The sequence below is a fragment of the Sorex fumeus genome, unplaced genomic scaffold (genome assembly GCF_029834395.1).
Source record: "Sorex fumeus unplaced genomic scaffold, SorFum_2.1 ptg000013l, whole genome shotgun sequence".
Lineage (NCBI taxonomy): Eukaryota > Metazoa > Chordata > Mammalia > Eulipotyphla > Soricidae > Sorex > Sorex fumeus.
Genome location: NW_026606070.1, coordinates 10,950,174 through 11,094,352, shown reverse-complemented (window position 1 = coordinate 11,094,352; position 144,179 = coordinate 10,950,174). Strand labels below are relative to the sequence as shown.

General features: G+C 39.8%; 1 protein-coding gene and 1 pseudogene across 3 annotated transcripts; one reads left to right on the top strand and one right to left on the bottom strand.

The window, feature by feature from the left end:
* Positions 1-23,479: 23,479 nt before the first annotated feature.
* CNOT6L (CCR4-NOT transcription complex subunit 6 like) lies at positions 23,480-134,530 on the bottom strand. 3 transcript variants are annotated; one of them, XM_056111132.1, is made up of 12 exons: positions 134,255-134,530; positions 98,530-98,651; positions 95,448-95,634; positions 94,850-94,935; positions 72,736-72,825; positions 53,710-53,778; positions 50,413-50,570; positions 48,300-48,454; positions 44,465-44,616; positions 39,930-40,157; positions 36,864-37,066; positions 23,480-30,655 (listed from the first exon to the last, which is right to left on the bottom strand). In XM_056111132.1, exons 2-12 carry the CDS (start codon positions 98,639-98,641, stop codon positions 30,443-30,445), a joined length of 1,653 nt encoding a protein of 550 aa, XP_055967107.1. In that variant the 5' UTR covers positions 98,642-98,651; positions 134,255-134,530; the 3' UTR covers positions 23,480-30,442. The 3 variants fall into 3 exon arrangements, with proteins under 3 accessions (XP_055967107.1, XP_055967105.1, XP_055967106.1); XM_056111130.1 differs by lacking the exon at positions 134,255-134,530 and adding an exon at positions 134,000-134,058; XM_056111131.1 differs by lacking the exon at positions 134,255-134,530 and having other exon boundaries at positions 95,448-95,630; positions 98,530-98,650.
* LOC130020535 (40S ribosomal protein S12-like) lies at positions 90,012-90,490 on the top strand (annotated as a pseudogene).
* Positions 134,531-144,179: the final 9,649 nt, after the last annotated feature.

Below are 144,179 nucleotides of genomic sequence, written 5' to 3'. Positions count from 1 at the left end.
TGTCCTCAATGGTGAGAAATTGAGAGCCTTCCCTCTAAGATCAGGGACGAGACAAGGATGTCCACTCTCTCCTCTGCTGTTCAATATAGTACTGGAGGTACTTGCAATAGCGATTAGGAAAGAAAAAGATATTAGGGGCATCCAGGTAGGAAAGGAAGAAATCAAGCTCTCACTATTCGCAGACAGTATGATACTATACCTAGAGAATCCTAAAACCTCTACCAAGAAACTTCTAGAAACAATAGGCTTGTATAGTAAAGTGGCAGGCTATAAAATCAATACCCAAAAGTCCATGGCTTTCCTATATTCAAATAGTGAAAGAGAAGAAAGTGACATGAAGAAAACAATCCCATTCACAATTGTGCCCCAGAAAATCAAGTACCTAGGAATCACTTTAACTAAGGAAGTAAAGGACCTGTACAAAGAAAACTACAAAATACTACTTCAGGAAATAAAAGAGGACACGAGGAAATGGAAAAATATCCCCTGTACATGGATCGGGAGAATTAACATTGTCAAAATGGCAATACTTCCCAAAGCACTGTACAAATTCAACGCAATCCCTATTAGGTTACCCATGACATTCTTCAAAGAAGTGGAGCAAACACTCCTGAAATTTATATGGAATAATAAGCCCCCACGAATAGCTAAAGCAATTCTTGGGAAAAAGAAAATGAGAGGAATCAACCTCCTTAACTTCAAACTCTACTACAAGGCAGTAATAATTAAAACAGCATGGTACTGGAACAAAGGCAGAACTGTAGACCAATGGAACAGGGTTGAATATACTGACATCTCCTCCAAGGCATACGAGAATCTAATCTTCGATAAGGGGGCAAGAAAAGTGAAGTGGAGCAGGGAAAGCCTCTTTAACAAATTATGCTGGCAAAACTGGACGGCTACATACAAAAAAATGGGCTCAGATCTCTGCCTAACTCCATGTACAAAAGCAAGATCTATGTGGATTAAAGACCTCAACATAAGACCGGAATCAATAAGATACATTGAGGAAAATGTTGGCAAAACCCTTCATGACATAGAAGCTAATGTTGTCTTCAAAGATGTCACACCGCTGGCCAAGCAAGTGAAAACAGAGATAGATAAATGGGACTATCTTAAACTAAGAAGCTTCTGCACCTCAAAAGAAACAGTGACTAAAATACAAAGACAGTCTACAGAATGGGAAAGGATATTCACCAACTACACATCTGATAAGGGGTTAATTTCAAGGATATACAAAGTACTGGTTCAACTCCACAAAAAGAAAACATTCAATCCCATCAAAAATGGGGAGATGAAATGAATAGAAACTTTCACAAAGAAGAAATCCGAATGGCTAAAAGGCACATGAGAAAATGTTCCACATCATTAATCATCAGGGAGATGCAGATCAAAACCACAATGAGGTATCACTTCACACCACAGAGACTGGCCCATATCCACAAGAACAAAAGCAACCGGTGCTGGCGCGGATGTGGTGAGAAAGGGACACTTCTTCACTGTTGGTGGGAATGCCGGCTGGTTCAGCCCTTTTGGAAAACAGTATGGCTGATTCTCAAAAAATTAGAAATTAGAGCTAAAAAATTAGCTCTAAAAAATTAGAGCTCCCATTTGATCCAGCAATACCACTCCTGGGAATATATCCAAGAGAGGCAAAAAAGTATAGTCAAAGTGACATCTGCAATTGCCTGTTTATTGCAGCACTCTTTACAATAGCCAGAATCTGGAAAAAACCTGAGTGCCCGAGAACAGATGACTGGTTAAAGAAACTTTGGTACATTTACACAATGGAGTACTATGTAGCTGTTAGAAAATACGAAATCACGAAATTCACATACAAGTGGTACTACATGGAAAATATCATGTTAAGCGAAATAACTCAGAAAGAAAGGGATAGACATAAAACGATTGCATTCATCTGGGGAACATAAAGTAACAACATAGGAAACTAACACCCAAGAATGGCCGAGATTAGTACCAGGAATTCTACTCTATGACTTGGAGGCCAACCACACATACTAGGGAAAAGGGAGCTCAGATAAAGAGGGGAACACCAAATAAAGGTGTTGGGAGGACCCTCCCAGAATGGGAGAAGCACACTGAAAATAGTCTATAGACCAAACATGATTGCCACTCAATGTTTCTTTTGCAAACCACAACTCCCAAAAGGAGAGAGAGAACAGAGGGGAATGCCCTGTCACAGAGCCAGGGTGGGATGGGGGTATGGGGGGTGGGAGGGATACTGGGATGCATGGTGGTGAGAAGTGGGCACTGGTGGAGGGATGGTATTTGATCATTATATAATTGAAACCCAAGCACAAAAATGTGTAAGTCTGCAACTGTACCTCATGATGCCTCACTATTAAAAAAATTTTTAATAAAAAAATAAATAAATTAAAAAAAAAAGTAATGCACTGACACAGAGGTGAGGCGGGGGTGGGGGTGGGAGGTCTACTGGGTTCATTGGTGGTGGAGAATGGACACTGGTGGAGGGATGGGTACTTGATCGTTATGTAACTGAAACCCAACACAAATGTTTGTAAGTCTTCAATTATATCTCATGGTGTTTCACTAATAAAAAAAATTAATAAACAATTAAAAAAACTAAACACCCCTTATGATTGTGAAATTTAGTATAAATTCAATTAAAAAATTTTGCACTGAAAATAAATTGATTCGTTTTTTGTTGGACTGGAGCAACAGCACAGTTGGTAGGGCGTTTGCCTTGCATGCGGCTGATCTGGTTCGATTCCTCCATCCCCCTCAGAGAGCCCAGCAAGCAACTGAGAGTATCCTGCCCACGTGGCAGAGCCTGGCAAGTGCCCCAGGGCATATTTGATATGCCAAAAACAGTAACAACAAGTCTCACAATGGAGACATTACTGGTGCCCGCTCAAGCAAATCAGTGAACAATGGGAGGACAGTGCTACAGTGGACAGTGTTTTTTGTTGTTATTGTTTTGGATATTTAGGAGTCTTATTGTTTTAGTTTTTATTTATTTTGGTTTTGGGGCCACACTGAGTGGTGCATAGGGTTTACTCCTGACCCTGTGCTCAGGAATCACTCCTGGTGGGCCTAGTGGGGCCATATGGGGAGGGTATAGAACCCAGGTCGCTGTGTGCTGGGCAAGCATTCTACCTGTGGTATTATTGCTCTGGCCCCAAATTTATTTGGTTTTTACAGTTAGAAAATTTTGGCTTAAAGCAATATTTACTAGATAAATTTACTAAATCACCTGATCACTTGACATCCCGTTACTCATCAATTTGCTTGAGCAGGCACCAGTAACGTCTCCATTTGTCCCTGTTGCTAGTGTAGTCCAATGGCGTCTGCTCGCTCCAGGAACATGAAAATTTACTAAATAAATGTATATTTATGTAGCTATTGCAATTACTTTAAAATATAACAATTTTAGTCTACCAGTACAATCAAAAGAATGACACAGTTACTAAGTACCAAAAATTATATAATTTTACTAAATTTAGACCCTTTCTCAGAAGTATCCCATTTAGATGCAGTTTAGTGAGATGGCTGAATAGAAGTTTGTAAACCTCGTATCCTCACAGAGATATTTCACAACTTGCATCTATTTATTTATATACATAGAGACTTTCAAGCCTTTTTGAGAACTCCAAGAAAGCAGAATATTATGAATGACAGCTCCAAGGCAAGTGCAGAGGCAAGAACGACTATATTGAAATGAGTAAGAAAAATCCTTACTTGATAAAAAAAAAACGTCATTAGTTGATAAACCTCAGAGAAGCTGGCGCAACTTGACCAAATGAGGCGGGGGGAAAGCACAACTTGCATCTTCTATTCTTTCTCTACTGAGAAAGAAAGCACGAGTTTTTAGGAATTCACAAAACTTGGTTCGGTCTAGCTTGACCTGCAATACTGATGGGGACCTGCTATACCCAAGGGACACTACAAGTCAAAGAGTGTTCAGTGAGAATAGCAACCAAGAGACAGGAAGTATTAAAGATGAAAGAGAAAAGTTTGAAGTTAAAATTATAATAACCAAATTGAAAAATTCACTAGAGTTTATCCAAAGCAGAATTGCTTGAGCAAAAGAATCACTAAACCCAAATATAAGTCACTTGAAATTAGTGAGTCAAAGAAAAGGCCCTCCCGTTGTTCGTCGATTTGCTCAAGCGGGCCCAGTAACGTCTCCATTGGAGACTTTGTTGTTACTGTGTCTGGCATATCGAATACTCTCGGTAGCTTGCCGGGCTCTCCGAGAGGGGCGGAGGAATCGAACTCGGGTCGGCCATGTTGGCTGCGTGCAAGGCAGACGCCCTACCGCTGTGCTATCGCTCCAGCAAAGAAAAATGGGGAAAAAATGAAAGTAAGGAAGACCTAAAGATATATGAAATGGTATAGAGAAAACCAAGCTACTGCCAAGCTACTGGAAAATGGAGGATCTGGGTGGAGGATGCCCAGTCCCGATCCGAGTAGGCTTGGAGATCTCAGCCCCAGGTCCCTCATACCTGGGTTCCTCTTATAGCGTAGCCCACTGATGTACCTAAAGCAGTACACATTTGTTTCGTTTTAACATACATACTTGTATTCTCTTGTATACATTCTTCATCCCTCTCAGAGAGCCTGGCAAGCTACCGAGAGTATTCTGTCTGCACGGCAAAGCCTGGCAAGCTCCCTGTGGCATATTTGATATGCCCAAAACAGTAACAATAAGGGGTCTCATTCCCCTGACCCTGAAAGAGCCAATACGGCACTGTTGGGAAGGACAAGCTGCTAAAATCTCAGGGCTGGGACGAATGGAGATGTTACTGGTAACCACTTGAGAAAATTGATGAACAATGGGATCACAGTGATACAGTGATACAGAAAACCATGTATCAGTGTATTAGTGGAGCACTACAGAAATCTCCTAAGAGGATGAGTGAGAAAGGGCAGGGGAGGGCTGTAAAGAGCTTATTTGAAGAAAGAGTAGTCAGAAAGTTCCCAAATACAAAAAGGAAAGTGGACACTGAAATTCAAAAGTATCCATAGACATCCACTAGGATGAACCCAAAGAATTCAACACTAAAACAAATCATATTCAAATTGTCAAAAGTAAAAGAGAAAGAGAAAATAATTAAAACTGCAATAGCAAAAGGCAACTTGTCATATACAACTTGTCAAATGATGTCATATACATGGGATTTTATATACACCCCATCTGGGAGTTATTAAGTAATCTCCGCAGAAACCTTGAGGACCAGAATAGAAGAGAATTAATATATTCAAAGTCCTGGGGTAAAGTGTGAAACAAAAATCCTCTAGCAGGCAAAACTGCCCTTCAAAACTCAAGGAGAGAGATATTTCACTGGATAAATAAGAGCAGAGGGAGTTTATCACTGTTTTATCTGACTTATTCGAAATGCGATAAAAGAGAGTCCTTCAAATTGAAGTGAGGACCTGAGAGATAAGGGCTCAGCCCATATCCCATCCCCAGCATCATGTAATCCTCCCCAGCATCATGTAATCCCCCCAAAACCTGCAGGAGAGATCCCCCACAGAGGAGCTGGGGGTAGCCTGAGACCACTTGATGTAGCCCACAAACCAAAAAACAAAAACAAAACCAAAAATGCTGAAATGAAAAAGCCATATATTTTTAATGCCTTTATGTTTAATGCCAACATAAAGCCATTAAAGATATATGGCTCGCTAATAAAAATAATTATAACCATAAAACTATCTTAATGTATATACATAAAATATGTGATTTGTGACATGACTAACAAAATAAAGGACTATAAGAATAAAAACTTGCATATAATTGAAGTTAGGGGTCTATAATAGATCATTTATGACTAAGATATATTAGAAAATCCCCTTGGTAACCTCAAAGAAAATACCTAGAGGAGAAAGGAATGATAGGAATGATTTTTTTGGTAGCATTAACTACCAAAAAAAATCAATAAAACACAAAGAACTGGCAATAAAAAAAGAAAGAGACGGGCTAGCCATAGTTACTTTGGGAGTAAATCTGTTCTCTCTGATGTATCATGAAACACAGAAAAAGACATTAAAGTATGATAAAGAGGGACCTAGAGTAACAATACAGCAAGTAGGGTGCTTGCCTTGCACATGGCCAACCTGGATTTGATCCTTGGCTTCCCACAGGGTCCCCCAAGCACCTCCAGCAGAAATTCCTGAGTGTAGAACCAGGATTAAGCCCTGAGCATTGCTAGGTGTGACCCCCCTAAAAAATAGAATAATAGAGATCATTTACTGGGAGAAAAGATATAATAAGTATCTATCTTCCTAATATCAGAGACAAACATGTAAAACAAAAATGTACCTAATTACAGGAATAGGGAGTAACACAATAGAAAATTTGTATTCGAAGATACATTGATCAATAAGATGGAAAATCACTGTGGAATTCATTATGTTAAACTATACATACATTATATATTCATTATTTCATTATATGTATATTAAATATAATTATGTAGCACTGTAGCACTGTCCTCCCGTTGTTCATCAATTTGCTCGAGCGGGCCCAGTAACGTTTCCATTGTGAGACTTTATTGTTACTGTGTTTGGCATATCGAATATGTCATGGTTACAGGCTTTGCCATGCAGGCAAGATACTCTTGGTAGCTTGCCGGGCTCTCCGAGAAGGGTGGAGGAATCAAACTCAGGTCTGCCAAGTTGGCCACATGCAAGGCAAACGCCCTACCACTGTGCTATCTAGTATAAAATGTATATAATGAGAATGAACACACACACATATACATAACATATATACATACTATAAAACATCTTACTTATCTTGGATGCCATTTTAATGGCAGTCAAAGTCATATACCATGAAATTCTTAACCACTTCTAAGTGTCCAGTTATACAGTATTAAGTCTATGTTCATTATTGCACAACGCTCTATAGAACTTATCTTTCAAAATTGAATCTCACTGGACAGTATCTTCCATTTACACCTACTATTAGCCATAGGAAACTGCTATTTTTTTTAAATTTTTTTCCTTTTTATTAAAAAAAATTCAATCACCATGAGATACAGAGTTACAAAGCTGATCAACATTGGGTTTCAGTCACACAGTGTTCCGACACTCATCTCTCCACCAGTGCACATTTCCCACTACCAATGTCCCCAGTTTCTCTCTCTATCTCTCTCTCTCTCTCTCTTTCTCTCCCTGTGTCTCTGTCTGTCTTCCTGCCTGTCTTTCTCTGTCTGTCTGCCTGCCTGCTCCTCTCTCTCTCTTTCCCTCCCTCTCTCTCTCTTTCTTTCTCTCTCTCTCTGTGTCTCTGTCTTCCTGCCTGTCTTTCTGTCTGTTTGTCTGCCTGCCTGCCTCTCTCTCTCTCTCTCTCTTTCTCTCTCTCTGTGTGTCTCTGTCTTTCTGCCTGTCTTTCTGTCTGTCTGTCTGCCTGCCTGCCCCCCCCCTCTCTGTGTCTCTGTCTTCCTGCCTGTCTTTCTGTCTGTCTTTCTATCTGCCTGGCTGCCCCCCCTCCCTCCACCCCCCCACCCTATCCTTTCTTCTCCCCTCCCCTTTGGGACATTATGGTTTGCTGAGAGGTTATATTTGTTCCTTTACCTGGAAAACTACCACTTCACTGTTCCTAAAAATTTGTTTACTTTAGCTACCTCAGGGAAGTCACATGGTGTTTGTCTTATTATGACTGGCTTATTCCACTCAGCAAAATGCTTTTATGGATCATTCATGCCCCAACGAAGGACAGAATTCTTTTCTTTTAAAGATATAACAATATCCTACTATTTACACATGCCACATTTTGAAGATTCATATATCTTTCAGTACACATTAAAATTTTAGCTTCCTTGGTTTTTGTAAAGAATGCAGCAATGAACTTGTGTATAAGCTGTATGTATACACAAGTTCATTGCTGCATTCTTTGAAATCCTACTTTCAGTTCCTTTAGCTATATATATATACATTACCCAGAAGCTGAATTTCCGGGTCAAAGCTTAATTCTAATTTTTGATGTTATTGTTCATTAGAATTTTCCATTTCTTTTTTGGAACGGTCATTGCACAGTTGAACTATGTGTTGATTTTATATTCTACAACCTTGTAGAATATTTTTGTCACTACTAACATATTTTTATGATACCCTTTGTTTTACATATTGAAGATCATGTCATCTGTGAATAGAGATTATTTTACCTTTTTCTTTCCAATGTAAATTCTTTGTTTCATGTTGGAGTTAAACCCAGGAGAGCTCAGGGTTACTCTAGCTCTGTGCTAGGAGTCGCTCCTGGTAGTGTTGGGGTAAGGAGGAGGTGATATGCATGGGAGAACGTGCTGAATTTGTGGAGATGTCTCTCCACCCACCCAACTTTAGAGTCTTGTTATTTCTTTTTCTAACGTGTTGAGGGCTGGAGCGATAGCACAGCGGTAGGGCGTTTGCCTTGCGTGCAGCCAACATGGCCGACCCCAGTTCGATTCCTCCGCCCCTCTCGGAGAGCCCGGCAAGCTACCGAGAGTATCTCGCCCGCATGGCAGAGACTGGCAAGCTCCCCGTGATGTATTCGATATGCCAAACGCAGTAACAACAAAGTCTCCAATGGAGACGTTACTGGGCCCTCTTGAGCAAATTGATGAACAACGGGAGGACAGTGACAACATGTTGAAGGGAGATAATGTGCATGGCCAGACTTTCATTGTTCCTGCTCTTTTCATCTCTCACCATTGACCATGTTTATTGGGGAGATTACATATGTAGGTTTTTTATATTGACATTTTCTTCTACTCCTAGTTTGTTGACTGTTCTAACCATGAAAAGGTATTAAATTCCATCAAATCTTTTCATCAATTAAAATGACCATCTGAATTTTTTTCTTAAAAAAACACACATTATTCATAGGTACATTATTATTCATAATGATATTATTCATATGTACATCAAGTCAATCAGATTTTGTATGCTGAATCATCACAATCCACTAGTAAGTTCTATTTGGTCACAGTTTATAATTCTTTCAAGGTACTGTTGAATTGTTTACTACAATTCTGTTAAAGACTTTTGCCATAATATTAAAATGGATATTGAATTGCATTTTTCTTTTCTTAAAGTATCTTTCTATGCATTTTGGTATTATGGCAATTTTGAGTTTATAAAAGGTATTCCCATGTCTCCAAGTTTTGGAAGATTTTAAGATGTATTGGTCTTTTTTTTTTATGTAGGGTTTAGGGGAATTGAACAACACATGGTAGTACTCTGGGATGAAACCAGTTGTACCAGGGGACCAAATGCTATGACAGGATCAAACTAGGGCTGGCCACTACAAGATGAGACCTTAACACCTCTACCAGCTCTCTCTATACCTTGTTTAATTCTTTACATTGTAGAATTATTTTTTTTCCTTTTAAAAATTGAATCCCATAAAATACAAGATTACAAAGTTGTTCATGATTGGGTTTCAGTCATACAATATTTCAACACCCGTCTCTTCACCAGTGTACATTTCCCATGGCCAGTATCCCCAGTTTCCTTCCTGTCACCTCTCCTCCCGCTCCCCACAACCTGCCTCTATGACTGGCACTTCTGTCTCTCTGTCTCTCTGTCTCTCTGTCTCTCTGTCTCTCTGTCTCTCTCTCTGTTCCCTCCTCCACATTGTTCGAATTCTTCAGTGAAGCCATATCCTTGGTCCAGGTGGCAGGTTTCTGCTTACTGATTCAATTCTATGCTTGTAAAAACTCGGTCTTTCCAGGTGTTTTAAAAAAATTTCTTCATGATTCAATCCTGGTAAGTTTCATGTTTCCAGGAATTCATTCATTTCTTCAAGATTATTATATTTGTTGGCATTAATTGTTCATAGTATTCTTTACAGTAATTTTAGTTCTGTATCATCAGAAATACATTACATAAATTAAAAAACATGTATTATAGTATGTTATATATTATATATGTTTATACACACATAATATGATCTTCCTATTTATGACTTAGAGCTAAATCATACAAATTATACTGTCTTTCTGAAGCAAACTCATTTGATACTTCTCCTTGACCCATTCCAAAGAATTAAACATGCAAAGTTATGTATTATGGTCACTGTCACTGTCACTGTCCTCCCGTTGTTCATCGATTTTCTTGAGTGGGCCCAATAACGTCTCCATTTTGAGACTTTGTTGTCACTGTGTTTGGCATCTCAAATACGTTACAGGTAGCTTGCCAGGCTTTGCCATGCGGGCGAGATACTCTCGGTAGCTTGCCAGGCTCTCCGAGAGGGATGGAAGAATTGAACTTGGGTTGGCCATGTTGGCCGCTGCAAGGCAAAGGCCCTACCCGCTGTGCTATTGCTCCAACCCACTTTTGTCAGAAATATTTATATTAAAAAGAGATATTTCCACTCATATGTTTACAGCATAATAGGTATAACATGGGGAAAATCTAAATGTCCACTCGAGGATGACTGAGTAAGGAAGTTGTGTTATGTATATTTAATGGAAAGCTACATAGCCATGAAAAAGATAAAAATCTTTCCCTATGTGACAATAAAGATGGACCTTGAGGTGATTATGCAAAGCAAAATAAAGCACAAAGTTAAAAGTAATTGCCAGATGATTTATTACATTTATTACATAGTGGAATATAAATAACTAAAGAGGAGCTGGAGTGATAGCACAGCGGGTAGGACGTTTGCCTTGCACGTGGCCAACCCGGGTTCAATTCCCAGCATCCCATATGGTCCCCTGAGCACTGCCAGGAGTGATTCCTGAGTGCAGAGCCAGGAGTAACCCCTTAGCATTGCCGGGTGTGTCCCAAAAAGCAAATAAATAAATAAATAAAGTAAATGAACTAACAAAATAAAGCAAAAATAACTCTGAAAAATACGATTTCCAGAGGGGAAGAGATTAGGGGGACCTAAAGAATGATAGAGGGAGAGAATCAGTTAATGGAACGTTCCTAGAACATAGGGCTATACTATGGTGGTTGGGTGTAGTTAGGTTTCGATACATAGAAAATTATGGAGTTATATATACTCCTGAAATTTACATAGTATTGTAAATCGATGGTTAATCAATAGAAATTTAATTTAAAAATCAAGTTATCTACTATTTGTTTTCAAAACATCTAGCAATAAAAAAAATTTCAATGCAGTTGAATATTCAAATATCCCATGTTCTCAAGACTCCAAATATGGTGTACAGCATTTTCCAAAGACTTTCAGACAGAAATTGGGTCACATTATTTGTATTTTTTTACTTTCTTTCTTTTTTTTAATTAATTAATTAATTTATTTATTTATTGAATCACTGTGGGGAAAGTTACAAAGCTTTCAGGTTTAAGTCTCGGTCATGCAATCATCAAACATATTTCCCTTCACCAGTACATATTTTTCACCACCAAGACCCCAATATACCCCCCTTCCCAACCCTCCCAATGCCTGTGAGGTAGATGAATTCTAGTTAACACTCTATCTACTTTGATTAGATTCATTGTTTTGACAAAATATGCACCACTATTATTTAGAGTTTACACCCCAAAATCAGACCTAATATAAGGCATTATGAAATAATTTGTTTTCTAAAGCTGGTTACAAGAAGCAAATGATGTTGCGCGGCCACAATAGCGGATTTTGGATTTCTGATATTTTGGATTTCTGATATTTTACTTATTAAGCCTGGAAGTATTTCTGCTGAGAGTCAGATAATTATAAGATTGGCGTCTATGGCTCTAGAGCCATGGCTGTGCCAGAGAGCTGCTCGTGGGGGGGCAACTCGTGACCTTGGTAGGGCGTAAAGGACGAGCTGGGAAAGCCCCCCTTCCCATGAGGTTTCAGTCGCCCCGCCACTACCAGCTCATACCTGGCTTTCCAAAAAGCTCCGAGGCGGCCGCCATGTTGCTTACCAGAAGGAAAAAAAATATTTGTTTTTTTTAAATAGAGACAGCCCAGTATTTCTCTGGGGCCCTGTGGTGCTGGGGATAGAACTCGAGGTCACATACAAGGCATCAGGTCTCCCACTGAAACACATCCTGGGTGCCTGGGTGACATTTTAAATCTTGATTCAGCATCCTGTATAGTGAGTAACTACTTTGGTGCCAAAATAGGATGTTCCGAGAAACTGCTTTTTTTTTTCTGTTGGCCCTTATTTTGGGCAACTTAATAATTATCTTGTGACTTCATGCAAGTCATTTTACTTTGGTCCTCAATTTCTTCACCCTACCTGAGTCTTACAGTGAACCTTATAAATGGTAACAGTAATACCAGCAGGTATTACGAGATGCCAGGAATTCTGATCATCAGGAAAATGCAGTGGTATAACACATTTGTATCCAGCTATCTGCTCTGAACATCAGGAAAATGGAGTCTGGAAGAGTTAAGTTAACTTGTGTCCTATTTACAATAGCCAGAATCTGGAAAACATCTGAGTGCCCGAGAAAAGATGACTTTGATACATCTACATAATGGAATACTATAGAGCTTTTAGAAAAGATGAAATAATGAAATTTGCTTATATATGTAGATGAACATGGAGAGTATCATGCTAAGTGAAATGAGTCAGAGAGAGAGAGGGACAGACAGAGAATGACTGCACTCACTTGTGGAATATAAAGTAACAGAATGGGAGACTAACACCCAAGGATAATACAGATAAGGTCCAAGAGGATCGTTCCATGGCTTGCAAGCCGGCCTCATATGCTGGGGAAAAGGCAGCTGGGATAGAGAAGGAACCTCCAAATAAAGGCTGCTTGGAGAGCCCATCGGAATGGGAGTGCATGCTGAAAGTAGACTATGGACCAAACATGATGGCTCCTTAGCACTTGTATTGCAAACCATGACACCCAAAGGAGAGAGAAAGAGGGAATGTGCCTGCCACAGAGGTAGGGTGGAGGTAGCGGGAGGGATACTGGGAACATTGGTGGTAGAGAATGGGCACTGGTGGGGGGATGGGTAATTATTGCATGACTAAAACGTAATCATGAGTTTGTAAATCTGTATCTCAGGGTGATTCATTAGAAAATAATTAAATAAATAAATAAACAAAAATTTCTTGTGGGCTGGAGCGATAGCACAGCGGTAGGGCATTTGCCTTGTGCATGGCTGAGCGGACCGACCAGGGTTCAATTACTCCGCCCCTCTCAGAGAGCCCACCCAGCAAGCTACCGAGAGTATCTCGCCCACATGGGCAAAGCCTGGCAAGCTCCCCCGGACGTATTCATTATGCCAAACACAATAACAACAAGTCTCACAATGGAGATGTTGCTGGGCCCGCTGGAGCAAATCAATGAACAATGGGAGGACAGTGACAGTGACAGTCACTGACACACAGAGCAGAGATTTAACCGGAGTAGATACATCTGTCACTTTCTGACTCCAAAGCCCATGCATCACACTTGGGGGGGGCAGTGAGGGGGTTCAAGAGCATGCACCTGACCTAGGTTTGACCCTGGGCCCCTCCTGTTCCCCTGTGTTTTTGCAAGGTGCAGCCATGGAGGCTCCCAACATCGTGTGTGTGTGTGTGGGGGGGGGGGGGGGTGCTCTGGTGAACCTCTGACGTTGCAGCGCATGAGCTGTTTGACATCCGTGGGTCTCCCATTGGGCTGCCGGCTGCATGGCTGAGCGTCCCAGATGGGGACTCCCCACCCCTGTCCCAGCCCTGCGTGGGCGCCACCAAAAAAAGAAGAAAAAGAAAGCCCGTGCGCTGTCTTAGCCAAACTCTAGGGTCTTGGCTGGGACAGCTCCGTGTGATCCCTCACTACCCCCCACCCAGTGTTCTGAGCAGGACGGCCCGGGCACTCCCGCCAACACAGAAGAAAGGGAGCAATTTTCATCACGGTCCCAGTTACCATAAGCCACGCCCGTCCCAGCCAAGCTGTGCTGTCTAGCAAACACGTGCTAGCCGACTTTCAGGATCACGGACCAGCAGTGGGTTGTCGAGTTCTTATCTCGCAGGCCCTTTAGACATCTCATTCTCAGATTCCGTTGCTATTTTCGCTCCCAATCCAGCTGGCAGAAACGGCTGGAAGGGTGCCGTGCACGCTCTTCCTACACAGCTGTTGCGTCCGAGAGCGACGCAACAGCTGCTCCAAAGTTCTTTCACGGTTTATCTCTCACTGAGGCATTCATGTTCTAAAGCCCAGATTTTATCTTTTTTGACTTCGGCTAATGCATTTAGAAATACCCTTGCCTGCCTCGGCAGGATGCCTGCAGATCTGATCTAACAATGGGATGATAGCTCCCTCTGGTGTTTGCAGAGACTCAGTGAGCCCCTCGACAGAGTTTCAGGACGAGTTCCTACAGAAGGCAAGGAGAGCCGGGCAATATCTCTAGATTTTTATTTATTTTATCTATTTATTTTACGGTGGGGAGTGGAAGTCCCCACATGGCGATGCTCAGGGGTTACTCCTGGAGGTGCTCGGGGGACCATATCGAGTGCCACTGTACTCTCTTTCCAGACCCAACAATACCCTTAGCAGGCAAATTCATGAACATTCTTTTCCTATTTAATCCTCACAACAGCTTGGCAACACTCATTTTTATTTTTATTTTTTTATGTATGAGTACTGCTATTTATTCAGCCACTGATTAGCTGATTGAATTGGGCATGAACTCCACCTTACTTTTTTTGTCATTTTATTTATTTTCTTCTTATATTTATTTTTTGAATCACTGCAACACCCATTTTTAGAGGTAAAAAGGGAGTTAAGAGAGATTGAGGGGGAATGGGGGGTGGGAGGGATACTGGGATCCGTGGTGGTGGGAAATGGGCACTGGTGGAGGGATGGGTATTTGATCAATTGTATAATTGAAACCCAAGCACAAAAATTTGTAAGTCTACAACTGTACCTCATGATGTCTCACTAATAAAAATTTTAAAAAAGAAAAAGAAAAAAAGAGATTGAGGAATTTATTCAAAAACAAGCAGATAGGAAATGGATTTGAATTCATTTGAATCCAGGTATATCATAGCCCTTGGTCCGTCCTTGTCAGGCAATAAAAACTGTGTTTGGAGCTGGAGAGATAGTACAGGGGTGAAGGCACTTCCTTGCATGCTTCTGACCCTGGTTTGAATACCCAGTACCACAAATGGTCCTCCAAGCACCAACAGGGGTCACTCCTAAGCACAGAGACAGAAATACCGTCCCCCGCCACACACACACACACACACACACACACACACACACACACACCAGCACCAGAGGGTGTGCCCCAACACATCGTAGTGGGGGGAAACTTACAATTGATTTTTTTAAAAAGTATTTATAAAGCTTAATTGCATGTCATAAATAAAAGCTGAGAGCAGATATTTCATAAAAATATCTCAAGTTGGGGCGTGGTTTAAGTGGTAGAGCACATGCCTGGTATATGTGAGGCTGTGGGTTTGATCCTTGGCACTGCATGGGTCCCCTGAACAGCACTGAGTGTGCCCATCACCCCTATGCAATAGCAGGGGAGAGAGTACTTTAAGGTTATGCACCAGTGTGTGTGTGTGTGTGTGTGTGTGTGTGTGTGTGTGTGAGAGAGAGAGAGAGAGAGAGAGAGAGAGAGAGAGAGAGAAATGGCCTTCAGTGTCTGCTTTTGTAGTTTCTTTCACTTGCAATGTCTCCCACCTTTCCATTAGTTTCCTATGTTCACTGAAACAATTTCCTGTCTTTCTTCGTAATCTCTGAGCCTCTTCCGACTTTCTCTATCAGTTTTGTCACCTGTTATTAGTCATTGGCACACAGAATTCCTCCATCCACTACCCTTCTGTTATGTAAGCAGCTATCTGACAGCAGCGTCTTGGTCCATTTTTTTTTTCCATGTCAAACCCCTATAAAACCAACCCCCATGCTCCACAAAGAAGAGATGGCCACGAAGGCATTTACAGAACTTGAACTGTCACGGTGTCAGTCCCGTTCCTTGATGAGGTTTTAAATTCCGAGATATTAATATTTCCTTCCAACTTGAAAATGTGCCCCGGCATCCTCTCCTAGAGTAAATTAGTCAAGTTGAATGTCTGCTAGTCTGGCGAGATTGAAGCTTCCCTAACTCCCGTCCACCTGATGCTAAAAGCGAGACAACTGGCCGTGGCCAGGACGTGCCTGAGAGGTTTGCTCTCCTAGCGTTCTGCAACCCTTTCTGCCTTCCTCCACTTCCCCAGCCCCTCCTCATTTGGCAGTTGTTCCATTCTCCTCTAGCACCATCTCCCCTCTCATTCAATTGCTCCCTTAAATAGAACCTTTCTGCTCTTTCCTTTCCGTAAAAGGCTTTCACTGATCCTGACTCTGGTGTGTTCTCTGTTTTCAGGGAAAAGTGGCTGACCTCTTGACCTTTAATTCTGCCCCAGACCAGCTGTCTTCCCACAGGCCACGCGTTAACCCTGTTTAAAGTCAGTCTTAAATTCCTGGGATGCTCAGTCAACAGCATCATGAACAGCAGCACTGCCGGCTGTTAGGAGTTTAACCCCTGGTTCCCTGGGTTTAACCATGGAGGTGGATCAGAAACCCAAGCTTCTAGATGTGGTTAGGTATGTATCACACAATACTGCAAAAATCCCATTCATTGTGTCAGCAAAGTATATTGTGATATTGGAAAGGAAAAACTTTAGTACATTGATGCTAGTTTCAGTTACAGGTAAAAATCCTGGAAACAGCTTACATATTTATGTATTATAAACTCAGCCTCAAATTTGAATGGATTCATAATGTTCTGTGGTTTTGAAATAATTTTTTAACCTGAGGGAGTACTTAAATTGTAATGTAATATGTGGAAAAGATATGGGATATAAAAATAAATTAAAAGTACTAACCATATAGTCACATAATTTTTCCTGCCAATAATTTTTAAAATACAAGAGAACTAGTCATTTAAAAATCACTCTTCCATTGATGGTTATAGGTTTGCCTTGGACAATGTGTATATACAACAGAACTTTTTGTATTTACATTGACTTTTATTACCAATAGGTAAGATAAACCATTTTTATTGCCTCCATTAATTTGGAACTTTTTCTTCTACTACCAATTTTTTAACAACATCACAATTGAGAAAATCAACCCCTCTCATTTCTCTTTCTTTCCAAGTCCTCTTCTTAGCACCTTTCTGAACAAAAAATAAGAACAGAAAAGCAGAAAAACATTTTATTTCATTTAGTCTTTTCACAAAGACTTCCACTCCTTGCATCCCTGAAAAAATACAGAACACTGATAACAGAGAAAAGTCACTCATGAGAATATGAATCCAATAGAGGATGATATTCCCAGAACTACAGTTTCAGACAGACGAGAACAAAATGTTGTATACTAACTGCCTGATTCTCACCAACAAATACTATACTTGCTTTAACAAGTTTTGTTACAAAGATATAGGTTTTTGACACATATTGAAAGAATAGATTTTGGGGGGTGGAATCGACCCTGCTCCCCGCCATGACAATGCTCCGGGTTGCCCCCCTCAAATGCCTCCTCAGGCTTCTGACCATCGATGAACCCAGAGGCACACATACCAATCTCAGAACCGAGGGGCTTCTGGCAGTAATCCCTCTAGGTTTATTACTAAAATATCAGAAATCCAAATTCGCGTGGCTGCTCTTGTGGCCACATGACATCATATACTCTTCATAATCAGCAACAGAAAACAAATTTTCTAATGATGTCTTTGTGGCAGGTCTGAATGTTGGGGAAAATTCCAAATAACAATGTTGGGTTTTTTGTCGTAATATTGAATGTGATCAATGTAGAGAGAGAGTAAAGTGGAAATCTGTCACACAGGCGGGGGGTGGGTAGGAGGGGGTATACTGGGGTTCTTGGTGGTGGAAAATGTGCACTGGTGAAGGGACGGGTCTTTGATCATTGTATGACCGACCGACACTTGAACTGAAAGGCTTTGTGACTGTTCTCATGGTGATTCAATGCATTAAAAAAAAAGTAAAAAGAATCGATTTCTCCTAATATGCATGTTATATATATGTATATATACATACTTACATATATACATATATATTCAACACACTGAATTTGTTTTTAGGACAGGGTAAGCTAGTGGGAGCGCACATGGCATAACATTTGTTGCTTTAGACAGCTGAGTATTTCCATGGATAGATAATGGCATCTACTTAGAGGCGTTTCTTAAGCATGCATTCAAACAGCAGGTGTTTAAAACAGTTCTTCCCAGTCAACATATCATTTACAGTCATTCCATCTGTATTCAGAAAGTAATCCTATCAAAACAACACCCCTTGACAGTATTAGAGAAAAATAAGAATCATTATAAACCATTAAAAAAAATTATCTACCAAGGAGGAAATATCTAGAGGGACGAGGAAAAGTATATTTAAAAAATTCCTTGATGCATTTTACATCTTCATAAGTCCCTTCACCTCACTAAGTTATCATTGCTTTTAATCTGTTACAGACATCACAATATACGCTATCCTCCATGGAAGGTATACACAAAAGAAATCGAATTTGAGGAAATTAAAATTCATAAGAAGTTCCTGATGAATAAGACTTTATAAAACAGCACAGTGAATAAAATAATCAATCACCTTTGGTAAAATTTAAATGAGCGGTGACTCTGTTCTTCATAAAAAGGAACAAAATATGGAAAAATATTTCTCAAGCCTTTATCAATTCTTCTGAGAGTTGAAAGACAAAAAAAAATGGAATTTTTTCTAAAGAAATAGACATTCATCATGATAGAAAAGTAAAAGAAAATGGGGAGCAAGATGAGTGATTTGAGGTTTAGAGACCACCTTTGGTCTTCTGTATTTACTACTCTGGAATCTTCTTCTCCAGATTCAGGGGATTTAAAGATGAAGGGAGACATGAAAAAAACAAAAGTAGACTCTTCCCTATTTTTCACAGTAAAATTTATTTATCCTATCTTCTCTTTCAAGATGAAAGGGGTTATGGAATCAACTGAGCTTGCTGCCAAATAAAAGAGGTCTAATTATTTTTAGTTAAGAATTGGATTTATTGAAGTGATAGTATAGCTGGTAGGGTACTTGCCTTGCATGCTGTCGACCCAGATTCAATCCCCAGCATCCCAGAGTCTCCCAAGTCCCACCGGAAGTAATCCCTAAGTGCAGAGCGAGGAATACTCCCTGAGCACAGCCAAGGATGGCCCCGAAACAAACTACCACCAAAAACAATAAAAGAGTTGGACTTATATAAATCAACTGACCATTGCATTTCTTTTAGTCCTAGTTATAATTCTTTACATACTTTGAAGACATTTTTAGTAATGTATATAAACATGGGCCAGAGCAGCAGGACAGCAAGTGTGTGTGTGTGGGGGGGGGGGGCGGGGGGGGTCTGCCTCGTATGTGACTGACCAGGGTTCCATTCCCGGCACTCCATATGGCCACCCACAGCCACCAGGAATGAGTACAGAGCCAGTAGTAAACCCAAAACACTGCCAGTGCATCCCCCCAACCCCCAAAAAGTAATGTATACGAACATAATATGAGAATGGAAATTAAGGCCTCTATAATTTTAAATACCAGAGTTGAACATCAATTTTTACCTGGCCATGCAGCCTGATCTGCAGAAATTATACTTTTTCCTAGGATGTTTTCAGAGTGAGTAGTGTTTATGTGGTCAAATTGTAAATCCGTTAAACAATTTTGATATGCTCCCGTTTATTATTCAGTGTTACTTCAGGGGTTCAGAAACAATAACCAAGAGTGGAGATCCAAAAATAGGAAGATGAACTTAAGACCTAAGTGAAGATCTTAAGGTAGACAGGAGAGGGGTTGGGGTGCTTGGGTTAACGGTGGTTCAGTGGAAGGAAGGGAGGAAGGATGGGAGGGAGGATGGAAGACTTAAGAATTCTTTTCTCCCACGTAACAATTTTCAAATATTCAAATATTTTAAAAGAAGCCATAGTAATGTCTTAATGTATTTACTTGATAAACACTTACTGAAGGCACTGTGCAAAGATGAAAAACTGCTTTACCCTTCAAAATGAAAAAATTATCAAAATAACCTAGATTTGGTGTCCTTTCATCTTCTGAATCTACCTTACATATTTCCTAATGGCTTTATACAATCTCCTCCTTTAAAAATGTATGCCTATGGGAGAGTCTGCCTTAAGGGTCGAAGAATCATTTATCTTTTCTTTCTTCCCATTAAATCCTGTATTCAGTGTCACACAGCTGTGTGTCCTGATATACTGAGGTGAAACCTGATCTGGAGGATTAGAGAAAGTGGCACAGTACCCTATGTGGTCAACCTCTCTCCCCCTACTGGGGGGAAAAAAAGATCTTCACTTGGCCAGTGGCTGAGTCTAACCTCCTGCCACAAGGCAAATAATTCAGATTAAAAACATAATCTTCATTTTCTGAAAATTTGGTATTGAACGAAAAATTCATTCTAAATTTATTTCTCAGACTCCATTAGCAAGTGGTTTCTGTGTAGGACTGGCTGGCAAACAAGCTATTTAGGTTATGAGAGAGAGAGAGAGAGAGAGAGAGAGAGAGAGAGGGAGAGAGAGAGAGAGAGAGAGATCCAGGACATTTCTCCTCTCTGGCATGGACAGGAGTGGTTCCGCTGACATGGGATCACAATTCTGACATAGTTCAGAGAGCATAAGAAAACCCCCAAGCAGTTCGAGCTCCTGCTAGATGAACTCTGTACAGCACCATCAGCCGAAAGGCTGGAAGGCAGTTAACTGCCTTTACTAATTCTAGGATCCAGCATCCACCTTCTATTTATTTTTAAATTATCACCTCAGTGACCAGCAACGTAAAGTACTTGTATTGCACATGTGAAGTCATGGTTTTCATTTTCTGCATCTTACATACACACACATACACACACACCACCCTATTCGAATGAACATCTGGGTCATCAAACCACAAAGAAGCATCCTTGATCTATTTAGGTGTTGGTGCAAAGCTCTCTCTCTCTCTCTCTATATATATATATATATAATTATTATATATTATATATATATACACACATAAAGCATGATGGACGAGGGAAAATGACAAACACTAACTGTGGCCTCAGACTGGTTATCTAAGAAACTATAGCTTGTTGTTGTATTACCCCTCTACTTTTTGTTGAGATTACAGCTTGCGAGAATAGAGGCGGTAATAGAGGAGACTTAACAGTGATTGGGGGCCAGTGAGATACTTCAGGGTTAAAGGTGCTTGCCCTTCACCCAGCCACCCCTGCTGAATCACCAGTATTCAACGGTTCCCCAAGCAGCTCCAGATGTGACCCCCAAGCAAAGAGCGAGGAGGAGCTCCTGAGCTCCACTTGGGCATGGCCCCCTCTTCTCCAAAAAATGGAATTCCAAAATCAGTGTACAGAAGGAACGCTGTGTCAGTCTCCTCTTGCAAACTGTTGTCTTCTTAGCTCACTTCCTTCCTTTCATCACTGCCTTGGCAACCAACCATATCTTAATGTGACTGAAAGCACTTTGACCTGGTTGCAGTAAAATGTTTCTCAATTTCAACACCACCCCGCCACCGCACCCTATTACTCCACTAAGATTGTATGGCATACCTGCAGGAAGGTGGCTATTTTGATAGATGCAGAAATGTGGTAGAAATGTGGTTAGGAATGAACAACGATGGAGTGGTACCCATCTCACGGAAAACGGGAGTCAAAAACGTCTCTCCCATCCTTTATAAAAACAATCTTGAGGAGCATCTTATCCAGTGCCTTAAAGGCCCTCGTCCAGCAGGTTTAGGTCCACTTATGCAGAGATCATTTGGCAACACAGCCATCACTAGCCTTTTCCTCCTTCCCAATGTTCATTTTTGTATTCTATTGTGATCACTTCCCCAATTTGCATGCAAGCTACTTTTTAAAAAATTTTTTTTGGGGTCACACCCGGCGATGCACAGGGGTTACTCCTGGCTCATGCACTCAGGAATTATTCCTGGTGGTGCTTGGGGGACCATATGGGATGCTGGGACTTGAAGCCGGGTCAGTCGTGTGCGAGGCAAATGCCCTACCAAATGCTGTGCTATCACTCCAGCCCCCAAGCTACTATTTTTATTAAATGCTATTTTTTTTTTCACTTTTTGAGTCACACCCAGCGATGCACAGAGGTTACTCCTGGCCAGTGCTGGGGGACCATATGGTATGCTGGGAATTGAACCTGGGTTGACCACTTGCAAAGCAAAGGCCTTACCTGCTGTGCTATTGCTCCAGCCCCCAAAATGCTTCTTTTACTTTGGGTAGTTACAATATTGTTAAAACTTATAGTATTCACGTATCAAGTTACTACAAGTCTGCTTTTGGAAAAAACTGTGATTTGGATTTTTCTTTTTGGGTCACACCCAACGAAGTTCAGGGGTTACTCCTGGCTGTGCACTCAGAAATTACTCCTGGCGGTGCTCAGGGACCATATGAGATGGCGAGGAATTGAACCTGGGTCGGCCACGGGCAAGGCAAATGCCCTACCCTTCTCTGTTGCACTCCTGCTCCGGCCCCTCTTTTATGTATTTTGTCAATGAGGATGCTTTGTTCAAGGTTATATGGTGGAATGTAAGGGCATCGTGTATTTTTAAATTGCCCTATCTTAGAAATGTCTTCTTAAATAAAGCCGTCCTAAATTTTAGACCCTTCAAGTTCCACTTCAGGGGTGATTCTCCCTCTGGAAGCCCTCTTAAGAAATGGCTAATGTAATCTTTATGCACAGAGGGCCTTGGGGGTCAGTGGCAGGCTCACACTGGAGGTAGGACAGACTATTATCTTGCGTATATATCAAGCTAGATAGCCCCCCCCCCCCCACACACACTCTCCCAAGAGTAGTCTAAATCATACCACATCTTTAATTGTTCTTCCGAAAAACGTCCGTAAGTTTTCAAAATGTTCAGTTACTTTACAATGTCACCCTTCTCTACTGTCAGGTTTGAGATAGCTTTACTCTCACTTCAATATTTTCCCTGCTCAGTTAGATGGAAGCTTCAAATGTGAGTTAACAGAGGGGCATGGACAACTTAATCCCCCTCCCACTCCCAGGCCTCACATTCACAGCAGATACCTGAATGTTTGCTGAATGAATTTACTGTCTTGGCAGGCCTGTCAAGATTGGTTACTACTGAGAACTCAGACCTGTTTGATGCTTTTCATCAATCAGGATGAGCTACGTCCTAATGACAAGCTTACTGGATAAAAATGCAGATATGGTAGTGGTTTCTCGTTCCCACTGCGGGTCCAGCATGAAATCACCAGGGGAGTATGGTTCAGTCACTCAAGGATCTAGTCCTACTGAGGATACACCTCCACGCTCACCAAGACAAAAAATGAGAATACGAGAAACTGCATCTTGTCTTAAAGCTTCATTCGCAGGAACAGAATGTCCTCGACTCAGACTCCTTCTCCTAAAGTAGCCTGATAACTATGACGAACATCTTCATCTATTCTAAATCAAGTACCATTTAGGGAGGAACATGATTTCACCAGGGGAAAAATGCAGCAGGAATTCATTTTATACATTTTCAATACCTTCGCTCCTTAGATCACTTTTACAGGAGATGTGCTGACCTAAAAGTGGAGACTAGTACTGCACAGATAAAGAGTAAACACCAAGACAAAAGTATGCAGTTGCAAAATGGCCATTTATTGCCTACAGGGGAAGGGAGGGAGGGAGAAAAGGGGAAGTACACAGGAGCAAGGAAACAAGCACATATTTAGCCCTATACATCATGTGTGAGCAGTACCCAATCTCCAAAATGAAAAAAAGTATTTTGTCATCTGACATAGTAGTTAAGGTTCTTAAGCACCTCCCTTCTGAGCTGCCATAAGATTTGAAAGGCAGGTCTGCTTTGTTTAGTCAATGTTCACATTAATGAAAAAAAATACTACCACCCAACTGTGTCCTTTTACACGCACATTACATAGTGTCTATCATGAAAACACCTCAGCTGAGCAGTTGGTCAAGATTCAGACCCCATCGACTATTGAATTTTAATAAATAGAAAAATAAAGCAGCTGGTGATTTTGTCAGAGAGAACGTGTTCAACGTAGAACCACTTTCTCCAAGGATGACAGGTTGTTAAATGATCAGAACATCACAGAACCAGTCTATTAAACATTAAACACTAGTAAACTATAATTACATGGCACTTCATTAAATCTTCTAATGAAAAAAGTTTAAATTTTAAACCGATTATTAGAACACAGTAACAATTCGATTTAATGCTTGGATTCTTCTTAGGACAAAAGCAAAGTAAATATACAATCTAAACCAGAATTTGTTTTGGAATAGTATCAATAAAAAATGACCAATCACTCAAAGAAAAAAAAAATTAACAAAACCTCTTGCTTAATTTTAAACTTGTGTGCTTTGCTTTCCAACCACATTACAATTAGTTAACAAAAACACTTTATAGGCTACAGAATGAATCAGATGCAGAATGAGTTATTAATTTAATGCCAAGTAATTAAAATAAATGAACCCTTCCCCATTAAATTGTAAGTGGAGTGGAAGAGTCGATCTTCTCATGAACAATTAGTTGACACTAAATTTACGATTGAAACAAATTACAATAAAAGATATAACTTAACCATAGTGAATTTGCCCAACATCCTGGCCCTTTCAGAAAGAAAAGATCTGTACACACATTTTCTCTTAAAATAAAATTTTACTCCATACTACTCTCTCCAGAGACAAAAAAAAAAAAAAAAAGGCTGAAAAGTTCATCCTCGCCATAATGTTCCAAGTACTCTAAAGAATTCTATTCCCTAGCTTCTCTTAAACAAAAGATTGCTTGCATTTGGACAACTGTATGAATGCCCATAGTGCACTTCTCAGTGCTGCTGGTGTTTAAGAATTCGCCACTCACAACACTGAACAATCCCAGATCCAGTGTGCAGTAACTCAGCCGTCCAAACCCCACCCTCCCCCAACAGCTGGCAGAGCACCGCTCGGGAATTTCACAGGTAAGGGGACTTTTTTTTTTTTTTTTTTAGCAAGTTAAGCACAGGGGAAGGACAGTAGAGTTTCTAAATAAATACACACCCAGACTACTGCATCACTGAGTGCATCAAGACTTAAAACAGTAGGAAAATAAGCCTGTTCGGTAAGAAGCAAAGCCATCACTGACAACAACACTGAGCCAAATGTGAGTTAAAGAGAGAGAAATAAATGTGGTGCATTTCACCACTGATAGTTTGAAAGAAAATACATCATATATTAGTAATTATAAATACAAAACTGAAGCAAGAAAGGACCACTTCTGAGAAGCTTGCCATGATTCTTAAGCTTTAGAGTTAAAAGTTACAGACATACAAACAGGAAAATTATCTAAATTGGGGAAGATTGTTGTAACAAAAACCTACTACTAATAGCTGCAACTATGACTTCTGAAATTTCTGAAAGCAGAATGTACCATGCTACAGTGCCAAAAGTCATATTTATTGGCATTTGCATGCCATTTTCATAAATGTGATTTCTGATGACACAAACTTCTAGTATCAGTACAATGCTACTGAGTTTATACTATATGCCATAAAATTAACATTTAATAGACAGAAACGTTCCTATTTCATATAATTTCAAAATGGAAAAATATTTTACTTAAAAACATTCCATTACTTTATCAATGTAATGTCATGTTTGTTGAATACAACAAATTTAACATGCTTGGTTTCCTTTGGTTCCAAGAATAACTGGTCTAACCAAAACAAACTTATGCCAAAGAAACTACTAAATAGGTTAATAAAGCTTGATTTTCCTGGTATTTCTTGCTTGTAAGAATTGTGACTTAACAGGTAAATTTGCATAAAGAAAAAACTTGATAAAAACAAGAAGTAGGCATGTTTCTCCTTTAACCAACTTCCTGAAAAGAACTAGTTTTTATTTTTGAGAACCTTGTTCACAACATCCTGCAGTATGGGTATAGGTGCTTTCTTTTTACTTTTTTTTTTACCTTAAACTTTAAAGGTATTTATAAAATATTATTCTTTAAAATTAAAAATGCACTTGGCATTCTGTCCATACACAAACTACAACTTTGGCAAATAAGCCAGGTTAAAGATGTAATTTATCTTTGAAGTTAAATTTGGAGATTATAATTCCTTTAAAAAGTTAAAATCACAGAAGCAATCATTAGTATAAAAGTTCTTATCTGGCTACAAATTCAAACTTTTATTTGAAGTTCCTCACTTTGAAAATAGCCTAATTTCCCCTACAACTTAAAGTTTTATAAACATGATACTATTCAAAAGGAATGGGTCACAAATCAACATATTAGGAAGGTAATTTTTTTTCCCAAGGTAAAGGAAAATAAGAGCTAAAGAATGCCTTACAAACGTGAGATTTACATTTCTGTCAAAATATACTGAAGAGTGCTATTTTGAAAATGTGCCACAAATTCTTTGCATGGAAACATTATTTTTGTGGCCTGCCAAATGAACTGGAAAGCCGATGACGCTTTCTGTGACCAAAGCTACTGCTCCGTCAATGCATTTTACAAAATAATTAAACTCTTAGAAACTCAGAATATAAGATCTCAGAACAAATGAATACTGGGATAAAGTCCATCAAAGAACACAACCTATTTGTGCTTTCTCTACTTCTTTCTATTCGGTTTGAAAGTATAGATGGGATGGCATGAGTTAATCTGTAGAAACTCTTGGGACACGGAAGTACATTTTTTTCACTCATCTGACTATACTTTTAAATGGAGCACAACGTATTTGCCCGTGTTCCACATGCTCAATTCTAGTATGATCCCCCACAGAACTAAGTGATTTGACATGAGCCTCAGATAAGCTTTTAACTGTCTCACTGGCTTCTTTGTGATTTAACTGTGAAAACACCAAAGGAAGTGACAAGTAAGAAAAGTAGCTTTGTATTTCTGCAAACTGCAACATTGAAACAGTGGCCTCTTCAATACATTCACACAGGATGCTTGTTAGTAAAAATTAAATATTTGCCTATGAGTATCTGGAAAGCAATCTCAAAAGAGAAAAAAAGAGCTTTGAACAAGGCAAATGGGAGGGAGGGGGAAGCTGGTCTCAGAACCCATTGTGCCATACCTGACTTGAACATGTGATATTCAAATGAACGTTCACATGCCTTACATCGAAGAAATGAAACAAAAATATTCAGCTACATTGTACAAAATTTTTTTTTACAGAAACAGCATAAATCTTGAAGATTTACTCTATCTGAATTCTAAAAAGTTGCCTAGAGAATGGTGCTGGGATTCTGTTCTCTGCTTGCTTTTAGGCAGTGCTGTTGCTTAAAAGTTGACACCAGGCACGATATTTTAAAACAAAGTCACAAGCAAGGAGCAGTAAGTAGATTTGAGCCTTTCCCAGATGTCAGTCCTGAGGATGCTGCCGATACTCCCCATCAGATGTGTAAAGCTATGAGGCGGATACTAATGCCTGAGAGAGTGGGTGACTTGACATGCACTTGCGTGACTGTTCTAATGGCCAACAGTGCAGTTTTCCCTTTCTCAAACAACACTGTTTAATAAATTTAAAGAACACTCCAGTTTGTCGACAAGTATCAAGAAATCATATGTAACAGTAAAAATAAGCACATTGTCACAATCGAAAAATGCCCAAATTTTCACCTTCAGATAAAATATGCAGCAGCCCTATGGCATAAAGCTTATTATAAACGTATTCTGAGAACTAGAAAGCATAGGAGCATAAATATTTCACTTTCATTGAATAGATAATAGATACCGTATGTCATTCACCTCTTCCTTTTGGCTTCTCACTGCCAAAGTTCAAAATGGCATGCGTTTTAACAAGACAATACTGAGGAGAGCAGCATTTCTGATCATCTGAATTGGCAGCTCAAAACAGATACCACTCCTTTTACAAAGGGAACACAGGGTGAAGGGTGTATGAAATTTGGGCAGTGGGCCGAGGGAAAACCGTGCACATGAAATTTGGGTTACCATGCCCCAATGTGTGTGCCACCGAAAACAGAACACAATTACCTACGTCAACGGAGCTACTACCAACATTTACTAAAACCACATTAAAAATACACAGGATCATGAATGGTTTGAAAGAGTGCAGTTGGAAGCAGAGAGAACCCAATACACACCTTCCTGCAACAGAGTGCCTCGATCATACACAAAATAAACTTAAGCTGTTTACAATGTTTCCCATTTTTTTTTATTTTTTCCCTCTACATTTAACTATTAAAAAAGTTTTTATTAATAAATGGGCTCCTCTGTGGTTCATATACAATCATAAGTGAACTTTAAATTCCATTTTATACAAACATCTCAAAAAATATTGGGAGTGAAGTATGGTAGGAAATATTGCTCACATTGCTAATTAACATGCTTTTATGAAAAGGAGGAAAATGTTTGTTAGTGCATATACCTCCAGAGCAGAAAACCCACCCAAAACAAAAGGTTTAAAATAAAACATACAGTAGCTGATTACAAAAAAAGGTAATGTCCACAAAATTAAGTTTTTCATGCTATTCTACTTTCCAGTACTATGCTTCAGGTAATCAATTTGCATGGCTAGATGTCGAATGCTTGAGGTATATAAGAAGGGATACCTGCACATTGAGGAAAACGTCATCTTAAAGGTTGTCTCTTTGTTCTGGTACTTTAACATTTTTAAAAGACTATTGTATTTACAACCAGCTTCACTCAACTACAATGACATTCCAATTATAATAGATGACACACAATGCCTCTATCACTAGGCACTTTTAAAAGGGAGTTTAGGCTTCACAGAACCCTTCTGATGCAATCCCAGATATGATATTACATCATCCCACCACCCTCATCCCACTAAAATTACCCTTTCAGGGGAAATATCTCATAGAGCCTGATTCATTTACTATGGGAGAAATTAGTATAAAATGACCAAAGGAAATGCATCATTTAAAACTAATAAAACAGCCTAAGATGTCAGGTTGGAAAGAGGAAACAAATTGTATATATTTAAAACTAATTAAATAATTTAAATTTGACCTGTACTTTATATATTACTGAGACACAAATATAGGCTATTTTCTTTTAAAATTTCATTCACATAATGGAAAATTTCTTGTTTATTAAAAATATCACATTTTGAGACTAGAAACAGTAAAGTGCATGAAAAGTTTAAAATATAAATTTCAGAAACTCTTATAGCAGCAAAAAAGCAGAATAAAGAAAAACTTAAAAACACAGACACAACCTTTTTCTGTTACTGTGCCATAATTAGCATCAAGTAGCCAACCAATTTTTCCCCCAGAAAATGATATTACTTTCACTGCCTCTTGAGTCACAGATTTTCAACTGGCCCCTCTCCTGGGCAAAAAAGGATTCAAACATATTTAAAGAGCATCAACAGTTGGGAATAAACCAGTAGCTTCTTAATTCAACCCTGACAGACAACGGAAACAAAGATTAAAAGCATATAATGGCCATTTGGCAACTAGAGTCAGGAAAAAATGATCAAAGGTTTTCGACTACTGTTTTTTCTCTGCCCCAAATCCTTTCTACTGTTACCTCAAAAACCCAAAACCAAAAATGATTTGACCTACAGTTTGGAAAGCATATGGGTATTTGTGATCTTCCACTTTTAAAACTTTAATCAGGGCCTTTTTGGATCACTAGTTATTTAACATTTGACCGTAAGAGCAAAAATTATACAGATCATATAAAATCTGTTCTTCTAGCACAGCCAGGCAGAAGAGGGTAGATGAAAATAATGAAAAATACTAGACACTAATTCTGTGAGCATCCTAAACATACCAAATTTTATTTTCAAGACATGTGGCAGTATATTTTACCTGCTGTTTCCCTATTTAAAAAATGGAGGAGACAGAATTAATTTTCTAATAAGATTATAACCATTAGGGAAACAAAATACAGAGTGATTCTTAAAAAAAAAAAAACAAAAACAAAAATAAATACAAAAACACCAACCAGCATTTTGTCCAATAAACTGTCATGTGCTATTAAATGCTTGATTTTGAAAGCATATTGTGCAACCATTTCTAATTTCTAAATTTTTCTTAGTATGACTAGAGGCAATATCATAGTTTATGTTCAAATCTAGCAAATTTAAGTGCTCTGTTACTGTGCAAATGACTTGGGAGCTCAAAATAAGACTGCTATAATGAAAGAAAAAATTGAAGTAAAGTTTTCCCTGCAAGGCATGCCACCATTTTAAAGTTTTGTATTTGTAGCTGTTTTAAATTGCCTTTTACAAAAATGGTTGGCTCATCTGCAATCATTCGAAAAAAGTATTTGCTAAAAAAAAAAAAAAGAACAAATATACTGTTGTTGAGCCGCAAATTGATGATTTCTCAATTAGGAATGCTAACTTCATATAACAGGAAAAAGATCCAATTTAAAAAGACACATTAAGTAAAAAATTTGGAAAGAGTTAATACTTTGGTTCCAGCCCTAGTGCCAAATGATACCAAAATGCACAAAAATGTACAAAATTTTACAGCAAACACATAATGAAAGGAACCTGAAGAAGCAGCTTAAGGATGGCCATACTTCACTCCTACATACTTTGATTTACAACTGTACAGGTCCATAGCAACAGATCCCCGTCCTTGCGGGGCAGTACTCCACTACCTCCGATTAGGCAAGTGAACACCATTGACAAGAGGCAGGAGTGGAGGGTGGAGTTCAAGTTGTGTTAACAGTGAGAAGTGGTCTGAAGGGATGTGAGGGTGTGGACACCCAGTGATGTTGTTCTCAACCAGCCATTGAGGATCTAAAGGCCCCAGGACACCAAGCACGTTCATATGAGTCTTGGAATAGAAAATGTAGTCAATCACGCCCTGGAAAGAGATGAGGGGGAGGGGGGAAATAAATGATTAGAAAAAAGAAAAATTTTAGAGCAATCCATAATTTGCAAAAAAAACAAAAAAACAGAATAACCTTTAATTCTGATATCTATTATAGTCCTGACAATGGGTGAACTAAGGCTTTTTTTCATCAATATTAAATAAAATAAAACTGACTTAATAGGGAAATACAGTACTCTCCTAGAAAGATAAAATCTTGCATTTTACATATAAGATAAGCAAAACTGAAGAGTCAAAACACCAAATCTTATCTAGGCATTTTTACAGTTGACTTGTTCTAGTTAGTGAAATCTTACCAATATACATCCTGGAAATTACACTAAATCCACCAATTAAACATAAGCAGAAAATAAAATATCTGTATATAAACATACATGGTAAATAAAAATATTTATTTTGGTTTTGGTTTAGAATATTCTTATTTGAACAATGTGGTATCACTGGTACATCTGAACTCCTTGCTACGTAACAATACCTTAGGGAAAAAAGGGCAGGGATATACATCAGTTACATTTCTCAGACCTAGAAGATTTGGACTGTCTCCTGTCACTGTCCTTCCATTGTTCATCAATTTGCTCGAGTGGGCCCAATAACATTGTGGGACTTCTTACTGTGTTCGGCATATCAAATACATCATGGGGAGCTTGCCGTGTGGGAGAGATATTCTCAGTAGCTTGCCAGGCTCTCCAAGAGGGGCGGAGGAATCAAACTCGGGTTGGCTATGTTGGCCGCTTGCAAGGCAAACACCCGACCCGCTGTGCTATCGCTCCAGCCCTGGACTGTCTAGTAAGTTTCAAAACTTGTGTCATTTAATTACTCTTGGTTGCACGTGAGAGAGAGTAAGGCAAATTAGTTTCTTACCTACATCAAGAGGACCTGAGTCTAAGAATGAGAAATAATTTGATATGAAAATACCTCTTTACAAATACTATTCAGAGTTGAGTTACAGCTAATATTTTAAGTGATATCACAGTGAAATGGACCATTTCAAAATTTAATGAAATTTTTTATTGGGCTAGAGCAAAAATACAGTGAGTAGGATGCTTGTCTTGCATGTGGGTGACTAGGGTTCGATCCCCAGCACCACATTTGGTTCCCTGAACCCCACCAGAAGTGATCTCTGGGCGCAGAGCCAGAAGCAAACTCTTAGCACTGCTGAGTGTGGCCCCCAAACAAAAGAATTTATTGTAAAATTTTACAAATAAATTACACCATTTACTAATTTTGACATGACCACAACCAAAATAAGAAAAACAGTTCTTTTGAAGAAGGGGTCTTATTCAAAATTACTTTACTATACAGTAAAGAACTTATTTGGGTCTAGGCATTTATATTCCAAGTACAAATAGTTAAGAAGTATATTAGTAAAAGATATCAGAGTTTCATTCTAGCTAATGCCGAGCTTCGCAATGACATTTTTGGAAGAGTTAACAAGGATGGGGGGGGGGGGGAGGGGGGAAGCTAACTTTTCAAAAAAAATTTAAAATAAAAAAGCAAAAGAAAACCACCACAATGATCAAGATGGTTTTAATTTGAACCGTAACATAATAACACAAAATATTCCCAGTTGCTTATGTTGAGTAAAACTATCTCTTATTTTATTAGACTGTCAATACGCACATTAGCTGTCAGTGCTATAGAAACCTTTGCAAACATCGGCTCCATGAAACTAGCCCAACAGTCCATGGGTGGCCATCCTGTTGGCAGAGAAACAGCCCAGCACCACATCTCCAGAAGATGATCCAACTGAATCCTCCCAGGCACACTGGTCTGGGCGGAGAACTCGGGCCTTCTTGGAACGGGGTCAGGCAGATTTCCCTTTCTGCTTGAAGGCCCGGCAGCCCCCACCACACCTGACCCCTCCGAGGTAGAACCAGCCCAGCTCCGCAACTGAACCTCATCAAACTGCCAAGCCAACCAACACATTGTTCCAGATCTATAGCTCCCGGCCCGTGCAGCTGCACAGACACCTCCAAACTTCACAGTACTGTCAGCCCCGTCTAATCACAGCAAATCCAAATGCAAAGTTGCACAGAAGCCCGTAAGCTCGCTGAGCCTGAGCGATAACACAGAAGACTCAACTAGCACAGAGCAGCACCGCGGGTCCTCAGATCATGACTTGAGTAACATCACAGCGTGCGGTAACAATGATCACAAACTGACTCTTAGTGACTAGAAGTTTTGAAAGTCCCATTTGCCTTTGTGTTATAACAAACAAAATGAAGCAAGTCTGTGCCTGCCTCCAAGGGAACAGGCTGGGATCGTGGGTGAGAAACTGGTTGGAGGGAAGGGCTCGCTGGTGGTGGAACTGGTACTGGAATGTTTGATGCCTGAAACAAATGTATTCTGAACAACTTGGTAAATCACAATAGCATAATAATTAAAAAAAAACAAAAAAAAACACCATTCCATGGGCCAGAGAGGGTAAGACACCTCCCTTGCAAGCAGCCAACCTGGCTTCCATTCTACATATCCTGGGCAATGCCGGGAGTGACCACGGAGCACAGGCGGCTGTGCCCAATGCCCAGCTTCAAAAAAAAAAAAAGTGAAACACTTCAGAAACAAAGATGTACTTAATTAGAGGCCTCACTCATCCTAGGTCCTTGACTTTCAGCCCCCAGAACGCTAAGAAATGAATTTTGCTTGTTTTTAAATTCACACCGCTTATGATACTATTCCAGAGCTTAAACTCACCATGACACCTCATCTGCCAGAGTAAATGCACACTTCAGTTCACTCCCAATCAGTTCAAGATTATGGGAGTTCTACATGTTTTAAGTTATACAAGGGCCCAAGGACTGGAGGGATAGCACAGCGGTAGGGCATTTGCCTTGCATGCGGCTGGCCTGGCCCACCCGGGTTCAATTCCTCCGCCTCTTTCGGAGACCCAGCAAGCTACCAAAGAGTATCTCGATATGCCAAACAAAGAAACAACAAGTCTCACAATGGAGACGTTACTGGGCCTGCTCGGGCAAATCAATGAACAATGGGAAGACAGTGATACAGTGCTACAAGGGCCCAAAACAAATGCCAGGTCAAGTAGACAAAATGTAATACCCCATGCAATGGTATGCAGTGGTAGGGGATGGTTTTGGATCTGTTTAATGTCTCACATGGTGTTTCTGTATTCAATGTTACCTGCCTTTTCTTACTGACTACCTTCAGTACTGGTATAGCACTAGTTACATAACATACATTGTACAAAATTAAAGAATTCATTGTTATCCTTGAATAAAAACTTAAATTCTCTTTATTCAAGTGTGCTTTGTCCTCAAATCAACTTTTCCATCCTTCCTTTCTTCCATTCCACTCTCCCATCGCATCCATCTACCCAGTCAGCAAATTTATCTCCCCATATATCTCATCCCATATTTATAACTCTATATTATCCTCTCGCACATTATCCAAACATCACACTCAACCATGCATTCTGGGGTCTTTAATTACATTTTAGCAACCGAAATTATACAGTAAAATTTTTTGTTCAGTTATTAACATCTGTAAGATCTTCTGAAGAAACAGAATTTAATAATAAGATGATTGAAGTCAACAGGTTACATAAATATTTTTATTTTGTTTTTCTAAATTTTACTTTCTAAACAAGGCAAAAATAACTTGAATAAAGGCTCAGATAAAGCCAAAATAATTAGGCCTTATTTGGTACGGAGGGGGGAAACAGTGGGTGATGCTCAAGGGTAATTCCTGGTGGTGCTCAAAATTAGACCATGGTTGGCAGAGAGCACCACCAGCATGTTAACCTGTGTATTATCTCTTTGCTCCCATTTGGTCTTTTTAACCAAATCACATACATACCAAATAATTATAACAGTTGTAGAATAGCTGAAAACGTATTTTAAGGAGCTTTATGATTCAAAATCTGACTGATTCATAAGCACCAGGAGGTCTTATCCGGGGAAATGAAGGCAGGTGGGCTGAATTTCCCTCCCGCCCCAGCAGAACCCTGGCAGTTCAAATCCTCCAGAATCCAACCACAGTCATGCTCAAGGCCACTCTCCACAGGCTCGGACGAGCCTTACCTATGAGAGCACAAAAACCCAGATATGCGGGACCCGTGCCTGAGATCTCCAAGCTGGCTCAGAACGGGACTGGCTCTCCTTCCCCCCCCCCCCCCCCCCCCCCGCTCCTTAGTTTTCCAGTAGCTTGGCAGTCACACCCACAAACTGCCCCTTGGACTATATAATCTCATCAATGCCAAAATTCAGAAACTATGAAATAAAACTCCCGGAAAAGAGCGGCACAGAATGTCCTGAACCACTTATACTCCAGCCCTCTGATGTACCAAAAGTTGCACACATTTGTTTGCGTTTAACATACATGCTTGCAATCTCTTATACAAGGGCTTAAATGCTCCAGGATGAAATTCAACAATCTTCACACACTTTCCTCTTATGATGGTGGGAAGGTGCACGGTGGTGGGATTGGTGTCTGAATATTAACTGTAATAACTATTGTGAATACTTTATAAAAATAAAATTTATGATTCAAAAACCAGTAAGATCAGCATATGAATTTCCTTTCTTCTAAGGATAAACATAGGATAAGATCACTAACGTTTAGGACTTTGAGTAACTGAATGAGGAAATGCAATCATTTAAAGGGGGTTACCTAGATCACCCAGCCCCACAGTATAGGGAGACGAAAAGAAATAGTGTGAAGGGAAAGGGGAGAAGAGATAGATCAGAAGCAACGGGGGCAGGAGTCAAGGGGAACTCAGGTATATTGGTGATGTTACAGAATGATAGAGCAGAGTCGACAACACTGAAATCATGAGACCCAAATTTGACTAATCAAAATTAAAAGATGCCTGTCAACATATAAAGCAGGCTGAGGTTAGGTCGGGGAGAGGAAATCTGGGAATACCAGCGGAAGCTGACACTAGTAGCAGGATCAATGATGGAACATTGTCAAAAACCCAGCTACGAATCCACTTCGTAACTCACAGTGCTTTCATAAAATTTTGGAAAACAAAAATTTCTTTCTTCTTCCTATTCATTTCTGGGAAAGGGGCTAACACAACACCAAGAATAGAAAAAGGATAATGGCAATGTATGAATACATTTCATAAATTTCCTTTGACTTTTAATATTAAATTCTCCCTAGATTTTCTTACTGATTTGTAACAACTGCACTTTTTTCAAGTAGTGTAACATTTTTGTGTAGATGGCTAGAATGTCAGAAAATTGGGGCTGGAGAGATAGTAGGTAGGGTCCTTTCCTTGCATGCAGTCAACCCCAGTCTCATTCCTGACACACTGTAGAATGATTTCTGAGCAAAGCCAGTAGTAAACCCTGAGCACTGCCAGGTGTGATGGAGTGAGGGGTAGAGTGAGGTTGCTATTAAAAAAACGTACTGTTAAAGCTACAGGCAGATACCGTCAATAAAAAAAAAACTCGTAGAGAGAACAAGATTAAATAGGAAGCCGTTAATCATTTAAATCATTAATCATTCTTTTTCTAAACAAACAACTGGTCTGCACTGGGACCTCTAATTTTTTTTCCTTCTTTTTCAAGTTGGAGTATTCTACTGCCTAGGAAAACATTAGTAAAATGATACAGATATAAAACAAATTTAAGAACAACACATTTTAGCACTCTCCACTAAACAAAACTGAAAATTCTATTAAGTTAAAAATCAATGCAGAGTATGAAGAAAATTTTGCCAAAACATGTAAGTTCATTCAAGACGAGTTAAAGGTTACATCCTTATTTGAATCCTTAAAGATAGGGGTGATATGGACAAGTTAAGACTAACTATATTAATAAATGTAAAATATATGTGTATATATGTATAAGTATATGTATATATATATATGTGTATACATGTATATGTATATATATGTATGGGGGGGGGGCTGGAGCGATAGCACAGCAATAGGGTGTTTGCCTTGTGCACAGCCGACTCGGCTGACACGGGTTCAATTCCTCTGCCCCTCTCGGAAAGCCCGGCAAGCTACCAAGAGTATCTCGCTCACACGGCAAAGCCTGGGAAGCTACCTGTGACATATTCAAAATGCCAAACACAGTAACAACAAGTCCCACGATGGAGACGTTACTGGGCCCGCTCGACAAACTGATGAACAATGGGAGGACAGTGTTACAGTGTGTATATGTGGCCACATATTTAAAATAATTTTTACATTGCCCCAGAGATTGTCACTCACTTTGAAATCAAAGGTGTAATTGGTATAAGGCATCAAGTTATTTTCATAGGCGCTCTTCAGTTGGAAGCCATGCGTGATTCTCCCTTCTGAGCTTCCATTCTTTCCATTGCAGCTGAAATTCATAAGACACTCATTGTACCTTAGTTCCTTGAAGTCTTTATGGTTGTCAGCTACTCCTCCATTGCTTAAATATTCCACAACACCTGGTAAAGTACAAAATAAACACTACAATTTAGCATTTAGATTTTACAGAGATGTTGTGGCCCAAATTCAATGCCAGGTGACTGGACCATATTCAAGTGGCGTATGAATACTGCTCATTTTTTGCTGTTTCAAATTTTAAAAATCAAATTATCCGGGGCTTGAGAGATAGTACAGTAGGTAGGGTGCTTGCCTTGCAAGTGGCTGGCCCCGGTTAGATCCCTGGGACCGCATATGACCCAGGAGTCTGCAGGAAGTGACTCCTGAGACAGCAGGGTCAGTAGTGAGTCCCGAAAACCACCTGGAATGGCCCCAAAACAAACAACAAAACTTAAATAATGATCTCATATAAGAATTTAATCAAACTGAAGGGTATATGCTTATCTGCAGCAAAATATCAGAATCACCCACAAATAGCCTCACTTTTCTTAATGGTTCTTCAGATTAAAGATTATTTGCAAGGAGTAAAGCTCAGCAGTAAAGCATAGGTCTTGTTTTATATGAGGCCGTGGGTTCAAGCCCAGTAGTACCAGAGAAAAAAATTATTACCAAAGCTTACAGTGTCAGTGACCGGTCTTGACTTTAAAGGCTCTTAGAAGATGCTCTCAGAGCATCATCTCTTTAGTATTTCAGGATGTTTTGCAACCAATTATGTGGGAAATATATAAATTATAGCATATGCCATCAAAAACTTTTAAAATATGCCAAACACAGTAACAACAAAGTCTCCAATGGAGACGTTACTGGGCCCGCTCGAGCCTTTTAAAATATATTTTTAAAAATATGGCCCTTCCACACTTTAATGTCAGCTTAAGGTAGGCAATGATTATTTTGAGCAAGACAGAGTTTTTTCATTTTTCATTCTAATACCATAAAGAATATTTTACATTAGGTAATGGTTTTCAATCACTCATTCAGGGACTGGTACAGGTTTTACTAGTGTAAAAAAGCTAAAAACCAGTGCAATTGCAACATACTTAAGTACATAGTACCAATATTCTGTTTTGTTCTGAGGCCACACCCTACTGTGCTCAGGGCTTACTTCTAGCTCTGAGCTCAGGGATCACTCCTGGCAGGCTCAGATGGGGTGCTGACAAGGCCAGCACCTTAACTCTCTCTGGCCTCTGAAGTATTCTTTTTTGAATGATCCTATTCAGTCTTTCAGACACATCTAATCCTAAATTGTAATGCCAATGAAAGCTCACAGGCTTAAACAAATCAGATGAGATAAGGGTAATTTGTAGTAAGTAAACTCAAGGAAAAAGAATTAAGAAAAAACTTGCCTTTTGCTGCATAGAACATAAACCCTAAATGAAAAAATTAGAAGGAGAATGCAAATACTAATAACACTGCTCAAATATGGGATATAAAGAAACTAAGAGAACAAAGTTCAAACAAAATAAATCCCCTTGGATTCTGACTAAAGAATTGAGTTAGCACAGTGGACTGTAGTAGGTAGAGAATTATACTTAGGAGGTGGCCCTGGTGTAAAAAATGCATCTGAAAAAGTATCAATCTCTCTATACTCCTAACAATATATACAGTGATATAAACCAGGAGTACCTTCCCCAAAAAATTGGGTGCATAAAAATAAGTAAAGAATTAAGAAACAGGGACATGGTAAGGTGTCACTGAGGTTTCAGGCTAAAAATTTTGTTAAAGGATTACAGTTTCTATGCAAAGGAAAAAAGATGTTTTCTAGTTTTGTGACCTTTAAAAATATTAGAACTCTTAGCATTTATTTCATATTCCCTGTAGAAACTTTTAAATATTTTGAAATTTTGAAACAACTGGAAATAAAAAAAAGTTTAAATTATGAACTGATAATAGTAAATGAAAGAACTTTTAATTTTTTATCTCTGAAACTTGGTATCTAAAACACAGAGCTAATTTTTAATAATGGTCTAAGATTATGTTAGGGAAAAAGTAGTTCAGTAGAACTTAAGCAATACTTGAGAATCCCAGGAGAATGCTGATTACTCTCCTGTACCTTTTACCAGGATTCAATTAAATTTAATGAATTTACTTAGAAGTTAGGCTGGAGCAATAGCACAGCAGGTAGGGCGTTTGCCTTGCACATGGCTGACCGAGGTTCGATTCTTCCATCCCTCTTGGAGAGCTTCGCCCTCACGGCAGAGCCTGGAAAACTACCCGTGGAGTATTCGAAACGCCAAAAACAGTAACAAGTCTCACTTCGTGTTCCTGGAGCAAGCAGACGCCATTGGGCTACACTAGCACACAACAGGGACGAATGGAGACATTACTGGTGCCCGCTCGAGCAAACCAATGAACAACAGAATGACAGTGCTACAGTGCTGCTTAAAAGTTGCCCTATTATTAGAACTAGGCAGCTACCTGTGCTGAACACTATCTGCTGTCTCTTCAGACCATCTTCCCTCCTATATCATTTCTCAGAAGATGATCTCTACTTTCCAGTTGCATTTAGTTGTAAGAATTAAGAACAGGAAGGAGGTGAGAGGCCAGACGCAGAGTGAGATAGGGTTATGGATCCCCTGGCTTCCTCTTTACTGGTTAGTCAAGGATCAATCAACTTAAGATATTGCTCTTGTGATGTGGCCCTCTCCTTCTTTCATTTTTTCCAAGTTCTGGTAACAGTTCTTTCCACTTTCAATGTAGGGGTGAGAGTCCTAGGAGTCGGAAGGCCAGCTAGCTCCTAATCTTTGGTACTGAGGTTTCCAGGTACTGAGTTATTTAAGTCTTAAGATGAATTTCTTCCCACATGCTTTGCAAAAAAGAAGCCAGGTTCTATCCTTGGCATCACATGAGTTCCCACTGGGAATGGCACCTGCATACTACTGGGTGTGCCCTATCCAGAAAAGCAATGAGAAGTGCTGTTACAATTACCTGAATCTGGCAATGAGTTAAGATCTGCACATAGCACCAGCGGGATGGAATTAGGATCTGCAGTTGGGCTGCCAGGCCTACTAGAGGCTTTCTCCAGAATGTTTTTAACCTCTGAGACAAACATCATGGTCTGGATGAGTTTCACATCAGAATACTCTGGGTCCCAATGCATGTGGGCATTAGCCACGATAAGCAGCTGTTTGTCTGCAGCATGAATAGGCTTCATACCTAAAGTTAAACATTGGAACAAGGATAAGGTTATTATAGTGAAGGGCAGAATATCTTGAAGTTGTCTCCCAAAACCCACAGCCACAGCTTTACTTTTCCCCATTGATTTTTATTTCCCCTTCTATCTACTAAAGCAGTCCTTAGAAGCTAAAATGCTCAGCTTCTGGGGCCAAAGCTATGGTATAGCAGGTAAGGCACCTGCCTTGCATGCAGTAACCCGGGTTCAATCCCCGCACCCATGTAATCGCCTGAGCACCACCAGGAGTGATGCCTGAGCACAGAGCCTGGAGGAGCAAGCCCTGAGCACTGCTGGGTAAGGCCCAAAAAACAAACGAAATTAAGTGCTTGGATTCTGGGAATACAAAAGAAAGAAATTATTCCCAAAGATAAGTGTCAGCAACAGTAGCCCATTTCTGGTTACGCGTGTGGCGCTGGAACAACATACACTTGAAAAGCATAACAGACAGTGCCGTAAATCCCAAATGCCTCAAAAAAAAAAAAAATGGTTTGAACAAATGAACAAATAAAAAACAGTAATCTATAGGCTACATTTGGCATGCCACCTGTTTTTCAATACATAATCTTGGTCTGGTGTTACATTTTTTAAAGAGTCTACCAAAAAAAAAAATGTTAAGTTTGATAGAGACCATATGTAGCACCACCACAGCCTGAAATGTTAATACTCTGGCTCTTTACAGAAAGCTACAGACTCCTGCTCTGTGTCCAAGTTAGGCATCACAGTGTGATATAATCAACACTTTATTATAGTATCTTAATTTGCTGAATTCTTGGTGTAAAGGAACACTTGATCGCTACCCTTTAAATATCATAATAACCTACTGAGGCAGGTTTCCAGGTACTGAGTTATTTAAGCCTTAAGATGAATTTCTTCCCACATCTAGTACTTTCTGTGCACATTAGTGACAGCACATCAGTAGTAAGAGGCAGTAAAAATAAGGAAGTCAATTTGCTACCTAAATTCATAATACAGACCCAAATAAAGTCATTTTTTAAACGATAAGTAGTTGTGTGCTCTCAAAATGAGAACTCTTGGTAAAGATTTAGCCCTGGTTTTTATGACTACTTAGTGTGGGTTTTGAGCCTGGCACTTATCCTCTGGATGGTTGGGTTCATTTAAACAATGAGATACTCAAACAGAAAATTTTTAGATTATCTGCACCCTCCCTGCCCTGCCCCCCAAAATGTGTCAAAATAAATAGCAGATAGGGATAGTAAAATACATTAAAAACTGTTAGAATTAAACTTAGTTAACACGTACTGACAAAGATGTAAGGCAAAAAACTAATATGCATGACGGTGATTAAAACCACACATATATTCTATATGTTGGTAATGTGTAAAGAAAATAAGAGCTACTCTGAGGGTACCAAGGAGACAAGGAGACTCGTTTACTTTGTATTGCTGGAATAGTAGTACAGACACAAAACTGATCTTGCTACTGAAATTTCCATAGAAATACCTCTTAAATATTTTACTAAAATTATAAACTGTGTAAAACAAACAGAAAACAACCAATTTTTCTAAGTCTACTAGTTTGGTGAGACTTCCTTCTAAAACTGTATCTTCAATGTTGAGTAAACAAGTAACTAAAGCACTTACTATATGTGACAGAAATAACAATAATTTTAAAATCAATTAGATAAGATAAAAACTTAGGCAAAATTATCTAAGCTGTCCGCTTCCGAGAAGCATCATCTTCAGTTATAAATTTTACTGTATTAAATATTGAAAGCCTGCCCCCAAGAATTGATGTATAGAACTGAGTTTACAATGGTGGAGACCAGGAAAGGGGAAGGAGATGGGAACAGGTAGAGACGGGAACATGCTGGTGGAGGGTGTGGTACTGGAACACTGTATTTATGCAACCATTAACAGAGTTGCAAAGTAATAAAAAGTCTCCCCAAGCACAAAAGTCCTGGCACAGATGAATTCACCAGTGAATCCTTCCAAATCTTTAATGAGGACTTACTCCCAATCCTCTTTTAAGCTTTTCCACGAAACTGAAGTATCAGAAACACTTCTGAACAGTTTCTATGAAGCAAATATCACCCTAATACCAAAAGCAGACAGAGATACCACAAAGAAAGAGAATTACAGGCTGATATCCCTGATGAATACAGATACAAAGATCCTCAACAAATTATCAGCCAATAGAATCCAACGTCTCATCCAAAAAAATCATATCCCATGACCAAGTATGATTCATCCCAGGAGGCAAGGATAGTTTAACATTCGCAAGTCAATCAACATAATTCATCATATCAATAAAAGAAATAAAAACCATATGATCATATCAATAGAAGCAGAGAAAGCATTTGACAAGACCCAGCACCCATTTATGATGAAAACACTCAGCAAAATGGGCATCGAAGAAAATTTCCTCAATATAGTCAAAGCCATCTACAAGTGCAAGGGAAGTATCATTCTCAATGGGGAAAAACTAAACACCTTCCCTCTAAGATAGGGAACAAGACAAGGTTGCCTGCTTTCACCACCCCTATTCAATATAGTACTGGAAGTCCTGGCCATAGCAGTTAGGCAAGAAAAAGATATCAAGGGTACACAGATAGGAAAGGAAGGGGTCAAGCTATCACTATTTGCAGATGATATGATACTATACTTAGAAATCCCTAAGGACTCTACAGAAAAGCTCCTAGAAAGAATAGGTCGGTATAGTAAAGTGGCAGGTTACAAAATCAACACCCAAAAGTCCATGGCAAATACAAATAACGAAAGAGAAGAAAGAGACGTTACAAAAAACAATCCTGTTCACAATAGTACCTCAGAAAATCAAGTACCTCGGAATCAGCTTAACCAAAGAGGTGAAGAACCTATACAAGGAAAATTACAAAACACTACTTCAAGAAATAAGAGAGGACACTAGGAAATGGAAACACATCCCACTGCCAGGAGTAATTCCTGAGTGCATGAGCCAGGAGTAACCCCTGTGCATTGCTGGGTGTGACCAATAAATAAATGAATAAATAAATAAGTAAAATATTAAGTCTTCTAAGATTAAAATAAAAATGTCAGAATATGATAGTGTATACTATATAATTTATAATCATTTTTCTCCAAATCAAAAGTAAAATTCAAAAAATGTAATTCTGTTTTCAGATTACCTAGAAAGTGTCAAATTTTGTTAAGAATGAGACTGGGTGGGGGGCGGGGCGACAGTACAGTGGGTAAAGTGTTTGTTTTGCATGTGGCCGACCTGGGTTTGATCCCTGGCAACCCATATTGTTCCCCGAGCACTGTCAGGAGTGATTCCTGATTGCAAAGCCAGGAGTAACCCCTGAGCCTCACTGGGAGTGCCCCAAAAAAAGGCAAAAAAAAAAGAATGAGACTGGGAAAGGACATACAGAAAAATAAAAATAGAATGGCTAATTTTTTTAAAAAAGGAAATTGAAAATCTCATTTTAGTCTTTGGTGATGGGTAAACTGCAGAATAGTGAGAAAAGGAGACTGACAAGATTTGCATGATTTGAATTCGAGGTTTTCAAAATTATCTAGTCTACTGTCTGCCTCCTTTTCAAGGAAAAACATAACAAAACTGACAAACCGCTTAGCATCCCACTTGGAAATCTTTTAAAACAACAGGAAGCATTGCCCTCTCCCCCAATTGCACCAGCTATTATTCACTCCCTAAAGAGCCAGTGGCATTGCACAATTTTGGAAACATTAGTTTGAATAACACAAATGTATACTCAAGGCAAAAACTTTTCTTTTATAACAAAGTACAGGGAAAAAGTCCAAGTAAACAAGGAAATGCTCAAAGACAAGAAGTGAAAGGGAGGAAATCGCAAGGAAGGTCTGAATATGCAAAGCACATTAAGTTTCTGACTTTGAAGAAGCTATAAATAATCTAAAATGTAAAAGTATCATCAGGTAGATAAAAGATACTGCTTTTTCCCTGACAATGACTGAGATATAACAAAGAAGCTAGAGAAAATGTGCCAAGTACTTAACCTTAAAGACAAAAAGATTTCACAATCAAGAAGCTAAAAATACAGTTAAAAAGAGAACCAAGTCATCATAATTTCCAAATTCAGCTCAACAAAAACATTTCCTATTTAAAATAACCTTTGAAACAGCATATTAAGGACTTTCCTTTTTATAGATTACCTAGTAATAACCCAAGAAACTTATGCTTTGTACAATTAGTGCTATTTCCTGCTATCTCCCCTTAACTTTTCTCCAAAGCCAGTAACTATGCAATAAATAAGTGCAAGTATTTGCACTTGAGACAGTGTTTATTTTTAGAAAGAGTACTTAAATTGACTCACCTGCTCCAAATAGTTCTTTGTGGACCTCTAATACCACAGCAACACCAATATTATCTTTTGTCATTACTCTGTTTAGCATAGCTTCGGATCCATCTGAATTAGCCATTGCCACTTGGTTAAATTCCACTGTATGTTTCTGCACTAATGTAAATCTAAAAGACACAAAGAATATTACAATCTTAGGGACTCAGGACTATCATGCTAAAATGTGCCAAGGAAAAGGAGAAGAAAAAAAAGACACCACCATTCACTGTCTCTCTGGTCATATTCTAGGTGCAAGTTGCTATTTGATAAATAGTTCTGGCCAATGAGACTTAAGTAAGACTGACTACTGTAAAAACTCTCTTGGAAGCACCATCTAGAAAACAAAGATGAAATAAATCTCTCTATACCATTTCACAGCACTGCTCATGTGAAAAGAAGCCATAAAGACTAAAAACTATTGCAAAGGAGGGGGAAGAAACTGAACCAGTTCAGGACAGCCATTTCAGAACTTCCTGTGAAGAAAAAAATTGCCCTTTAACTACTGATGGGATTTTCTGATACTAAAAGGTGAATGCAACCCAAACTGAGTCATAAACTTAATGAAAAAGAACCGAAAAAAACCTACCTACCTACCTACCTACCCTGTTTGCATTTTATTCTTACTACTTATGGAGACTTAAAAAAAAAAAAAAAAGAAGAGAAAAGAAAGAAAAGGAAGAAAAGAAAGAAAGAAAGAAAGAAAGAAAGAAAGAAAGAAAGAAAGAAAAAGACTCTCATCTAATTGTTGCCAATTTTTCCATCTGGTTTCTACTAGAAATCTAGAATTGGTCGTAGATAAGTGTTCAGAGGAACAAATTTTATAAAATAAATAACGGCTCTCCCTGCCATATAGTTTGAGTACTAGTAGTATTTTCTTTCCATAGTGTCAAATTAAGTATTTCAGCGGTGTAAGAAGTGAAGAACTAAGTCTTGTCTAATCTTTAACAGCAAACTGTAATCTCTTTAAATCTAATTTTATTAATTTTTGAAATACGTATAATTGTCCAAAACCTATTGAATATTTACTGCTGCTTTTCACGAGGTGTTAGTGAAGACATTTCCCCCTCCTTTGAACAGGCCCCCAACTCACACTTCTCCTAGCTTTTGAAACAGAAGCATGCACATGCATTACAGAATTACTAAGACCTTCTACATATACCTAAGTTGAGTGTATTAAATGAAACAGTATTCCTCTCTCTGCTCTAATTCTGAATGTCTCAAATGTATTGAAAGGAATGAAGGGTTGGGTAATGTGTCTATTTCTAATCCATAATGATTAAGGAGAGTAGTTTCCATTCTCTATTCCAAAGAATTGACCTTTAAGCTAAAACATAAAGAATGCAGAAGTATTAAGGCAAAAAATGGAATTAAAGAACATTTCAGAGACAGAAAAGTGAAAGGCCCCCAAAGCCAAGAACTTTGCAGGTTTATGGCTTGGGAAAAAAATGTAATGGTATTAAATGGTTTTGAAGATGAGTTCTAAACAAGGATATAATTTATTTGATTTAGAGCTTTTTATTTTAAATAAATCCAGCCGCTTTTTGGAAAATGAATTTCCACAAAGTGGAAAACCAATCAGAAAGTTTTTGAGGCTTGAGGTAGCTTAGACTAAGAAAAAGAAGCGGAAAAAGTCACATTCAAAATATGTTTTGTAGGGGCCAGAGATAGTGCAGCAGGTATGGAACTTGCCTTGCATGAAGCTGACCTCAGTTCAACCCCTGGCACCCATTCTGATTCCCCCAATCTCCGCCAAGAGTCATTTCTGAGTGCAGTCAGAAATAAATCCCCCAAACTGCCAGGCATAACCCAAAACCCAAAAAATAAAAATGTTCTCTAGGTAAAACTGACTACCCTCAAAACAAAATTTCATAAACATCTTCAGTACTCCAAAAAAATACTGAAACAAAACAAACAAACAAACAAAAAAAAAACAAACAAAAAAAAGTACTAAAAAATTAATGAATAAATATACTATCTGATCTGACTGGATCAACAGCACAGCAGGTAGGGTGTTTGCCTTGCACATGGCCGACCTGGATTCAATTCCTCCGTCCTTCTCTGCAGAACTCTTTTTGTTAATATGGCTTTCAACACTCCTGCAGACAGCTACAATCTGTTATGTTTATTTTATACTATAATTACATTAAAAATACAGTAAGAAATTAATCAGCCATATTCCATACATGCTACTCTAACAATAATAATTTTATTTCTTACTTTCCTCCCCCAGACAGCCAAATACACTACTCTAGTCCCTCTGAAACAAGTGATATTTTCACATATGAAGGTCTTTATCCACTCTATTGGATGTTTCTTTGTAGTAAGACATGCTGCTTCATAGTTACTATCTACTCATTAATTCAAGCTGCAAACCTTGGTAAATTTGTCAATTTACTTCCTTATTTCAAGTTATTATATTATTGTGCCTTAAACTTGTCTCCTTATTTCAAATTACTTTATTGTTTCTACTCTGTAGTTAATATTCAGATAAGCATTATGTCTAAGTTGTTTTCATTTCAGTTTAAGAATTCTTCTGTATTTTGGTGGACCTTTGTAAAAAATTCATTTCAGAGAAGGTCAAATGGATACATGAGCTTTATAATGAAGACTGATATGCAAAAAATGTAAATAAGAAAATCCCTGAAAGTAGACTATGGACTGAACATGTTTGCCACTCAAAGCCTCTTTTGCAGACCACAACACCCAAAAGGAGAGAGAGAACACAAGGGATCGCCCTGCCACAGAGGCAGGGTGGGATGGGAGGGATGGGGGTGGGAGGGATATTATCCATGGTGGTGGAAAATGGGCACTGGTGGAGGGATGGGTATTTGATCATTGTATAATCGAAACCCAAGCACAAAAAAATGTAAATCTACAACTGTACCTCATGGTGTTTAAAAAAAAATTATATTAAAAAAAAAAGAAATGATCTACAATGCAAAAATACAAATGCTCAAGCTGTTAAAAAAAAAAAAAAAGAAAATCCTACCTTTCTTACATAGCCGGGAAAATACTAAGTTCATTATGTCAAATATGTAAGAACAAGACTAAAATAAAGCCAATGCATCTAATTAACACAGAAAAATACTACAATTGAAGAGGAATATATAAAGAGAAAAAAATTTTAAAAAAATAATAAAACCACTTCAAGGACACTTAATTGAACCTACCCATTTAATTCTCCTTTAATTCTTACTTCTGAAGTAGGCAGTCTGAACATGCATTCTATGTTATATTAGACCTCTATAAAATCCATTTATTTTCTGAATATGAGAATTTAATATTTTTATTCTTTAAGCACACTCTTATTATGATCTGATAGTACTTAAATCAACTAACAGCCCTGAAAAAAATACTGATATTTTCTGTATGTTTGATAATGAATGTTTTTCAACCTTGTACTCCTTTATCTACACATACCTATTGTCTATCTTATCTATATTACATCCTTCCTTACATGTTGACTTCTTACTCGAGTTCTGAGTAGGGAACTATGTGTTGTCTATCTTTATGCTATCAAGAGAACAGCACCTGTTACAAAAATAACACTTAGTAAACATGTTGTAAGTAAATGAATACGTTCATAAAAGGAAAATGAAAGATAAAAATACTGTTAAGTCTCAAATAGGTCATCAAAAATTATCAGAAATTCAGAGCACCTATTTCTAATATCAAATGGTATGACTTATTTTTAAAAATAGAACATTGTATCCATAAAAATAAATTTAGAAATACCGTAATACCACATTCACAATTTTTAACATGTGTGATAATTAAAGAAATTTACACTGTGACGATTTCCTTAACTCACTTTTCTGTTTTGAAGAATATTGCACAACCATCCACATGCTTTCTCTCCTGCTCAGACATGATTTTGGCACGTGACTTTGGAGAAAAAAATCCATCATATCCACGCTCCTTCAATGCTGGCAGAAAGAGAGTGAAGTATTGCTCTGTTTCCACTTCCTGAGATGAAAGAAAAGTTATCAACAACATGATGGAGGAATACTCTGGTTAAGAAATAAAAATGAAAGCATTTTGAAAAAGCAGTTATGAAAAATATGCAAGTCAAAATAATTCACATAACAAATATTATCTAGCTATCTTACCTTACTGCCATTGTCAAATGACAGCTTTTTAAACCTGAAAAAACCAGAAATGTAACATGATTTTCTACTCACACAGCTAGCTGGGTCCCAGGTCTCTTAACTCCCAATTTAGAGTTATTTCATTATACTGCATTTTCTCAAGAATAACAAAGTGTTCACTACCTTACAGATTAAGTATGTCGGTAAAAGTGAATTTCAAATATAAGAATTAAAAAGTCATTTGTTGTTCTCAATTAGTGAAAAGTACTAAGTGGGAATCTTAAGATCAACAAAAAAATTGTATGTTCAGGAACTTCTAGGTACCTGAGAACCAATCAAACAAGCTTTTAATTTAGTAATTAGCAGATTATTTCATTCTTTGACCCATAACGTATTTTAATATTTAAAAATGAAATAATTCAATGTGAAGATGATTTATTTATACTAATGGTCTTAATATCATTTTGTGACAGTAAAAAGACATTAGTCTAAATGTCCAAAAGTATGGAAAGATGCTAAAGCAATTAATATCTAGCCTGTCCAAAAGTAGGAAAAATTAGAAAGCAATTACTATATGTTCAGATAATTGATTTTAAAGATTATTAGTAATATAGAAAGAGTGAGGATGTTAGTACTACAAATATTAAATCAAGCAATTAAGTAACTACAATAAACCTTATTTTGTTTTTTCTCCTCCTCCCGATTGTCAGTTCTTAGTGTTTAGAAGAAAACCTAATTTTAAAAAATTTTTATTTCCTCAGAAAGTCATAAAATTACCAAGTTACTCCAGCACAAAAGAAAAAAAAAGATTTTACTATAAAAAAATAACTTTAAAAGTACGATTTTCTTCTAGGGCTATGATGAGAAAATAGTAAAAATTTATAATACTTAGGATTTTTTACCACAGCATTAATTTGGTTGTTGCTGTTGTGTTTTGTTTTGTTTTTGGGTAGGGGGAAGAAGGGGACACTCAGCGGTGCTAGGGGATCACTGCTGGCAGCACAGTGCCAGCGTTCAAACTGGGGTTAGCGAGGTGGCGGGCAGTGAGCTTTTGCCCCTGTACTGTCTCATCTCACAATCATGTAATATGGTTTAAAGTTAAAAGTTACCCCAAACCTTGATTATTCATTAGCTGAGTAGTGAAAAGAAGCAAAATAAACAAAACTGTATTTCAATAGAAAAGTGCTTCTCCAATTAGATTCATTGTTTTTTTAAATGCATCAAAGTAGTTTAAATTTCAGAGGTAATTTTTAAAAGAAGGCAAAAATCTGATTTTTCCACGTTCAAAACATTTACTATTGAGGAACAACAGGTTTTCAAGAAGGATTTCTCAGGGACTGGAGAGAGAGTGCAGCAGGTGAAGCACTTGCCTTGCACAGACCCAAACCAGGTTTGATCCCTGGCACTGCATATGACAGTGCCCCTGAGCAAGGAGATACTTGTGCACAGCCAGGTGTGGCCCCAGACAAAAACCCCTAATAAAAAATAGATCTCATTATTGTAAATTAAATGTGTATTTCTCAAAGATATAATCCGCAGTTTTCTCTTTTAGCAGCGTCAGATGACTTTCCCTTGACATGAACTGTTCATCTGAATAATGGGCGAAATTCATTTTTACTTAAAAATGTAAATGAGTACCTAAGTGGATAGCTATACTTAGCAAAATAGCTTCACTGTGAAAATGCTTTACGTGCATATTAAAACTATCCTTTTTAAGAGAATAGAAAACAATTCCTTTTGAGTTTTGCTTGAAGGCAGAATCTCTCCAGAGGTCAAATCTTCTGTTATTTTTAGTTCACTTTCAAGTCAAAGGCAATTTAATTTCTATAGTGTTACCTGAAGACTAATGATATCTGCGTCACAGTTAACAATTTCTTCCATAATTCCCTTTTTCCTGTATTCCCAGTTTAATGCCCAGGATGGGCAATAGCCATATAGCTGCCGGGTGGCGTATTTATCACATAACACATTGTAACACATAACCGTGAATGATGCTAAGAAGTGGGAGGAAAAAAAACAACAGACAGAGGGAGAAAATTAGGCAAATTTTTCCAAGCAAATACATTCCAAATATCACTACGAAATGCTTCAGCAAGAGATTCTGTTAAACTTTATCTATTAAAATTGCACGGTGGTCCCCTCATATTGAAGGTCTTATTTTTTACTAGGATTAGACTAAGGTTTTTTGAGAATTAAGTTAAAAAATGATTAAAATTTTAAATCAGACCTTTTTTTTGTATTTAATTTCCTGGAAAAAAGGTTTCTCTGCACAAAGAGAAAAATATTTTTTTATTTATTTTCATTGAAATCATCTGTTTCAGTTCATTTTTAATTAACCAATAACCCAGACTCCTTTGGGTCATGTACTATCGCACTGCTTTAAGCATAAAGAACATGAACCAACAAATTCATAAAAGATTCCTTTCTATCAAGTCACACGTTCACTTCTGAAATTAAATTTTCATTTGTAAATGCCCTTGAATCATGAACCTACTCGGAGTGAAAAGCAGCTGGTATATTTGCTGCGGAAAAGTGTACTCTAAGGACCAGCAGCATCAGTTAGGAACTAAGAAATGAAGACTCTCTGGCCCCAAAGAGAATGTGCAATTTAACCAAAATATCCCACTGATTTCACATGTTGGTTTGACAAAGCCAGGGCTTGTCAAACAATGTTATGGTCTATACTGGTTGCCCATTACATCAATCTGCATAGCTACCTAGGGCCCTCCTACAAAGTCAGTATATTTGGTATATTCATATTTTTTCAAAGCACCTCAGGTGATTATAATGAGCATGCATGATTGAGAATCATCCAAATAAAACAAAACAAAACAAAAAGCAAATAATCTAATACTTGATTGAACTTGATTCAGATTCAGATGATGGAAAAGTTATTAAGAGAAACTTATTTCAGCTAGCTCAGGAATATAAATGCTGGCTATTTTGAATACTGGACCTTTTTCCCACAGTACTGGAATTAAATCTAACAGCTTTTCATTACAGTTTTGTGGTTATGAGAAATCATACACATTTCCCTATGCATCAGAAGGTACTTTTAATCTCTTCCTATAGCACTAAGATTCTCTCAGGGAAATCCCATATATTCCAAGAAAAATATACAATGATTTTTCAATAAGGAAACCCTAACTACATATTACTAAAGAAAACCTGTTCCCATTTTTCCTTTCCTTAATGGAAATACAGGTATAAAATATTAGGAAACTGTATTCTTCAAGGTTCTATTCACTCATGTTCAAAAAATAAATTATTTTAAAAATCTAAAAAGTAGATTTTTTTTTTTTTTTGCTTTTTTGGGTCACACCCGGAGATGCTCAGGGGTTACACCTGGCTTTTCACTCAGGAAACACTCCTGGCAGTGCTCGGGGGACTATATGGGATGCTGGATATTGAACCCAGGTCAGCTGCGTGCAAGACAAACACCCTATCCGCTGTGCTATCCCCCGAAAGTAGATTTTTTTACTATCAGAACAATTAATCATATATACAGAAGTTAAATATACATTAAATCGTTCTGACCTACGATATTCCTTTTCTTAGGTATCCTTTTGTTTAGACTATCAGCACATCTCAATAATACAAATCCTATTCATGATCACACTGACCCTCTTAGAACATGCTGATACCGCAGGTCAAGAGTACAGTGATTTTAAAATTACTGCTTCTTGAAGATACAGAAGTTTATTGTGTATGATATTTCTCATTGATAACAAGTTACTCTTCCCACAATGTCCAGTACCAAAGCAAAGAACAATTTTCCTAAATCCTCTCACATCATTTTCTTTAAAAAAAAAAAAAAAAAAAAGGTCAGGAAGTCATAGGGATAGCTCTTTAGCTCAAATGGGAAGAGAACACACTTTGTACGCATGGAACCCTGAGCTCCATCAAGGTCGAGCACAGTATGGTGGACTGTGGTAGAGATCGGAGGGTCGAGGTATCCCTGATGGTGCCTGTTAGAGCCACCAGGTATGACCCTCCACATCACTGTGCCCCAGCACCTCTCAGCCTCCACTGCTGAGCCAGCATCACCGGGAGCAGCCTCTGGTCCTCAAGTACCACAGGGGAATCCCCTTCCATACAAAACGAAAGACAACAGCTTTGGACTGCTTTTAAAAACCTAAAGCTGTTGCTTTACCCTTTAAAAATTAAGATGTTTTACTGCTGATTGATTTCAATTTTCTTGCGCAGTATGGGGGAGGAGGGGGAAGAGGTAGAAGACAATAAAATATATGTTTGTTGTTTTTAAAATAAGTAGAAATGAAAATTACTGTCCCAAATTTAAAAGGCATTTGAAGACTCACCAATTCATAACAATTTATGTTAAGTAGAATTCCCAATAATAAAACATCTAGTAAACAGTAAGAAGCCCTAGAAATGATATAAAGTTATTTCTAATTTTATTAGACTACTGCCTGATACAGATAGAAAAGTTTATATTTACATTATTATAGTTTTGGACTTACTAAATTACATCCTGAAAAATGCTCAAATACTCGCCCTATAACATTTCTAAGCTCCCAACCTGATACAGTTTGCATCCAATATGGAAACTGTAAACTTAAAGACTAAATTATTCTTTAACAAGTGTTACCAATTTACCTTCTCAAGAAAGATAAATTACATAAGTGGCTTAAAATTTAAGAAGAAGATTCCTTATTCTTAGTCTGTAACTATATCTCACAGTGATTTTTAATTAAAATTTTAAAAAAAGAAAATTTCTTTTTTTTTGTTTTTTTTTCCATTTTATTTTATTTTATTTTTTTTTACAGTTGTAAATTTACAATTTTTTGTGCTTTAGTTTCAATTATACAATGATCAGATACCCATCCCTCCACCAGTGCCCATTTTCCACCACCATGGATAATATCCCTCCCACTCCCATCCCCCCATCCCCCCTGTCTCTGTGGCAGGGCAATCCCCTGTGTTCTCTCTCTCCAAAAAAAGAAAATTTCTTATTCTTAATGTGGGTTAATGTTGTTTTTTAAGTCTATGTGTTAGTAATCTTTTAACTTTACTACCTTTGGGAGGTAAAATTAAGGTCTTTATCACAAAGCCCAACTGGCGTATCAAGTATTTCTGAAAAAAGTCAAGAAGAAAATAAGAAAAACTACTTACCTGATGGCAGAATTTGGTCTCGTTCTTTTAATGTAATCCATGGCCTCGGAGGAAGCTGCTCTGGATGAACTGAAAAAAATTTTGAACATAAGTTCGTGTGTTTCTTTAACATTTTTATTTATTTATTTTATAACATCAAATTTATCTTTAGTTCACAAACTTTGAGCTTTCCCTTTAGTTTATTTTAAAAAAAATCTAAACCTAAAATATAAATGTAATAAAGACTTAGAAGTTGAAGGAATTTTAAAGATTTATACAGAAAATATACACCAATATCTTAAAAGAACATTTAAAAACTCACTTATGGCAGTTCCACTTAGAATATTTGTGAAAAAGTAAAGGTAAAAAGGTAAAGGCCCTCCCGTTGATCGTCGATTTGCTCGAGCGGGCCCAGTAACGTCTCCATTGGAGACTTTGTTGTTACTGTGTCTGGCATATCGAATACTCTCGGTAGCTTGCCGGGCTCTCCGAGAGGGGCGGAGGAATCGAACTTGGGTCGGCCATGTTGGCTGCTTGTAAGGCAGACGCCCTACCCGCTGTGCTATCGCTCCGGCCCTAGTGAAGATGTATTTTAAAACCTTAAAGAGGCTCTTACATCTTAGTTATACATATAAACTGTGTTGACATGCTTGAAAAGCAACGCATGTGCTTGGCTTTGCATACTAAGCGTAAATTCAACAAGTGGATGAATTAAAATATTCAATTATCTTTAAATAACTGAAACAAACATATAGTAAAATTTGATTTTTTAATTTTGGAGGTCTATACCCTCTGGTGGAGCACAGGGACTACTCCAAGGAAGATGCAAGGGAGTCCATGCAGTGATAAGAGTCTGAACCCAGGGCTCCCATGTGCAAAGCTATCAGCCCTTTCAGCTCTATCTCCAACTTACTCAATTCTTTAAATGGATCATTCACTTCCTAGTTTTTATCTTTCCTTTATAAATTCAAAGCAGTACAAGCTGGCTCTGGGTGCCCAGTGTATGCACACCCAGAGCCTCAGACTCAACTAAACCACGAAAGCACAGTTAGCCAGCACCAGTGCACAGATCTGTAAAATCTGACACAGGTAACCCGCATCAAATAATCTACCACACAGAGAACATTGGCTCTGGGCTCTAATGGGTGCACGCCCTGAGCCACAGACATAATGAACATCTCAGCAGACCAATCGGAGTCTATGAGGCCTGGGAATAGCATCACTATTACTGTCCTCCCGTTGTTCATGGATTTGCTCAAGTGGGCCCAGTAACGTCTCCATTGTGAGACTTGTTATTGTGTTTGGCACATCAAATACGTCATGAGTAGCTTGCCAGGCTTTGCCGTGCGGGCAAGATACTCTCGGTAGCTTGCCATGACCTCCAAGATGGGGAGAGGAATCGAACCCGGCTCAGCTGGGCCGGCTGCGTGCAAGGCAAACGCCCTATTGCTGTGCTATCGCTCCAGCCCGGGACCAGCGTAAGAAACCCAAAATGAATAATAATAATTAATTATGTTGGATAGCTTCGACAGGGAAAGCAGAGAGCACCTGACAGCTGGTCCACCCAGAGAGTAATGCAGGATCACAAGCAGTGAACTAGAGACACTCACTCCCAGTTTGCAAGTGGCACCAATAGGGAAGCGGAACAAAACCCCACTGTGCTTAGTGAGCAAAGACTCAAGCAGTACAAACCAGATAATCTCTCAGGTAGGGGCTCTAAATTAGATTCTTTGGAGATGCTTAATGAACTCAGAGAAATAACGGAATGAAGAGCCAAAACACACAAGAGGATATGAAAGTAGAAATAAGAAAACTACAAGCAGAAATGACAGAACTGAAAAATTTGGTAGGTGAAATGAAAAACTAACTGGAAGCTCTCAGCATCAGAAGACAAAATCAGTGAGCTCCAAGATGAGATGCAGGAAATCTTCATACAACAGCAGAATATGGAAGGTCTCAAAATACATTAACAGTACACACAAGAACTTGGGGATAAATTCAAGACGAGTAACATGAATCATCAAAATCCCAGAGACACGGGAAGAATTAGATTCCAGAGTTGAAGAGTACATGCACCCCTGCATGCACCCAGATTCAGGAGGCCTGAAGGGTACCAGCTACAAGAGATCCATATAAAAATGCTCCAAGGCGCATCCTAATCAGAATAACAAAAACCACAAACTCAGAATACTGAAAGCAACAAGTTCAATGAAGAAAATCACATACAAAGAAGTGTCCTTAAGAGTTTACCACAGATTTATCAAATGAACCTGCAGGCCCAAAGACAAAGGCTGGATATAGTTTAAAAACAAGTATGACAACAAAAACCTTACCAAGAATACTTTATCCAGCCAGACTCTCATTCAGATTTGAAGAAATAATACAAACTTCATGGATAAGCAATAGCTCAGGAATTTCATAGACCCCCCCAAAAAAAATCCCACAAACCAAAGTTCTATAGAAAGATGGCATAAAACTCTTGCTAATAATCTCAATGTCAATGGCCTAAATGCACCGATTAAGAGATACAAAGTGACAAGATGAATTAGGAAAAAACCTTAGGCTACTTACAGAAAACACATGTGAACAAAAAGGAACAGAGAGAAAGTCAAAGGTTTAAGACAGTATGTCAAGCAAACAACCTCCACGAAAGGGCTGGCCCTGCTGGCACCAGACAACTTCAAGGTTTAAATAGTTGTAAGAGACAGAGAGGGTCATTTCTTAATGATCATGGGATATGTACATCATGAAGAATTCACACTCCTAAACATATATGCACTTAACAAGGGTTAATAAGACCCTTAATAAGGTAGCCATCAATAATAGTAACATAATCAGAGCTGCAGACTTCAACACACCTATATCACCACTTGATAGATCAACTAGAATAAACTCAGCAAGAAAATACTGGATTTGTTTTGTTTTGTTTGCTTTTTGAGTCACACCCAGCGGTGCACAGGAGTTACTCCTGGCTCTGCACTCAGGAGTTACTCCTGGCTCAGGGAACCATATGGGATGCTGGGAATCGAACCCAGGTTGGCCGCGTGCAAGGCAAACGCTCTACCCGCTGTGCTATCTCTCCAGCCCCGGAAATACTGGATTTGAAGAAAGAAGTGGAAAAGGGGGGCTTAGTGTGTGTGTGTGTGCGTGTGCGCGTATACTATTAATCCCCAAAGCCAAATACTCCTCCAACATACACTGGACATTCTCCAGGACAGATCCCATTCTGGGCCATAATATATACCTCCACAAAGTTCAGATCAACCATCTTCTCAGACCATGATAAACTGAAAATAGAAATTAAATGCAAAGAGAAATTAAGAAATACAAGAACACCTGAAAGTAATCCTCTCACTACTGAACAACTTAATGGGTCAGAGAGGAATTTCAAGGGGAGATCAAGATTCCTAGAAACAAAGGAGAATGAGGACACTAGCTACCAGAACTTGTGGGACATAGCAAACGCAGTGTTAAGAGGAAAGTTCATAGCTCTGAAAGCATTCATCGGGAAGAAATATAAATAACTTGACTTCACAGCTTAAGATCTTGGAAAATAACCAGAAGAGGAGACCAAAGCAGACAGGAGGAAGGAAACAAAAAAAACTTATGAACAGAAACTAATAAACTAAAACCAAAAAGAAAAAAAGAAAAAAATCAAAAGACTAAAGAAAAAATAAACAAGACTATAAACCACTAGCAAATAAATAAATAAATAAATAAATAAGGGTGGGGAGGGTAGGGCAGACAAACAGTTTGGCAGGTAGGGCGCTTGTTTTGCACACAACTAACTTTGGTCTGATCTCTGGCACCCCATATGGACCCTCAAGCCAGCCAGGACTGATACCTGAGTGCAGAGCCAGGAGTGATAGCTGAGTGTAGAGGCAGGAGTAAGCCCTGAGGGAAGGAGAAAGGGAGTGGGAGAGGGAGAGAGAACGGGTAAGGAAGAGGGAGGAGAAGGAGACTGAGGGGGTGGGGGAGAGAGAAAGCAAGAGAGCCCTAAATAACTGAATCGGAAATGAAGGGGGGGGGGGGTGACATCAAAACAGAAACTACAGAAATGAGATAATCAGAGATGACTGTAAAAATCTTTATGCCATGAAATGAGAGAACTCCTAAGAAATAGATAAATTACTGGATTCCTATAATCTCCCAAGGTTGAACCAAGATGATATGGAATACCTGAACAGACATGTACAAAGTGAAAAAATCAAAACAGTAATCAAAATTCTCCCAAAAAACAAAAGCCCAGTCCTAGATGGATTCACCACTGAGTTCTTCTCAACCTTTATTTTATATTTTTTTGCTTTTTGGGTCACACTGGGTCATGCACAGGGGTACTCCTGGCTCTGCACTCACGAGTTACTCCTGGCGGTGCTCAGGGAACCATATGGGATGCTGGGAATCGAACCTGAGTTGGCCACGTGCAAGGCAAATGCCCTATCTGCTGTGCTATTGCTCCAGCCCTCCCAACCTTTAAAGAAGACCAACTGCCAATCCTTTTCAGGCTCCTTTAGAAAACTGAAAAAGCAGAAACACTTCCAGGTTCTACATGCAAATATTATCCTGATACCAAAAGAAGACCGAGACACCACAATAAAGGGGAATTACAGACTTATATTTCTGATGAACACATGCAAAAATCCTCAACAAAATATTAGCAAATGATCCAAAGACTCATCCAAAAGATCATACACCATGAAGATGTGGGATTCATCCCAGGGATGCAAGGATGGTTTAATGGTAATACACCTTTATCAATGAAAAAAAAACCCCATATGATCATAACAATAGACACAGAGAAAGCATTTAATAAGATCCAGCACCTATTCATGATAAAAAAAATAAATAAAATAAAAACTCTCAACAAAATGGAAACTAAAGGAATTTTCCTCAAGAGTCAAGCCATAGTCATTTAACCACAAGCCCAAAGTCATTTACCACAAACTCACAGCAAACATTATATTCGATGGGGAAAACCTAAAAGTCTTCCCTCTCTGAGCAGGCACAAGGAGCTGGAGCACAGAGGGTAGGGTGCTTGCCTTGCACGTGGTGGACCTGTGTTCAATCTCCAGCATCCCATATGGTTCCCCATACTCACCAGGAATAATTCCTGCATAATACCCGAGCATCGCAGGGTATGGTCCCCAAAAGGAAAATTTAAAAAAAAGATCAGGCACAAGACAAGTTTGCCCACTCTTGCCACTTCTATTCAACATAGTACTGGAAGTACTTGCCATAGCAACTAAGTACAAAAATATGTTTAAGGTATCCAAATAGGAAAGGAAGAAGTGAAGCTCCTTGCAGTATTTGCAGATGAGATAATACTATATTTAGAAAACCCGAAAGACTCTACAAAAAAAGCTCCTAGACACAATAGATTTGTATAGTAGAAGGCTACAAAACTAACATGCACAAGTACACAGCTTTCCTATAAGCAATAATGAAATAGAAGAGAGATATTTTTTGAATATCCCATTCACAATTTTACCTCAGAAAAATCAAGTATCTAGGAATCAGCCTTAACTAAAAAGGTGAAAGACCTTTACAAAGAAAATTCAAAACACTACTTCGAGAAATTAAAGAGGACAAGAAGCAAAAACGGAATGAAAACTCATCCCCTGCTCATGAATTGGAAGGATTAACATCATCAAAATGGTACTGCTCCCCAAAGCATTATACAAATTCAATGCAGTCTTTATAAGAATACCCATGACAGGTCAGCATTTGGTTTCACTCACTGCAATCAAAATCACTGACAAGAAAAAAAAATGTGAACCCCCATACCAGCACCTGCCGTGAATGAAGCTGGATTAAAAAAAAAAAAAACAGATACCCATGACATTTTTCAAAGAAAGATCAAACACTCCTGAAATCGATATGAACACACACACACACACGCACGCACGCACACGCACACACACACACACACACACATACACACACCCCACCCAGTGCCAAAGCAAGGAGAAAGAAGACGGGAGGTATCACTTTCCTCAACTTCAAACTGTATTACTACAAATCGGTAACTGAAATAGTGTGATACTGGAATAAGGACAGACCCTCAGATCAATGGAATAGAACAGAAAGTCCAGAGACAGATTTTCAAGTATATGGTCAGCAAATTTTCAATAAGGGAGCAAAAAATATGAAGTGGAGCAAGGAAATCCTCTTCAACAAGCAATGCTGGAAAATCTGATCAGCCACAAGCAAAATTAAATAAACTCAGACCTCTTTCTAATGGCACATACAAAGTAAAACCAAAATGAATTAAAGATGTCATATCAGACCTGAATCCATAAGGTATACACAGGAAAATATAAGCAGAACTCTCTGACATTGAGACTAGGGTGTCTTTAAGGATGAAATGTCACTGACCAAACAATTGGAAGACTTAAAAAGAAGCAAATTGGAATACATTAAGATGCTTGTGCACCTCAAAGGAAACAATGCCCAGGATACAAAGACAGCCCACAGATTGGGAGAAATTACTTCCCTACCACTCATCTGATAAAAGTAGCACTGTAGCACTGTCCTCCCATTGTTCATCAATTTGCTCAAGCGGGCACCACTAACGTCTCACAACAGATTGTGAGACTTGTTACTGTTTTTTGGCATATCGAATACATCACAGGTAGCTTGCCAGGCTTTGCCGTGCAGGCGAGATACTCTCGGTAGCTTGCCGGGCTCTCCGAGAGGGGTGGAGGAATCGAACCCGGATCGGCCGCGTGCAAGGCAAACACCCTACCCACTGTGCTATCGCTCCACCCCATCTGATAAGGGTAAATATTAAAAAATATATAAACCACTAATAATATGCAACAGGAAAAAAATATTCAACGCTATCAAAAGTGAGGAGAGAATATGAACAGAAACTTCCTCAAAAAAGAAAAAGCAATGGCCAAAAGGCACATAGAAAAACATTCTGTATCACTAATCATACAAATGCAATTCAAAATAATAATGAGATGTCATCTCACACAGTGACTGGCACTCATCAAAAGGAACACCACCAGTGTGATTGAGGACATGGGGAGAAAAGGGACCCTCATTCACTACTGGTGGGAATGGCAAGTGACCCAGCCCTTTCGGAAGACAACACAGACATTTCTCAAAAACTGGAATTGAGCAACTCCAGCAACCCAGCACCCACTCCTGGGAATAAACCCAAGGTACGAAAGCACAACGTAGAAATGACACCTGCATTCCTATGCTCTTTGCAGCAATGATCATAATAACCCAAATCTGGAAATAACCCAATTGTCCAAGAATAGATGACTGAATAAGTAAAGCTACGCCACACATACACACACAATCAAGTCTTGCCATTTTCTGCTACATGGATGGCTCTGGAAAGTGATCCATCAGAGGAAAAGGAACAGACTTAGAATGATCGCTCTTGTATGTGGGATGTGAAGGAACTTCAGAGAGGAATACTAAATGCCCAAAGGCAATAGAAATGAAGAGCAGAAGAACTGGTCTTCAGGAGAAAGCTTTGCCACTGGACTGGGTGGTGGGGGATGGTTAGGGAAGGGAACACTGGGACAATGGGGGAGAGAAGGCTGCCTGCCACAGGAGCAGGCTGGGGGTGGGGAGGTGGGGCAGTTGGAAAACGAGGGACACTGATGGAGGGCAGTGGACACTGGTGGAGGGATTGATTCTGAACAGTGCATGGCTGAAACTCAATCACGGTCTTTGTATTTCACAGTGATAAAATCAATGCAAATCAAGAGAATAAAAATACATGAAAAGTAAAAGAAGACTGGAGAGATGCTACAGGGTTAAGGTGCTTGCCTTGCATGGTGCCAACCCTAGTTTTATCTTCACACAATCTCCTGAGCATGAGGAGGAGTAACCCTGAATACAAAGCTCAGGAAGAAGCCCTGAGCACCACCAAATATGGTCCAAAACAAAAATCAAGTAAAGAAAGTACTTGTTAAACATGAATTGCTCAGAAATAACAATCAATACCAAATGGAACTAAATGGCACCCAACTACGTAAATTAAAAAATAAAAAATCACTAAGATTTAACTATGCCTTTTTCCTTTATCAAGAATCTAAAATTATAGTAAAATTATATTCAAGTATAGATTTGTCCCAGATTTTAGTTGCTGATAAATATATTTTTTAAAAAAGATTCCATCTTTACCCAGAGAAATTTTCAAAGAAGAATCAAGATTTAAAACAAGTCACTTCAGGCGGCCACATGGGAGCCTTGTGGACAGCAGGTATGAGCCGGGGGTGTGGGGGCGACTAAAACCTCATGGGAAGGGGGGCGTTCCGGTCCGTCCTTCACGCCCTACCGAGGTCACCAGTTGCCCCCCGCGAGCGGCTCTCCAGCACGGCCACAGCCCCAGAAGCACAGGGACTTAATGCAGAACCCGGCAGCTTGGAGCAGAAAAGTGAAAGGACTATGCGTTAATCCAAGCCATCATGTCTGTCTGGAGGGGAAAGGGTGTTGCCCCAGTCGCCTTCTCCTCTCTGGAAAGAAAGATGGCGGCCACATGGGAGCCTTGTGGACAGCAGGTATGAGCCGGGGGAGTGGGGGCGACTAAAACCTCATGGGAAGGGGGCGTTTCGGTCCGCCCTTCACGCCCTACCAAGGCCACCAGTTGCCCCCCACTAGCGGCTCTCCAGCACGGCCACGACTCCAGAGCACAGAAACCAATTTCTTAACTATCTGACTTTCAGTAGAAATACTTCCAGGGTCAATAAGTAAAATAGCAGAAATCCAAAACCAACATTTAATTCTTGAACCCAGCTGTAGAAAGCAAATCACGTCACTATGCTTTTTCAGCATGTCTGATTTGGGGGGGGGGGGGGGGGGGGGTGTAAACTCTAAATAATAGTGGTGAATCTTTTATTGAAACAATGAATCTAATCAAAGCAGATAGAGTGTTAACTAGAATTCATCTGCCCCACAGGGACTGGGAGGGGTGGGGGGTGGGGTTTTATTGGGGTTCTTCATGGTAAAAAAAAAAGTATTGGTAAAGGGAAATGTGTTTGATATTTGCATGACTGAGACCTAAACCTGAAAGCTTTGTAACCTTTCCCACGGTGATTCAATAAATAAATAAATAAATAAAAACAAGTCACTTCAGTAGACATTGTGGTGTTCCAAAAATCGACCTAAAGGTTGCACCTGTTTTAGTAGCTATTGTTTCTTATAACGTGCAATAAACACTATTTTGCTTATCTCCTATCTTGTCAGGAAGAGAATGAAGGTTATTGTAAGATAATAAACAAACCAGCTGGTTCAACACATCAACACACTGAATCCTAGAATATAACTGTGTCTGCCAGGAATGCCACGTTGGAATCCTAGAGAAAGAGTAAACAAAGAACTTTCCAGTTGCTTACATCCTTATTAACGTAAGTTTGAGAAATCAGAAATTCAGAAAATTCTCCAAGTAAAACAAACTACTGGGGTTCCAGAAAGTTAACTCAACAGGCTGAACATTTCCTACTGTTCTGTGATTTTGGCTGGGAGTAACCACGAACACAGAGCCAGGGGTAGCCTCTGAGCACCCTAGGTGTGACTCCCAAGTCAAAATGAAACAAAATAACATCTACAAAATAAAACTAGTAAGTCTCAAACCTTAATATAATGGCTTGGGGCAGGGATGGAGAGTGGGAAGCAATGCCCATGAGACCACAGAAACACTGTCAGGGATTGAAACAGGGTCAACAGCTCACGAGGCACGAGCTTTATCCTCTGAACTATCTCTCTGACCCTTAACTAATCAATTTTTAACTAAGATATCACAATGTCATTAAGTGTATATACAGAATTCACCAACAATACCTGCACAACAAAACACAATGGAAAAAGATGCTCAAGAATGCACAAAAAAAAATTTTTTTAAAGATTTTATAGTATGTTTTAATCTAGGTTGACAAAAAAAAATTCATTATATCCAGGATCTCCAAGCCTGCTCAGATTGGGACTGGGCCTCCTCCACCCAGATCCCCCATCTTCCAGTAGCTATATAGTTACACCCGCCAATGCCGTGTAACCCCATCAACGGCCAAGATCCAGAGACTATAAAACCAAGCTCTAGTTCTCGCTCTCAGAGAACCCGGCAGGCTACCGAGAGTATCTTGCCCGCATATATGCCTAACAGGAAACACCTGTAAAGGTGATTAGAGGCTGCCCTAAAAGCCTCCATCCCTCTCGGAGAGTCTGGCAAGCTACCGAGAGTATCCCACCCACACGACAGAGCCTGGCAAGCTACCCGTGGCGTACTCGATATGCCAAAAACGGTAACAATGATGGTCCTCATTCCCCTGACCCTGAAAGAGTCCCCAGTATGCCATCAGGATACACTAGCATACATGAGAGGGACAAATGAAGACATTACTGGTGCCTGCTCCAGCAAATCGATGAACAACGGGGTGATAGTGATCCAGGATTGGTGTCAAGAAATAGATACATGCACAAGTTACAGCGAGTGGGGAATATAAATAAACTGATACCACTCTTTGAAAGGACAAGTTGGGCAATCCTTAAAATTTAAATTATCTGTGTCCTTATGACCCACCAATTCTGTTTTCTGGGATCAGTCCTATCTACTTACAACATCCAGATACTCAGGAACGTGTGGGGTGGAGACACAGTATACTGGGTAAGGCACTTCCCTTGCATGCAGCCAACCCTAGTTTGACCCTTTGCACCACACATGGTCCCCTGAACCACGCCAGGAATGACCCCTGAACACAGAGCCAGGAGTGAGCTCTGAGCAATACCGGGCCCAAAATAAATAAATAAATAAATAAATAAATAAAATCACATACTCATTACACTTTTGTGTATAAAAACAGAAACAATGGTTAAGAAACCAATTTCTTTCATTTATTTTATCAGCCTGAGCTACAAATTTAAGTAAAAAAGGATATATACAAGTGTGATAAAGTAGATCTACAAGAAATACTGTTGAAAAATATACAGCAATAAAACAATGTTATTTGAAAAATAAGAACAAAAATGGAAATTAACACATTTCTACAAATTTCTTGTTTGAAATTGGGGGTGGAGGGGCCTGGGGTCCCAAACAACGCTCAGGGGTCACTCCCCATGACATCAAGCCTCAAGTGCAAGTCTGGTAATTCAGCCTAGCAATGCAGGGCTACTCACTGATGGGGCTCGGGGGCCACAAGGGCCACACCCATGAGTGCTGGGGCAGCTGCGGTCTTGCCTGGGATCAAGCTATAGACTAAACACATGCAAGGGGTGCACTTCACTTCTTTGTGCTATCTACCCAACTCCTAGTGGCACCATTTTCACATGTCTGTAAAAGTGTCTATAAGGATACATATTCACTTAACAAGTGTGTTTAAACTACGTGGAGGGTACTGGAATTAAAGAGAGCCATCAAAGAGAATTCTAGACTTACTATAATTTTTATCAAATTTTTATAAGGATAGAGAATACATCTATGCATTGCATACACTTTTAGTATTTATTTTTAAATTTTATTTTCATAAGGTTGTTCACATTGATTACATTCAATATTTCAACACCAATGCCACCACCTTTACACCTTCCCACCACCATTTTTATTATTTCCAATTTTCCCACCACCATTCAAGCCTGCCTACCACAGGCAGATGCTAGACAATTTATTTTCTATTGTTTATTATGAATATCATGAGTGGTCACGCAAAAGCAGCCACACAATCCTGAAATTCTATAATTGTAAATGATTGGATCCGAGACATCTCTGTAGGGAGTTAATTCATTTTGAGATTCGTTTGTGAGTCTCTGGATTAAGGTCGGTGATATGCATTTAAATATGGCCCAAATGGGGCTGGAGCAATAGCAACAGTGGGTAGGGCGTTTGCCTTACACGCGGCCAACCCAGGTTCGATTCCCAGCATCCCATATGGTCCCCTGAGCACCGCCAGGGGTAATTCCTGAGCACAGAGCCAGGAGTAACCCCTGTGCATTGCTGGGTATGACCCAAAAAGCAATAAATAAATAAATAAAATATGGCCCAAAGGGAGTTTGTGGGTGTGACAGCCAAAAACCTGAAGGGGCGGGGAGACAGGAAGGGACAAACCATTCCTGTCATCCCATGTGTCCTCTGGAGTCTCCAGTCCCTGCTTTCCCCTACGTGGGCTTTTCTTCTGGAAGGTTGTGGTCACCAGGGTTCATCTGGAGTGGGCAGAGCTGGGACACCCGGCTGGGACACTCACCTCCATCTGAGGTACCCCAGTGAAATTGGCACTTTTAATATTTTAAAAAGATGAAACTGCATAGCCAACTGCATGGATTACTGTTATCAGATATATCTGTGTGTCCTAGTTATGGTACAGAACCTGGATTAAAACTGATAATCCTATCACAATGAACAACAATTAACATCTTAGACATGTCTCAGCATCATATTTAGAATGTGATAAAATAATTCTTTCACTTTTATCTTCCATACATGACACACTAGATGCTAGATAGCACTGAGCCACCAGAAATCAACAAGAAAGAAAAAACAAAACAAAACAAGAGCTTGATTTGTCTGGGCAATGTAAATAATAAGGAAAGCCAGAAAAAAATTAGGTTGGAAAACACAGTGACTGATGGCCCAATCAATTACTGACATTTCCAGAAAATCTACCAGAAGAAACCATCCCATACCATAGTGTCAGGAAACACTGGCCCTGGTCTGCCCCCAGAGATGGGATCAACTTAGTCTAAAGGTCAACAGAATTCATAGGTTAAACCTAAAAAAGGGCAGTGCCTGATAAAACTGGGATTTTTAAAAGGTGCAACAAGTCCACTAACATTATCATTCAAAACACCTAAGGTGCAAATGAAAATCACTGGATGGGGAAAACCCAAACAAAAACTATCAGCACACACAAAGGAGATGAAACAGATCTAAGTATAGTTTTAAGATTTAAATCCTTACTCTTTAAGAATAAAACTTGAAATTCTCAAAGCTGTTTAAAGAATCTATAATTTTTAAAACAAGGAAGCAGAAAACCTTGGCAAAGAAATTAGAAAACACACTAAAATGGAAACTCTTTCCATTTGACTCGGAGATGGCTCAGTGGCAAAGGTCTTCCTGCCAGGTGGGCTGCCACATGTGTAGCATGATCCTGGCAGCCCATTGTGTGTGATCACCACTATACAAGCAATTTCCAGCCACCCCACAGCCTGATATGTTTGAAGATGACAAAGGCAAATGGCAGGCGAGACCCTTCTAACAAGTACAATTAAAAAAAAAAAAAAAAGAAATACTATGACCAAGAGTGCAATCACCAGCAAATATGTAGGTGAGAACTGTATTAAGCCCTGGAGAGCACTACAACTAGAATATGAATGAACACAACAATGAGTGTCACCCCCAGTGAGATTATAAACAAACATTACTACTAGAGGGAGTACAACTTCCAGCATGCACACAGCAGAGCTTGCAGCACCACAACCAAGCATCTGTGCACAACTCCAGGTCATCACAGCACCACCACCAAGGGAGAAAAGGGGGAAAAATTTTTAACTGAAAAATCTAGTAAAATAACAAAGCAACTGAAAGGGCACAATAAGATAACAAAAGGCAGAAGATAACAGAAGTAAATGTGAAAATAAATCTACAGTTTATTCAGTATGAATGATAAAAAAAATATGGGTAGAAAAAAAATTGGGGGAAAAAGTCTGTGGGATCTGTAGGATGATACAAAAGTGCTCAGATACACATCAAATTCCAGAAAAAGAAAAATAACACTGAAAATATTCTAAAAGCTTTTCAAAGTCCCCGAATTTGGTAAAAATTTCCCAAATGGCAAGCAAGCATGAAGCACCATTATCCCAAAATAACACATTCAAAGGTGTATCATAATTAAATTGTCAATAAAGACAAAAACATCAGAGATAAATGACACATTACCTACAGGAAATAACAGATTTTTCTTCTAAAACCAAGGAGACCAGAGAAGTGGCATATTTCCCAAATGCCAAAAGAATGTAAAAAACAAAAATATGGCATGCAGAAAATGACCCAAAATCAAGGGGTAAATCCCAACACTAACGAAGAAAAACTAAATGACGGCGTTGCTTGCCGGTTTTCCTATTAAAAATGCCTACAGAGGTGGCCTTGAAGAGTGCTCAAGCGCTTAAAGCTTGCTCAGCAAGTGCAAGGGTTAAAGTTCAAACACTGATGCCACCTGCAAGCAAAAGGGATCCTGACAATTCCGACATCACTGAGAAAGGACCCTCAAGAAGAAAGAAACCAGGGCAAAGATAAGATCTGAGCTTAACCATGCCCCCGGGATCCTCCGCTGCCCACAAATGTCATGCATGTGCTGAGGCAACCTGGACTGTCCTATGGTCTAAAGCAGCCTTCTCTTCAACCTTTATACACCTGTGGATTGACAGCTGTCCTGCACGCCAGCCCTCAAAAAGGCAGCTGCAACCAACGCAGGAAAGCAGCAGCTATCAAGCAGTCTACACCTGCAAGCAGCACTGGTGAGGGTCAGCATGGTTGAAGACTACGACGCCAGTAAGGGATTTTTTTTCTTTAATGGCTAAAGAAAATGTTTAAACAGAGAAAATATGACAGGTGATAGAAAAAAAAACCTAAAAAATCAAATAGAACAAGTAAAATTGGGGACAAATGAAATCTTTCTCCACATATGCTTCTTAAATCATATCTGAGATTGAAGCAAATTATAATGTCTACATGTTATTACACGTCAACAGAGAAGATACCCAAGATAATTGTAGTTTTTAAGTGTGAAGTCTAAATGTAAGCCATCAACATCAATAACTCACTTAAAAGTGACGAAAGTGAATTACCTATGTGCAGTATGTATACTGTTATATGTAGAGCAATCTGTAAGAAACTATAAAAGAAAATGTAGTCAAAAACAACAAAACAGGATCCAACCCTATGAAATGTTTGTACAACCCTCAGGAAACCAAGAAAAAATATAAGAGATGAAGAAACAGAGGAAACGAATTGAAAATAAACAAAAGGGCAAGCCTAAGTTCCACAGAATAATTACTTCAAATATAAATGCTTTAATTCGGAAATTATAAGAATGAAATCTTGAAGGCAGATTCAAACGTGACACAACTCCACTATATTCTGTCTATAATGAACTCCCTTCAAATATGACAAAAGTTGAAGGACAATAAAAAAAAATAAAGTGGTATTATTATCATTAGACTTAAGAGCAAAGAAAATTCATTATGTTTTCAACTTCAAGGATGGGCTCTTGGAAACTGCAACTTTAAGCAAAACAGCATATAACAAAAGCTGGTACTCTGATACATTCTAAGAATACATCCTTTGAGACCTTATCCTCTCATCTACACTATAATAAAACAGTTTTATTTCAAGGCCTTCCACACGAGGAACAATGGTATAATGATAGGTATAATGATAAAAAGGGGCTGGAGAGCTCCAGGCCGTGCTCAGGAGCACAGGCGCCCAACAGATGGTGCACTGGCAGAGGTGAGGTGTTAAGTGGTACCAGGAATCAAACCCACTTTGAGCCGCATCCCAGGCCTCAGAATACACATTCTATTTTAAGTGCATACCGAACACTGACAAAAATTAATCATGTCTTGGGAAACAACAACACATTCAAAAATGTTTAATCAAAGTATGTACTGACAACATATAAGCGGGGCAACAAAAACTGCCCTGTAATAAAGAAACTTCTAAAATTCTTAAAGAACAATTACTAATTGCTATTAGAAAATATACTAAATGAATAAAAATACAAATAATTAAATCTGTGGGATGAAGATAAAACCACAGAGGGTGATATATAAATTAAGGACAACATCTCAATGATTGGATATTGATCTTATGAAGTTAGATAAAAGAAAACCTCAAAGAAAGCCGTGAAAGAAATACATTACTGATACAGAAAAAAACAAATATCAATAAAAATCAAAGAAATAAATCTCTGAGCAAGACTATGAATGAAGAATGAGCATTAAAACACAATAAAAGACATTCTGAATACATCTGTGACAGTAAATTTGAAAATTGGGATAAAAATGAGATATCCCCCCAGCCGCTACATGTCAATTATTTTCCAATTAATCAGCAGATTAATATAGTCGTAATCGAAATTCCTACATTTAAAGAAAACTTGTATCCTAAAAATGCTCAATCAACTTTTAAGTTTTTGTAACCAGAAACTTAATTTGGTTTTGCCTTGTTTTAACTATTAAAAACTTTGCATTTAGATATCCTTTTGGATGGAGAGAATCATAAACAATGTAGTTAGGGGCTGGAGCTGTGGCTCAGCAAAAATTCTGCATCTACGAGCAAGTTCAGTCCCCAGCCACCGCACCGCAGCCCAAGACCTGCAGCTGTGACCCTGGTAGCCCCAAGTATCACCTAGAGAGCCTCTAACACCAACCACCACCTCGTGTGACCCCCACACAAACAAAATAGAATACTTTGAGGATGGTCTATAAGCTAAAGTCTAGATATCTCTAGCACTGTTTCAAGATTCTGTATTTTAGAAAAACATTATTATAAGAAAAATGGCTAAGGGGCTGGAGCAATAGCACAGCGTGTAGGGCATTTGCCTTGCACGCAGCCGATCTGGGTACAATTCCCAGCATCCCATATGGTCCCCTGAGCACTGCCAGGAGTAACTCCTGAGTGCAGAGTCAAGGGTAACCCCTGTGCATCACTGGATGTGGCCCAAAAAGAAAAAAAAAAGACTAAGTTTAGTATCTTTTTCATATTTGTATTTGATCATTGTATAATTGAAACCCAAGCACAAAAATGTGTAAGTCTACAACTGTACCTCATGGTGTTTCACTAATAAAAATTTTAAAAAAACAAAAAACTTTTAAGCAAATATTTAGTAGTGTTCTATATGTTATTTCTATATGTTATGCATCTAAGACTGGAAGAAAAAAAAACTCTAAGAAAACTAATATAGTTCCATAATTATTATTCTTAATTTAAATCCTGCTTGCAAAATTTCTAAAGCAGATCAAACTGGTGATTTCACTGATGAAAAATACAATGTGACTCAGAACCCACAACTATTGCTATGTAAGCTCATTTATCAGCCCGGCTTTACAGACTCTTAATTTAATCTCAGAAAAGTTCAACTAGCCACAAAAATTCATGGATACATCAATGGGCTGGAGCAATAGCACAGCAGTAGGGTGTCTGCCTTGCGTGCAGCCGGCCCGGCCAAGCCGGGTTCGATTCCTCTGCCCCTCTCGAAGAGCCCAGCAAGCTACCGAGAGTATCTCACCCGCATGGCAAAGCCTGGCAAGCTCCCGTGACGTATTCAATATGCCAAACACAGTAACAAGTCTCACGATGGAGACATTACTGGGCCCGCTCAAGCAAATCAATGAACAACGGGAGGACCGTGGCCGTGACATCGATCTCTCAGTTAAAAACTCTTAGGGTGCCCTCAGGAAGGCTGTCCCTGCCCTGCCAAAGCCCAAGCCACTCTCACAATCCCACACCTGCTGTCATGCCAAAGGACCAGCTCCGCCACCTCATAACTGAGCTCTGTTGAGATACCAAACAGCCAAACACTTCAGGTACACTAGCCTCCGGGCTGAGAACTCTGGGGTCTTCTCAGAGTGGGGTCAAGCAGGCTCCCCACCCCCCACCATGCTTCCAGAAGCCCCAGCAGCCACACCCACATCCCTCAACCAGCATGGCCACGTAAGCTCACCACCCAGTTAAATATTCTGGAGTTTCTAGAGCACACGGCCACACTTGTGGCCGTGCAACACCTCCAAACTCTACGATATTGACTTCCCAGTTGGACCAGACCAAATTAGATGGAAAAGTAACCTAGTAGCCAACTAAACTCAATAAACAGAAACATTAAGCTGAAGGTTCAATGTAACAACAGCTTTGTAAATCCTCAGAAAAGGACTTAATGTCTCCATGGTGAGACATAACAATTTTCACAAATTTTCTTTTACTGAGGTAGAACTGCAGCAATCAACTCCCGTTGTTCATCGATTTGCTCGAGTGGGCCCAGTAACGTCTCCATTGTGAGACTTGTTGTTACTGTATTTGGCATATCAAATACGTCACGGGGAGCTTGCTAGGCTATACTGTGCGGGCGAGATACACTTGGTAACTTGCCAGGCTCTCCAAGAGGGATGGAGGAATCAAACTTGGGTTGGCCCGGTCAGCTGCATGCAAAGCAAACGCCCTACCTGCTGTGCTATTGATAATCACACTAGTCATTTAGTTATAGCAGGCAAAATAAATTATTTTGTGATTGTGAAGGCGACAGGCTTGGGGGATGGCTGGGAAAATGGGGACAATGGCGGAGAAAGGTCACACTGGTGGTGGGATTGGTGTTGGAATACTGAATGCCTGTAACAAATGAATCATGAACAACTTGTATACCATGATGTTAAAATAAAGGGGGAATTTAGGGGCTGGAGCTATAGCACAGCAGGTAGGTTGTTTCCCTTCCAAGTAGTCAACACGGGTTCAATTCCCAGCATCCCATATGGTCCCCTGAGCACTACCAGGAGTAATTGCTGAGTGCAGAGCCAGGAGTAACCCCTGTGCATTGCCAGGTATGACCCAAAAAGCAAATAAATAAATAAATAAATAAATACAGGGGGAATTTAAAAAATAAATAATAAGCTGTACAATGGGGCAAAAAGAAAAATGTATGATTTGTAGGCAACAAGTAATCTGCATCAAATTATAATAGTAACTGTATCTTTGTGACTGAGAGCAACATGGAATCTTAGATTCAGACCAATCAATTAATTAACTAATTTATCAACTGTGTAACCTGAAAAATATTCTCTGTATCTTTGAAGTTTTATCTGCACAATGCCAGCAAATATTCATCCCTCATAGGTTCTTAGCTTAAACCAGATCATGTATCTACAGATCCAAACAAATTCCATGATAAACAGCACTCACCATAAAAAAGAAACCCTCGCTACCGTGGAATATACTACTGACAAGGACTCCAACTCTATATCCAGTTATAAACACTAAATGGCTTTTAAGAAACATATGTTATCTTAGCTGGTACTAATATTTACACAGTTTACAGCTGTGTCATTAATTACCTGCAAGATTGTCAAGCATGAAGTTCAGTAGCTTTCGGGTTCCATCTGGGTCCTGGTATAAATTGAGAATATCCTGTGATAAAGGATTGCCTACAGCACAAGAAAAATGAATAAATAAAATCTATAAGACTTATAATTACAAGTCAAATGTATACTATAAAACATTCATTTTGCTCAGGTGAATTTTAGAGTATCTATGACATAAATTTGAAAATATCAACATACAAGAAATTACTATTGAGACTCAAGAGAAAAACAAACTTAAAAAGACTATTTTTCCCCAGATCTCAGTTTACACTGAACATCTATATATGGATTATTAAAATCCCAATCCCCATCTATACACACATGCAAAAACATATTATTCTTAATCACTTCTAAAGTAATGCCAAAATTTGGTAGCTTTATGTAACCCTAAAGACTACAGGTTCTACATTTTTCTTTGAAGACAGTACTTTAACAAAAAGATTACTCTATATGAGAGCCCTGTATGAGAAAAACAGATGTTTTAAAAAGGATGGGAGTGGAGAGATAGGATAGTGGGTGAGGCAATTGCCTTGCACGTGACTGACCTAGTTCTATACCCAGCAAGCCACATGCTCCCTTAGCACCAACCCCCACGAGTGATTTCTGAGTGCAGAGTCTGAGCACTGCCAGCTGTGGCCCCAAAACAAAACAACAAAGGGATCTTCCAGTTAAAACATTTATTCCCTTACATATGGAGAAACAGAAGACATTTCAAGCATAAAAGAAACCTGTTACCAACATGAAGTAATGAAAATGTTGCAGGAAAATACATTCCCTTTTTACATGCATCAGGAAAATCTCAAGGACTAAAAGCACAGATTTATCAAATAATAAATTCTTGTTTAAAGTCTATATATTCCCTAAGAAAATAAAGAGATATTCACTAAGACAAGTATGCAACAACAGTCTACAACAAAGATTTTCAACTTTTTGGAGAGGGGGGCCAGAAAGGGAGCTCCAATACTGCTGTCTCCCTAACACTGCTCAAATCTGAGTAGTGAAGCTCAGATCCATCAGTGGGGGCCGCCAAAGACGCCCGTGTAGTGCTCAGGAGATCATGACCCTGGGGACTCCATTCAGGGATACACTCATTAAGTTATCCCAACACCCACATCTCTCTGCTTCAATTTTCAACCTTTGTTTAACAGTGACCTGCCAGTGACTTCCACATACCAGTGAATAAAAACTACTGGTCTAAAAACTCAGATTTGAGGAAACAATGACCATGCAAATTAAAGATTCCAAATATTAAAACAAAATACTCAATGTAACAAGCAGATCGTGAATGCCCAAAATGAGATTCACTCACAAATGAATTGTTAGAAAAGAATAGAGGAGCTCATCTACATAGGACTTGCCTAGCATATGTAATTTCCTAGGTTCAACCTCCAGCACAGCTGGTCACCTAATACTACAGGATGTAGTCCTCTGAGCACTATCAGTGGGAACAATGCCCAACCAGATTTCATCCCCGCCCTATTCCCTAGCATTGTCAGGTGAGCTCCCTATTTAAAAAAAATACATATGCAGGGCTGGAGCAATAGTACAGTGGGTAGCACATTTGTCTTGCAAGCGGCCAACCGTGGTTCGATTCCCAGCATCCCACATGGTTCCTCAAGCATCGTCAGGAGTAATTCCTGAGTGCAAAGCCAGGAGTAACCCCTGAGCATCGCTGGGTGTGACCCAAAAAGCCAAAAAAAAAAAAAAACCATATGCATATATGCATATGCATATAATTTCCTAAAGTAATAAATTGAAATGTGTTAAAAATATTAACCAAGGTACTTGTTAGGTGTATATCTTTGTCAAAATTAGTCAACATGCAAACTTAAAATATTTAGGTGTCTTACTTTACCCAACAGCAACTGAAAGTATAGGGTGGGAAAAATAGTCTTACCTGAAAATAAAATTTTCAGGAAAATTTATTCAAAGAGATAACCTAGGGACTGGAGAGATAGCACAGCAGGTAGGGCAATAGCCTTGCATACGGCTGACCCGAGTTCGATTCCCAGCATCCCATATGGTCCCCTGAGCACCGCCAGGAGTAACTCCTGAGTGCAGAGCCAGGAGTAACCCCTGTGCATCGCCAGTTGTGACCCAAAAAGCCAAAAAAAAAAAAAAAAGAAACTAAACTGCACCATTGTGAGTCAATAAAAAAGGTATAAACATGAGATTAAGATAATAAGAACAAGAAATTTTGATATGCACTAAATTGTAATCCTAGAGAGAATAGGACTTCAGTTTCTGATTCAAAATGTAAAAAGCTTTGAAGTTGTCTCTCTTGCCCTCACAACTAACACCCTCAGGCAAATGGCTCTCTTGCACACAGAGAAACCCACAGTCCAGTGGAAAAGAGAAGCATGGCTGCAGACGCCCACAGCAGGAACAAGCATTAGAAGGAAGACCTTAAATGATAATTGATGAAATGCTGGAGATCGAAGCTGTGTCTCTAAGCTAGGGGACACATGACCCTCCGTGGGTGCCCAGCATACTTCAAGGGAGCCATCGAGTCAAACTGCTTCACTAGGGGCCACAGCAAGAAACTGGAGGAGCCACAAGAAGGAAAACAAGGAGGGAACGGGTCACAATCAGTAAAAGGTCAAGAAACTGCTTAGAGATCTATCTCCACGTTGTCTGGAATTAAACCTCCAGGAATCCTATCAGATTCTCACTGAAAAGACTAAGAAAAGTTCCCTTGAGCTTCTGGCAGGCAGGGAGGGAAGGTATGTTCTTAACCTACAATCAAATGGAATTTTACCATAGTCAAAGCGACAAGGGTGAGAGGATTACTCCCCTGGAGCCTGACAGGAACGGTGGAGGAGGGCACACATTTGGAGATCTAGCCAACCTGACTTTAGTTACCTGAAAAACTGAAACCTAATCGTAAGTTACAGAATCGTTCCTCTCCACTCACACTTGTCACCAGTCAACATGTAAGAAAGCTCCAGAATGAAACAGAGGATTACCACTGAAAGAGGTGAAGGCCTCTGAGCTTTATTTAGAGTTTCTGGGAAAACACAAAGACAAAAACAGAGCAGATAAAAACAAGGACACTGGAGAAAATTTTAGACTCTGACACCATAGCTCTAACAAACAGCAGATGACAGCCTAACTCCTAACTGCAGAGAGAGGCTAGAGAACAGAAGAGAGAAAGAAAAAAGGCTAAATGTTTTTAATCTTATTTTTCATGAATATAAGAAAAATAATGTATGCCAAATAGTTTATGACAGGACTTCATTTTGCTAAAATACATTTCTTGTATTGCAGTCTAGAAAATGTTAATTGCAAATTGAAGACTGAAAGTCTGAAGGAGGGCTAAAGATGCAGCCTGAAGTGTTAGAAAAAGAACTTACAAGTATGACGCCCTGGGTTTGATTCCTAGTACCGTATGGCTTCCTAGGCACTGCCAGGCATAGGCCCGGTGAATCCCGAGCATCGTTTCAAGTGACCATCTTGGGGCTGGAGCGATAGCCCAGCGGGTAGGGCATTTTCCTTGCACGTGGCCCACCCGGGCTCGATTCCCAGCATCCCATATGCTACCCTGAGCACTGCCAGGAGTAATTCCTGAGTGCAAATGGCCAGGTATGACCCAAATAGCCAAAAAAAAAATAAAATAAAAAATAAAGTGATCATCTTAGTGGCCCCCAAGCACTCCCTTGAGTGGCCTGGTCCCAAATACTAATGATTGTGCCCTCTCGGAAAATTAACAGAAAAAGATTAATAATGATTAATAACAAATAATAAAATTAGACAGGGAAAAGGTACCAAGGAATAAAGAACCAATTACTTCAAAAAGGCGGGGGGGGGGGGGGGGACACCCAAAACATCAAAAATCAGGCATTCTGATGGCAGCCAGATGACTTAGCCGAAGATCAAAGACTTCCTGCCCATGATAAATGGGACACAGTAATCAGGACAGGACCTAGAGAAAGTGACCAGCAACTCTCCATCATTCACTCAAGGACAAGAGGCTTAAATCAAGATCATGTTCTCCCCAACAAGCCTGAGAATGAGTAGAAACCAGGAACACTGGGCCCAGGATGTAGACTATTTGTTTATTGGCTTGAAAAAGACATTTCCGTGAAGAAGACCTGATCTTTTGGCCCCAAACATCCAAATAATTGAGCCAACACTGCTTCTCCCTCAGGATTCACCATGGGAATTCTAGGTCAGGATACTTTTAAATATGCATTGTTTTTCACTCTTTGGCTTTCTCTGGGGGATAGTGGGGGAGTGGAGAATGAGGAGTTTGGTCACACCTGGCTGTGCTCAGGGACTGAACTTGGGTCAGCCTCACACTTTACCCACTTCACTCTCTCTCTCCAATCTCAAACTTCAGTTGTTTTAAGTTCTCTAGATTCCCAACAACAACTTAGGGGGAGCTTAGTGGGAGGGAAAGGAAGGAGAGGACAGCTAGACGACAGTAGCAGCAGCTAGAATATAGACTATTATCTTCACAGAGAAACAAGATAGATTTGAGGACTTCAACTCTCCTCTACTAGTTGACAAAAAGACAAAATCAGTAAAGATGGACTAGATCAAAGAACACATTCAATCAACTCCACTTACATTTATACAAGACCCTAATGAAAAATAAGAAAATACACAACATTTTCAAGTGTAAATGAACATGGACCATATTCTGAACCAGAAAACAAGCACAGTGGGCAGGGCGTTTGCCTTGCACTCAGCCAACATGGCCAACCTGAATTCTATTCCTCCATCCCTCTCGCGAAAGCCCAGCAAACTACCGAGAGTATCTCACCTGCATGGCAAAGCCTGGCAAGCTACCCAGGACGTATTCGATATGCCAAACACAGTAACAACAAGTCTCAAAATGGAGATGTTACTGGGCCCGCTTGAGAAAATCAATGAACAACGGGAGGACAGTGAACAAAATAAAGCACACTATCAAAACTGACCATACAAAATAAAACTAGAAATCATCAGTGGATAAATACCTAGGAAATCCTCAAGGATTTTAAAATAAACATCCTACTTCTAAGTAATCCATAGAGATCAAGATAATGTATGAAATATTTAAGGGTGTTGGTTAAATTAACAACACATCAGCAAGATGCGTAAGGTGCAAATAAATCCATACAGAGAAATTTTAACGTTGCTTAAATTAGTAAGGAAAGATCAAAACTCCGATGTTTCAATATTAAGGACTTGAGGAGGGAAAAGGCATGTAACTCAAAGAAAGCAGAAGTAAATAAAAGAGAGGATAAATCGATAAAGCTTAAAATAGTAAAAAATTACCAATTAACTCAAAATACAGTACTTAGATTAGAAAAAGAGACAATTAAGTTGCTTACACTCTCTTGGATCGGAACAAAGATACAACAGTAAACATCAAGAATAAAAGTCAGAGCAATCCTTCAGGCACCAAATATTTTTTAAAAAGTAAGTAAGGGCCAGAGAGATAGTACAGGGTTAAAGCAAATACTTTGAATGCAACTGAACCCAATTTGATCCCAGATCACATGGCTCCCTTCCGCAAGCACTGAAGGCACAGCCTTGAAGGTCCCTCTCACATCCCTGGGGAGGCCAGGGTACTCCTCAGCATGGCAGGGTCTGAGCAACACTGAATCCTTGGGCCTTCACATTCAACCACTGACCCTCCTGGCCTAGAATCAAAGGGACAGATGTCCTCACCCCACCCCTCCACCCCAGACAGCCTAAGCACAGCTTGAGAGGTAACACCCCCCCAACAGACACACATACACACACACACACACACACACACACACACACACACAGCTTCGTAAATTAAACACAAAAGAAAACAACAAATTCTGTAAAGGAAACTACACCTGTCTCAAAATGAAATGGCAAAAACAGCAAGGGACTCAAAATACCCCCCCCCCCCCCACATAAAAGCAGCAACAAACCAAACAAAAACCCTGGCAAAAATAGTAAGGACTGCCATAGCAATAATACAGTGGGTAGAGCATTTGCCTGGGATCAATCCCCCGCATCCCATATGGTCCCCCAAGCACAGCCAGAAGTAATTCTTAAGTACAGAGCCAGGAGTAACCCCTGAGCATAGCAGGTTGCGACCCAAAAGGGGAAAAAAACAAAAACGAAAAAAATAATAGTTAAGGATCAACCATTTCAGAATTAAAGGGAGAGAAAAAAGCAGAATATGAAATAAATAATTTAGAGCACTTTTTGCTTTATCCTTGTCCCTCATTTACAAAGCTGCTTGAAACCAATGAAACAGCAAAACCTGAATCTGAGTTCAGTAAACATATACCCAGATACTGGTCAACAAATGCATCATGTGGTTTCTTGACATGTCCCTAGTGTGAAGGACATACAGGGTGGGAAAAAAGCAAACGTTTTAATTTTATGGCTGCCTAAGATCAAGGTAACAGTTGAGGCAGACTTTTTCTTTAAAAAGTTTAGAAGTAAAGATGTCAGCAAGGGTATGAAAAGGCTGTGACATAATCCTGGAGTCTAGTAGGCCATATTATGTATAAACAGCTATGAACATGCTTAGGAAAGATAAAAGCAACAGCATATATAATCTCATCTCTATCTTACCTTGAAGTGATGTGCAGGTATGAAGTGATGATTAAAACACAAGTTGCAAACTTCCTATCTAAACAGTGTCAAGTATAACCCCAGAAAGTGTCAGTGGTCAAAGAACAGGATACCCATTGTGTCAGGCATTTAAGAAAATCTAGGTCCAAGCATTAGCAGACCACTAAACTGAATAAAGATGTCAATGGCTATGCATGATAAAGAGTATAGTCTTTTCAACCTGCAGACTTTTCAATCACTTTTCAATCACCCAAAAGTTTGCCAGTCCTTGAAAAAGTTAATGACGCTGAATAAGTGTAGCAATGAAACATTTCATTTTTAAAAATGAATACATAAAATACTATTTAATTTACTACTTAAATATCTTTTATTTCTGGCTTACCATTCTATGAAATATTTATTTTCATAGGTCTGCAGGTGTGAAAAGCTGAAAATCAGTGGTGTAGATCCAGAACAAGAACTTTAATCAGCAAGGAACTCCACATCACTGATCTCATTCTCACAGTGCTTTGAAACTCATATTAAGATTGGCATATGAATGTAGCTGTGCTAAAATTAAAATTTTTTTAAAACAAGTGTAGCTTTTACAGAATTAGTTCTGAAACATAACTAATGTGGCAAACATCAAATACAAGAATCAACAACAACCACCCTGGGCAGGAGAGATTCTAATTTCAGAACTATCACATCATTTAAATGACCAGTTCTAAATAAACAGCAAGGGGAAAAATTGAAGACACAAAAAGTATATCCCCACAGAGGAGGAAACGATCAATAGAAACTACTGTCTAAGGGCAATAAAAATTCTACATTAAGATTCACTGAATAAGAACTTTTTTTTTTTTTTGCTTTTTGGTTCACACCCAGCGATGCACAGGGGTTACTCCTGGCTTTGCACTCAGGAATTACTCCTGGCTGGGCTCAGGGGACCATATGGGATGCTGGGAATCAAACCCAGGTCAGCCGCGTGCAAGGCAAACGCCCTACCCGCTGCACTATCGTTCCAGCCCCAAGAACTTTTATTTTAATGGACAATTAATTTACAAGAAAAGAATCAAGAACATACAATAGATAAGGAAGTCTTAAAGAGAAAATGATGTCAGGAAAAGAGCACAACCACTTAAGAATGAAACTAGACCATAATTACATCATAAACAAAAATTCAAAATTAACAAAGTACTTGACAATAAAACTTGAAATCATAAAATATAAGAAAACACAAGCAGTAAATTTTCTGATGGGATTTTAGCAATGGGTTGGCAAATTTGACACTGAAAGCAAGGCAATTTGACAACTAAGCTAAATGTGACTACATACTAAAAAGGGTCAGCATTTCAGGAAAAAAAAGAAAGGGGGAAAAAAGAAGACTTTGAATATGGGGTGAATATCAAATAAGGAACTTGTCTACAAAGAATAAACAAATAAAGGATTTGAATCAGTATTTTACCTAAGTACGCATTTAGGTAGCCAGTAAGTAAATAATGATTATCATCATTTTTAAAACATTGCAAAGATGGTACTGAAACAAAGGCAGAGCTGTAGACCAATGGAACAGGGTTGAATATACTGACATCTCCCCCCAAGCATATGATCATCTAATCTTTGATAAGGGGGCAAGAAAAGTGAAGTGGAGCAAGGAAAGTTTCTTTAACAAACTGTGCTGGCAAAACTGGACGGCTACATGCAAAAAACTGGGCTCAGATCTCTGCCTAACGCCATGTACAAAAGTAAGATCAAAGTGAATTAAAGACTTCAACATCAGACTGGAATCCATAAGGTACATTGAAGACAAAGTTGGCAAAACCCTCCATGATATTGAAGCTAATGGTATCTTCAAAGATGTCATGCCACTGGCCAAGCAAGTGAAAACAGAGGTAGACAAATGGGACTATCTTAAACTAAGAAGCTTCTGCACCTCCAAAGAAACAGTGACCAAAATACTAAGACAGTCTACAGAATGGGAAAGGATATTCGCTGAATACACATCCGACAAGGGGTTGATATCAATCAAGGATACACAAAGTACTGGTTGAACTCCACAAGAACAAAACATCCAACCCCATCAAAAAATGGGGCGAGGAAATGAACAGAAACTTTCTCAAAGAAGAAATCCAAATAGCTAAAAGGCACATGAGAAAATGCTCCACATCATTAATCATCAGGGAGATGCAGATCAAAACCACAATGAGATATCATTTCAGACCACAGAGACTGGCCCACGTCCACAAAAACAAAAGCAACCGGTGCTGGCGTGGACGTGTACGAGAAAGGGACCCTCCTTCACTGCTGGTAGGAATGCTGACTGGTTCAGCCCTTTTGGAAAACAGTATGGATGATTCTCAAAAAATTAGAAATTGAGCTCCCATTTGACCCAGCAATCTGAATATATCCCAGAGAGGCAAAAAAGTATAGTCGAAGTGACATCTGCACTTGTTTGTTCATTGCAGCACTCTTTACAACAGCCAGAATATGGAAAAACCTGAGTGCCGGAGAACAGATGACTGGTTAAAGAAACTTTGGTACATTTACACAATGGAGTACTATGTAGCTGTTAGAAAAGATGAAATCATGAAATTTACGTACAAATGGTACTGCATGGAGAGTATCATGTTAAGCGAAATGAGTCAGAAAGAGAGGGACAGACATAGAAAGATTGCATTCATCTGGGGAACATAAAGTAACAAAAAAGGAGACTAACACCCAAGAATGGCCAAGATTAGTACCAGGAATTTTGCTCCATGGCTTGGAGGTCAGCCACACATGCTAGGGGAAAAGGCAATTTAGATAGAGAAGGGAGCACCAAATAAAGGGTGTTGGGAGGATCCTCCCAGGATGGGAGAGGCATGCTGAAAGTAGACTATAGACTAAACATGATTGCCACTCAATGCCTCTTTTGCAAACCACAACACCCAAAAGAAGAGAGAGAGAACAGAGGGGAATGCCCTGCCACAGAGGCAGGGTGGGATGTGGGGGATGGGCATGGGAGGGATAATGGGATCTGCGGTGGTGGGAAATGGGCACCGGGGGAGGGATGGGTATTTGATCACTATATAATTGAAACCCAAGCACAAAATCTGTAAGTCTACAACTGTACCTCATGGTGTCTCACTAATAAAAATTTTAAAAAATAAAATAAAAAAATTAAAAATTGCAAAAAAAAAATTGCAAAGAGATTCCTTTTTGTTTTGGGGTCACACCCATCCGTGCTCAGAGCCTAGCCCTGGCTCTACACTTGGAAGTTACTCTTGACAGGCTCTGATACCAGGGAGTGAACCTGAGTCAACCATATGTGAGGCAACTTGCCTTAGCCACTGTACACTCTGGCTCCAAATTCTCAAATGCCTGCATTCCCTCTTCTTGTCTCACCCTCCCTCCCCACAAACAAAGTTATTTACCCTGTCAAAGAAAAGCAAATAAAAGCACAACATTATCATACAATATTTGCTAGAATGACTATTATACAAAAAAACTAGGTTAGGCAAGAATATGTAAATATGTAAATACTGTATTTCATTTATATATGAAATATAAAGAAAAAAACAAATGAGCATACACAATTTTTAATTTGGTGGTTATTCCAGCAAAAGAAGGCTGCAGTAAGGGACAGAGAAGGAAAGAGATTTAACTGTATGGTAGCACTGCACTGTAGCACTGTCCTCCAGCTGTTCACTAAAGTAAAGGCCCTCACGTTGGCCGCGGGCCCAGTAATGTCTCCATTGGAGACTTTGTTGTTACTGCATCTGGCATATCGAATACGTCACGGGGAGCTTGCCAGGCTCTGCCGTGTGGGCGAGATACTCTCGGTAGCTTGCCGGGCTCTCCGAGAGGGGTGGAGGAATCGAACTCGGGTCGGCCATGTTGGCTGCGTGTAAGGCAAACGCCCAACCCGCTGCGCTATCGCTCCAGCTGTTCACTGATATGCTCAAACGGGTACCAGTATCGTCTCCATTGTGAGACTTGTTGTTACTGTTTTTGGCATATCAAATACGTCACGGGGAGCTTGCCAGACTCTGCTGGGCGGGCGGGATACTCTTGGTAGCTTGCCAGGCTCTCCGAGAAGGCCAGAGGAATCCAACTTGGGTTGGCCGCGTGCAAGGCAAACGCCCTACCTGCTGTGCTATTGCTCCAGTCCAACTGTATGATAGTCAAGAGTAAAAAACACTTGGCGGGGACCAGAATGTACTATATGAAGATGTTAAAGCATGCTGTTATATACATCGGAAATTTCTATATCAAACTGTTACCAAAATAAAATTTATTTTAATAACAATTTGAAGAACAGAAAGAAAAATGAAGAACAAAAATGGCACTCAAGAGATTTGTCAAACAATATCATTGTACTATTATATACATACGGTAGGAGTCCCAAAAGGAACAACTATTTAAAAAAATTAAGAATAATAACCAAACACATCCCAAATTTGATAAAAAAAAAAAACTTCGAATTTATACCTTCGAGAAATTCAACAAACACTAAGTAAAACTGAAAGAGATTCACTCCAAAACAAATTTAAAAAGTTGCAGAAAGTTAATGATAGAGAAAGAATCTTAAAAGCCTGGGGAAAAAGCAGCTCAGAATGTACAAATTTGCAATGAGATCTGATTTCTATCAGAAACCCTGGGACCGAAAAAAATAGAATGACAATTGCAAAGTAGTATAAGAAAAATATTGTCAACCAAGAAATCTATGCCTAGACAAAAAATACTCCTTTATTTCTTAAGGGATTATTATGTTAACAGATAAAAATACTTAAATTCATGTGAAAAAATAAAGAATACCATGAAAAGGCAACTGTGTAAGTACATACAAAAGATATGGTTAAGTGTACTTTCTAACTCTTATCTATGAGACGACTGCAAAAAAGCAATAGCTATGAATCTTTGATGACACAATATATAAAGATAACACAGATGACACACGTCAATGAGACCAAAAAAAAAAAAAGCAAAACAAACTATAGGCACAAAGTTTTCTTGTATTGCTGAAATTGACATGACATTAATTCTAATCAGCTAAACCAAAATCTAACATATTAATTACAAGCCCAGGATAATCACTAAGAACAGAATTCAAGATAACAAGAGAAACAAAGAAATTAAACTGGTACAACTAAAAATATCCATTTAAAACTACATTAACTGAGGAACAGAAACAACGTAAGACACATAAAAAAAATAGCAAAACTGCAGGCATAGATCCTGTCCTTATCACTAGAAACATTAAATGTAAGGGTCCAGGAACAGCTCCATGGCAACAAACACAAAGAGTTCAATCCCTAGAGCCATTCCCATGGACCAAACAAAGCCCCCCAAAAGCTCTGCCACCAGGCGCCCCCCGCCCCCACTGCAATATAAAATGTGACTCTCTGGAGCACTAAAATTATACTCCCAGAAAGCACGTGTGAAAGTGGAATTGTGGAATTCCAGTGTGAAATCTCCTGAGAACACTACAGACTGCATGTGCAAGCACCACAATCATCTATGTGACCACAAACAAGCACAACAATCAATCACGTATGTGGCCTCTGGTGACCGAAAACATCAACAACAACCAAAGCAAAGACAGGGGAATAAAGTCTTAAAAACATTAAAATGTAAACGGATCAAACTTACTATAAAAAATGATAAGCAGAATAACTAAAACACCGTGCATGAAAGGAAAATATGCTACTCACCTCTTGTGTACTACACATTATGAGTCAGTGATCCAAATACGATGAAAGTTTTAGAAAACAACAAGCCAAGCACACAGTTACTAAGGAAGCTGAGTCGTCTTTGTCAACAAAGATTTAATTAGTCATTTAGAATCTGTCAATAAAGAAAATGCTAGGCACATGCAACTTTATTGAGAAGCTATCAATCATTTGAGATTGGAAAGCTATTTTCCTAACACTTTCCAACTGATTTTATGAAGCCAGAAGTATCTTGCCATAAAAAAAAGACATTGATTTAAATGTATAAATCCTCAACAAAATGCTAGCAAATAATATCCAATAACATGTTAGCAAGAGAACAATAATGACTAAGTGGCTTTAATATGAGAATACAGTTGGTTCAATATTTGGAATCTTTCAAAGTAATTCAACATATTAAGAACTATAGCTACAGAGAAAAGTTTTTGAACAAATTCATCTTGTAGCAATGACAAAAACTCTCAGCAAATGTGGAGCAGAAATGTGATCTATTTAAGCGAAGAATCATCTAACAAAAAACTTCAGATGACATAATGGTAAAAGACATACTGTCTAACTAGAAATAAATAAATAAAGGCAAGGATACGCACTTCTATTTAATTCTGTGCTAGTCAGTATGATGAGGCAATAAATTAAAGGGTATATGTTATTTTTAAAAAGTAAAACATTTTCTATTCATATATTAAGTTTATAAAACTCATAGAAACATGGGTACAAATGTGTCCAGAGACAGCCCTGTGCATCACCAGGTGTGACCCAAAAAGAAAAAAAAAAAAAGAATTACTCCTGGTGGCACTGAGGAATTCCCTGAGGAATTACACAGAGAACCACATGGGGTGCTAGGGATCAAGCCTGAGTCGGTCATGTGCAAGGCAAGCACCCTACATACTATACTATCACTCAGGCACCTCAATTGCATTATAGTTTAATACAATATCAAAGAATAACTGGGTAGCTATAAGTTAAAGAGCTGTACTTTACAATACCATCAAAAGCATCAGACCTGCAGGTATAAATACTGAAGAAAGTTTAAAAGCTGTATGAAAACAACAGAACACTGGGTAATAAGTCCTATAAAACTGAGGACATAACATATTCCTGAATGTGAATACCTTAAAGACTCAACATTGTATTGGTTTCTTCCAAACTAATCTACAAATTTAAAACAATCAAAAATTAACATTTCAGCAGTATATTTTACAGAAATCACAAGCTGATCTAAAATTTATATGAAAGTGAAAAGAATCTAGAGGAATCAAAGCAATTTTAAAATATAAATACATGTTTAACGCTTGTCATAAAGCTATAGTCATCAAGCATTTTGGTGTCGGCTTAGATAAGTGGGAGAGACTAGCAACAGACCCATATTATTTGGGTCAACTGAATTCCGACAAATTGCAAGCAAAACCAACTCTTTCAAACAATGCTGGAATGGCTGGGTCTGCAAATGCAAAAGAGCCAATTCTGTAACATGAAGAAAAATAAACTCATACAGATATGTCTAAAATGTAAAACCAAGGTAATAGATCTAAATGTGAAAACACAAACTAAAAAAATCTATGAAAGAAAACTTTTATGTACTTACGGAGGCAGATATGGCAAAAGTAGAATTTATAAAAAATAAGTTGATAAATAGAATTTCATCAAAGTTTTATAAAGAAAAGAGAAATATGTGCCTTCACAGATCAAGAAAGCATCTGCAAAATACTTAACTGAAAAAACTGGAATCCAATTTCAGTAATTAGAAAAATTAATTCAGCAATGAAATTTGGCAAAAAGTAGGAGACACTTGAACAAAAATAAAACATTTGAAAAATCATGGTATGATTATCAAGGAAATGACCACTAAAACCCACAGTCTATTTGAACAGCAAAAACTAAAATACTGATACCAAATGTTGACAAGAATCTGTAACAACTAAAATCCTCTCACATTTTTGGTGGGAATGTCAAATAACAGCCGTTATTTAAAATGACTTCATTTTAAATAGGGGTCATGGGGCGGAAGAGATCTAAGGTGGCTTTTTCAAATAGGGGACATGGAGCGGAAGAGATCTAGGGTGGGCTAGGGTGCTCGACTTGCATGCAGTTATCCCATATTTGATCCCAAGTATCTTAGATGGTCCCCTATGCCCCACCAGGAGGAAGCCCTGAGCACAGAGTCAGAAGGAAGCCCTGAGGTGTGACCCAATAAAAAATAAAAACGAAATTAAATAAGGGCCATATGGCACTGCTGGGAACAGGAGGCATTCCATAAAGTCCCAGTGCCAGGGTTCTGACAGACATGTGTTCAACCACTTATCTTCTCGGTCCCAGTTCTTATGAAGTTTAACATATACCTACCAAACAACTTGCCAATCCCACCCCACTCCTAAAGTATTTACCCAGTGAATATAAAACATTTCAAAAAGAAGTCACATGTAGGAAGCAGAGCGACAATAGAGTAGGGTACTTGCTCCAGGGTTTTTTTTTGGGGGGGGGGGGGGGGCGCTTTTAATATTTTTTTTTCTTTATTAGTGAAACACCATGAGGTACAGTTATAGGCTTACAAATTTTGTGCTTGGGTTTCAGTTATACAATGATCAAGTGCCCATCCCTCTACCAGTGCCCGTCATCCATCACCACGGGTCCCAGCATCCCCCCCACCCCCATTCCCCCCCCCCCCCCCGTCCCATCCTGCCTCTGTGGCAGGGTATTCCCCCTTGTTCTCTCTCTCTTCTTTTGGGTACTGTGTTTTGCAAGAGAGGCTTTGAGTGGCAATCATGTTTGGTCTATCGACTACTTTTAGCATGCACCAGGGTTTAATCCCCAGGATCCCATATGGAAACCCCCACCCCACCCCAGCACTGCCAGGGATAATTTTTGAACTCTGAGTCAGGAGTAACCCCTGGGCATCACTGAGTATGGCCCAAAAACCAAAAAAATAAAATTTTTTAAAAGTCACATTCAAATGTTTAATATGATTTAGTCTTAATCACCATCACTGAAGGCTACACAAACTGTCAACTTGTCAAGATGAAATAACATGGTACATCCACACAATGGAATACAGTTTTGCAATACAAACGTATCTTGTGTCTTTTATTTATATCATCTGAAAAATGTTCACTAAGCAAATCACACTGTTAGGTGATTTCATCATTTGGCAAATGTTACAGAATGTACAATGACTACAAAGGCTAAACATTACTAAGAAATTTAGAACTCTGGGACCACAATCATAAACGTAGATAAATTCTGTGGTACACCCACACAATGCAATACTACCTCACAATAAATACAGCATGTGTTTTTTTTTTTAATAGCAAGGACATCTGAAAAGCATGGCCCAACAAAACTGATTCATAAATAACTGGCTATCTCAAGAGCTCTTGTAATTACAAATATACTTAAGTGTAGTAAATGGAATTCCACAAAGGAAACACCAGGCAATGATAATTTGACAGAATTATTCTACCAAAATTTCAAGGAACTGATGAATTCCATCTAAAATTCTTTAACAGAACTGAACAGCAATAGAAAATGAAGGTTTATCTTATTCAAGAACATACACGAAAAACATTCTGCAGGGATAGAGCGATGGGTCAGAAAGATGAAGCACTGGCTTTGCCTGCTTTGCACAAAGGAGCCCTTGGGCTTAACCCAGCAATACAAGAAATGTTCGTATTCATCTTACTCTCCAGAACATTCCCAGGTGTGCTGCTCCTGGGCACTGCCAAGTGCAGCACATAAAACAAAATGAAATTTGATAGTGGCTTTGGTTGTATTTTGGTGGCAGAACCCAAGCCTCACATGTGAACCTGGGTTCGATCCCCAGCACTGGTCAAGAAAGAGAAGAGGAAAAAAAAATGCTAGAAAATCAAGTCCACAAAGGGATTCTGTGCTTCCCTATTCACTTGGTACATGTGATTAATTTCAAGGCTTAGCTGCCTACTGAATAGCTCTATAGTTAGCTATGCAGGCAACTAACATGTCAAGGAAACTTCCATTATAATATTACATGAAATTCTTTGCACCCACCCCACCCCTCTAGGGGAAGGATTAGCTTTTCACAACTGACCAAAGTATTTTCTGCTTGCTTATAAAGTACTGCATCCTTACACCAAGATCACCCCAATTACAATACACACATCTGGGTCCATTTGTTGTTTCAGGGACAATATTCACTGTCTCTAACCTAAAATCGCATGTTTTCTGCCTTTATCTATGAAACAGAAATAGGCTACCTAGATTAATTTCAAGCAAGGTAAAATCTCAGAACTTCCAGGTCTTGGCTTATATTCTCAAAATAAATCCAGCAATATAAAAAAAATAAATAAGCACTATCTTTAGCACTGTCCTCCCGTTGCTCATCGATTTGCTCAAGAGGGCACCAGTAACATCTCACAACAAATTGTGAGACTTTTTGCTACTGTTTTTGGCATATCGAATACAGCACAGGTAGTTTGCCAGGCTTTGCCATGCGGGCGAGATACTCTCGGTAGCTTGCCGGGCTCTCCTAGAGGGGCGCTGTAATTGAACCTGGGTTGGCTGCGTGCAAGGCAAACCCCTACCCACTGTGCTATCGCTCCAGCCCACATTTAAAATAAATTAAATTTTAAAAAGAGTAAATAAAAAAATATTTTTAAATAAATAAATTTTAAATTTTTTAAAAGAATCCAGCAGTGCAAAAACGCACCATAATAAATTTCTCTTAAGAATTCAAGTGTGTGGGGCTGGAGAGATAGCACAGTGGGTAGGGCATTTGCCTTGCACTTGGCCGTCCTGGGTTCGATTCCCAGCATCCCATATGGTCCCCAGAGCACCGCAAGGAGTAACTCCTGAGTGCAGAGCCAGGAGTAACCCCTGTGCATCGCCAGGTGTGACCCAAAGAGCAAAAAATAAATAAAAATTAAAATTAAAAAATGCAAAAAAAAAAAAAAAAAAGAATTCAAGTGTGGTTTAAATGGACAAAAAGGGGCTCTTTCTCTTGTAAAAAGAAGAGAAATACATTGCAGAATACTTTGTATGGAGGCAAAGGCTTGGGTGTGTTCAAGATTTGGCCCCACCAGTAATCCACCAGCAAGGCCAAGCAAGGAAGGCATTGCTGCTGGAGGTGTAATTTATGGACACGAATGCTGCTTTACAAGAGGTTCTGAAGACCGCCCTCATTCACCGTGGCCTCGTATGTGGAATCTGCAAAGCTGCCAAAGCCTTAGACAAGCGCCAAACCCATCTTCTTGCGTTTGCGTCCAACTTTGATGAGCCTTTGATGGCAGAGGCACTTTTTACTGAACACCAGGTCAACCTAATCAAGGCTGATGACAACGGAAAACTAGGGAATAGGTCAGCCTATGTAAAACTGACAAGAAGAGAAACCCCTTAAAATGGTTAGCTGCAGTTGTGCTGTGGTTAAGGACTGTGGCAAAGAATCACAGGCCAAGGATGCCATCACAGAATGCTTCAAATACAAGGAAGAAATAAGAAATCTGGCTCTTCAGAAATAATAATAAATAAATTGAAAAAGCACGCACACCTGTAATTTACCACTTTATAAAATAAAACATATAAAATGAGGAATATAATCATTTCAGTAAATGAAAAGCTTTCATGAAAAACAGCAGTTGAGAAGAAAGAGAAGGAAATTTCTGGAAACAAAATGCATTTTTTACTAAAAACACAAGAATAGTAACATTCTTATATTTAAAATATATACAAAAGTATTTCCTTTAAAATTGGGAACAGATTCAAGCCAGGTACTGATATTTCTACCTAAAACTATTCTAGAAAAAGTCACTATTAGCAAAAGAAATTATTATCTTGATATAAAACCCAAAAGAACTTTCAGGCATATATTTAAAGAACGAGAATTTAGCCAAGTTGATAAATACAAAACTTTGGTATATGGCGTATTACAGGTGCTGATCAGTAATTGCTTAATTTTTAAAAAGTAAAGGAGTAACACAAAAATTCAGAATAATAAGCTCAGGTATAATGGATAAAGAAAAGAGAAGTAGAAAATTTAACAAATTTCAGTATTTGTCTGAGTATGGGGCTGGAGCGAAAGCACAGCGGGTAGGGCATTGCCCTGCATACAGATGACCCGGGTTCAATTCCTCCATCCCTCTCGGAGAGCCCGGCAAGCTACTGAGAGTATCCCGCCCACACAGCAGAGCCTGGCAAGTTCCGGTGGCATATTCATATGCCAAAAACAGTAACAAGTCTCACAATGGGGACATTACTGGTTCTCGAGCAAATCGGTGAACAACGGGATGACAGCTCTACAATGCTACAGTATGAGTATGACTTTCATGGCTCTCATCTCAAACTGGGATGAGATGAGAGGAGCACCCACTGCAGATTAATATATTTAGAATAATCACATTTATACGCTATAGACTGTTCTCATTGCCATAATATTTACTCCTCTTATAAAATCTGTGGGCTAGAGAGATAGCACAGCAGTAGGGCATTTGCCTTGCGCGCAGCCAGCCCGGCTGAGCCAGGTTTGATTCCTCTGCTCCTCTTGGAGAGCCCGGCAAGCTACTGAGAGTATCTCCCCCGCATAGCAAAGCCTGGCAAGCTCCCTGTGACGTATTTGATATGCCAAACACTGTAACAACAAGTCTCAAAATGGAGACGTTACTGGGCCCGCTCGAGCAAATCAATGAACAGGAGAGTGCTACAGTGCTACAGCATGAGTATGACTTTCATGGCTCTCATCTCAAACTGGGATGAGATGAGAGGAGCACCCACTGCAGATTAATATATTTAGAATAATCACATTTATACGCTATAGACTCTTCTTACTGCCATAATATTTACTCCTCATAAAATCTATGGGCTGGAGCGATAGCACAGCGGTAGGGCATTTGCCTTGCACGCAGCCAGCCCGCCCAAACCGGGTTTGATTCTTCCGCCCCTCTCGGAGAGCCCGGCAAGCTACTGAGAGTATCTCGCCCGCTCGGCAAAGCCTGGCAAGCTCCCCGTGACGTTATTTGATATGCCAAACACTGTAACAACAAGTCTCAAAATGGAGACGTTATTGGGCCCGCTCGAGTAAATTGATGAACAACAGGAGGACAGTGACAGTGACAGTTCAATGGTCATAAAATCTGTATTATACCACTTTGTTTACTCTATCAAAATCCAACATGGAACACAGTGGTTAAAATTAGAGTTTAATTATACGAGACTGTTACTCAAGGACAGTAGAAATGAGGCCCAGGAAAACTGGTCCATGGTTGGATGCCTGTCACAAGTTGGGGGAAGTGGGCAGTTAGGCTAGAGAAAAGACCACTGATCGTGCTGGACAAGAACTGAAATTAGGAAAAGGGATATACATGATAACCTTTCAGTACCTGTATTGCAAACCAGAATACCCAAAAAGAAAGGGGGGAAGGGAGAGAGAGAGAGAGAGAGAGAGAGAGAGAGAGAGAGAGAGGAAGAGGGAGGGAGGAGGGAGGGGAAGGCGGGAGGGAGGGGGATGGAGGGAGAGAGAAGTTCCTGCCATTAGAGGCAGATGGGAGATTGGGGGGTAGGAGGGCAACTGCGGAAATTGATGGGAAATGTACACTGGATGGGTGTTGGGACACTGTATGACTGAAACACAATTATGAATGAATTTGTAATTGTGCCTCTCCCAGTGATTCAATTAAAAGAACAATCATCACTATGGGGAAAAAATAAAATAGATAAAAAAGATTGAGTGTAGTCTGTTGAGTAATTCTACTAAAGGACAAAGAGGGGGAAATTACAATGTTAAAATATTTCTAAAAAGAAATATCACAATTCCTGAATCCATAAGGTACATAGAGGAAAATATAGGCAGAACTCTCCATGACACTGAAACTAAAGACACCTTCGAGGATCAAATGCGACCAAGAAAATGAAAGCAAAGATAAACAAATGAGACGACATTGAACTAAGAAGCTTCTTCACCTCAAAGCAAATAATGACCAGGAAACAAAGACCATCCGTGGAATGTAAAAAATTATTTGCACAACACTCATCTGATGTTAATATTCAAGATGTATAAGACACAGTCAAACTTTACAAAAAAAATAGATAAATAAACTCCATCAAAAAATGGAGGGATGAACAGAAACTTCCTCAAAGAAGAAATAGGAATGGCCAAAACAAAGATGAGAAAGAGCTCAACATCATGAATCAGGGAGATGCAAAGCAAAACAACAATGAGATAGCATCATTGAGATAGATGGTCACAGAGACCAGCACACATCAAAACAACCAGCCAGTGATGGTGCAGAGAGAAAGAGATTCTCATTCACTGCTGGTGGGACAGCTTTTCTGGGAAATAATTGGACATTCCTCAAAAAGCTAGAAATTGAGCTTCCATCCGACCCAGCAATAACACTTCTGGAAAAATACCCTAGGGGCCCAAAAACAATGCAGAAAACTCATCTGCAATCCTATTTTCATTGCAGCACTATTCACAATAGTCAGAATCTGGAAATAACCAGAGTGCCAAGAACAGACGACTGGATAAACAAACTATGGTACAATTATACAATGGATTACTACCCAGCTGTTAGGAAAAATGAAATCATGAAATTTGCTTATATACGGATGGGTATGGAGAGTATCAATCACGCTGAGTGAAATGAGTCAGAGAGAGAGGGACAGACATAAAATGATCACAGTCATATGTGGGATATAAAAAACAAAACACAGTATGAGAATAATACCCAAAGACAGTGAAAATAAGGGTCAGGAGGACTGATCCATGCGGGAGGCTTACCACAAAAGAGGAGTGGGAGGACAGTTGGACAGAAAAAGAGAATGGTAGTTCAAACGATCACTCTGGACAAGAACTGAGTTCTGAATGGAGGTGAAGTGATATGCATGATATCCTTTCAGTAACAGTACTGCAAGCCATAGTGCCACAAAGGGGGAAAAAAAAGAGGGAGACAGAAAAGAAAAGTGTCTCCCGGGGCTGGAGTGATAGCACAGCAGGTAGGGCATTTGCCTCGCAATTGGCCCGAGCTGGGTTCGATTCTCAGCATCCCATATGGTCCCCCGAGCACAGCCAGGAGTAATTCCCGAGTGCATGAACCAGAGTAACCCCTGTGCATCGCTGGGTGTGACCCCCAAAAAAAAGTGTCTCCTATGGAGGCAGGCTGCAGGGTGGGGGCTAGGGGAAAGGGGCCAGCAGGAGGGAAACGGGGGACATAGGTGGCGAGAAGCGTACACTGGAGAAGGGGTGGATGTTAGGACATTGCATAACTGAAACTCAATCATGAGCAACTCTGTAACTGTGTATCTCACAGTGATTCAATTAAAAAATAAAACTAAAAAAAAAAAAGAAATCACAGCTTAGAGAAAATTAACAGAAAATTTAAAACAAAGCAAAAATTTTTCACCAAATTATTTAAAATTATGGCAGCATGTTGAACTTCTGAAGCCCAATGATTCCAAAGAACCATTTTCCTTTCATATTCTCAAAATTATATTAAAACCTGACCATACTGTAACCAACTAGTTTTTTAAAAAAAAAAAAAAAAGCTCAGATCATCCCAATACTGAATAACAATATTATGCTATTACAGTTAAAAGCCTTAGGGCTAGGGAGATACTTCCAACGGCTGGGCCAGAGAGAGTCCGGTGGTTAAGGCACTTGCCTTACACACAGTTCACTTAGGCTCGATCCCGGGCATCACCTATAGTCCCTCAAGCCCACCAAGATTAACACCTGTGCATCACCTAACCCTTAGCCAAAGAAAAGGGGCTGGAACGCATGTTTTGCATTAAAAAGTCCTAGATTTGATGCCCAAGTGCTGCAGGAAGCTGCCCCCAAATACCACCAGAAGATGACGCAAAACCAAAACAAACAAAAAGTTACTCACCTTTCAAACCTAGAGTTTGTAGCTGGAAGAGCCGACCAAGTTCATAAGGCAAAACCCGTAACAGATTGTTATTTAAAAGCAATTCCCTGTTTAAAAAAAAAAAAAAAGTAGTTGTTTAGTATTTCCAACTTTATTAATCTCTACAACTGCTTTCCTAACTTTAATTCTAATATTCCATGAGTATATGTTTACGTTTAAGATACACTTCTATACAATCACCAAAAAGTAATGTTCAACATTAAAGTACTACAAAATGTATTAATGGTGACAATTGCTGAAAGTGTTTCTAAAATTTATCTTTCTCAGCTCGCCAGTTTTACTTATTAAGTAACTATTTTCTCAATCATTTTATTACTCTTATCAGAGCCGAAATGAAACATTTTAACCCAACATACCTAAAATCTGTCAAGAAAAATTGTTACACTAACAAAAGCTAAAAGAAAAGGAAGTTCAATTCCAGAACTGTGCTCTGACAGTATATCAGTTAATGTTCACATACAAATGGAAATCTTACTGTACAAAGGGTAACCATCTCAAGATTTTATTTGGTAAATTCAAGTGAAAAGTAAAGTGAATCATATCCCTCATGCTCCCTCACCTGAGAGACACCATGTTTCCTAGTTCTGCTGGTAAACTTCTGAGTTTATTGGATGACAGATCCAGGTAAACCAGATTATGAAGCTTGGCAATATCAGGTGGAATGCGACTAAGGTAATTGTCATTTAGGTGCAGTGCTGTCAAGTGTGTCAATGACCAAAGTGATGTACTTAGGCTCCGCACTCTACCTAAAAGGCAAAACATTAAAACATTAAACTCAAGAAGAAGACTAAACTACAAAGGTGAAAAAGTGGAAGATAGGGCCAGAGACATAAAACAGCTGGTAAGATGTTTGCCTTGCTTGCAGACAGCTGACTCAAGTTCAATTACCAACACCACAGGTGGTCCCAACGCTCCACAAGGAATCACTCCAAGCACAGAGCTTGGAGTAAGCCCTGAGCACTACTGACTGTGTGGCTCAATCCCTCCCCAACAAAAAAAAGTGGTAGAAAGTCTACAAATCGATACGGACATTTCTATACACATATCACTATCTTTGACACTTTAATTTTGTATTCAATTTCATTCCTTCCAAACATACCCGGACCTTCTTTAATTTCATGCCATTTTTGCCTGGCTACCATTCTTTCTCATCTCATAGACCTTTCAAGTAATAAATGAGATGTGGCATAATGAGATCCCTAGCACCAGGATGATGAGTCTCAAAGAGTAAGTATGCAACTGCACTAAACTTCTCAGGTAGCACAGTGCTGAAATATTTACGTTACAGCATTCCAAACCAAGCAATTTCTTACATTCTCCATGAACATTGGCAGTGTAAGGTATAATGAGGAACTTAAATAGTTCATAAGCTTTAAAAAGACTAAGGGGACATCTGATATTAAAATTGTAGATTAATAACTATGATTTATCACTAAATGAAAGACAGCCAAGGAAATAGTCACAAATTAAGTTGCATCAGTCATCCATGGAGAAACACGTACTAGAAAAAGTCAGAAACCTGATTTAGACTCTTAATTTTTAGTAAATTACCTAGTATAAACTGCTATAACGTGGGAAATTATCTTAATTTATATGAAGATATTTTATAAGCTTTACAACAGTAAAACTCTATTTTAACTATAAGGTACTTTCCAAAAAACAGATCTGATTCAAAGAGAAGTGAAAAGTAAAGAAGGCACAACATCTCAAAGGGGAAATGTTATCTTCCGTATGGCTATTAAGCAACAGACTCAAACTTGAATCTTTCATACAGGTTTCTTCCTATCACAAATTCTTTTATGTTTTCCACAACCAGGCTTAAAGTGTCATGATGATTCTGCCTTTTAACAGGGAGCAAATTTTTCAAATAAGAGTCCATCAAGAGTGACTTACTCTAATTTTTAACCAAGTGATTCTCATCAAGGACAATTTTGTTCCTCAAGGGACTTTGGCAATCAGGAGACATCAGGTTGTGAAAAACACAGGTGTCGGGCTGGAGCAACAGCACAGCAGGTAGGGCGTTTGCCTTGCACGTGGCCAACCCAGGTTCGATTCCCAGCATCCCATATGGTCCCCTGAGCACCACCAGGGGCAATTCCTGAGGGCAGAGCCAGGAGTAACCCCTGTGCATTGCCAGGTGTGACCCAAAAAGCAAAAAAAAAAAAAAAAAGAAAAAAGAAAAAAAAAACAGGTGTGCCACTAGCATCTACTTAACAGAAGTTAGGAATGCTGCTAAATATCCTCCAGGACTTACACAGTCCCAACCACACTGGCTGGATAGCCCAAATATCATAAGTGCAGAGTTGAACAAAAAAAAAAAAAAAAAAAAAAAAACAGGTTAACCTAAAAAGGTTTTACTCTTCTGATTAGCAACCATCTGTCCATCCAACTTACATTTACATTTACATTTTAGCAGAATGTCCAGGTAATTATTACTACTGATCCTAAAGGTTAACACTTATAAATGAAAACTTACTAGGGGGAAAAAAAATCGGGAAAAAACTAAAATTAATAATATATCAATTCACAAAAGAAAAACAATACTTCTATTCTATTGGGGGGAAGAGGTTAGCCACAACCAGCAGTGCTCAGGTATTACAAACGGTTCCATGCTCAAGGGTTGTCCCAGACAGTGCTCAGGGGACTGCACAGTGCTAGGGATCAAACTCAGTACTGCAGCAAGCAAAGCATACACACTAGGTCTCTGAGCTATCTCCCATATTCTGGCCCCTCGGTTTTCAATAAGCTTTTCACTTCGTGTTAAATGGGAAATCAACATTACTTTTTTATTTTACATCAATTTTAATTTTACCAGGTTTTGAGGGATGCTACATCCACCAGTGCTCAGGATTTGCTAATGTTTCCCACACAGGGATTACTCCTGAGAAGTACGTTCTTGAAGGACCAGAGGTGATGCCAGGGATCAAACCCGAGTGGGTACATGCAAGGCAAGCACCTTATCCTCTACACTATCTCTGCAGAACACATTTCAACAGTTTTTGTATCGTTTTGTTCTAAGATTCAAGATATTATTTCTCACTGAGTCATGTCTCCTCACTTTTCCTCTGGTCTCTGATAATTTCTCAGTCTTCCCTAGTTCCTTGCAACCCTGACAATTACAAGTTCTGGTTGGATGTTTTGCAAAACGTACTTCAACTTGAATTTGTCGTATCTTTTCCTCACTATTAGACTGGGACTATGAGTTTTTAGGAATCATATTCAATCTTAGCAAACCTTAAACATGTGAAATCACATAACAGTTACTGTTTGAGTAAACAGCTTCTAATTTTCCTACTCTGTCAACATTGAAATGATAAAATGGTTGGTTGCAAAGATTTACAAACATAATTACTCTGTAATATTCAAAATAAAACCTATCAAAAAAGCTGGTTTTACTTAGAATCTGAACTCCTGATGTGTCCAAGTTGAGATGCCAACTCGAAGTATTAATATCAGGAAAAAGAACTTTAAAAAAATACACTAGGCACAAATTTAAAAAAAAAGAATTAACACTAGAATTACAACACTATACTTTCTATTATCTCAGTTAAAAAATGTACAAGCATGAAGTACAACAACATTCAAGTATTATTTTCATTGCTAAAGTATATCCTGGATTAAATGCTTCAGATTCTACTCACCCGAGATTTCTAATTCTGCCCAGTGAGATTTTTTCCCATTGGCTACCTCCTCTGCTGACATGATGGTATAAATTCTGCGAGGATCTGGAGGATCATATTTTTCCTTTGGCATCCCTATTAGTCTATTAAAGAGAGAGAGAGAGAGGGAGAGATGATCAACAATTACAATGCCTAAAGAAAAAAAGAAAAATAGGATGAGTCTTTTTTTTTCCTCTTCCCTTGCCAGGTTTCTAAGTCACTTTAATACTATAAACTCCTAGCAGAAGGAAAACACATCAGCAGTTTGAGAGGCTCTTTCAAGAATTCATAACAGATGCCAAGGGAAAACACAAGCGAGCAACACTAAATTTCACTGTGAACACTGTGACTTCTTACCAAACACCCCCTTCCCTTCATTTAGCTTCCTTGCTTTCAAAAGTTAAACATAAGATTAACCATATAACTATTTCTTAAATGGGTTCTGACTAGTCTAAGAGAATCAAGGTAACCCTATCCTCCTTGATTCCCCATACTCAAGACAATCAGCACGTGACATCCCCCTTGTCACAGAGATTAGTTCAATAGTATCTAATAAGCTGGAAGCTTAAGGCTCATTCTGTTTTTAGGAGGTGAAGGCATCTCTCTCTCTCCCTCCGGTGATAATGCAGGATACATATCCCACAGAGATTTAGGCACACAACTAACAATTCAAAACAAGCCATCACAAACTTTAGAAATCAGTCTAGAAAAATAAGACAAATCAAATCAGACATGCAGCATTCCCAAACACTGGGTTTTCAGACAACCCCCCCACCACACACACACACACACACACACACATATATTTTTTACTTATTAAACTACTTTGTATTTTCTTTTACTTGAATAGAAAAAAAGCACCACAGTTGGTGAGAGAGTAAGCCCTTGCCTTACATCTAGTCAACTCCCATTCGATCCTTAGCACCACATATGGTGTCCCTCACCCCATCAGCACCAGGAGTGATCCCGGAACACAAAGTTAGGAGAAAACCGAGCAGAGTCAAGTGTGACCCCATGCCCCCTCCACCACCAAAAAATAAAGTGTCATGATTAGAAGATCATATATCTTGATTTGTATAGACCAGTCTTGGATTATCACTGTCACTGTCCTCCAACTCGGGCCGGCCTGGCCAGCTGCGTGCAAGGCAAACGCCCTACCACTGTGCTATCGTTCCAGCCCATCTTGGATTATATGTTATCATGTAAATTATTAGTATCACTCAATAGTCTGGTAAGTGTCCAATTTGAATGGGTTACATGCTATCCTAATTGCAACTAATCCTGGTTTCATCTAAACATAGGACAATCACTGAACAATCTTCAGCAATGACCAAGGAAGCATTAAACTCAAGTATGCAAATGAAGCTGATGACAGATGACCTTTAAAAAGTAACCCTTCAAGGACCAGAGAGAAAATATAGCAGGTAAGATAAAAACTCTCTCCCGACCACCACCCCCCTTCAAGGGTCAATACAAGATCTATTCCTTAATAAAATGCAGAAAATAAAATCCCTATCAGATCTAACAAAACCCGATGACAAACATAGCAAATGACAATCTTAGCCTAATTATCACCTACAAGCTACCAGTAAATTGCCTTGTGATATTTATAGTTGGTTATTAGCTCATATTTTAACATTTACACATCTACCACAAAACCATATGTCAAAATCAGAATATTTCTAAGCAGAGTTTAGAATTTACATTTCTTTCAACTGATTTGAAAGTTGTTACAAATAGAAAATTATGAAAAATTAGAAGCATGCTATTATGTATCAAAAAATCAGAAATGTTTTATAAGTATAATAAAATTTCCCATACTATAACTCTCCCTCATATTTATGAAGGGAAAAGGGCAATTCCTTCATACATCATATGGGACAGAAAAAGAGTTTTCCAAATTTGCTCATCGGTTTAACACAGTAATATGCTTCCAAGTTTCCACCTTAAGTTCTTCTAGTCTTATCATACAATCTGGGTGATAGCACATCAAATTTTATTTTCCATAACTGCCCTCAAATTCTCACATAGTACAAAGAATATGATCATATTTTACAAGGACATAATTTGAATTCTACCACACTATGCCTACATAAACTCATTCTGAAAATGATTTTTAAATAACAATGTTTACAGATGTTCCTCTGTATGTTACCTAAGATGTGCCTGAGAACTTCTGTTGATATAAAATCCTCCATAAATACGAGGTTAAGGTAAAACAGATTCAGATCTATAGATCCATTACCTACAAGAGGAAATTTTTAACACTGTTGGGGTTTTTTTTTTAAAGAGACATTTTTATTGAGATACTGGGATCTCTAATACTGTTAAATCCTACTTTCATGCATGCATCACTCCAGCATTAAACCCATCACCAGGCCCCATTTTCTTCCACCAGCATCCCACGTCCGCCCCCTTGTAAGCTCACTTCTACAGACAAAATGAAAAAAATGAAGACTATTAAACATCAAATGCTTATCCCTGGCATCCCAACTGATCCTCCAAACCCCACCAAGAGTGATCCCTGAACACAGAGCCAGGAGAAGGGCCTGAAAATGGCCAGGTGTAACCCAAAAACAACAACAAAAAAATCTGCATGTGTAATAATGGCTGTTATTCCTCTTATTCTAAAACCTTGAAACACTTATGTCACAGAACTATTTTTAAAAGTTTTTATCTTTGTTAGAACATTAAAACTCAGAATCTGGTTCTACAAAACAAATCCACAAAGTTTATTAACATCTACAACTTTTTAAAAGTAGGACTATTGATATTGAAAGGGATCAGAGGTATCAGAAACCATTATTAGGAAGTCAATAAAAATGCAAGTCACTGAATTCCTCAAAATTAATCTAGGGTTGAATAGTCTTCTCTGACTGAAGTTTAAACAATTTTGTTCTGATGATCACCACTGCTTTAAACATCATTTCCAAGTTACTTCTAAAAACTTAGAAAACAAAATTTAAAAACTGTTATTATTGAGTACTTCTATTTATTTTTCCTTCCAGTTCTTTAACATTGACTTTTCATCTTGGAGATAAGTCAAAAATTTCTATTTCCGGGGCTGGAGCGATAGTACAGAGGGTGGGGCGTTTGCCTTGCACACGGCAGACCCGGGTTTGATTCCCAGCATCCCACATGGTCCCCCGAGCACCACCAGGAATAACCCCTGTGCATCGCCGGGTATGACCCAAAAAGCAATAAATAAATAAATCTATTTCAGAATAACTTAAATATAAAGTAGTAACTCAAAAAATGTAGTTTAAATTTATAAACATAACACTGATAACCTGGTTTCTAACAGCCCTGTTCACAGGCCTGTGAGGTGAGAGGTTTAAATACTGAGGCGCATATGCTGCTCAGGCCCATGTGCGACTTGCGCCCACGTGGCCAAGCACAAGTGGCGGCTGAGCACATGTGTCGCCCGCATCTCCCCTCTTGAGATGTGTACTTTCATGCTTTCCTGTCTAATGCTGGTATGTGTGTGTCGAGGCTCTCTCTCCACTCTTGAAGAAGACCGTGTTCTCTCTTGAGTACGTTACTCTCTCACTCTCTCCCCCTCCACACCTTAAAAATCCTCCAAATAAAATCAAGTACACATATATATATGTGTGTGTGTGTGTGTGTGTGTGTATACACATTTCTATGATTTGTTGAATCTGACCATATAAATCGGTAAATGAAAATTTCCTTTGCAGCAAAACTTTTTAACTTCTCAGTATTCACAACCTCATTTCAACACAACAAAATAAACGACACACAGCTTCCCAATGCCTTCAATGACATACTACCACTTAAAGTTCCTAAATGGCAGCCTGAGCAATAATACAGAAGGTATTATGCATGCACTTGCCATGCACGTAGCCGACCCAGGTTCAACCCTTGCTACTGTATATGGTCTCCTACCAAGAGCGACCCCTGAGCACAGAGCGAGGGTAAGCCCTGTGCACCACCAGATGTAGCCCAAAACCGAAACGAAACAAAAAAGTTTTTAAACAATAACACAAACATTCAAAGACCATTTAAAGTTTTCGCAGTGTCTCTTGCTGTCACCACTTTAAACAAAACACAATTCATGCTTTATGACAGTGAAGTTATCGTGAAAAGACAGCCTTCAGACTCCTAGAATCTCAGATTTCTAGCCAGTTTAATAATAAACCATCATATATTTATTGCAAGCCTACTAATACATGGAGTATATCAAGCACTAGGACTTTAAATGAGCAAAATGGGAGCTAGAGATATATACCCAGGTTAGAGTATATATAATTCAGAGATTATACGCATAATCCATATGTATATAATTATATATACATATACTCTCTAGAGTATAGAATCTTGAATTATATAACAGAATTATATAATATGGAATTATATAATCAAGATTTTATCATCTGTAGAATGGTCCAGAGTTCCCAGGTCAAGAATAGCAAGTTTTAAATGGCCTTATATTAAAGAAGAGAGCCAACGACAATGATATTAAACATATTCTGGCACATAATATGAAGTGTCTATACTCAAAAGGCTAATCAATGAAGCTTTAAAAAGACCATATTTGAGCAATACCACTCCTGGGAATATATCCCAGAGAGGCAAAAAAAATATAGTCGAAGTGACATCTGCAATTGTTTGTTCATTGCAGCACTCTTTACAATAGCCAGAATCTGGAAAAAACCTGAGTGCCCGAGAACAGATGACTGGTTAAAGAAGCTTTGGTATATTTACACAATGGAGTACTATGTAGCTGTCAGAAAAGATGAAGTCATGAAATTCACATACAAGTGGTACTACATGGAAAGTATCATGTTAAGCAAAATGAGTCAGAAAAAGAGGGATAAACTCAGAAAGATTGCATTCATCTGGGGAACATAAAGCAACAAAATGGGAGAACACCCAGGAGTGGCTAAGATTAGTACCAGGAATTTTGCTCCATGGCTTGGAGGTCAGCCACACATGGTAGGGGAAAAGGCAGCTCAGATAGAGAAGGGAGCACCAAATAAAGAGTATTGGGAGGATCCTCCCAGGATGGGAGAAGCATGCTGAAAGTAGACTATAGACCAAACATGATTGCCACTCAATGACTCTTTTGCAAACCACAACACCCAAAAGGAGAGAGAGAACAAAAGGGAATGCCCTGCCACAGAAGCAGGGTGGGATGGGGGGGACGGGGGTGGGAGGGATGCTGGGACCCGTGGTGGTGGAGGATGGGCACTGGTGGAGGGATGGGTACTTGATCATTGTATAACTGAAACCCAAGCACAAAAATTTGTAAGTCTATAACTGTACCTCATGGTGTTTCACTAATAAAAAAATTTTTTAAAAAAAGACCATATTTGACAAGTCTGCAGTGAACATGCTATTTGACAGAGAAAAGTTAAAAGCTTTTCTTCTAAGGAACAAGGAAAGGATGCCCATTATGTTTCCTTTTTTATTTTTTTGGCGGGGGGGGGGAGGATGGGGTAATCATGATTTACTAATGTTTTAGGCATGCAATAGTAAACTGTGTGCAACACATCCACACCATTATACCAATATTCTTCCACCACAGTCCACAGGTCCCTCTTGTTTCCCTACTAGTCATCCTGTCCTCTGCAACCTGGAAGATGCAATTCTGTAGGCAGAATCTCAGGGTTTGTTTTCTCTGGCCACTGTCTATTCCTTTCCCTTTTTTCCTTGATACTCCACAAATGGGTAGGATTATCCAAAATTTTTATCTCCTCTGAACTATCTTTAACATTACTAACCTCCTGTCCCATCCACATTACAACAAACTATAAGACTTCACTTTTTCTTAAATAGCACAGTATTACATTACGTATACATACTACTATGTATACATTCATCTCCTGTTGGGCACTTCAGTTGTTTCCAGATTTGGCTACTATAAATAGCTACTACAATGAATCAAATATAAGGATGTCATTTCCTGTCACATTTGTTTGACAAGGAACTAGAAGACTTAAGCAGAGCAATTAGGCAAAAAAACATTTTTTTTTTTTTTTTGCTTTTTGGGTCAAACCCAGCGATGCACAGGGGTCACTCCTGGCTCTGCACTCAGGAGTTACTCCTGGCAGTGCTCAGAGGACCATATGGGATGCTGGGAATCGAACCTGGGTCGGCCACGCGCAAGGCAAACGCCCTACCCGCTGTGCTATTTCTCCAGCTCCAAGAAAACAATTTTTAAAACCCAAACTGACAATGCAGAAGTAAAATTTTGTTTGCAGATGATAAGATTTCATATAGAACAACAACATAAAAAAACTGTTAAACTAAAAACGTAATTCAATATCAAACTTTCTGATTTAAAGGTTGTAACAAAACTATGGAGATCCAAAAACATAGGACTGGCATTTTTTTTAAAAAGTGATACACAGATCAAGGGACCATAGAACCCAGAAATAAATCTATTCATGTGTAATCAATTAATTTACAACCACAAAGTTCAGGGCAACAAGTAAAGGACAGTCTCTTCAACCTATAGTACTGGGAAAATTTAACACCTAGATGCAACAGACTGAATCACTATCTTCCATCATAGACATAAATTCAAAAGGGATATAAGACTTGAATGTAAGATCTGAAACTATAAAACTCAGTAAGAAAACAGGAAAAGCAAAACTGATTATGTGGGATTGCAGCAAATTTAAAAATTTGTGCTTGGCAAAAGAAATTATCATCAAAATTAAAAGGCAACCTACTAAACGGGAGAAAATATCTGTGTATCATACCTAGTAAGAAGTGAAAACATAAACACATGTATATGTAAAGTACCCATACAACACAAACAAAAAAATCTAAAACTGGTAGAAGACATGAAGACATTTTTCTAATGACAACAGTACCTCAAACCTGTATGAATAACCATTTTTGGAAGAACACACAACACCAAGGAAGGGAGGAAAAAAAAACCCTTTTCGTTGTGGAAATATATTGGTAGAGTCACTATAGAAAATAGTATGGAGATTTCACCAAAAAATTAGATAAAACCTACCATATGATCCAGCAATTCCACTTCTAGATATGTACGCAGTCAAAAAAAAAAAATTACCAGAGGCTTGGAAGATATGAAGTGGTATGAAACATGCCTAGAATGCAAACGTCCTGTGTATGATCACCAATGGCCCTCCCATGTATTCCTGGGTGCAACAGAATGACCCTCAGCACTGTTTTGTATGGCCCAAAGGGCTCCTGGGCACTTCTACCAGTAGTAGTCCTGGGTCCCAAGCACCGCCTGATTTTTTTAACAACACAATTACCACAATTATACTGGAGACCCTGCACTCATGTTCCTCCCAGCATTCCCAGCATTATTTATGTTAGCCAATATGAGAAAAAGACATAGGAAATATGGCAGTTACAAATGAATGTAATCTACATGGAATGCCAGACATATACACATGCAAAAACAGATACACATTATCACTCAGGCTTTAAAAAGGAAATTGTGGTATTTGAGACAATACAGATCAATCATGATGGCTTTGTGCTAAGTGAAATAAGTTGGACAAAGGAATACAAGTGCTCTGTGATCTCGGGTAAGTGAAATAAGGGTGGGGGAGCCTAGGAATTCACAGAGAATACGGCGGGGGTAAGAGAAAGAGAGGGGCAAACAAAGTCAAAAAAACACAAACCTTCAGTTCAAAACTAAAAGCTCTAAGAACGTCATCACAACATGGCAACTGCCGTTAACAATGCTGTATGGTACATTAGAAGGTTATTTTTGAAAACTTTAAAAGTTCTCATGAAAAGAAATACTATAATTATACCTGGCTCATGAATTTGATTAGATTTACTGTGCAGCCATTTTATTTTTGTTTTGGGGTTTTTGGGGGGGGTGTTTACTTTTTGGCCACACCTAGCTCAGGGAAAACTCCTGGCGGTGCTCAGGGTGTGACAATACGGGATACCAGGACAAAACCAGAGAGGTCAAATGCAAGGCAAGTGCCCTCTTTGCTGTTCTGTTCTCTCTCTCTCCAGCCCCTCATTTTGAAACCAATATAAAAGTCAAATCATTATGTTTGATTCTCAAAACTAATGCAATGTTATATCGCAATTGTATATCCAATTTTTAAGGTTTTATTTCTAGATACACACACACATACTATATAAATCTATTTAGATGACATTCCAGAGTAATTAAAACTATGGGGGCAGAAAAATGATGTGGTTGCCAGGGACAGGGAGGAGAGGGAGGGGCAGACTATAAAGGGAACAAGGGAATATTTTTGTGGTGATGTGAACTAGACATACTGGTTAATCTATAATTACTCATAATATTATCATCAGAAATACATTCTGGAAGTTAAATAATTTAAGCCTGTCTCTTGGTGAAGTAGGACTTGCAGAAGATTTGCTTTATCACCAAAAAAGCTATTTAAGAGAGTGAAAAGGAAATCAACAGCTTTTAATTCTTCTACCCATATCTTGACCTCAAGGCAAGAGTAAGTTAGCCTAAAAACAGAATCAACTGTTTTAGGAACTAAAATTTTAGGAAGTAATTTTAGGAAGTAAAATTATGAAAGTTAAATCTATAACATGCCATACTCTTGGTAACCCAATGGCAAAGAATAAAACAAACCAACATTATTACTAATAAGCATTAACAGGGTTCGTGGAACCCAGGGAAATTTATTTTATTTACTTACTTATTTGGGGTTTTATGAGCCACACCTACCAGTTTTTTTTTCTTTTTCTTCTCCCTCTCTCTTTCTTCTCCCTCCCTTTTCCTCTCTCTCTCTCTCTCTCTTTCTCTCTCTCTCTCTCTCTTTCTCTCTCATACACATTCACACCCTACCTGTTGGTGTTATAGGAAGGCACAGGAAATATGGAAAGTTCATGCTACCATGAGCCTTTCTGATAAATTCTCTACTGTGAAAGACTGCCAACCAAAAGAGACACTAATAACAAACACGGATACTGTCAAATCTGTTTTCCTACTTTTTTCATTCCAGTAATTTCATCTACTCAGCAACGTTTCTTCTAGTCACTTCCAAGTACGCCTAAACATACCAATGATTCAGCTGGCACGTTCTTAAAAATTACAAATACTTTTGTAAACCTTGTACTTATATGAAATATAAAATATATTGTCACTTCCCATTATATAAGCAATCTATTTTATCAGAAATTTGACTGTTGTATTTTTGAGGGTTGTGGGATTTTGTTTTGGTTTGGTTTGGTTGAGGTTACAACCAGCAATGCTCAGGGCTTACTCCTGGCTCTGTGCTCAGGGTTCACTCCTGACAGTAATCAGAAACCATATATAGCTGGGATTTTCAGCTGTCCTCAAGCATGCATCTTAACTTCCCTGCCCTGATTATGATATTTAATCCAAATATGCCTGCATGTGAATTATAATCACTAGTATACTAAACAGATCCCATCCACTTAAAACAGACTATCTTTAAAGTCAGGATTCTTTAGATTCAAAAACTATATTATTTTCTAGTTCTAAAATAAATTCTCAGGACTGGTGTGATACAGCAGAGTACTTGCCATGCATATGGCCAACCCGGTTCAATCCCTGGAATCATATATGGTTCCCCCAAACCTGCCAGGCATGATATCCCTACACAAATTCCCAGGAATAAGCCCTGTATATCACTGGGTGGGCTCAAACCAACACCCCCTTAAAAAAAAAGAGTAAAATAAATTCTCCCTTTCAGACATTGAAATAAGCGGTAGAAATCTAACTTAGATTGTCTTTCTAAAAGGATAACTTTATATCTTGGAAGAAATGCACCAACAAATGTACAAAAATCCAAGCTTATGCACTCAGTAGTATTTGGCTGTTATTCTATAAATATTAGATCTATTAGGTTATTTATTAAGCTAATTCAGTAAATTTCAAATTATTTCAGAATTAATATATTTAATCATATACTGTTGCTTAATACAGACATAAATGGCTATTAAAAACAATTTCTGAATTAGTACTAATGATGATTTTATTTATATAAGGAAGAGCAGGGAAGAGATAAGGAACTGAAGCGATTGTACAGGGGTTACTGCTGGCTTTACTCACAGCTGACCAAACCAGTTTAATCCCTGGCTCCAAACAGGGTCCCTGAATATCACCAGAAGTGATTCTGGAGCAACGAGCCAGGAATAAGCCTTGAGCACAGCCTGGTACAGCCCAAACCCCTCTGCCCTCAACAACAACAAAGCTATAACAATATAACTAGATATAGATTGTCACAAGAGGAAAAAAATTCTAAAATCCAGATTCCTTCGGGTTATCTTTGAAGAGAGGAATTCAGAGAGGAATTCAGAACACAAGAACAACACCTACAAGGTATCCACCCCTATTACCCCAAGTGATGAAGAAAGAATCCCAAAGTGAGCAAATGAAAAAGAACGATTTTAAATGGTGACAAAAATATGCAAGAACACTAAAACACTAACTAAAAAGATCTATATAATCTCAGTAAAAATGTTAGCAAATTTTTTTTTCTTGACTTTTTAAAAAATAGCCTCCAGGGGCTAGAGCAACAGCACAGCAGGTAGGGCGTTTGCCTTGCACACAGCCCATCCAGGTTCGATTCTCAGCATCCCATATGCTTTCCTGAGCACCACCAGGAGTGATTCCCACATGAATGAACCAGGAGTTAATTCCTGTGCATCACCGGGTGTGACCCCCCCAAAAAAAAATAGCCTTCAGTGAAACTAATGTTTTCACTGATAAGAACCTATAAGTTTTCTTGATTAACTACCACAGAATTCTAAAATTTACTTAATGAACACAAGGAATTCAAATAGTAACAAGTTTGTCAAAGCTGCATAAAATATTAGTTTACCCAAAACTGTAATATTTGGTCCTCAACATTTGTGTCAATCTACAATTTTGCAATATATATTCCCAAATAAAAAACACTGCTGTGATCAGTATAGATTGAATATATTTTTAATAAGTTAACCTGAAAATTGTTCTATACTTTTGTTTATACTAACTTTTCTACAATGACTGTTCATTTTTCTCATAATATGAAGAGCTTTTTTCGTTCATCCCTCCCCCTCCCTCCCCCTCACCTCTGATAACTACTCATCTTCACTGCTACCAGTGCTTATATTTTACAAAAAATCACATAACTGGAATCATAAATACACAGACTTTCAAATTGACTTCTTTCACTTAGTAATATGTATTTAAGACTTCTTCCATCTTTTGGGTTTTTTTTTTTTGCTTCTTTTCTGATGCCAGAGATCAAATCCAGGGCCTCATACATGGGAGGCGTATGAGCTCCACCCTGCGCACCTCAATGTCTTGACAGCTCATTTCTTTTCAACACTCTCTGGATATGTGCATTTATCCACTTACCTACTAAAGGAAATCTTGTTTGCTTTTTTTTCTTAAATTTTTATTAGTGAAACACCATGAGGTACAGTTGTAGACTTACAAATTTTTGTGCTTGGGTTTCAGTTATACAATGATCGAGTACCCAGTTAGCTAAAAACATGAATGCAAATCACTGTGTAGACACGAATTTTCAATTCATTTGAAAACAGTAAGAAGATGGGGTGTAAGCAATACAGTGGGTAGGGTTCAATCCTCGGCACCCCCCAAGCACTATCAGAAGCGATCCCTGACTGGGAAGCCACAGCTAACCCCTCAGCACTGCTGGGTATGACCCAAAAAAAACTGCACTGCACTGTCCTCCCGTTGTTCATCAATTCGCTCGAGCAGGCACCAGTCATGTCTTCATTGTGAGACTTGCTGTAACTGTTTTTGGCATATCAAATAGGTCACGAGTAGCTTGCCAGGTTTTGCCAAGCGGGCAAGATACTCTCGGTAGCTTGCTGGGCTCTCTGAGAGGGGCGGAGGAATCAAACCGGGGTCGGCCACATGCAATGCAAACGTCCTACCCCCCCAAAACACAAACAAATAAATAAACAAGGAGCATGACTACTGGTTAGATCATATGATAAGCATATATTTACTTTCATAAAAAACTGCCCAGTCTATGGTGTTGGAACATTGCTCTCCTAAAACTCAATCATAAGTAACGTTATAACTTTGTAAAAAAAAAACTGCCAGACTGAGGGACTATGGATGAATGGACAGACAGACAGAAGGAGTCAGTCTTCCATAGTAACTATGTCATTTTGCATTGCTACCAGTCATGAAAAAATTCCTGTCATTATACATCCTCATCAACATTTGGAGTTTCTTATGTTTCAGACTTTGGCCACTCAAATAAGGATTCAGAAGTATTTCTTTTTTAAAGGTGTCTGACATATATTTGAAGATACACTAAGGTCTCACATTTTTAAAAGTAACCTTGGGACCAGTGGGTGTCTGGCATATAAAACCCCCAAATCTGGTCCTTAGTAGTAGACAGTACCCTAAACACTGCTTGGGAGGCCTCCTAAAATAACAATCCTGGTAATACTTATATAGGTCATACTGAGTAGTAAATTCTGTAAAACTGCAAATATAAAACGAGATGTAAAAATTCTTCTGTAAGAGAGATCATACAACTTTCCCACAGGGGTCAAAGAGATAGTGTGGCTGGTAAGGCACTTGTCTTGCATATAGCCAATGCAGGTTCAATCTCTGACACCCCAGGGTGACTGACCCCTCTGTCCCTGAGAGCAGAGCCAAGTATAAGCCCTGATCACCTTTGGGTGGGGCCCAAAAAGAAAAATAATTCTTACAGCACAATGAATTATGATAAAAAAAGATTCTTGCTTGAAGTCATATTTAAGCATTTCTGTAGAACATTAGTAGAATCCTAGAACTATAAAAGCATATTAAAATATTTTTCTGTGATTTATTTTTTGTTGTACTGTAATATCTTTCTAAAGATTTTTCATATTAAGAGTCTAAACGATCACTTACGAATGCCAAAGGAAAGGATAATTCACTATCTCAAGATAGTAAGTATCTGTTTTCCCAACTACTTCTGAGCACAGTATTAGAAGTAAAATCATCAACAGAATATTTGATTCCCTGTCTCTTTCTTTAAACCAAAAGTACAATAAATAACCTCACACCTGTTAAAATGGCTATTATCAAAAAGAAAAACAAGAATGCTGGCCAGGATATGGAGAAAAGAAAATCCTCATCTTTTTAACGGGAACACTGGTGTAGCCACTGTGAAAATAGCATGAATAGTTCTCAAAACTTCAAGGGCCAGAGAGAGACTACAGGAGGTAAAAACTTGGCCTTGCATGCAGCCCCACTAGCGCTGTGACCCTGACTTCAAAACCATGGACCACATATAGTCAGTCCCCTGAGCACAGCCAGAGGTCACTCCTGAGCTGATGGGTGTGGTCCAAAACCCCACCCTCCTCAAAAAAAGAATAGAAATACCATATGTTCTAGCCATTTCACTACTGATCTGGAAGTTTTTTCTGTAATAGACAAAAACTTGAAGTGACACAAATGTCTACCAAAAGGCTAAAAAAAGGGATGGAGAGACAGTACAATAGAAAAGGTGCTTGCCTTGCATGGGGCCGGAGCGATAGTACAGCAGGCAGGGCATTTGCCTTGCACACGGCCGACCCGGGTTCAGGGCCCGGCATCCCATTATGGTCCCCCAAGCACCGCCAGGAGTGATTCCTGAGCATCACCGGTGTGATCCAAAAAGCAAAAACAAAAAACAAAAACAAAAACCCACGTTCAATCCTCAGCATTCCATATAGTTCCCCAATCCCGCCAGGAGTGATTCCTGAGGGCATAGCATGGGGTTAGCCCTGAGCACCATCAGTGTAGCTGAAGCCCCCAACCCCCAAAAAAACTAAAATATAACATAAACTGTGGTAAATAAGACAATGAAATATTGCTCAGCAATAAAAAATAATGACCTGCTAATAGACTTTGACAACAGAGAAATATTTCAAAAATAAGTTTGCTAAGTTAAAGAACATAAACAATTTTGATAACCTCACCCAAACTAATTCCTAGAAAAACTGATTTTCAAAAAATTGATCTAAAAGCAAGAGTCAGGTAGAAGGTCCAAGGGAGCTAGCATGGAGCTTGCGAGAGTGAGCCAGGAGCTTAATTCCCAACGTGCCCCAATGTACAAAGGCAGAGTGGGGCACTCTGCCATCAGATTCTGGCACCACATCAGTGCATGACCTCTGGTGCACAGCCAGATGTGTGTAAGCACTACAGCTACGGTGGCATGACCCTTGGGAAGCACAGCAACTGAAGATATGTGACCACCTAACCCAGGAGTGTAACCCCAGGTAAGCACTACAACCAGAATGTGGACAAGTACCACTAATTAGAGTGATAACCAGCAAGCAGCGCAGCCATGGGACCAAGTAATACAATCATCTGCACTCACACACTAGAGAGCACAACCAAGAGTGTGAGTACCACAACCAGGCACGTACAAAACCTTGGCCATCACGGTATTAGCAACAAAGGAAAAACGAGGGAAGAGCAAAGACAGGGTGGGGCGAGGGTGGGAAATCAACTTTTCCTTAAAAAGTAGGAGGTCGGGGGCCAGGTTGTAGCTAAACTGTTTGGCCAATGTCTAATATGGGCCAGATCCTGAGTTCATTCCCAGCAAGGGATTGCCCCCAGTGCTGCCATTATGACCTGCTGGCCCCAAACCACCACCGGCTAGGGCTCTATAAATTCTTCTTTCAGTAGGAGCACTGATCAGGTCACGATTTCAAAATAACCCAGCACAAGCTCCGTATATTAAAAAGCTGGAAATTCAATTCTTCCTGTATATAACTCTCAGAAAACCCAAGACTTCAGTACCATTTTAACTAACAGGACAGACAAGGAGATAATATTATAGCCAGAGACCCAGTAATACCCAGCTCCTATTTCTACCATATTCCAAACCCCTAAATAGAGTACACAGTGTCTCAGAAACATTTATTTGACTTGGAAACAACAAATGTTAGTACCCATTACAGGGTATTTTACTATTCAACAAACCATAAAACCATGTTCTCATTTTTCTAATGAATTCTCACATTAACATGTTCCTCACTCGCTTTGATTTGTCTGATTTTAGGCATTAATAGAAAAATTACTGAGAAAAGCAAACTGTAATTATTTGGTTTGGGTTTTTGTGACTGGTTTATTGGTTTGCTCTGCTTTGTTTGTAGAAACACAGCCAGGCTCTGTGCTCAGTGTAGGGGAGCCACGAATGGTGCTGAGGATTTGAACTTGGGTAGGCAGGATGCAAGGCAAGCACCTTAACGCCAAACAGCTCACATTCCTTTTGCAGGAGCAGTTGTAAAAATATCCAGGAGAGCAAGAAAAAGTCACAGAAAAGAAAACAAAGTTTCACTGTGAGCTACTCAAGATGCTATTATGTGGTCAACAGGGATCTAGCTCTCTGGCAGGTGATCAGCATTCACCTGTGTATTCTCCAGCATTCTCCTTTATATAAACTGATCCTCAAAATTCTCTGCCTGACTGACATAAATTCCACTTTGAATACCTGTCTTTTCTAGCATTGTTAACCTACTGAAGTAAGGAGGGGGGGAAATAGTAAAGGAGAGCTACTATCTAATATCAGAAGATTCATTCCAAGTGTTCTCCTGACGATGCTATAACAAGCACTTCCCCAAAGAAAGGCATTCTCCTAAACTAACTGCCTATACAATGTAGAAGAAAGAAATAAGAATACACAGCATACCTGTTTCTTCAAACCTAATAGAAATGAACATCTTTGCTGTTATTTTTGTTTTAGAAAAGGAAGAAAGTCAACAGTAGGGACTAGAGCAATAGCACAGCGGGTAGGGCATTTGCCTTGCACACGGCCGACCCGGGTTCGATCCCCAGCATCCCAGATGGTCCCCTGAGCACTGCCAGGAGTAATTCCTAAGTGCAAAGCCAGGAGTAACCCCTGAGCATTGTTGGGTGTGACCCAAAAAGGAAAACAAAAACATAGAAAATTGAACCTGACAGTATCAAAAATTAAGGATTTCATACACTTTTTTCAGCATGAATAGCTTTTCTAATTACTTTAGCTTCTCTTTGAGAAAAATAATTAAATCCTGAAAGCCACATTGGTAGTAGAGTCTGAAAGTAACCATAATAGATACCCTGAACCAAATTATATATTGCTCTGCCTTTAGATGTACAAAGCAAAATATACAGTAAAGTACTTCAACTTATCTGAGAACCTGAGTTTATAGTTTGGAGAATCCATATCTAACCAGTAAATCTGTTTTAAAAGTAATGGAGTAAAAATAAAACTTTAATAACTACGAAGAAAAAAATGAGATTAAAAAAAAAGCCATCTAGGAAAGGGTTCTTAGGGTTCTTAGGTGCCAACACCATAAACATGAAAGAAGTTAAATACAAGGCCAATAATGCTGAGTCCCATTGATCCAAAACAGATAGCATTAAACAATGGAGCTAATCTTTAACATTTTTGGCATGAATAAATGCTTAACTAGAGTACACATTCTATTCACACAAATGACTGCCAAGAAGGTGGTGCTTTGTACAAAGCGGAAAAGGTTTGGAGAGAAGGGGTGTCAGCTTTAAAATAGTTCCTAAAATAGTTGCTTTAAAGGATAAAGAACATGTGAATTTACAAAGGGCTTTGAGTCAAGTTTGGTTCCAGAAAAGGATGCTTCGGCTCTAAGTGAAAGTGAAAACGACCCATTGTAAAACACAGATACTCAGACTTCTGTCCGCCAGAAGGAAGAGTATTGTTCATCATTTCCCACAAAGGTAGCAGAGCCTTTGATTTGGAATTCTTATTCCCTTTCCCTCCCCACTTTGCAGGTAGTAGATACTCTGCAAAACCAACAAAGCAAGCTAAATATAAAACTCTTCTGAATTTCAATCCTGTATTCAAAATGCCAACTTCACAAAGTCATAAAAGGTCACAGAAGAACAAATTTCCTGTTTTGTTAAACTCATTACCTTCCTCTTGGGCTAACTAATACAGAATTTCCTTCTTGTTTTGCAGCTGACAAAAACGAGAACAGTATACTTATAACCTAAGAGGAGTAACAGGCAGTGACCCAGGAGTCAAGGAACAGAAAATGATACTTTCTAAAACCCAGTTGCTGAGCCGGAGAGATAGTGCAGGTGAGCAGCCTGCCTCGCATGTGACCAACAATCCCCAGCGCGTGGTTCCCTGAGCCCACCAGGAGTGATCCCTAACCAGAGTTAGGATTATATACATGTATAAAGGTTGCCTTCCCTACCCTATTACGAGTATTTTAAGAAAATATTTTTCAAAGATACAAGCAAATACTCACTGCAAGTGCATATAGCACCCTTCGTGTATGTTGTATGGTTGTAGTTATTCTATTAAAATGTCACTTTCATCATTCTAATTAACATGCTCTTATTGATGATTTTGAAGGTCTAGGTCAATAAGCAATTACATAGGATTTATACTGCGTCTCTTATTTTAAAAACCAAGGAAGACTATTTCTTGAAATGTCCCCTCTTTTGTTTTCTGTGTCTTATTTTAAAAAGGCAAAAGACACTTTTCGAGAAAATAAAACATGCACAGAATTTGCAGTCTGTGTCCAGACACTGTGCTAGACAAACTGCATCCATTATCATATTTAGTTTCACCAAACTAATGAACTATGTATTCTTTATCATTTTACCAGTGAGAATGCTGAACTGCAGAGAAACTATGAAACAGCCAAGAAACACTTCACAGCTAGTAAGTGAAATGCACTGGAGTTCAAACACTAGTGAAGTCCAACTTCGAAATTCAAGTTTCATCTTCTAAGTTTAATTTTAGACACTTTCAGGAGAAAATTTCAAAAAATAATCTTATAATCCTGGAATGCAATTTTTCCCCTAAAGTAAAAATCATAAACAAAAGGAAGACAGAGCAGAAGAGGCAATACATGTTGTTTATAAATATGAGACATTAAATTTGATCCCTGCCACCATTTAAAAAAAAATAATGGATTAGGCGATATAAAAAGCTTAGGGTCTGTAAAGTCAGAAAGTCAAAAGGTAAGACAGAACTGGAGTGAAAAATCTCTGTAATATAATGGACAATGAAATAATGTTTGTAAAATAAAGCAGCACTTACCAATCAACAGAAACATATCTGGTAAAAGATCATGATAAAGCTAATCAGAAAAGACTATGACAGCCAAAAACTAAAAGTATAACCCCACTATTAAATAATTTTTACAATTTTTAATATATGACCTATTAGTATCAAAATAACTATGATCAGTGATGTAAATAAGAGCTTGGAGCAACAGACTGCCATTACACAACTGGTGGGAGTATTTTATATTAGATTTCTAAAGGGCAACCTGAAAAAGTGTATAAAAATTTTAAACGTGTAGCCATTTTAATCTAGCAAATCTGCTTTGAGAAACTTTTTCTTTAAAAAATAAAAGTAAGGGAGCAGGGAAAAAAATAAATAAAAATTAAAAAAATAAAAGTAAAGGCATTTGCCTTATACCAGGCCCACTCAAATTCAAGTTCAATCTCCAGCACCCCATGAGGTCCCCCAAGCACCACCAGGAGTGATCTCTGAGGGCAGAGCCAGAAATAAGCCTTGAGCATTGCCAGGTATGGCTCAAAAACAAACAAACAAACAAACAGTGTGCATGCAGGAGGTCTAGGTCTGATCCCCAGAACATCACGGTTCTCTGATAAGGACCCCAGGCACCAAGTGATAGGAAACACAAATACAGAAGTAATTTCCAAGCACCACCAAGGTGTGACTCAAAAGCTGCGTGCAAAGGTTCATATGTGAGTTTTTCAATGCACTGGTGATAAGCAACAAAAAAATATGGAAATCTGCTCACTGCCAATCAATAAATTACTCAGGTTATCAAAGAGCACAATGCACAAATGTATAAAATGATTCAGATGCTATGGAAAAGTTTGTAAACTCTGCAAAAAGTCCATTAAAAAATTATTATGTGATTTAGTAATTCTATTCCTAGGAAAATACCCAAGAATAGAAAACTACATGTCCACATAAAAACGTACGTGAATGACAATGCAAATGTTCGTCAACTTAGGAATAAACTGAGGTGTAACCCTACAATGGCAAATCACTTGATCATAAAAAGGAATGTAGTAGTTATATTCTACCACATGGACTATCTTAAAAATATGGGGGGAAAAAAAGACAAGTGAGGCCACATAGTACATAAAACCCAATTATAGACAAAGCCTCAGAACCAGAAAGTGATTTCCAGCAAATAAAGGAAGGAGCAAGCTGGGACTGCTACTAAATACACTTCTTTTAAGAGTGATGAAGGTGATGAAGGAATTGAACAGAACATGAAGTCCACAGAATAGTGAAAATGCTAAAGTGAAAACTGTGATATGACTGCCATTTTTAAGTGCAGTAAAAAATGAATGTGACAGCATAGAGAATCTTTATTAATAGAAAATGGTCAAAATATGGCGAGTGAAAAGGTTTATTTTAACTTGTTTTGTTTTGGGGCCACACCAGGAGGTTACTCAGGGCTCACTCCTGGCTCAGGAATCATGGGGTGCTGGAGATTAAACCTGGGTATGTTACATCCAAGGCAAGTGTCTAACCTGCTGTACTATCTCTTCAGTCCTTAAAACATTTTTAAATGACTTTTTAATGATTTTTTATTGGTTTATAATACTAAGTTTCAATGAGCACAGCATCACATTTTGATAAATTTAATATTTCACACAACACACAACCAAATTTCTAACAATCACTAACAAATTGATACCTTCAGTAATAGTCTATTGATACACGTTTATGTGGTTAAGTTTATATTGTCCAAAAACAAATCATGGTGTGCTACAAATTAACATCTTGAGGTTCATCAAATCAGATAACCAAAGCACTGTACACTCTGATATTTGGTTTTTTTTCTTACAGAAAGCATACATTACTTCCAAAAGCAAATATGAACAAATATTATCATCTTCAAAGAAAAATACAGTTCTTTGAGCAAGAGAACACAGAATAAAGATAGATAATATAAGCAGAGATTATTCATCTGGGATGTATAAACCTCTGTCAATGGAAAAAATTTTACAACACTATTTTCTCACTAATCTTTAAATGATTAACCTTCCTTAAAATCTACACAGCTCACCATAAAATAACAATACTGGGGCCAGAGAGACAGTACAGCTAATAAGGCACTTGCCATGATCACCTGAATCCTGCCAGGAGTGATCCCTTAGTGCAGAGCCAGGAGTAAGCACAACCAGGTGTGCCCCCCCCCCCCAACATCCCCCACCTGCCACAAAAAGAGAGAGAGAGAGAAAGAAAAAGGGAGAAAGGGAGAGGAGAAAGAGAAGAGAAGAGAAGAGAAGAGAAGAGAAGAGAAGAGAAGAGAAGAGAAGAGAAGAGAAGAGAAGAGAAGAGAAGAGAAGGGAAGGGAAGGGAAGGGAAGGGAAGGGAGGGGAGGGGAGGGGAGGGGAGGGGAGGGGAGGGGAGGGGAGGGGAGGGGAGGGGAGGGGAGGGGAGGGGAGGGGAGGGGAGGGGAGGGGAGGGGAGGGGAGACTTCGGTCCAAGAGGGGTAGGACCTTGCCTTGCATGTAGCTGACCAGGGCTCTATTGCTGGCACCCTATATGGTCCCCTGAGACCACCAGAAACACAGCTGCCTGTGGCCCAAAAACAAACAAAAAAAAGTAAGAATACCTGTGCTTTCTGTCACTATCAAGTTATATTTCCACATCATACTACCATTAGTTCGACTACTTCAAAATACAGTAGTTATTACTGCTCAATCTTATTACTTAAATGCTTTAAGCAGTACAAATGAATGTATCACAAACTTGATTTTATATCTTTCTCGGAGAGCCCGGCAAGCTACAGAGAGTATCTCGCCCGCACAGCAGAGCCTGGCAAGCTACCCGTGGCGTATTCGATATGCCAAACACAGTAACAACAAGTCTCACGATGGAGATGTTACTGGGCCCGCTCGAGCAAATCGATGAACAACGGGAGGACCGTGACCATGACCGTGAATGTTCATTGCAAAATAACAAATTTTTTAAAGCAGTTATTTTCTTTCAGTCGAAATTATTACTCCAAAAAGGATCCACAACCTTCTCCAGATGGCAAAACAATCCATACCGTCAAACATACAACACAGCATTAAATGAGGATGGTAAACTAATCACGACAATATTCTAGTTACTAAGAGGTTGGAGATATTACACGGGGCAGGGCACTTGTCTAGAATGCAGCTGACCAGGGGTCAATCCCCAGCACTTCATATGGTCCCACCAGGAGTCAATCCTGAATGCCGAGCAAGGAATAAGCCATGAGCACAGCTGGGTGAGCCCCTCCCCCCACCCCATCAACACCAAAAAAAAATTTTAATTATTGAAGCATAAGGCCAAAATAGAGCTTAATAAAAAAAAAAAAAAACAGAAGCCATTCCAGTTTAAATCAATTTGTCTAACACGAACAAGTGAAAAAAAAAAAAAACGTTTAGGGTCAAGAATGTGGCTTAGTGGTATAAAGAATACTTGCCTGCATGTGTGAGGCCCAGGTTTGATCTCCTGCTCTCCCCCGCCCCCTCCCGAAAGAAATGAATGCTCCCTGCATTTTGATCTCAACTGATTCTGCATGCCACAATCAGGTTAACTTCTTAATCTTTCCAAACTACCACCAACCTGCTCAAAATCACTGACTCCCAGGCCAGTGAGATAGTATAGGGGTTAACGCACTTGCCTTGCACACACCTGACCCAGTTTTCTATCTATCCCAGGTACTCTATCAGGAGTGATCCCTGACACAGGGCCAGGATTAAGACCAGAGCACTGCTGGATAGAGCCAAGATAATAAAAAATAAAACCACTGCCTCACAACATCTTTAACATTAGCATTGATAATTATGAGATTTCGGAGCCACATCTGTAGTATCAATTAAAACTGTCATGTGGTGTGTTCTATGAAGTATCATCTAAAGATATTTTAACATAACGTCTAAGTATTAAGAACCCCAATTTAATGATGTAAGAAAATACTTGCTGCTCAAAAGCTGAACAATCAAAAGACAAAATTATATTCCTTACCCAGACATCCAAACCCCTCCGTGAAACTCTTGTCCCAGTTTGTCTTATCAGTCTTTTTCTCACTGAAGCCTAGACCTTAGCCATAAGTTAACTCGATTTTTCTCACTCTTGAATATGGACTCATATCTTCTGTGACTAACCATTTATTGATGTTATTTTTACAGTTTGTATACCACTTGATTATTCGGTCTTTAGCAAACATTTGCTAACATCTAAATATTTAGCAAATACTGTATAAAATCCATGCTGTCAAATGCTTGAGCTAGAAAGATTAGATATTTCTGGCCTCAGAAACCTATTCATACTTGGGATCGGAGAGAAGTTCAAAAGACTGAGTGCATGTCTGCATGTAGGAGGCACAAGTTCCATCTCCTGGACCACGGGGTTCCTTGAGCGCCTCCTGGAGACAATGCCATGCCCCAACCACCAACCCTCACCCCAAAACAACACCATACTCTTGGGTCAGGGATATGACTCTGCAGCAGAGCACATCCCCAAAATATGTGAGAGCCTACGTTCTCAGTCCCTAGCACCGCAAAGGAAACAGAATAAAAAGCAGAAACATTAATCCAGGTTAGTAAAACAATGTGGTAAATGTTAGGAAAGAATGCACAGGGGAAAACAGAGAAAGAACATAAAGCAAAAACTAGAAATACCAAGTCAAGCAAGGTTTCCCAAAATAGGGAGCACCTAAGGTGAAAAGAAAAGAAAAGAAAAGAGTGAGGTCATAAAGCACAAAGTACTGCAGATATCAGTCAGTCTGTCTAGCGAGGCTATAGTTCAAAAGAGAGAAATAATAAACGATGAAACCCTCAAATCTCCATTTTAAGCTTTAAGTAAAAGAATATCCTAGAAAGTACACAGATTTCAGAAATCATCTGATCAGAATCTAAACTCAAGCTCTGTCAATTACTTTGTGGCTAATCAAATTTGCCTCTCCAAATTTCAGCTTTTATTCTCCTCAATAAAAATAAAAATTAATAATACTACTTTGCCAGAATTCTAGCCAGAAGTTAATTTATATAAATGTCTTTACATGGGGGTTAGCAAACCAGTTTAGTTTGCCAGCAATAAATGGTTGTACATTTTTTAAAGCTACAAAAAAATTTTAAAAAGAGGACACAACTCTTATGTTACACATAAAGTCAAAAATATACATGGAACTTGACATAAAGAATTTGCTAGGCTGGAGAGACAGCAGTTAAAGTGCTTACCTTGCATGTGGTTAACCCAGGTTCAATATTTCGAAACCACATATGGTCCACCAAGGACTTCAAGGGGTGATCCTTTGGCATACAGCCAAGCCCTGAGCATCACAGGGAGTGATCAAAAAAAAAAAGTAATTTGACAACAGCTAACTTGGTACACGGTAAGCAACCAAAATAAGTAACTTCTTATTACTGAAGGATAATAAAAAGGGAATTTCAGCAGTGTAAAATGAACTCTGAGAGACAAGCAAGTAGGATGGTATATTCACTCTTCTTTTCCTTCCTTCTCCTGACTATAAGGTGAAATCAACTTCTTCCTCTCTGTAGACTACAAACTTCTATATATTCTGTATGTTACTGCACCATATTGTTGTCAATTAGCATATTCTGCTTTCATTTGCTTGCTATTTAATCAAGCTTCACAAGGTATTTTGGAGTCAAACAGATACTAGGTTTTGTTTTGGGGTTTTGTTTTGGAGCCACACACAGCAGTGTGCTGGGCTTACTTCTGGAATTGTGCTCAGGGATCTCTCCTGGCAGACATGGGACCCTATAGGAGACCAGGGATTGAATCCAAATAGACCGCATGTAAGGCAGGAGCGCGACCCCTCTATACTACTGCTCCAGACCCTACTGTTTTAAGTATTTATCAACATTTAGCTTGAATGTCTCCTAATAAAAAACAGTCATAGTTAGCATCTTCAATTTCTCAGTTCGCAGGTTATTTTTTTACCATAGATATGCTACACACAATTCTAAGCAGTTTTAATATTTATAACAACCCCATTAATAACTATTACTATTTCCCTATTATACAAAGAAGGACACAAGTGAGATTGCCAAGAGCTAAAAAGGATCCAAACCTCAAGGTCTGGGGAGGAAAGAGGGTGGTGGCCACCAGGGCCACCTCTGGCACAGTCACAGGCCACAGGATTACATCCAGCATTGCTGGGATTCAAACCCAAGTTCACACATATGGAAAGACATGTGTTCCACAACTAGAGTCACAACCAGATTCGTGTTCTTTAACAAGCTATAAAACAAAAACTTCACTAATTCACAGAATTTTGGGGGATTTACATTTAACATTTCAACAGAAGTGACGGAGGATTGAAAGGAAGAGGATGGCTTTTGCTGTGCTTAGTGATCAACAGATACTGGACTCAGTAGTCAAAAAAATATCGGTTCAATTTCTTGATGAAAAAGTATTCATCAATAGGTAAGAAATACTTTCAGTAATTCAAATCTTGTACTATTTCAAGGCAAAAACTCTATATATGATTCACAATATACTATTACATAATTTTATATGTAACTGCTACAGAAGGCTGAACTGAGTCTGAATCTAGCAGATACCCTGTCCCTTTTCAAATTTTGTTTAAAAATATTATGATCATGTTGGCTGCGTGCCAGGCAAACGCCCTGGAGCAATAGCACAGCGGTAGGGCATTTGCCTTGCACGCAGCCAGCCTGGCCGAGCCGGGTTCGACTCCTCCGCCCCTCTCTGAGAGCCCGGCAAGCTACAGATAGTATCTCGCCCGCATGGCAAAGCCTGGCAAGCTACCTGTGATGTATTCAATACGCCAAACACAGTAACAAGTATCCTTATGGAGACATAACTGGGCCCGCTCGAGCAAATCGATGAACAACAGGAGGACAGTGACAGTGATTATGATCATATAGCAAGATATATATATATATATTTATATCAACAAAGTCTGCACAGAAAATAACAAATCTGGTATATCCTAAGGCCTGAGGATGTGGATCACTGGTGGAATGCCAGTTTTCCAGACAGGGGGTCACAAATTCATTCCCCAGCATCACCTCACATGCTGAGTGGAATCCTGGCAGATTTGTGTTATCTCAGGTACAAGAAAGCCAAGTGTGTTCACAATGAAAGTGTGTGACCTCAGCAAGCACTATAAAAAGTGTGTGGGGGCTGGAGTGATAGCACAGCGGGTACAGCGTTTTTGCCTTGCACGCGGCCAACCCGGGTTCGATTCCCAGCATCCCATATGATCCCCTGAGCACCGCCAGGAGTAATACCTGAGTGCGTGAGTAACCCCTGCGCATTGCCGGATGTGACCCAAAAAGCAAAAAAGAAAAAAGTGTGCGACCCTTGCAAGCACTTAAAACAAAGAATGTGCATGTACCACAACTAAACTGCATGAGCTCTGCGAATACCACAATCAAGTGTTGGAGCATCACAACCACATGAGAGCCCTGGTGTTCACAATGACAGTAGGAAAAATAAGGGGGAGAGAAGGGGCTGGAGAGATAGCACAGCGGGTAGGGCGTTTGCCTTGCACGCGGCCGACCCAGATTCGATTCCCAGCATCCATTATGGTCCTTCAAGCACCGCCAGGGATAATTCCTGAGTGCAGAGCCAGGAGTGACCCCTGTGCATTGCCGGGTGTGACCCAAAAAAAAAAATGGGGGGGGAGAGAAGGGAAGGGGGGAAATACTGGTATATCGTAAATTTATTTCTATTTTCCTATTAACGGATATTACATAAGTCTAATCCATATTACTCATTTACGGAACCTATTTAAATAATTTAGAAAGAGAAAATCCTAACTATAAAATTACAGAAAATATTCTCTGCAAAAGATAAATATAAAAAGATTAACTGTTGTAACTTCAATTTTGTGTCACCAAGTTGTCACTAATTTCTATTGTAATAAATGAAAATATGAAAGCCCAAAATTACCAGGCATTCAGACGATGACTTTCTCGCACAGCAAAGTAAAATGTTTCCTTTAAAAAACAAAATAGAAATAAATTTTATCCATAGTGAGAAAAGTAGACTAAAAAACTTCAAAGTAATAATATTGCTACCAAAAAAACGCAAACAAAGCCATCAACACTTTCTGACTCTGCCTTGTGAACAGGAAGATTCTTCACTAAACTCAGTTATTTTAACTTTTGGGATTCATAATCTGAGGAGGAATGTTTTCAAAGCATTCTGTCAGAAAGTAGCTGCATGAAAACATAATTAAACAAAGGGTAACAGCCTTACTGTATGAACAACGGGAGGACAGTGACAGTGACTTAAATTTTATTAAAATTAAAAAAATATGCAGACTCTTATTTTTAAGTTTGTTTTTGTTTTGGGGCCACACCAAAACAAAAAGGAAAAAGAAAGAAATGCACCCGGATTAGAATAGTAACAGTAGGTGAAAAACTGAGATAAAGAAAATCCTAGACAATCCACTTAAAAATTAAAAAAAACTACTAGAACAAGCTCAAAACGTTGCAGGATATAAGTCTAGTATACCAAAACCAACTGCGTTTTTATTTCCTAAAAATATTTTAAGTAAACATTTAAGTATAAAGGAAAATTACAAACACAAAATCATTTTTGCTAAAATGCTTTGGGAAAAATAAACTTGAAAGTCAAGTTCAAAATGCATCAGAATAAACACAGAATTCTTCATTAACCACACCCTTAATATCAAAATGGTTTGTTCCCTTCTTTTTAATTCTACTAGAAGTACTTAAGATTTAGTATTCTACTTTTAATGTTCCCTTGAATCTAGAGCTTCCAAACAAGAAATTCCACAGTTATTGCTAAACACTTTTTTTTCAGTAAATTATGTATCAGTTTAAGAAATCTAAATTAGGAGCCCAAGACAGTCAGAGGAAGAGTAACTGCCTTGCAGGCATGAGGCCACAGTCAATCCTGGGAGCACTACCAAAGCTATTCCTGCTGCTACAGTAAAGTGTGTACCAGAAAGTGTGTATGCACACCCAGAGAGCAACACAACCAAAACGGCTCGAGCACCATAACTAAAGTGATGGACACCTAGCAAGTACAACTAAAATCTATAAGCTCTACATAAACTTAGGTGAGCACCACAAGAAGGCGCGGAACCACCAAAACCAAGTGTGTATAACCCCTAGTTATCCCAACAACATAACAAAAGGAAGTGGGGGGAGGGGATTTAAAACTGAAGTATACAAAGAGGAATCTCAATTATTCAGATAAATCTTAAGACTCAAGACCCTCCAAATATGTATATGGATCAAAAGGGAGACAAAGGTTCTAGAGATTTTAGTCAGGTTAAAAAACAAAAAGGAAGAAGAAAGAAATGCACCCGGATTAGAACAGTAACAGTAGGTGAAAAACTGAGATAAAGAAAATCCTAGACAATCCACTTTCAAATTAAAAAAACTACTAGAACAAGCTCAAAACGTTGCAGGATATAAGTCTAGTATACCAAAACGAACTGCGTTTTTATTTTATACAGTTGTTATAAACCTAAAAGGGAAATTAATGAACCACTTCTATTTACAATAGCAAAGAATCTACAAACATATTTACAGATAAATGAAACAAAATTAGTGTAAAACATACTGTTTCTGAAGAAAAAATAAAAACAATTACACTGTGGGAAAAAAAAAAGACCTAAATAAACTGAAGCATCCTCTGTTCCTGAATAAGAACAATATTGTTAAAATGCAAGGCAACACTTCCAAATTTGCCTATAGATTTAACACAATTTTATCAGAATCCCAGCAGGTTTCTTTGAGGAAACTGAGTTGATCCTAAAATTCATCTAATAATACAAGAGACCCCAAACAGCAAAAAAAAAAAAAAAAAAAAAAAAAAAATTGAAAAAGAAAAGATGACTCGATTCTCAAATGGCAAAGTCACAATTAACAAGACAATATAAAGCTATCAAATACTTCAATGGATTAAAATTTAAAGTCCAGAAATGAGCCCTCACATTTACAGGTGATTTTTTTCAGGGGTAGGGGGACCACACCCAGCAGTGCTCAGATGTTCTCCTGGCTCTATGCTCAGGGAAACTTAAGGAAACTTAAGTTTCTTGGCAAACTTAAGGAAACATGTGAGGTACTGGGGAACAAACCAGGGTCAGCCACATTCAAGGTAAGTACCCCCTCCACTGTACTATCTCCCACCCCTCTTTCCACAGGTGATTTCTTAACAAAACAATTTAATGGGAAAGAATAGTCTTTTTAACCAATCACATGAGTGGGACAACTGCATAGCCATATGCAAAGAATTTTAGATACCCTACATCAGGCCACATATAGAAGAATTTAACTCAAAATGGCCCAAAGACCTAAGCATGACTGCTCAAACCATAACGCCTTGGACAAAGAAGAGTAAATTTTTAGAGTAAACAATGGTATCTCTGATATGACAACAAAAGCACAAAGAAACTAAAGAAAAAAACAGACCCCAAAATTCAAAACTTTTCTTCAAAGAACAAAAAGAGGTAAGATAAAAGACAATGAATAAGAAACAACTGTCTGCAAATTATGTATGTGGAAAGGGAACTTGTATTTACATGCACAAAGGGCTCTGAAACCTTAATAATAAAAAATTAAGTTAGGTTTTCACTCACTGGAAATCCAATAGTGTAGTATGGCTGTCAAGATGAACTCTGAGGTTAAGTTCACAGTCTGTACTTGCTAGACAAGTACTTTAAGATGTTGAACCAGATCCCCAAAAAAGTTTATAATGTGCAAAATATCGAAACACTTATCTCTCAATAAATGATACACCTCTCAATAAAATGGTTCCAACAGCACTATCCATCAAGGAAATGGAAATCAAAATCACAATAAGATACTACTTAACACCCACTGAAAGGTCTATGATCAAAATGGCATCATAATAAATATTGACAAGGAAATAAAGAACCTCATATACTGCTGGTGAGGATGTGATACAGTAAGAATGCTTTGGAAAACAATCTGGAATGTCACCAGAGCTTAAACAGAGAATCACCATATGATCCAGCAATTCCATTCCACATGAGAACTAAAAATACACACACACACACACACACACACACAGAACTTGAATATTCACAGAATTGTTTACAAGAGCTAAAAAAGTACAAATGACCCAAATGTCCATCAGCTGAAAGAAAAACAATATGCAGAATTACTATAGGATATTATTCAGCCACAAAAAATAAAGTTGGTATTATTACACGATAAACCATGAACCTTGAAACTAACTGAAAAAGCTCTATGATTAGAGACTCCATATTACACCAAGATTCCATTTGTATGGTTATGTCCAGAATAAATGTATAGTAAGTGACAGGCTGGATAGAACTAAGAGTAAGGGAGACTGAGAGGTAACTCTTGATGCAATATAGGATTTATATTTCACATGATTAAAATATTCTAAAAATGTGGTGACTACAGAACTGTGAATATATGAATCACTAGTGGTTACATCCTTTAAATGAACTACTTCAGTATTACAAAGTATTTCAAAAGAAAAAAAAAGTCTTAAAGCAGTCCCTGACGCACCTACTATGCTATTTTGCTACTCCTTTTTTGAAAGTCTGTAAATAGTTTACTATAATGATTCGGACTTGTTCATTTATTATTTTAAATTGCCTTCAGCCTCCCTTATTCATAAGCTATTTAAGTCCCACAACGGTTATTTCTACCTCTTTCATTTCTGTCTTTAGAATAGAGTATAATAAGGGGTACAGAGCAGGCCCCCCAAACCTTCTAACACTCAAAATGCAAACAGAACTATTTACCAAGAAGTCAATCACAGACTTAAAAATTCTCTTTTTGGTGAATTACACAGGTGTGCATCTATATGCACGTATGTATATAAAAATTAAAACTCCCCCGATTCCTAGACAGATATTCAGAGTAAAAAGCAGGAAGTGTGGGCACAGAACTGAGGTTTAAAATTACAATAATTCTAGACAAGGAAAGACTAAATTCTGATTTCATTAAAATAAAAGTCATCTGAGGGCTGGAGCACCAGTACAGAGGGTAGGGCATTTGCCACGGGTGGACTCAGGGTTCGATCCGCTGTATCCCATATGGTTCCCAAGTCCTGCCAAGAGTGATCCCTGAGCACAGTCAGGAGTAAGCCCGGAGCACAGGTGTGGCCCCAAAACAAAAACAAACTTAAAAATAAGAGTCTGCATATTTTTTTGATTTTAATAAAATTTAAGTCACTGTCCTCCCGTTGTTCATCGATTTGCTTGAGCGGGCCCAGTAACGTCTCCATCGTGAGGCTTGTTACTGTGTTTGGCATATCGAATACGTCACGGGGAGCTTGCCAGGCTTTGCCGTGCGGGCGAGATACTCTCAGTAGCTTGCCGGGCTCTCCGAGAGGGGTGAAGGAATCAAACCTGGGTCGGCCAGGTTGACCGCATGCAGGGCAAACGCCCTACCCACTGTCCTATCATTCCAATCCTTCTCTTCCGATAGTATAAATCTTTCGCCTTTTACTAAAGAAAATTTAAGTCATTCAGAGTAACATAATTTCTTAATGTATTAAAGGTTTAGCGTTGATAAGTTTACTTAAAAGACACTAGTATTTTCTCTCAGTGTGTGTGTGTGTTTGTATTTACACTGCACCCAGCCCAGTTCCGAGGTTATTCCTTGCTGTGCTCAGTGATCTCCCCGGACAGTCCTGGGGATGGAATCTGCACACAGCATGCACGAAGCTCTTTGAGCTAGCTCTCCAGTCACAAGTGTTATAGTATTTTCTTGAGACATGAGCTCTAGTTAATAATTAAACCCTTGTTTACTTGATGATTTTATTGTTCTTTCTGAGTCTAAGGCTCACATATTAACTTCAAAGTCTTTAGAATTACAAAAACTGTGACAGCAAACAATAAAACAAGGTCCATCTACAGATTTCTTTCAAGTTTAAAGTAATAATAATACTCTATCCCATCAAAAAAAAAGAAGAAGAAGATTCAAAAATGTGCTTCTGGTGAGGGGCAAGAGAGATAGTAGAACAGATACGGTGCTTGCCTTGCATTCAGCAGACCCAGGTTCAATCCCTGACATCCCTTATGGTCCCCTGAGCCTGAGAAGTAAAGTCTGGACATAGACAGGAATAATTCCTGTGCACTGCCAGGTGTGGCCCAAAAACAAAAAAGTGTTTCTACTAAAACTCTATCCCAGAGTCAAAACTAAAAGATTTCAAAATACAAAGAGAATTCAGTCAGAATCTCGAAAACCAAAATGACAATCTGACTGGATGATACAGATCCACTAACAGTTATAAAATCCAATTGTAATGTTCTGTGTACAAATTTTATCTCCAAACAGCTGAAGTTAATGTGTCGTTCAAACCCCTCATAGAAGATGGCTCCTCCTTCCCTTCTTTCCCATCCATCCCCATTATTACTCTGTGTAAAAAAAAAAAAAATTTAATGAAAGCATTAGATTCACCTTCAAGACATAATTTCATAAGTATCTTAAACCACCTATGATAATATCATGAAACCCCCCCCCCAAACTGTTTAGTGACAATTTCCCCATTTCCTTGCATTCAAATAAAAATCTGTGAAAATTTCTGACAAGTGTGGGAAATGCTTATCGTTACGTCTAGGGGTTCTTAAGAAAGAAATGGCCTATGGGAAATCGGCAGGACTCCAAAGTCCTAAGGAACAGAGCCACTGGATATATGGAGCTCACTATTACACAGACCAAAAACACAGGTGCTGGCATATAGCTCAGTTGTAGAGCACTTGCCTCACATGTCAGGCCCTGGATTCAACCCCTAGAACTACCAAAAATTAATAAAACATCAGTTGTTAACCAGTAGCACCTGCATCAGACTATCAGGCATGTAAAATATAAACTTAAATGTATTAAGCTACTGAAATTTTGGGGTTATTACCCTAATTAGCATTTTCCAAAGTAATACATGCACAGAGTTTTAAGTATTTCAATTCCTTCTAATTAAAGGCATTTATAAGAGATATTTTTGGAAAATTATTTTAAGCCCATTTAAGTAACATTTAATTTTAAAACCCAAATAGTTTTCCATCTTTGAATGTTGTAACAAAATTCATCTAGCTTAAAGTATGAACTATAGTATGTGCGATTCCTCCATCATGTCCAAATATTTTAATATGTTACTTCAACATCATTTATTTTCCTGACTGTAGCACTGTCCTCCCATTGTTCATTGATTTACTCAAGCGGGCACCAGTAACATCTCCATTGTGAGACTTCTTGTTACTGTTTGGCATATCGAATACCTCACAGGTAGCTTTGCCAGGATTTGCCATGCGGGCAGGATACTCTCAGTAGCTTGCCGTGCTCTCCGAGAGGGGCAAAAGAATCGAACCCGAGTCGGTTGCTTGCAAGGCAAACACCCTACCCACTGTGCTATTGCTCTAGCAATGTGTTCCTCAGTTTTCCCAAATCAGAAATTATAAAGCGTTTTTTTAAACAGTTATTTAAAACGTCTAATGAAAATACCTAATTCAGAGCAAAATTAATTTCATTCTTTCAAATAGTTCTTAAAGATTTTTTTAATTTTAAATAACTATTCCTTAAATGCAATCATCTGGCAGATAATTCTATTCACTGTTGATGCACACATACTATAATATACACACTTAGCATATATATACTTAGCTTTCTAATCAAACCGTCCAATCACAAATGTGTTGAAAGTTTAGTAGTTTACCAGGGTTTTGTTTTGGGGCCACACTCAGAGGTGCTGTCAGGCATCACTCCTGGCAGTGCTCTGGGGACTGTGGTGCAGAGGGATCAAACCCAGGTCTGCTGTGTGCAAGGTCAGGGCTTATCCGAATACTTTCTCTCCAGCCCTAGGCTTTTGTTTCTAACTAACACTGCTAACTAACAACAAATAATAAAACATGAGCTCTAACTGGGAAACCTGGCATTAGCAAACAGATACATTAAAAACTTAAACCAACTAAACTCATCTCACATTCTCTACACCCTGCCTCTATTTATAAAACATAAACCTAACCTCTCTGTTGCCCTTACCTTTATCACCATACCATTCATTTTTCTACAACAGGTTTCAAGTTAAATGAGTGGCACATTAGGCATTAGAATATTCTCCACACAAAAAATTACTGAAAGCTGACAGAGGATATCTGCTGTGAACCAGACTATATTTCGAGTTTTATTTACCAGAATCTTACCAGCATAAATCAAATAAATTATATGGCAGTTTTTGTAGATCTACTTTGTGGATCTATACAAAGTAAACCCTGGTTCCCTCGCTCCTTCTAATACTTGTGGAACATACATGGGCTATCTAGAGCTTTAAATTTTTTTCCCAAGGCTACAGAGCAAACACTCATTTAAAAAAAAGAGTAATAAAATTGAGAAATAGCATACTAAAAATTATTCTGAAAAATTAAGACCACATAGCCTCCAACACTAATACACTTTAATAAGTCTTATTCCTAGGGGGGAGAGCTTCTGAATTACACTAAATTGAAATTTCTCATAAACTATAGCTTATCAAATGACTGAAATGCTCTTAGGTTAAGTGGGAATGAGGGGTGATCTAACCTAACTCCCCAAACCTGAGAAACACTATTATCTTGGTTTTTAACTTAGTTACGTAACACTACTCCTAGTAACTGAGTATCTGTACACTTATTATTTTTAGTGTCCACAGTCAGGCCTGCAGGAAGAAAACCTAATATCTACTTAAGTGTCTACTATATACCAAATCTTTGTTTTCTCATTCTAACCTCACAACGAGCTTCCTATAACTGATTTATCTCCTTGTTACAAATGAAAAAACTAGAGGTTTACAAATAACAGGTACCTTGCCTAAGGTCAAACAGCTAAGAAAAATGGTACCGAAGAAGTTCTGAGGTCTGTAGAACAAGACCTTGTTAACCACATCTGTTGTTTTTCCAGTAGCAGTCATAGGGGGAAAAAAAAAAAAAACCTCCATTCCTCCTATTCTTCTTCTCCCACTTCCCAATACGCATCCAGGAAGATTTCTTTGTGAGATGAACAGAAAGAAAGAAAGAAAGAAAGAAAGAAAGAAAGAAAGAAAGAAAGAAAGAAAGAAGAGAGAAAGAGCAATATCTGGCCATGAGCAGAACCTGGCCTACACGTCAGGATCGAATCTGTAGCATGACTTATCCCAAACACAGCCAGATGTGCTCCAACGAGAAGCACAAGGAAAGAAGTCCGAGCGACAACAAATAATCACCCCAATCCCACGGACTGGCTCCCTGCAAACGCTGAGCCTAGGAGCAAGCAACAAGCAAGCGCATCGGCCTTTCTCCGAGCTGTCCCTGGCTGGGCCCGCTCTCCAAGAGCGCTTGCAGAAGTGCCCACCGAGCAGACAATAGAGGCTGTTAGATCGGGGTTTTGGAGAACGAAGGGGCAAGAGTGTGTGTGTGCGTGCGTCTGTGTGTGTGTGCGTGTGTCTGGAAGCGCCGGACCTAGATGGACAATGAGGTGGAAGTCGAGGCAATCGCCGCCTCCGACGTGTCCAAACGGCTCCGGGCTCAGCCCAACTCCCTAAACCAGGCACCGGGGCGCCCGGGCTCCGTCGCCAGGCGGCCGGCCGAGCGCGAGGATGACAGCTCCAGCAACTTCCTCTTCCTCCGGGCCCGCTCGGCGAGTCCGCGCCTCTCCCCCAGGAGGCAGGAGCAGCCCGGCTCCAGCCCCCCGCGCCGCGCCGCGCCGACCCCAGCAGCGCCACCGGCCGCCGCCAGCTCCCGTCTCTGCCCCCACCCCCACCCCCACCCCGAATCCCTCGGCCCCTCGGCCGGGAAACCAATGCCTACATCTTCTCCACGAGCGCGCGTCGCTGCTGCAGCCAAACAGAAAAACCCACGCCCCGCCCGGCCTCCCCGGGAGCGGCGGCCGGGGAGGAAGAAGAACGGGCGGGCTCCGGGCCGCGCCGCGCCGTCCACTGGCCCGCGCGCGGCCCGGGCCCCGGGGGAGGCGGCGAACCGGCCCCGCTCGGTCTCGGCGTCCCCCAACGCGGGGATGGGGGGTCGGGGAGGAGGGGGGAGCCGCGGAGGCGGCCGCGGCCACCGCCAGCGGCGCGGCCCGCCCCCGCCCCTCACCTGCCCAGGCCCGCGGCCGTGCCCAGGGCCCGCGCGGGGCCCCGCGTCCCCGGGCGAGAGGGGGCCGCGAGGGGGCGGGCGCCGAGGCGGTTAGGCCGCGCTGCAGGCCGGGCGCGCTTCCTGCCGCGGCCCCCCGCGGGCGACCGGGGCGCCCCCCACCCACTCGGCCCCGCGCGCGACCACCCGCCCCCCCCCGCCACGGCTCACCTGCGAGGCGCCGGCGCCTGGGCCACAAAGGCGGGGGCGGCCCCCCCCCTTGCCCCGCGCCCCGGACCCCCCAAACCCCGCCACCCACACACCCTGGAACCTTCGGCGGTGGCGCCGCCGCCGCCACCGAGCGGGCCCCCCCCCCACATACACACACACACACACACACACACACACCCATGCGCGCGCTCGCGTGCACCCCGGCCCTCGCCCACCTCGCCCCCTCCCCAACCCCCCTGCTCCCCGCTACCTCATTCTCTTCCTCGGGCCCAGAAGGAGCAGCAGCAGCCATTTCCCCGCGGCAGGGGCGCCACACACACACACCGAGACACACACACAGACACACACACAGACACAGACTCACACGCACACCGCGGCGCGCGCGCGCGCGCACCCGGGCCCCAGCTGCCGCGCTCCGGAGCAGGCGGCCGCCGGCGCCAACGCCGAGCCCCGCGCCCCGCGCCCCGCGCCCCGCGCCCGCGCCCGCGGCCGGCCCCCTCCTCACCTGCATCCAGCGCGCCGGGCTCCGGGCGGCGGCGGCGGCGGCGGCGGCGGGGCGGCGGCTGCTGCTGCTGTTGGGGCTGCGGCGGCGGGGGAGGCGGCGGCGGCGGTGGCGGCGGGGCTGAGGGCAGCAAAGACATGCAGGCAGCCCGCCGGGGGGAGCGGCGCCGGCCGGAGGGGACGCGGGGCGGGCGGGCCGGGCCGGGCTGCCGGGGGCACGGCGAAGGCGGCGAGGAGGACGGCGGGCGGCAACGGGAAGAGGACGGCCGGCGGGCCGGGAGGAGGGGGGCCGCGGGCCGCCCCGCCTGCGGGCTGCGGGGACCGGGAGCCGGGGCGCTCGAGCGAGGCCCCGCGGCCGCGGCCGCCGACGTGCAGGCCCCCGCCGGAGGAAGCGGCGCCCCCGCAGCCGCCGCCCGAGCCGCGGCTATGACTCCGCGAGCCGCGCCGAGCCTGGCCTTGGCCTTGGCCTGCTGGCGCTGGGGCTGCCGCCGCGGCGGGGGTGGCTGCTGCGCCTGCCGCTGCCGAGGCCAAGGCTGCCGCCCCGAGACGCCAGCTTTCGGGGCCCCCGCGCTCGCTCGCACCGCGTTCACACCCCCGGAGGCCGGGGGAAGAGGCGCCCGCGAGATACCGGGATTGAGATTAATAACAAGGTGCAGAGAGTGCGCGAAGGAGGGCGGCTTGATTGACGTGGAGGGGCTGGCGGGAGTCCGTCACGGCCCGACGCCGAGGGCGCGGGGGCGGGGCGGGGGCGGGGCTCCGGCGCCGCGCCTCGGCCCCGCCCCTTCCCCGGGCGGCCGCGTCTCGGCCCCGCCCCCTCCCCGGCCTGCCGCCGCCGCCGCCGCCGCGGCTCCGAGCGGCCGGCGGCGGCGGGGCGCGTGCGCGCGCGGCGGCCAAGGGTCTTTCCCGGGTTCTCCCGCGGCCTCGGCGCTCTGCTCGCTCCCGGGGCTCGGCGGGGGGTTGCGCTGCTCCGGGCCGCCCACCAGCCCCCCACCCCCCACCCGCGACGGGAAGGAGAGCGGGCGGCCCCGGGAGCTGTTTACTTCACGCTCGCCGGAAGTGGCCTGACGGCGCGGCTCGGGGTGGCTCAAAAGAGGCGCCAGGTGAGGCGAAGGGGCCCGGAGAGGAAGCGTTTCCCGGCGTCCTCGTGCGTCGCCGTGGTGGGCTTCTCTCACACACATACACACACACGGAACGTGTAGCTCTCTGTCCGTTGTGTCGTGAGAGGCCAATGAGGGGCACCCGCGACGCTTTTCATTGCTCACCGGGCCCGGTTGGGTTTTCTAAGTTTCGCCCAGCCCCTCCTCGCGATATGTCGAGCGACGTCGCCCGGGGTTGGCGGCGCCGAGACATCCAACTGCTGACGAGGAAGTAGGAACGCTTGTGGAGAGCTGAAGCGGGAGCCGCGGGGGGGTTTCATTTGGCTCTCACGGGGGCGGGAGGCCCGACCCCCCAGCTCTCACCGCCCGCCCGGCAGCCCGACACTGGAGGCCGGGTTCTAGAAGCAGAACCCCCGCGCCCTCGGTTTCGCACGGGTTCAGGGTCGCGCTCAAAGCGTGGTTCCAGCCCCGCTGCTCGCCAGCCACCTTCCACAGGTGCCGTTCGCAGCCAGGAGTCTGATCCCCCCGGCTGGGGTGGAGCCGGGGTGGGGGGCGGGGGGGGGGGGCACCAGTTGAACATCTTGTGTTCGCTGCAGTTCCTCTCAGGCCCTCATTAAATGTGAAAGGCCAGTCGGTTCGCCTGGGAGAAAATGCAAAACCGCCCTCCAGTCAGCACTGAGGTTCTCTTCACCTCTGCAGGACAATTGCCACTTTCATCTTTATCACCTGGAGGAGTGGGCGAGTGAAGCCCCCCCCCCCGCCCCTCGGGGACTTAGAAACCCTCCCTGCCAGAAGACTTGGTTAAGTTTCCCTTTTCCTCCCTAGCAACACCACATCCTAACCAGTTCCTGCAAGAGTTGTCAAAATGGCCTTCCATCCTGGAAGAAGTCCCACACTCGGTCTCCCAACCATCTTGTGTAAAGGTTGACATAATGAATAATTAGTTCTTTTGCGTAAGCAGCAAAGCAAAACAAGTCACTTCAGGAGCCCAGAATAGTAAACCTGCCTTGATGGCGTCTTGCCATAACAATTCTCCTTGGCACACAAACAACTCCTCCCCAAGGAGAAATACTACCAAATGCTGAGGAAAATGGGAAAGTAAACACCTAAAAATTACGCATCAGAGGAGGGACGTGCTCACAAAAGTAAGCTTCCTCACAAACCCAGTCATGTAGATGGCCCAGATGTTCATTCATATACAATAAACAAACATCTACGCGGGGTGTATTATGTTCCAGATATTGTGTTTAGCTCCAGAGACACCAAGATAAGCCTGCGTAGTCCTGATTCTTAAGTGTTCACAATTGTTGTAGAGGAAACCGACACATACACAGGAAATTCTCACAGAACAAGCCAGAAATGAAAGTATGAAAGGTAACACAAAAGTAGTCGAGCATTAAGGGGTGGGGGGGACAAAAGGTGAGTAAGGCTAGTGGTATACTGCACCATTGGTTTCCCTGAACCATTCTCTGTTATTCTGGTTCTCAGCTGACTAGCAGCAGAGACTAGTGTGAGGGACTTTGAAGATATTTAAAGAGCTCTGACGGGTTGTAGGTCCTAAAGATTAGGTGTCCATACAGGAGTTCATTGTTGACTGTGAAATTTTAGCCAAAGCAGAACATTCAAATGTAAGAATACTGGGTCTGAGTAACCTTTTCTATTAAAAAAAAATGGTTAGTTGAATACAGGTTAAGTTTAAATCTACTCTCAGCAATGTTCTCTTTATACCATGGCAAACGAATTGACACATAAAAGGAAAACCGTGTTTTTATAACTTAGGTGTAACTAAGAATTACTATAATCAAGAAAGTATTTTTCTCATTTGTTATAAGGCTAAGATTAAAGAAGTCATTTTCAAATCAATATATAGGCTATAAAAAAGACTAAATCATACAATGCTATGTGGATAGATCTGTGAAGTATCATGCTGAGTGAAGTTAGGAGAGGGACAGATATAAAATCATCTCACAGCGGGTAGGGCGTTTGCCTTACAAGCGGCCAACATGGCCGACCCGAGTTCGATTCCTCCGCCCCTCTCAGAGAGCCCGGCAAGCTACAGAGAGTATTCGATATGCCAGACACAGTAACAACAAAGTCTCCAATGGAGACGTTACTGGGCCCGCTCGAGCAAATCGACGATCAACGGGAGGGCCTTTACCTTTACCTTTACCATATAGGATAGGGGGAATAAAGCATTTAGGAAATGACATGACCAAAGGTAACAGAACTGAGCTTCCGAAGGGAGCAGAGGTGAGGAGGAGAGAGACAGTGGTGGAGGCTGTGGTCCTGGAACATGCATGAACCCCTATCATTAACAGTATTGTAAGTGACAGTGCCTAAAATAAAATTTTATTTTAATTTAAGTTTCAAATTGTTGGCACTGTACAAATGCCAAAAAGTTCAATCTTGAGCATTTCAAAAACACCACCCTCAGAAGACACAATTCAAGACATTCAAACAAAGCAGTTTTAAGGTAGATCAATGTTTGCAACAGAATAGTAACCACCTTTTGTCACTAAGGGAATTTTTGCTGTTTTTCAGCTACTGTGGTTCTCTAGTTGAGATTAAAAACAATAATGCAGTAGAAACCCTCTCTTTGAAGAAGTGATTTATTCCGTTGAAAGCTTCTGGCTTTCTGATCAAATTGGTTTAACAACAGCACCATAAAGGTACAGTTTGTTCTGAAGCAACACTTAGATTTATTTGTATTACAACATTTGTTCATTCCTTCTCAATTAAAAAAAAAAAGTACGTGATGGTCTAGTGAGCACTACTTATGGCTTTTCCAAGTTGGCAATTTAATATTTGAAAAGAGTAAGTCTTCTGATCTCTTCATGTTTTCTTCTGTTGGTGTCACAGGTAGCTGAACCTACTAGATCCCTTATAATTTTGTTCCTTTGTTTTCTGAAACTCTGTTAAGAAGCTTGCTCTGAAGGCAAAGATTAAAACGTTTTTATTTAAGAACACTTATTGCTATCTGAAAAAGAATTAGATTTAAATGCTGTGGACATTAATGCACATTTTCTACTGATGGCAATGTAACTAATAAAATTGTCATATTTAAATTATAAGGTATAATTTAATGTAATTTGCCTCATATTAAAACAACTTTCAAATAACTATTAATGAAAATAATTTTGAAATTTTAATTCTAGACCTCCTGATGGACCTCCAAACTATATCCCATTGACATATTCTATCTTTTGCTGAACTACGTACCTCTTCATCTTTTTATCTTGGGCTTATTCTTTTTTTTTCTTTTATGGAACAAGAATCAAACCCAGACCCTTATAGATCCAAGTCAAGTGTTCTACCTCTGAGCTTAATCCCCAACTCTTATACTCATTTTATTCCTTTTCTTCTCCCTCTATATTTTTAATGTTATTATTATTTTATTGTGTGGGTACTACTACCATTTCTGTGCTTGGGGATTACTTCTGGCAGTGCTTAGGGACCATCAGAACTAGGTTCAGCCTACTGCAGTATCTTTTGGGCCCTTGTAACTTTATTTCTAATGTTTTTGGAAGTACCATCAACCAAGAGTGTGAAGATATATCTTTCTTCCCTTACAGGCCACATCAGGTGGTACTCGGGGGCTATTCCCAGCTCGTACTCAAGGGTTGCTCATAGCAGTACTTAAAGGGGCTGTCAATGCCAGGGGAGCAAACCCAGGGCTCATGTATGCAAAACCTGATTGGAGTCAGAGTGATAGAGTAGCAAGTGGGGTGCTGGCTTTGCACTCAGCTGACCCAAGTTCAAGCTCTGGCACCCGACATGGTCCCCCAGGCCCCACCATGGGTGATCCCTGATCACAGAACTAGGAAGAAAGCCCTGTATACTGCTGGATGTGGCACAGAAATCCAACAAAAAAAAAATAACAAAATCCTCTCAGCTCATAGAACTGTCACTCTAGCCCCAACAAGCAGTATATTTGTCAGAAAATGAAATGACTTAACTCATTGTCTCTGTTCCTCTTTAATTCCATCAATTTATTCTGTCAACCTGCCCTTAATTTCTTCCTGTGGAACTTTGGCTGGCACCAAGGACCACCCAACTATCTTAGGCAAAGGTAAACACTTTTCACCAGCGTCAATAACATGCCATGAAGGTTGGAAAGATAGTAAAGCAGATAAGGCACTTGCCTGGCATGTAGCAGGCACTAGTTCAATCCTTGACACAACATAGGGCCCTTGAACACCACCAAAAGTGATTCTTGAGCACAGAGCTAGAAGTAAGCCCTGAGCCCAACTATATGTGGTCAAAAAACAAACAGAAAGGTAGCATGTCCTATATTCGTCCTAGATATAATGGAAAAGTGAAGTTCATCTTGGTGTCCTGCCTTCTCTTACACTCCCCATCTCAAGTCCCTATTAGTCCCCAAATGTTGAGAATCTCTACCCCAACTCCTTAAGCACCACACCATTCTTTCTAGCACCACTCTTTTCCAGTATAGAACTTGTCTATATTCCAGAAATGTTCTACTGAGTAAGCACCACCACATTCAATAAATATCTAATCCTTCAATTTGCAAAGGTCTACAGGCACCCAGCATGCTACCCAATCAAAGAATCCATTATTATAATGTTGCGTATAAAAGGACCCTTCAAAGTATATTTGTAAATCCAGAATATAAAGAAGGGGCCAGACTGAGGGTCCTAGAAAGGCTCTTTTTTTTATCTGTTTCAGATACTAGCCAAAGACTTTATTGATAATTTTTCTGTATTCCAGAAAACAATGTTTTGCTATTTAGAGAAGTCATTCCTGCTTCTGCTAGACACAGATGATTCTAATGGTGTGCAGTTTAAAAGCAGCCCCCAATTTTGACTACAGAGTGGAATATAAAACTCAAGCTAAAGCAAGAAGAGTTTTTCCTAAAATTCTTTCAGGGAATAACTATTTTGCTGTAGTGGTGATCAGCAATAAAAGAGGAAGGAAAAAGAGTTTCTTGAGAGTGGCCATATTCTGCCTTGTTTCAAATGAAGCCTTCACACAGAGATCAAATGTAGAGAGGCCAAAGAGATATTACAGGGATAAAGGCACCTTCCTGTCTACAGTTGAACCTAGTTTGAGTCCTAGCACCATGTGGTGCCCTGAGCATCACTGGGTGTGGTCCTGATGGCCCCCAAGGACCCAAACTGGAAGTGACCCTTAGGGCCCATGAGCACCTCTTAAGCCCCCCTTTTCCCCCCACAAGAAAGAAACGAGAGTGTGGGGAGGGCTCAATTTGTAGCTCAGCAGTAGAGCACTTGCTTCACATGCATGAGGCCCTGGGTTCAGTCCCCAGTGCTGAGGGGTATAGAAAGCAAGTCCTAGTGTTGTGACCATCTCAGGTTTCAATCATCGATGGAAACCAGCTGCACCTTTCACCTGGTGCCATTAAATGAACAGGCACAATCTCTTCAACATCTGAAATAATGTGAAGCTAGACCTCTGAACCCAAACATCTTAACAAATTCATTATACTTCTGCACGAAAATTCTTTCCTAGAAGGTTAACTATTGATTAAGAAGTTTGAGAATGACTGAACAAACTATAATAAAACATCTTTATTGGTTGAGTCATATTCTACAAAATGTTAAAGGTCACCTGATCCTATTTCCTCATTTTCCATATGAAGAATCTAAAGCAAAATAACCTGCTCAACGTCACCCAAGCAATAAAAGGCAAAGCCAATGTTAAAAACTAATCTCCAGATACCAAATTCAGTTTTCTCATTACATGATGTTGTTTAATTCCTCCCAATGGTATTCTTAGCAGGCAGTTGCTAAAAGATGCGAATTTAACCTAAAAGAGTAAATCACAACAGTGACAATTTTGGGCACTGTTTATTGAGAAGATGTTTGTTAGCATGAAAACTGTAACATCCCTTTTCCTCTTTGAGCCGTTCACATGTTTTTCATATTGGCGTGATAGACATTCTGCATCTTAGATCTACAAGTGTTAACTCTCATCTTCCATTGCAGAGGCAAAGGGGTGAGGGTACACCTGGCTCTATGATTAGGGATTACTACTAGCAATGCTTGGGGGACCATATGGGTGCCAGGGATTTAACCTGGATCAGCTACATGCAAGGCCTTACCTGCTATGCTATGTCTCTGTCCCAAGTTTTAACTGTCATCTTTATGTTTATAAATGCCCCATCTACTCCAATTCAGAATTCTTACCACCCATTCAGTCCTATTTGTCATATTTTTTTCTGGAAATTTCTGTCTGAAGAGTCAACATCAGTACGTCTAAAAATTGGCTCATTGTCTTTCCTCTGAAACCTGTCCCTGGCCTCTTTTTATTTAAAAAAAAATGATGCTGTGGGGGCTGGAAAGACAGTACAGTGAGTAAACCCCTTGTCTAACATGCATCCAGCCCAGCTTTGATCCTTAGCACCCTGTATGGTCTCCTGAGCCCTGCCAGGAGCCAGAAGTGAGCCCTGAGCACAGCTGGGTATGGCTCAAAAGCAAAAAAATAGTGCTCCAGTGGAGCCTGGGTTGTGGATCAGTGACAGAACACATGCCTTGCATGTTGAGGATCTGAGTTAAATCCACAGACACACACATACTCTCTCTCTCTCTCTCTCTCTCTCTCTCTCTCTCTCTGTAATGCCACTATGTTAATCATGAATGGTCACCCAATATTGCATCCTCAAAATTATCCTTAACTTTTCTTTCCCATCTTCACCATGATCTACCAACTTGACCTAGTAACACAGTCTATTTCTTTGTCAATGTCTTAAGTCAACCAGGCACCTCTTGCCAGCCTTTTTTTTTTCAATTTGGTCTATTAATACATCGTTATAAAGCTTCCTCCTAACTTACTCTGTTCACATTACTCACATATTACACATAACTTATTCATACTCTGCACTTTCATATTCTGTAAATTCTTTCAGTGACTTCTCATAATTTAGAAATAAAACATAACTTTCAAAGGTGCATATATACACACATGCACACAAACACACACACATGCATACATACACACATACTGTTTTTCTGGGGCCAGAGATAGTAGAGTGGATTAAACACTTGCCCAGAATGCAGCTAACCAAGGTTCAATCTCTGGCACCCCATTTGGTCCCCAAAGTACTGCCAGGAATAAACCCTGATCACAGACCCAGAAGTAAGCCCTGCACACCTCCAGGTATGGCCCCCAAATAATAACAGCAATAATAATAATAATAATCTGCCTCTTACCCCACCTTATTCAACTACTTAATCATAACCTTTCTCCTCCCCACTACTTTCGTTTGTTTGTTTGCTTATTTGTTTATTTGGGTTTTCTGTGTATTAATGCCACACCAAGCTGTGGCCAGGATCACTCTTGGTAGGCTCACTGGCTCTGGGGACCATATCAGATGGTATGGCTCAAACCCACGTCAGCCCTGTGCAAGGCAAGTGTGCCACAGTACTGTTGCTCTGGCCTCTTTTGTTTGAGGGCTATATCTGTCAATACTCAAGGGCTATCTGTGTGTGTGTGTGTGTGTGTGTGTGTGCATGCACACACACACACAGGGACTGTCCCTAGTGCTGCTTAGGACCATGCAGTAGCAGGGATCAAGCCAGACCTACCATATGTGCTCAGCTCCTGGAGCTCTCTCTGACTCTCACCCCGCTTTAATTAATTACTTTGTCATTCATCAGTCAGGAAAATGGTATCTAATATCTTAGATGTTTATAATAATCTCTTAGATGTCTTTGCGGAGCGATAGCACAGCGGTAGGGCGTTTGCCTTGCACATGGCCAACCCAACCGACCCGGGTTCAATTCCTTCGCCCCTCTCGGAGAGTCTGACAAGCTACTGAGAGTATCTCGCCCACAAGGCAAAGCCTGGCAAGCTCCCCTTGACATATTCGATAGGCCAAACACAATAACAAGTCTCACAATGGAGACGTTACTGGGCCCGCTCAAGCAAACAACAGGAGGACAGTGACAGTGACAGATGTCTTTGTATATGCTATTTTCTCTTTACTATTTTGTCCTCCTCATGAAATCATCCTTTAAGATTTAGCTCAAACATCACTTTCTCTGTGAAGCTGTGTCTAAAAGCCCTACTTCAGTAGACTGCACCCACCTCTATTCCACTGTGTGTTTGGTTACATTAAATACTCAATTATCTTTTACATCTAAACTCACTTGAGTTAGACCTCAACAGCCAAAGCATCAAGGTTAATGCCTTGTTTCCCCTGGGCATTCTTGCAAAGAGGCTAACTGCTGCTAAGATAAATCTGGAAATTGCTGAACCAGATTTCAGTAAGAAATATGATTCTTATTTGAATTCTCTTTAAAAGGAGATCTATCCCATTTGTGGTGATAAACTAGAAAAGCTTCCCACTCTGGGTGAATGCAGTCTAAGCACAGTTATGCTCCAGTCTTTGGTCAGACATCTTTTTAGAATATACATACTGAACAAGCATGTCACAGTATATTGTAATTACCTGTAGAAGTATGCATTTATCTTTTACTTCCCAGATTGTAAACTCTGTTTTTATCCCTAGTACATCACAGACTGATACATGATACCCAGAGAACATTTTCTTAGTTAATTAATGACAGCACGTCTCAAATCATTCCATGTGACCTTAATTTACTAGCAATTAGCAACTAGTGAACGAAACCAGAATAACAACAAGCTTAGATAAATAAACTTTCTTTTTCTCATATCTAAGTCTGGAAGTAGTTGATTCACATTTGATATGACACATTCATGGTCATCAGGGACCTAGTTCCTTCTCTCTTTGACTTTACTATCTTTAGAACATTGCTTCCTTTCTTGCCCTGCAGTCCATTATAGGATCATAAAGTCATGGCTGTCCAGTTTGTTTATCTGACCAAGAAATAA

Excerpts from the sequence above, each read along its gene's own strand:
- CNOT6L (XM_056111130.1), bottom strand. Across the intron at positions 48,455-50,412 it reads CAGATATCATTAGTCTTCAG|GAAGTGGAAACAGAGCAATA; the intron begins GTAACACTATAG and ends CTTTCATCTCAG. Across the intron at positions 44,617-48,299 it reads ATATTCTTCAAAACAGAAAA|ATTTACATTAGTGCAGAAAC; the intron begins GTGAGTTAAGGA and ends TGTGTCTTTTAG.